Raw genomic sequence first — 144,179 nt, 5'->3', positions numbered from 1 at the left:
TTTATATATACCTATTTTCCTTTAGGTATATATCCAAGAATGGAATTAATGGGTCAAATGGGGGTTCTGTTTTAAATTCTCTGAGAAATCTCCAAACTGCTTTCCACAGGGGACGAATTAATTTGCATTCTCACCAACAATGTATAAATGTACTCTTTGTTTCTGCTACCTTGCCAGCAGTGGTTTTTTGACTTTTTAATAATAACCATTCTGACTGGTGTGAAATGGTATCTCATTGTGGTTTTGATTTGCATTTTTCTAATGATGATTGATGATGAACATTTTTTCATATGCTTCTTTGTCACTTGTATGTCTTCTTTTTCAGAAGTATCTATTCATGTCTTTGCCTGTTGTTAATGGGGTTGTTTTTTGCTTGTTGATTTATTTAAGTTCCTTATAGATTCTGGATATTAGATCTTTGTTGAATGCATAGTTTGCAAATATTTTCTTATTCTGTCTGTTGTCTGTTTACTCTGTTGATAGTTTCTTTTGCTGTGCAGAAGCTTTTCAGTTTAATTAGGTCCCACTTGTCAGTTCTTGGTTTTTGTTGCAATTGCTTCTGGGGACTTCATAAAAAATTCTTTGCCATCGCCAATGTCATCAAGGGCATTTCCTGGATTTTCTTCTAGGATTTTTATAGTTTGAGGTCTTACATTCAAATCTTTACCCCATCTTGAGTTAATTTTTGTATATGGGTAAAGATAGGACTCCAGTTACATTCTTCCGCATGTGGCTCACCAGTTATCCCAGCACCACTGATTAAATAAGGAGTCCTTTTCCCATTGCTTGCTTTTGTCAGCTTTGTCAAAGATCAGATGGCTGCAGCTGTGCAGCTTTATTTCTGGGTTCTCTATTGTGTTCCATTGGTCTAAGTGTCTGTACCAGTACAATGCTATTTTGGTTACTGTAGCCTAGCATAGTTTGAAGTAGGGTAGTGTGATGCCTCCAGCTTTGTTCTTTTTGCTTAGGATTGCTTTGGCTATTTGCACTTTCTTGGTTCTATATGAAGTTTGGAATTTTCTTTTTCTAATACTGTGAAGAATGACATTAGTAGTTTAACAAGAAAAACATTAAATCTGTAGATTGCTTTGGGCAGAATGACCATTTTAATAATATTGATTTTTCAAATCTATGAGCATATAATGTTTTTTCATTTCTGTCATCTCTGATTTCTTTCAGCAGTGTTTTGTAGTTCTCCTTGTAGACACCTTTCACCTCCTTGGTTATCTGCATTCCTAGGTATTTCATTTTCTTTGTGGCTATTGTAAATGAGATCACGTTCTTGATTGGACTCTCAGCCTAGACATTACTTGTGAATAGAAATGCTACTGATTTTTGTACATTGCTTTTGTATCCTGAAACCTAGCTAAAATTGTTAATCAGTTCTAGTAGCCTTTTGGCGGAGTCTTTAGGGTTTTCTAGATATAGAATCATATCAACAGTGAAGACAGATAGTTTAATTTCTTCTTTTACTATTTGGATGCCTTCTTTCTCTTGCCTGATTGCAGTAGCTAGGATTTCCAATATTATGTTGAATAAGAGTCGTGAGAGTGGGCATCCTTGACATGTTCCAGTTTTCAAGGGAAATACAGCTTTGGCTCATTCAGTATAATGTGGGCTGTGGGGATTTCATAAATGGCTCTTACTATTTTGAGGTATATTCCTTTGATGCCTAGTCTGTTGAGGGTTCTGTTATAAAATGATATTGAATTTTATCAAAAGCATTTTTTGCATCCATTGAGATGATCGCATTGTTCTTTTAATTCTGATTATGTGGTGAATCACACTTATTGATTTGTGTATTTTGAATCAGACTTGCCTCACAGGAATAAAGCCTACTTGATCATGGTGTATTAACTTTATGATGTGCTGTTGGATTTGGTTTGCTAATATTATATTGAGGACTTTTTGCATGTATGTTCATCAGGGATATTGGCATGAAGTTTTGTTTTACTGTGTGTGTCTCTACCAGATTTTAGGATTAGGCTGGTGCTGGTTTCATAAAATAAGTTGAGGAGCCCCTTTTGCTTGATTTTTTGGGAATAGTTTTAGTAGTATTGATAACAGCTCTTCTCTGTACATCTGGTAGAATTCAGCTATGAATTCATCTGGTCCAGGGGTGGTTTTGGTTAGTAGGTATTTTATTACTGATTCAATTTCAGAGCTCAATTTCGGTCTATTCAGGGCTTCAATCTCTTCCTGATTCCATCTTGGTAGGTCGCATATTTCCATCTAGGTTTTCTTACTTGTGTGCATAAAGTTATTCATAGTATTCTCTGAGAATCTTTTGTATTTCTGCAGGATTGGTTGTAATGTCATCTTTATCATTTCTGATTGTACTTATTTGGATCTTCTCTTTCTTTTTGTTAATCTAGCTATTGTTCTATCCAATCTTGTTTTTTCAAGAAATCAACTCTTGGTTTCATTGATCTTTCGTGCAGCTTTTTGCATCTCAATTCCATTCAGTTCTTCTCTAATTTCGGTTATTTCCTTTCCTCTGCTAGCTTTGGAGTTGGTTTGTTCCTTTTTCTCTGGTTCCTTTAGGTGCAATGTTAGATTGTTAATTTGAGATCTTTATAACTTCTTGACGAAGTGTTTAGCATCATAAGCTTTTCTCTTAACACTGCTTTAGCTCATCACAGAGATTTTGGTAAGTTGTTTCCCTATTTTCATTAATTTCAAGAACTTTTTGATTTTTGTCTTAATTTTGAGGTTAACCCAGGAGTTATTAATTAGCAAGTTATTTAATTTCCATGTATTTATGTAGTTTTGAGAGATTTTCTTTTCTTTCTTTCTTTTTTTTTTTTTGAGACAGTGTCTCACTCTGTCACCCAGGCTAGAGTGCAGTGGCGCCATCTCGGCTCACTGCAAGCTCCACCTCTTGGGTTCATGCCATTCTCCTGCCTCAGCCTCCCGAGTAGCTGGGACTACAGGCACCTGCCACCACGCTTGGCTAATTTTTTGTATTTTTAGTAGAGACAGGGTTTCACCATGTTAGCCAGGATGGTCTTGATCTCCTGACCTCGTGATCTGCCCGCCTTGGCCTCCCAAAGTGCTGGGATTACAGGCGTGAGCCACTGCGCCTGGCTGAGAGGTTTTCTTGGTATTGATTTGTATTATTGTACTGGGGTGTTGAAGTTCCCCCACTATTATTGTGTGGTTATCTAAGTCTTTTTGTAGGCCAAGAAGAACTTGTTTTATGAACCTGTATGCTCCAATGTTGGATGTGTTTAAATTTAGGATAATTAAGTCTTCTTGTTGGAATGTACCCTTTGTCATTATGTAAAGCACTTCTTTGTCCTTAATTTTTATTCGTTTACAATCTGTTTTATCTGACATAAGAATAGTGACTCCTGGCCAGGTGCAGTGGCTCACATCTGCAATCCCAGCACTTTGGGAGGCCGAGGCGGGTAGATCACGAGGTCAAGAGATCAAGACCATCCTGGCCAACATAGTGAAACCCCATCTCTACTAAAAATAAAAAGAATTAGCCAGGCATGGTGGTGAGCGCCTGTAGTCCCAGCTACTAGGGAGGCTGAGGCAGAAGAATCACTTGAACCCGGGAGGCAGAGGTTGCAGTGAGCCGAGATTGTGCCACTGTACTCCAGCCTAGTGACAGAGTGAGATTTGATCTCAAAAAAAAAAAAAAAAAAAAAAAAAAATTGTGACTCCTGCTCTTTGCTCTTTTATTTCCATTAGCATGGTAGATCCTTCTCCATTACTTTACTTTGAGCCTGTGGGTGTCATTACATGTGAGATGGATCTCTTGAAGATAGTAGATGGTTGGGTCTTGTCTTTATCCAGCTTGTTACCCTATGCCTTTTATGTGAGACTATTAGCCCATTTACATTCAAGGTTAGTATTGATATGTGAGCTTTTGATCCTGTCATTGTGTTGTTAGCTGGTTGTTATGCAGACTTGATTGGATAATTGCTTTATAGTGCCTGTAGGCTATGTGCTTAACTGTCTTTTTGTGGTAGCAAGTGCCATTCTTTTGATATCATGTTTAGTATACCATTGAGGACCTATTATAAGGCTGGTCTAGTTGAAATTATCCCCTGAGCATTAGCTTGTCTGAGAAAGATTTTATTTCTCCTTCACTTATGAATCTTAGTTTAGTAGGATATAAAATTCTTGGTTAGAATTTCTTTTAAGGACACTGAAAATAGGCCCCATCTCTTCTGGCTTGTACAGTTTCTGGTGAGAGGTCTTCTGCCAGTCTGATAGGTTTCCCTCTGTACATGAATTGACCCTTATCTCAAGCTGCCTATAAGATTTTTTCTTTTGTATTGCCCTTGGTGAGTCTGATGTCTATGTGCCTTGGGGATGGTTTCCTTGTATAGTATATAGTTAGGGTTCTCTGTTTCTTGGAATTGCATGTCAACCTCTCTAGCAAGATTAGATAAATTTTCATCAACTCTACCCTCAAATATATTTTCCAAGTTGCTTATTCTCTCTCCTTTTCTCTCAGGAATGCCAATGAGTCATAGATTTTGTCTATTTACATAATCCCATACTTCTTGGAGGTTTGTTCATTGTTCATTTTTTTAAATTCTTTTTTTTTCGGTCTGAGTTGATCCGAAGAACCAGTCTTTAAACTCAAGATTCTTTCCCCAGATTGATTTATTATGCTGTTAATACTTCCAATTGTATTATAAAATTCTTGTAGTGAATTTTTCAGCTCTAGAAGTTCAGTTTGGTTTTATCTTAAAATAGCTATTTTGTATTTCAGCTCTTGGATTATTTTACTGGATGCTTTGGATTTCTTGGATTGGGTTTCAACTTCCTTCTGATCTCAATGTGCTTCCTTTCTACCCAGATTCTGAATTCTATGTTTGTCATTTTAGACATTTCAATCTCATTAAGAACCATTGCTAGAGAGCAAGTGGACTTTTTGGAGGTAAAGGTGACACTCTGGCTTTCTGAATTGTCAAAGTTATTGTGCTGATTCTTTCTCGTCTGGGAGAGCTGATGTTCCTTTAATTGTGGTGTAAGTTGAGTATAGTCAGTTGGCTTATTTTTTGGATACTTTTAGAAGGCCAGGGCTCCGTAAGGAATTTTTATATGTAAGTGAATTCTTGTACTTGGTTTCAACAGTGTACATATTAGCCCAATAATTTTTGATGGTATAGTTTGAGCTCTGATCCAGTAGACAGTGCTTACAAGTAATGGTTTGTAGCTAGGCTATTACCCAGTTGCACAGCCTTTTTGGACTTCCTTTCATTCAAAGGCATACTCTCCAGGGTATGGATGGGAGAGAGATGGCCCCCTCACCAGGTCTGCTTCTTGGCCTTGGGGAAGTCCCCTCCAATCACTTGTGCCACACTTGCATTTTTTTTTTTTTTTTTTTTGTGAGGTGTTCTGGGCCATGGGGCTCCCTTGTGCAGGGGCTGCAATTGAAAGATAGGCCACACCCTTTCTGGGCCAGCCTTGTGGAGGGAGACATGCCCCACTCCTGCCCTGGCCCAGAAACCCACAAGTCTTGCCCATCTCAGTGCTCTGAGAGTGAGGGCTCCACCACGACTTAATTGCTGGTCACAGATCTCAGTTTGGTACTCCCAAGCTGCATGCCACAGCTCTGGGGGTACCAGGATGTTCTGTGGCTTGGGGTTGGGCTCCAACTGCATTGGGGAATCTGATGTGCTTTCAGGTCACCAGAAAAATACTCAGGTGGGGCAATGGATTCAGATTGGGCTGCAGAGGCTGTGTTTGGTACCCAGCCCTGTGAGGTGGCTAGACATGGGCCTTGGGAGAGGCTGGTGGGCAGGAGGGCTTATGGAATAGACATGTCCCAGTCCCATGAGGCAGCCAGCCCCAGTTTCTCCTGGCTTGGTGGTCAGCTAGAGCCACAGCCTCCCAGAAGAGGATTGGGAGCTCTGGGGGATGGGTACCTATGACCATGCTCCATCAGAGCTTCCCAGCACTCAAAAGCTCCTGGGATCTCTGCTGTCCAAAATCCTGTCTCTGCCTTCTCCCAGGGGTGATCCACCTGCCAGCTCACATGTCCATGGGGATACGGGCTCCCCTGTAGCTAGGATCCCAGATGTCTGCAGTGAGAGTGAGCCACCCGTCAGTTCCCTCACTCACCACTTTCCCAGGAGCCATTCAAGGCTGGGAGTTAGCCCTCGCATTCAGGTGCCCCATGCAGGGTTCCCAGCTTCCTCTTTCTTCAGCTATAGCTTCAGCATCATCTCTCCATCCACTCTTGGCATTTTCTCTCTTAAGAGCTGCCCAAATTATGTTGGTTTACTCAATAATTTGGTCTCTCTTGGTGGGAGTGACGCCTGCTGGCTGCATCTCATTGGCCATCTTTTCCACAGTCTCCATTAAATATCTTTTGTTGGTGAAAAGAATAAATGAAATAACACATGTAAAGTTAACTAGCTCTGATCTGACACACAATTTCCAACTCCAAAAAAAATTGCCTCTCTCTTCTTTATGCTTATTTATGATCAGATACTCTGTTGAGAGACACATCTGAGCATCTAGAACACTTTTATTATCTTTACTGATTTAAATGCCTATCTCTACCTAACTGCTGATTGAAGTCAATATGTATGAAGTATTTACTTTTATGTGGCCAGCACCTAGAATTATTCTTCACACATAAAAGGTGTTCAAGAAATGTTGGCTGACTGAATGGGGAAACAAACATGGAAACAATTTCAATGCAGTGTGACAAAGACCAAACTCTCTACAAAAGACTAACACACTACAAAAGACTAGAAGAAGAAATGTCAAGTAAGCTTGGAAATTTTGTAAACACACACACACACACACACACACACACACAGAATTTAAAATTTGAGCTTTATAAATGGAGGTCTTCAGAGAAGAGGAAAGAAGCAGCACATACCAAGGAAAGGAGACATTTCACATTTATGAAAAGTGATTGATCCAGGACCTGGACTAAGAGGAGAGAAAAAGAAAATAAGAAATGATGTGGCTAGAGTTGGTATGCAGGAGCCACATTATAAAGGTCCTTGTGTGCCAGCTGCCAGAATAAAGGGTTTTTCATTTTATCTCCATTGGTAGAGGCTCCAACTTAAGTGACTGAAATAATAAAGAATTTTGAGCGATGAATTATAACGCATGTAGATTTGTGTTCCAGAATGCTCACTTTAGTAGCAAAGTCAAGAAAGGGTGTCCAGTGTCTAGGAGACTAATCTGGAGCTAACTGTATGAGTCCAAGGCAATTTATGTAAATACCTAAGGTATGTATTTGTGGTGATGCTAGAAGAGAAAATAGTTTTAGCTGATATTTAGAAACCAATCGACAGGGATTGCTTCTGACAAGGGGAAGTAATACAGGTAGGGAAATCTAGGACAATTCCCAAGTTTTTGGCTTTGGGTGGCCGGTAGGCAGCGATATCATCACCAAAGTAGAGAGGAGAAGGAATAGCTAGGTAGAGAGGAGGGGGCGCTAAAGACATGATTACTTTAAAGTACTGATGGAACATTCAGATAGAAACATTCAACCAGCTTTTGGAAATAAGCCTAGGTGGTGTGCTCCTTCCTTTTCTGTTCCACGGAGTGTGTCTCTTCTCTTCTAGGGAAGAGAAAACTGGAGGCAGGGGCCAACATTACCATTTCTCCAGCTGAACTGTTGTCAGTGGGCAGATGCTCCTCATCACTAAGCAGCTACAATAAAGTCAGTGCTTCTACCAATGGATCACTATAAGGAATAGCCTTCCTCCACCTGTTCTAGATACCACCTAACCTGACTTTCCACAAATGAATACAGATGCCAGTGAAAGGGTAAGAAGATCTTAATTGAGAAAGAATTATTCAAAGCTATCCCAACCTTTCTCTAAAAGCTGCACATCTGTTACCTATTATTTGGGATACCGAATTTTTCTGCCTCTTACCTAGGGTTTACATAGATCCTCACTATGGATCGCCTCTCATTAGGTCATTAACTTTCCTTGGAGGAAACATTATTGATTGTTTTTCAACATTCATGTTCTATTCTCCCTTCCTAACAGCTTTCAGGTTTTAATTTGGATATCCATATTCATGCCCATGTAACCTACATATTTTATGTAAAGCTGATTCAGATTCTCCAACCTCAGGGGTAGACCTTGGTTGACCTAAGACAGCAAACATGATCTATTCCCCTGACCAAAGTCACTGGTATATTGTTGGGCATGTGACTTAAACAGTTTAGTCAGTATGAATCTCAGGGCTCTTGGTTGGCATATTTAGACAAAAGTTCTTTCTCACTGGACTAACCAGAGAAACACATAAGCTTGATTACTACTAGCAGCCATTCTACATCCACGAGGCTAATTAACCTAACACCACAGAAAGGAGAACAGAAAGTCTTGCAATCATCCAAACCTGAAATCTGTCCTATTTCTGGATTTTTCTGAGAATTAAACCAAAAATTTTCTTACTAATTTTTCAGCAAGTTTAAGCTATAGTTTCTATTATTTATACCCCCAAAGCATACTACCTAATTCAGGATGTGGTATTAAAAGATGAAATGGGCTGAGTGAGAGACGCAGGGTACAGGGCAATATCTTCTATTGAGTAGTAGGCTATCCTGATTATGAGGTTGAAAAAATAAATGTTGTTTAAACTGTTAACTGCTGTGATGGGAAAGAAACAGCCACACTTCATAAACACTGCATTCTCCAAAAGGGCACACCATCCTATCTTAAGACCTCCTCTAACAGTACCTGGGTGATGTTGGTGATTGGGCCAGTTCTCTGAACTGGCACTCCTCAATAAGAATTTTGGAAAATATCGGTAGCTTTAACTACTTGTGCGCTATACTCTTAGGACATGGGGACACTTAGCAACTTGTATCTTCAGCTTTGGATTTTAGCTATTTCAGGACAACATAGAAATCTCATTTGTCATCTAGGTACATAATCTTTATCTCTATGTTTATACCTTTATCTATACTTATAGCCATAGCCATACCTATGCCTATATGAATATCCATATACATGCTTATATCTATATTTATGCACATATATATCCATATTTATGCACATGTCTATGTATAAATATATACATCCAGCTGCATACTTAATACAGTTATGCATCACTTAACAGCAAGTATACACTCTGATAAATGCATCATTAGGTGATTTTGTCATTGTGCAAACATAGAGTGTACTTACACAAACCTAAATAGCAAGGAGGCTGAGAAAGCAAGTATATTACAATTTACAATTTTATATTGGGAAGTGTGCTCTGACCTCTTACCAAGATACATAGGGCAGAAATTCCCTAGGCACAGCAAAAGATTCAGAGAGTTGGCTACCAATAGGGTCCATTAGAGAGTTGTTACATGAGCTTCTGCCACACCTAGGCTTATTACACACCTAGGCTAGATGGTACAGCCTATTGCTCCTGTGCTACAAACCTATACAGCAGGTCACTGTACTAAATACTATAGGTAATTGTAGCACTATGGTGTCTGTATATATAAACATCTCTAAATATAGAAAAGGTAATGTGTTGTGCTATGACATTACAATGGCTACAACATCTGTAGGTGATAGGAATTTTTCAGCTCCAATATGATGTTATGGTACCACCGTCAGATGTGCAGTTCATCATGATCAAAACATTGTTATGAGACACATGACTATACTGCATTGTTGTAACATTAGAATTATTACAACAGTTAAACAAGTAAATATATGTAGATGCCCAATTGATATTTGTCAAAAAATTAAAGTTTCCTGCAAAATTTTAAATTCTCAATAAAGCCTAGCCATTATTATTTGTATCTATTGTATCTATCGTAGTATAGATAGTTACAGCAGAAAATCCTAACTTAAGCTTGCTTATCAATAGAAAACATATTATCTCATGTAATTTCAAATTCAAAAGCAGAGTAGACTCTGGGTACAGTACAATCAAAGGCTCAATGATATTATCTAATTGCTTTATCATTCTTCATTCTGCTGTCCTCCTATTGGCTTCATTCGGAAGTGATTCCCTTGCAATTGCAAGATGACTGCCAAAGCCAGTCAGGACTCTGTGCTTTTTTTGTTCATATGCAGTCGAAGAGAAGAGGAGAATATTTTCCCCCACGCGCAAGAAATAAGTACTTCCCTTCTCTTAGCCTTTTTCTTGGCCCTTTTCTTCACATGCTTATGTAACAAGCAGCCAAAAGTTGCTGTGTCCAATTTAAGGAAGATATCAAGGATATTGACTAGCTCATAGAAATTCTAGAAAGCTTGAGGACAGTGCAGCCAGAAACAAAGCTTCAAACTAAACCACAAAACTAGTCTTGTGAGGATGCTGTTACCACTGAACATTAGACCCTATACTTCAGACACCAAGCAGGTTCATCTGATTAGCAATGCCTAGGGCATGTATCTATACATTAGTTTCAAAGGAGGCTGAGAAAGCAAGTATGTTAACAATTTACAATTTTATAGTTGGAAGTGGGCTCTGACCTCTTACCAAAATACAGAGGGCAAGGATTCCCTAGACACAAAAAAGAATTCAGAGAGTTGGCTGCCAGTAAGGTCCATTAGACAGTTGTTACAGAAGCTTCTGCCAACTCAGCCACCCACGTAGTATGGTGCTCCCTGAGGAGAAGAGGATTGTGAACAAAACTGAAAGAACTGGCTCACTAAACTCTGTAATACTTTCAGATTCATGTAAAAATTAAAGAAGCTTCTCCATTTCAGTTGACTTGTACTGAGTCTCCAGCTTAGTGGAGGTAGGTAGTATTATCGACAGCTCTCTAGCTTGCATCCATAGTGTCAGAGTTTAACTCAAGAGACACTGCATGACTAATCTCTTTTAGGGCAAAGGCTAGTGCAGAGCTGTCAAGGCAAGCAGTGACTCAGCCAGCGGCAAAGGCAATGACAGCACCTCATCCAGCAACAGTGACAGGGAACAACAACCAGAACAGATTCCCTAAAGCATTGAATATGCCTTTTAGGGATGCCAAGAATATTCAGGAAAAGAAAAATCTACAAGTGCCTGAATTCCTTAACAAGGAAGTCAGGGTTTGAAATGAGGAGGAATTGGGTATTAAATTTAGAAATCTAATGTCTCAGGGACATATGGATCACATATGTGATTAGAGAAACATCTAGCACTTACTTCCTGGAATTGGAGCTCTTACAAGAAGGAAAAGGGAGCACTTTTGATAACAAGTTTCCCTTTTTCTTGTGAGGCAGTTTTCCTGGAAGCTCAGCCACCAGATTTTTGCAAGGTTGTTTTCTTGTAGACACTAAAATTTCAGCAGTCATGACACATTCTCAGAAAAACTTGATTTGATACCCCAATCTATAATTGCTTTACTTCCCCCACCTAAGCAACTCTTACATTACTCTATTTTATTTTCTGCAAAGAATATGAATCTAAATTCTTAAAACTTAGTTATTATGTTTATGACTGCTCCTGCATAAGCCTTCACCAGAGTCCACCAGAATATGGACCTCATGAGAACAGTGAACTTGCATATCTTGTTACTAGTAAATTCCTGCAGTCTTAGAACAATAACTGGCACATATGGTAGACACTCGAGAAATATTTGTTGAGTAAGTATTAAGATCTGGCTCCTCACAGAACTAAGGCCATTATTATAACCATGCAAAAATTCCAGTTTTATGCCTGCAAGTCTTTAATTCAATTCAAACAATATTGTCTCATTATTAAGCAACTTCTATATAATAACATTTACACATTTCTGCCTGGGACACTCTTCTACCCAACTATATTCCTCGTCTCCTCTCCAGAAACATGCTTCACCTGATCAACACCTTCCAATCTGTCCAGTTGATCCAGTCTTTCAACATGGAAAATGAAAGAAGTGAGACATCAGAACTAATACCAGAGAGTAAGTCAGAAAAACAACAGAAGACTAGAGGACAGAATAGGCACAGGATAACATCAGTTTACCAAGATGAAATATTTTTAGGGGCCAAAGCTAGGGTGCATAAATTATGCTAGAATTAGCTAATGGTCAAAGTGAAAGAAAAAAAACTGAAATCATTTGGGCTAGATACTATGTGTATTAAATGGTGTGCAGAAACCAGGACTTCCTGGAACTAAGTTCAGAGACTTAGTTTTCAACCAGTGTCTTGCCAAGTGTGGCTTTTCAAAGGTCCAGGCTCCACTTCCAAGAGTGAAGGAGAATGTAAGGCGGAGTGGGAATCTGAGCATGGGTTTTGGAGACAGAACTGGTTTTGAGTCCTAATGATGCCAAACAAGATAACTTCTCAGAATAACTTTCCCAAAGGACAAGCTAATCAACCTCTCAGCAACTCAAATCTGTGAAATACAATTATATTAGTAGTACCATCTCACTGGATTATTGTGGGGTTTAAATAAATCAATGTAATGTGTTAATTTATTATGGAACTCATTTCACAACTTATACAAATATTGAATCATCATGTTGTACACCTTAAATTCATACAATTTTATTTGTACATTGAATCTAAATAAAACTGGAAAAAACAAATAAGTAAATAAAAGTCCATAGGAAAAAACAGAAATATGGGTCAAAAATTAATGGACAAGTTCAACAGCACAGTTCTCTGCTCTTAACTGCTATTTGTTCATTTAACAAATATCTATATACATTATTACTAATATTGTTTGCATCTTTTAAAGTAGCTGAGCTGCCTAGTTGACTCAGGAGGTAATGATAATAGCTATTGGGTTTTTTTGGCAGTCACTTTGCTAAGCATTTAACAAGCAGGATTATTTTTAGTTTTCAAAATAACCTCATAAGAACTATTATTGCCCCATATTTCACATGAAAAACATCAAAAGTAACCCAAACAAAAGACTCGTGGGTAAGCCAGATGTTTAAGTCCTCCCTGAAGAGGTATCAAGCTCCTCTAGAAGATAAGCGGGAATCCTGGTGTTGATGGGTTAGAGACTTGCTGCCTTTTCAAGGATGTTTTCTCCTTGGAAACATTTTTTTTCTTTTTTGGAAGAGTCTCTTATAAACTGGGGTGTTAAAATCCCTAGCACTGGGAACTCAGAGAATATATATCATTCTCTACACATATGCCACGAGTTATCTCAAACTCACTTAAGACAAAGACTTAAATACACAGTAATGTCTGATTCATTGGTCTATTTAATTTCAGAAGTTTAACTTTTTTAAAATTTTGTTTTGGCTCTTCCTAGTGCCTTTTATGGATCTTAGCAATGCTAACTAGGCTGTAATATTTATTTTGTTATTGACTTCAGATTTCCATTGATAGACATAAACTCAAGAGTTAGATCTGAAGTGGACCTTAGAAATTATCTATATAGCCCACTGATTTACAAATTACTCAAATAATTAAAGGTGTTCTTTCTCTTTAACCAGAGCTGTTTCGCTTTTGTTTTATGGAGTGAGCTTCCATTTACTGTTTCTACGAAACATAATTTCACTGAGAATGTGTGTGTATAGGTTTATTTATATTAAACCACCACACTGATCTAATAAGAAAACTTTACTCATTTTCATTTATTTAATCATTCAGTTTAGCACCACTAAGTGCCCATGTTTCTTTCAGCCAGTGGAGACGAAAACAAAAAAGACACTCTCTCAGCCTTAAAGCCTTCCTGTTCTGGTCAGGAAGGCAGACATACAGAGAAAACTGCATTGATGGGAGTAAGGCCATAGCAGAGGCTTGCCGAATAAATATTTAGGCAAGAGAATAGGGTCTGGAGGCAGGGAACCTAAGGCCAATTCATGCTGACTTCCTAAAACTGAATCAAAAGGAAAACCCCACCTCTCCACGCCCAAGTAACAAAAGGGTCAGAGGCTACTCCCTTTGCAACATGCCCACTTTCACTGTGCACAGATGAAACATGGAATATACCTCTGATTGGTCCTCTCCCACAACCAATCAGACTGGTCATAGGCCAAATCTTCATTTACATAGGGTATAACCAAGTAATCAATGGGAAGCCTCTAGAGGGTCTTTAAACCCCAGAAAATTCTGTAATTAGGGCTCTTGAGTGACTTGCTCGAGCCTGCTTCCACTCTGTGGTGTGTACTTTCATTTCAATAAATCTGTGCTTTTGTTGCTTCATTCTTTCATTGCTTTGTTTGTGCATTTTGTCCAATTCTTTGTTCAAAGTGTCAAGAATCTGGATGACTCGTAGTCAAGACCTTCCACCAGTAACACTATGAGGACATGGTGGAGGGAGATTGGAAAAAGCTTTCAGAGAGGATAGGACCTAGGGCTGAGCCTCATTAATAGGATGAGAGAAGTGCAAGAATTACACACAAAAGCAACAACAAAAGCTAGCAACAGAAAAAAATAGAGAGCTCAGAATGGGAAATAATTGATGTAGCTGTACTTTGAGGTTAATTGCATATGGTAAGCCCTCAATAAATAGCTGGTTAATTTATTTACCAACTAAATTCGTATTCTGGAGGAAATAAGCCTGTGAAAGTCAGTTCATGAAGGGGCTTACAGGTTTACCCAAATAATTTGGATTTATTCTCTAATCTAGGACCTGAAAATGCAAATGTCTACAGGGATCTTGTAAAAATGTGAATAAGCTGTCCAGGTGTAAAAAAATAGTAATTATGAAGACTACACCTTATTACTGTCAACACATGGATGTCTAATACATACTCCTGGCCCTTAGGCTACATACATAAATAAGTACAAACAATATCAATATAACATGATGATTTGTCTCCATTCACGTACCAAAAGCAATAAGATCATAAAGGAGGGCTTACTTAATTCATCTGAAGGAAGCAGGAAGATATTACTGATATTTTATTTGAGGTGAACTTGAGTAATAAGCAGAAGCTTATCTCTCTATTTCTAGCTACACTCCAACATACTCCCTGCATTCCAATCAGGTTGGTCTCCTAAGTGTCCCGCAACACCCCACGTTCCTATGTCCTCTCTCAAGTCTTTCACTTTGCCTGGTTTGCTCTGCCTTCTTTACTTACTCAATTTTTACCAACCCTTAAAGACCCAGTGCAGACTTTCCTCACCCATAAAATCCTTGAAGACTTCCCAGGTACCAAATGCTAATTGAGAACATACCAGAGGTTGGACATACTGGAAAGCTGAAAGACACATATGACACAGCAGAGCGTAGAAGTGCTCAGGAAAGAGCGTTTTCTTGTGTGTGATGAGAAATTTATGGGTTTGGGAGTCAAGGAGTAATTGGCTCTGTGACCTCAGCAAGATCATCTAGCCTGTGTTTGCCTCAGTTTTCTTAGCTAGAAAAATGGACGCTTATCCTCATGGTCATTATGCTTCCTTTCAATTCTAAGATTATGACTCTGATTTTGAAGAACAATGTGATCTCTTACGTTTCCAGTAGCATTTTCACACATTTTCAGAACTTTTCTGTATAATATGATCAGTATAAAATCACTCATCAATGGTAGCACTATTGAAGAGTATAATTTCTGTGCCATTATAAATATAACTCTTACCCTGGGTTTAAAAAGTTGCATAGGTCACAGGTGCATTGAGAAAAAAATCAGCTGTCATGTTACCCTGTTACTGTTTTGGTTATCTCACATTAAGAACAGATTGTGGTTCTTTCTCTGGACCTGCAATTTCATGGCAGTAAGAAGATAGAGGGCAAGTGGACTACAGATCCTGAATATTAAGATGAAAGAAAGACTGCCTATGAAAAACAACACGCATGAATTAAAGAATCTATGGAATTAAACTAAAATAATTAATGAAGTTGTTATTTTGTGTTATTTTAGTAATTATGGAAGCATTATTTATGTTATAAACAGACAATAAGTTATGAAATACCATACTTTGTTTTAAGATCTTAGATGATAAATTGTTGACAGCTATTTGCAAAAACTAGGAGGGTATTTTCTTAGCATCTACTATTTATTGTCAGTTTGCCTCATTCCAACTGGCTGCATTAGTTGTACTTTTGGTTTTAAGCAAAAGAACCAACTCCAGCTAGATTTAAGCAAAGCTAACCTATTGAAAGAACATTAGATTATCTCATGGAGTCCAAGGAAAAGTCCAGAAGCGGGAGGAACCAGATCAACTTCAGGGACCTTAGCAGTAGAACTTCATGGACCTTCTCGCCACAGATTTTCCTTTAGTTTGACTTTAGTTCCTGTGACTTCCCACCTGTATCTCTCCTCCTGTCCCCAAATTTTAATTTCTAGGAAAAAGCATATGTTGAACACAACTTGGGTCAAATGTCCTGCTCAAGCACAACCAACTATGACAAAAACATATGTCAAAAGAGTGATATATTACAAACATGGCCACCAGAGACCCTGCCTTGTAGAAGAGACCAATGTTTGCAAAAGGGAGAAATGTTGGTATCTAGCAAGCCACCTCAAGAGAAGTCTGCCCATTGCACAGGCTTTTTTCTGCTGTGATTTTTACCTCCTTCCTCCCTTCCCCAGTTATCCATATTTATATATCACTGTATAAAATTATACCTTGTCCTTCTAGAAGTAGATATGAAATTAAAATAATGAAAGGAGCAGAATAAACAATCTTCTGTTATTCTTTAAGTGAAAATATAAACAATTCCGTTTGATTATACCATGTAGAGGCATCCAGAGCTAGACTAAAATATTACAAAAATAGGGACTAATCACCAGATATAGTCTATGAAAATCTAATAACTTTAATAATAATACATTTATCTAATAACTTTGATGAATCACAGAATAATCTTTCTTGATTACCAAAGGTGTTTACTTCATTTCTTGAAAGTAAAATCTAAAACATTTATCAATACCAGATATTCTGAAAGATAAAGAAAACATGTAGTATGTATGTTATACTCCCTTCAATAGTTTGTGAAGGAAGTTCTTGGACAATTTCAAAGACCTAGATCTTTATCCTCCTCCTAATTGTTATCTGTACACCCTTACTTCTTGAAAGTATAATTCTCCTTGGCTTCCTAGATATGGGACTATCAGGTTTTCCTCATCACAGGTCTCTTTTGCTGCCACATTCTCGGCTCACTGCAACCTCCGCCTCCCGGGTTCAAGCAATTCTCCTGCTTCAACATCCCGAGTAGCTGGGACTACAGGCGCGTGCCACCATGCCTGGATAATTTTTTTTTTTTTTTTTGTATTTTCAGTAGAGACGGAGTTTCACCACGTTACCCGAGATGGTCTCTGTCTCCTGACGCCGTGATCCGCCAGCCTCGGCCTCCCAAAGTGCTGGGATTACAGGTTTAAGAACTCAAGGATATAATTGCCACCACAAGGCCAAGACTGCCAAGTCTATCCTGAAAACTACCTATGTTTTAGTCTACTTGTTACTGGTTGAGGGTAGTTGTCCAGGTTCTTGATGTTTTGAACAAAGAATTGGACAAAACGCACAAACAAGGCAGTGAAAGCAGAGAATTTTAATGAAAGTACACTCCACAGGGTGGGAGTGTGCACGAGCAAGTGGCTCAAGTGCATCTGTTACAGAATTTGCTTGGGTTAAATGCCTTCTAGAGATTTCCCATTGGCCCACAACCAGTCTGATTTTTTGTGGGAGGGGACCAATCAGAATAAAGAATAGACCCACAACCAGTCTGATTGCTTGTGGGAGGGAATCAATCAGAGGCACTTTCATTTTTCTTTTTTTTTTCCTTTATCCATTCATCTATTTTTTTATTTTATTTTATTATACTTTAAGTTCTAGGGTACATGGGCACACGTGCAGGTTTGTTACATAGGTATACATGTGCAGTGTTGGTTTGCTGCACCCATCAACTCGTCACTTACATTACGTATTTCTCCTAATGCTATCCCTCCCCCAACCCCTCACCCCCCCAACAGGCCCTGGTGTGTGATATTCCCTGCCCTGTGTCCAAGTGTTCTCACTGTTCAATTCCCACCTATGAGTGAGAAAATGCAGTGTTTGGTTTTCTGTCATTGTGATAGTTTGCTGACAATGATGATTTCCAGCTGCATCCATGTCCCTGCAAAGGACATAAACTCATCCTTTTTTATGGCTGCCTAGTATTCCATGGTGTATATGTGCCACATTTCCAGTCTACCACTGATGGACATTTGGGTTGGTTCCAAGTCTTTGCTATTGTGAATATTGTCGCAATAAACATACATGTGCATGTGTTTTTATAGTAGCATGATTTATAATCCTTTGGGTATATACCCAGTAATGGGATCACTGGGTCAAATGATATTTCTAGTTCTAGATCCTTGAGGAATTGCCACACTGACTTTCACAATGGTTGAACTAATTTACACTCCCACCAACAGTGTAAAAGCATTCCTATTTCTCCACATCCTCTCCAGCATCTGTTTCCTGACTTTTTAATGATCACCATTCTAACTGGAGTGAGATGGTATCTCATTGTGGTTTTGATTTGCATTGCATTTCTCTGATGACCAGTGATGATGAACATTTTTTCATGTGTCTGTTGGCTGCATAATGTCTTCTTTTGAGAAGTGTCTGTTCATATCCTTTGCCCACTTTTTGATGGGGTTGTTTTTTTCTTGTAAATTTGCTTAAGTTATTTGTAGATTCTGGATATTAGCCCTTTGACAGATGGGTAGATTGCAAAGATTTCCTCGCATTCTGTAGGTTGCCTGTTCACTCTAGTGATAGTTTCTTTTGCTGTGCAGAAGCTCTTTAGTTTAATTAGATCCCATTTGTCTATTTTGGCTTTTGTTGCCATTGCTTTTGGTGTTTTAGTCATGAAGTCTTTGGCCATGCCTACATCCTGAATGGTATTGCCTAGGTTTTCTTCTAGGATTTTTATGGTTTTAGGTCTTACATTTAAGTCTTTAATCCATTTTGAGTTAATTTTTGTATAAGGTGTAAGGAAGGGATCCAGTTTCAGCTTTCTACATATGGCTAGCCAGTTTTCCCAGCACCATTTATTAAATAGGGAATCCTTTCCCCATTCTGGTTTTTGTCAGGTTTGTCAAAGATCGGATGGTTGTAGATGTGTGGTCTTATTTCTGAGGCCTCTGTTCTGTTCCATTAGTCTATATCCCTGTTTTGGTACCAGTACCATGCTGTTTTGGTTACTGTAGCCTTGTAGTATAATTTGAAGTCAGGTAGTGTGATGCCTCTAGTTTTGTTCTTTTCACTTAGGATTGTCTTGGCTATGCAGGCTCTTTTTTGGTTCCATATGAACTTTAGAGTAGTTTTTTCCAATTCTGTGAAGAAAGACATTGGTAGCTTGATGGAAATGGCATTGAATCTATAAATTACCTTGGGCAATATGGCCATTTTCATGACACTGATTCTTCCTATCCATAAGCATGGAATGCTCTTCCATTTGTTTGTGTCCTCTTTCATTTTGTTGAGCAGTGGTTTGTAGTTCTCCTTGAAGAGGTCCTTCACATCCCTTGTAAGTTGGATTCCTAGGTATTTTATTCTCTTTGTAGCAATTGTGAATGGGAGTTCACTCATGATTTGGTTCTCTGTTTGTCTATCATTGGTATATAGGAATGCTTATGATTTTTGTACATTGATTTTGCATCCTGAAACTTTGCTGAAGTTGCTTATCAGCTTAAGAAGATTTCAGGCTGAGACTATGGGGTTTTTCTAAATATACAATCATGTCATCTGCAAACAGGGACAATTTGACTTCCTCTTTTCCCAATTGAATACCTTTTCTTTCTTTCTCTTACCTGATTGCCCTGGCCAGAATTTCCAACACTATGTTGAATAGGAGTGGTGAGAGAGAGCATCCTTGTGTTGTGCCAGTTTTCAAAGGGGAATGCTTCAGTTTTTGCCCATTCAGTATGATATTGGCTGTGGGTTTGTCATAAATAGCTCTTATTATTTTGAGATACATCCCATCAATACCTAGTTTATTAAGAGTGTTTAGCATGAAGGGCTGTTGAATTTTGTCAAATGCCTTTTCTGCATCTATTGAGATAATCATGTGGCTTTAGTCATTGCTTCTGTTTATATGATGGATTATGTTTATTGATTTGCATATGTTGAACCAGCCCTTCATCCCAGGGATGAAGCTGACTTGATTGTGGTGGATAAGCTTTTTGACGTGCTGCTGGATTCTGTTTGCCAATATTTTATTGAGGATTTTTGCATCAATGTTCATCAGGGATATTGGTCTCATTTTTCAACTGCCACAGAGAAGGAGAGGTCGTAAAGAGAGTAGCCTCTGATATCCAGTCAGCATGAATAAACCTTAGGTTCCCTGCTTCCAGACCCTATTTTCCTGCCTCATTTTCCCCCTGAGAGATGTGATTCCCATAAATCTTTATGGGAAGCAGAGGGATTGATGGTCTTTCTTCTGTAACTGCTTCATGCTAACTTGGGGTGCAATCCCTACCTATTGCTGATCATGGAAATTTTTCCCTGCTCTATCCAGTGGAGGCAGGGTAGTTTATTGATCGCTGGGGGTGCTATCTTCATTTGGAACTGGCTGGCAATGTTGTTGCATGATCATATGAAGCTCAATGGTCTCTAGGTGAGAGGAAATGAATTTGGTTAAAAGATCTAATGGGAACTTCAGGGGGTGGATACCTATGCTATCAGGAATGTTTGTTATAGGGAGAAATTAAAACATTCTGCTTAATTGCTACCAAGGGAGTGATTCCAAACATTTGAAAAAAGAAAAACTGCAAAAATATATAAAAATATGGCTATTATTATCCAGCCAAATATATAAAAATATGGCTATTATTATCCAGCCTACAATAACTATGCAACAAAAACACCAAGGAAAGTTGGTAGGCATTTACTTATCTTTTGGCTGTCTTCTAAACAGGTACTTCAGGTCTTCCACAGGTTCACAGGTGTAGTGGCTGAAGGAAATTTCAGGTTCCAGATCCGAGGCTTCAGGTATCACAGACTTGATCCTTGAAAGATGTATCCAATTATTTAAATCCTAATACTTTGACCATGGAAAGCATGGCCAGCACCACTGAAAATGATCCCTTCCATTTGGGCTGTAGTTGTTGAGCAGGCGATCCCTCCTTCCACGTTTTAACAAGTATCTTATCTCTTGGCCTGATTTTGGGATGCTGGTTAGCTCCTGGTATGGGGAGCCTTTGAGTTCCAAACTTTTGTGAAAGCCTGCTGAAATTGTCCATTAACTAGGTATTTCACTAAACCAGCTGTTTCTGGATCAGTAATTAGATCATTAGTTAAGAATGGCCTTCCATATAACATTTCATATGGGTTTATGTTAATTTTTGCTCTAGAGGTATTGCAGATCCTTAAGAGGGCAATAGTCAGTAAGCTGACCCAAATTTCTGATGTTTCCTAACATAGCTTACCTAATGCTTGTTCTAGAGTTTGGTTAACCCTTTCTACTTTCCTGAAGAATTGAGTCCTCCATGCTGAATGCAAATAGTATTTGATTCTGAAGGTCTTAGCGACCCCTTTAGTTATTTGGGAGATAAAGGATGGGCCATTATCTCTTTGGAGACTCTGAGGTTACCCAAACTAAGGGACTATTTATTTGTAAGAGAAACTTTATAACCTCAGTAGCCTTCTCTGTTCTGGTAGGATAAGTTTCGACCCAACCAGTAAAGGTATCTGTTAGGACTAACAAAAACTTGTATCCTCTACAAGTGGGCATTTGGGTGAAGTCTAATTGACAGTCTTCCCCTGGGTAAGTTCCTCTCCTCGGACTGATTCTATTAGAGGAAGCATTTTGTTTCCTGGACTGTTAGGTGCACACAGTGAGCAGGATTGACAGACTTGCTTAACCACTGAATCTAAGTTAGGCCCAATGAAGAGCCTGTTAACCATGGCCAGGGTGGCATCTCCATAGGGCTGTTTGAGGGAGATTTAGTTTGATTCCATATACCACCAGGATACTTATTTTTGTCCCCCTTGTTCCTTTATTAACTGTTCTTCCTATAGCGTGTATTCAGGATCCATTCGGGAATCATAGTAAGGAAGCAGTGCTAGGATCTGTTGGGATTGCACCCTGAGGGATGCGGCTTTAGCTTCTCTATCAGCCCTTCCGTTCCCTTGTGCTATAGGAAGTAAGTCCCTTTGATGCCCCCTACAATGGATTATAGCTACAGCCTTTGGCAGGTGTATTGCTTCCAATAGCTGAAGAATTTCAGGCCCGTGCTTTATTGGGGAGTATTTGCTATTTAGTAGTCCCTTTTCTTTCCAGATTGTAGCATGAGCATGAAACATAAGGAACGCATATTTAGAATCTGGATAGATGTTAAGCTTTTTCCTTTGTCTCAACATTAGTGCTCAGGTAAGAACAATGATTTCAGTATTTTGTGCTGATGTGCCAGGGGGCAGTGGCTGGGCTTCAATAATGGTGTTGTGATTTACCATTGCATATCCAACTCAGCACTCCCATTTGACACAAAACTACTGCCATCTGTGAACCAGTTATCCTCAGAATCTGGGAGAGGCTAATCTTTTAAATTAGGCCAGCTAATATATGTGTGTACAATGACCTGCTCACAGGAATCATCAGTTATTGGGCCTGTGGGTAGCAATGAAGCTGGATTCAAGGTGTTACAGGTTTTAAGGGTTACATCTGGATTGTCTAGCAGCATGGCCTGGCATATGTTTAACCTTTCCTCCATCATCCACATGTGTCCTTTTATCTCTAAGACTGGCTTTACCTGATGGGGGGGTTAGAACTTCCAGTGGTTGGCCCAGGGTGATTTTAGTGGCTTCCTCCACAAACATAGCAGTGGCTATTGCCTGCAGGAAACTTGGTCATCTCGAGGCTACTCCATCCAACTTCCTTGAAAAGCAGGCAGTTGGTCTGGGTTCTGATCCTAATTTCTAGGCTAGCACTCCCACAGCTATGCCCTTCTCAGCTACATACAAGAAGGGCTTAGTTATGTCTGGGACGCCAAGAGCAGGAGCCTGGTAAGGGCCTATTTTAGCTTGGTGAAGTCTTCTCATTTCTGGGGTCGATTCCGTTAGCTCATTTTCAGGCCTCCTTGTTGCTTCATATACGAGCTTTGCTACAAGCCCCAAATTTGGTACCAATATTCTGCAAAACCCAGCCATTCCCCAGAAAGAACAAAGCTGCTGCTTGGTGGCTGTGGGGCAACCACATATGGCTTGCACTCATTCTGGGGATATTTGCCGGGTTCCCGGTGTTAAGACATACCCTAAATATTGGATCCATTGGAGGGTAATCTGAGCCTTCTTTTTGGACACTTCACATCCTCTGTCAGCCAGGAAATTCAACGTTTTTATAGTATTTTGGTCAGAAGCCTCCTGGGTTGGGCTACACACAAGAAGTTCAACCACATACTGGAATATACTTCCGTTCTCCAATTGCAGATCCCTCAGATCCCTCTCTACAGATCAGGCTAAGAAATCAGGGCTATCCTCGAAGCCGTGAGGGAGCACTGTCCAAATGTATTGTTTTTTTTTTTTTTTCTGGTATTAGGATTTTCCCATTCAAAAGCAAAAAAGGTATTGGGATTCTGGGGCCAGAGGAATAGAGATGAAAGCATCTTTTAGGTCTAGGAGAAACATTTTGCATCTCCTGGCACCTAAGCCAGGAGGGTATATGGATCCACCACCAATGGGTGGACGGGGATAACAGTGTGATAAATTATTCTGAAATCCTGTACTAGCAGGTATTCCCTCAAGGGGTTTAGAATGGTTAAGATGGGGGTGTTTCAGGGAGAATTGCAGGTTTTTAAGAGCTCATGGGTAAGCAATATCTCAACTATGGATGCTAGGCCTTTTCTTGCTTCCAGCTTAAATGGGTATTGTTTTCAATTGAGGAAATAGCTCGGTTCTTTAAACTGGTATTTTGACTGGCACTGCTGTTTTAGCTTTCCCTGGTGATATGGTTTGGCTGTGTCTCCACCCAAATCTCATCTTGAATTCCCACATGTTATAGGAGACACCCAGTGGGAGGTAATTGAATCATAGGGGAAGGTCTTTCCCGTGCTGTTCTCTTGATCATGAACAAGTCTCACGAGATCTGAGAGTTTTATAAGAGGGAGTTTGCCTGCACAACCTCTCTCTTTGCCTACTACCATCCACGTAGGATGTGACTTGCTCCTCCCTTGCCTTCCACCATGATTGGAGGCCTCCCCAGCTATATGGAACTGCAAGTCCATTAAATTTCTTTCTTTTGTAAATCATCCAGTCTCGAGTTTGTCCTTATCAGCAGTGTGAAAATGGACTAATACACCTGGCTTCCCAGCATAACATGCTAGCAGGTTAACCTGTTTATTAATGTGGTGTGGGACATTGTCTGTATTTTTGACTATTAGCAATTTTACTGGGTAATGCTTAAATTTGTAGTAGTGCCTCTATTTTAATGATAATATCTCTTCACAACAGGTGGACAAGGCAGCTTGGAACTACTAAAGATTTATGTTGGAACATTTGTTTCTCAAACTGACAAAGGAGAAGTAAAGAATCTCGTTTGTGGCTTTCCTTCCATTCCCAGAACACTCTTAGACTGGGAGGAAAGTTTTCCTGCATAAGCAGTAAGGACAGAGTAATTTGCCCCTGTATTGGAAAAAAAAAAAACTGAATTTGGGTACCCATGACATCTAGTTACCCAGGGCTCTGCAACAGTAATTATGATGTTCCTGGACAGGGGCAGTGAGGAAGACTCTAGGCCCCTTCAGTCTTCATCTAATTCCTCCTTTCACACTGCTAGACTTTTGCCTAACTGAGCCCCTTGGTGGGAGTGGGGGCAGTCAATCCTCTAGTGCCAGAGACCCCTCTTAGTATATTAGACGTCTCTGACCTTAGATAGGTGCCAGCACCACTTTGGAATGATTCCGACCACCACTGATGACCCACTGTGAGCTTTCCCTCTTGTCCCTGGATGAAGGTCTCTACTTCTAGAATTAACTTTCAGACAAACCTTTGGATTTTTTTTCCTATCACACTTAAAACAATTCTTTAACTTTCTAAATTTGGACAAGATTAAATTGTACATAGATTCCCTTTCATGAATCCCCTCCATGAGTTACACAGACCACAATATGCCCAAACTCTGTGACTTATCCTTAGCCAGTCAAGTAGGGGAAGGGAAGAATTTAACATAAGGAAAGAAGGCTTAAGCCACCTGAAACATGTGTGAATTTTCCCTGGACAGGCTGCCACTGCCAATTGCATCACTCATAGGCATCAGGGACTATAACTGGAAAAGACAGAAAAGAGTCCTTCCCCCTTCTGGGCAAGACAGCTATCCCCATTCACTCCTGGGCCTTCAGTTAACACCAGAGAGTGGCCCCAGTTGCCTTCAGTTACCAAGGAGCTACTAGGAAATGGCCACTGAAAGACTGAAAAAGAAAAGAACTCAGGTTCCTCACCTGAACCAGGTGGTGGCAGTCAGGTGCTTCCACATGGACCTTTTAGTTTCACCAGAGAGTGGCCCTGGCCAGAAAACTGCAGTTGCCTCCATGCTTAGGCACTTTCCATCAAGGATCCCAACTTGGAAAGGAAAAGGGAGAGAGAGAAAGAGGAAAAAGAAAAAAACAAATCCCAAACTTTGGGCTTACCTTCTGGCTGGCTCACCAAAATATGTTACCAATTGAGGGTAGTTGTCCAGGTTCTTGGTGTTTTGAACGAAGAATTGGACAGAACACACAAACAAGGCATGGAAAGCAGAGATTTATTTTAAATGAAAGTATACTCCACAGAAGGAAACCAGACTCAGTCAAGGGGTTCAAGAGCATCAGCTACAGAATTTTCTGGGGCTTAAATACCCTCTAGAGGGTTCCCATTGGCCCATGCCCAGTCTGATTGGTTGTGGAAGGAGACCAATCAGAGTGAAAAGTAGGCCCTCAACCAGTCTGATTGGTTGAGGGAGGGGCTCTATCAGAGGTACTTTCATTTTTCAACTGCCACCCAAAGAAAGGAGGGTTGCAACTGCCACGCAGCAACTGCCACGCAGCAACTGCCACGCAGAAAAAAGAGGGGTTGAAAATGGGGTCGCCTCTGATATCAGTCAGCATGAATCAGCCTTAGGTCCCCTGCTTCCAGACCCTATTCTCCTACCTAACATTGTTTCTACAGAATTCTATTTTTATTTCATTCACACTGAAAGGGCAGAATCTCTTAAACCAAAACCATCATCATGTCACAAACCAGACTATTTTCCAACCTTCATTTCAAAATGACCACTATCACCTTTTCTCACTCTTAGTCGGGCAGTAGAATAGGGTCCGGAGGCAGGGAACCTAAGGCCCATTCATGCTGACTTCCTAGAACTAAATCAAAAGGAAAACTCCAACTTTCCAAGCCCAAGTAACAAAAGGACCAGAGGCTATTCCCTTTGCAACCCCCTGCCCAACCTTCTAGGCCCTTGGTATCTGGGCCTAGTCTTCATTTGCATAGGAGTACAACTTTGTAACTTAACTTTAGCCTCTGATTGGTTGCAGGCTACTCCTTAATTTACAGAGGGTGTAAACCAAGTAACCAATGGGAAATCTCTAGCGGATATTTAAACTCCAGAAAATCCTGTAACCAGGGCTCTTGAGCCACTGGCTGGAGGCCATTCCCACTCTGTGGAGTGTACAGTCATTTCAATCTCTGCTTTCCTTGCTTCATTCTTTCCTTGCTTTCTTTGTGCGTTTTGTCCAACTCTTTGTTAAAAAAACCAAGAACCTGGACGACTTGTAGTCAAGACCCTCCATGGGTAACACTGGGACTATACCAAAGCCTTAGAAATCATGGAATGATTTTTCAACCACATTATCTGATTTTAATGATGAACAGACCTGTAGACCGGTCTGAATCTTGGGATTTGCCTATCAAAAAACTCGGCTTTCCCTACTTCACAGGTCTTCAGAAGCGCATGTCTAACAAGGCTAATATTCCATCATTGGGATCAAATTACTCACCGGATAGTAAAAAGACACTACAGAATTTCAGGGGTTCTCTGCCAATGAGAACTTCTGAATTATGTAGAACGGATCAGCTACTAAGCAGTGTTCTATCTTCCTACTCTTCTAATCGATTGTCATCCCTTAAAGCGCTGCTAATTCTAGAAAACAATCTATAACCTGTTAAAATCAGCGCAAGCTGGTGATGACTACAAGTCCCATGATGCAAAGTATGAGCGCGGACCAATGTTGGTCGCAGTTCCTTCTGGGAAATGTAGTCTTCTTCTGTTTGGCAAACTAGGTATTGTAGCCTCCATTTCTCAGAATATCAGTTGGAAAACTAAAGATAGTGCAGAGAATGTCGATTTCCTGCCACAAGATTACATTTATCTTCGCTACCTGAGCGCCCAGCCGATCAACTCCAGTCGCTCCTCCGGTGGGCGGGCGCCCATGGCGTGACATCACTTCCGGCAGAGATGTACCCCCCAGTTCGGCCCCTCCTTCCACACGGCAGGGATCTTGGGCCCGGGCAGAGACTGGCTGAGGCGGGGAGCAGCTGCTTTTGGGGCGGGGGTGTCACGTGAGGCTTCTCGCTGCTGAGGGAGGAGGCGAAAAGCTGCGGTTAAGGAGAGTCCGGTTTAACCGTCACCGGGAAGCGCGTTCGTTCGGGATCGCGGAGTGGGCTGAGGTAAAGACTGGGTCATTACCTCAGGACAGGCGGTCGCTGTCTCGGGTTCTCGTACGGGTGACACCTGCAACCTTGATGTCTGGCGGGCGGCGAGGGGCTCCGCGGGAGAGTGGAGAGGCGCCGCAGGAAGCCCAGCCACCTTCAGGCCACCGCCGACCCCACTGTGCGTCTGGGAGGCGCTGGGCGCGCACCGGTCAGCGGAGGCGGGAGAGTCTGGGATCCCAGGGAGCTGCGGGTCTCGCCGCCTGCAGTGCGGAAGACCCGTGACCGGCGCAGACCCCGGGCTTACCTTCCGAGGGTCGAACTGTGCCTGGTATTTGCCTCTTTCCTCCCGCCCACGGGGTTGCTCAGAGTCGGGCCACCTCACCTGAGGTTTTCCAGAGTGAAATGAACTGAGCGTCCTGGGAGCAACTCCGCATCAGGGTAGAGGCGAAGACGCTCCTAATGAGCACAACACGTTTTTTTTTGTTTGTTTGCTTGTTTTGTTTTTTTAACGCTTGGGTAGCGCTCACATCTTCGGACGTCAGTGGTTGTGTTGATATGTATTGATATGCGACCTCCCCCCAGCCAGGCGGCCTCAGGTAGTAGAGTGGCAAAGGCCAGGTAGATCCCTCGGACCTTGAGAAGGTTGAGATTTCAGACTTACTTGTTTTTGGGGAGGCCGTCAGGCGGAACCGAGGAGCGGTGAATCAGCAGCTAAAGTTTCATGAATCTTTGATAATGGGGAAATGTTGCCGAGAGCCACTTGAGTTAAAAATCTTTTTTTTTTTTTTTTTTTTTTGAGACGGAGTTTCCCTCTTGTAGCCCAGGCTGGAGTGCAATGGCACGATCTCGGCAAACTGCAACCTCCGCCTCCCGGGTTCAAGCGATTCTCCTGCCTCAGCCTCCCAAGTAGCTGGGATTATAGGCCTGCGCCACCATGCCCGGCTAATTTTTGTATTTTTAGTAGAGACGGGGTTTCACCATGTTGGCCAGGCTAGCCTCGAACTCCTGACCTCAGGCGATCCACCCGCTTCGTCCTCCCAAAGTGCTGGGATTACAGGCGTGAGCCACAGCGCCCAGCCCAGAGTTAAAAATCTTATTTCAGCATCTTTCCAAGTCCAGGTGACTCATTTCTTACCTTTCCCACCAGTAGAGTTTCGTATGAAAAGTTGGGCAGTTATTGTTGTGTGTAGTCTTGTCATTTTGTTGGTCTGTAGTTGTTACAGTTTCTTATGAGTTTATTATTTAACAAAGTAATAGTAAACCATTTCTTCTTTGTGTTATGATACTATTCTGACACAAGATATACTGGTCCGTTTGATAACAGATTCTTGAGTGTAAGTTATAAAGATTTAAATACCCTCAGTTTATCGTAGAGCAGAATTAGTGATGACCTGTAAGCTGTGAAGAACGGTTACAATTTTCACTATTTAATTTTGTTGCATATAAGTTCAATGTTCACTGGGTTTTATTTGAGTAACTTGACCAAGTGTGTATTTTTAATCCTGGGTTCTATAGAATTATACTATGTAGCATCAAAGCATCTGGTTCATTGTTACTACTCTGTGTAAATCTTTATAGTTTCACTAATTAAATTGAAAGGTAATGTGAATAGATTTCCTCCCTTTCTGATTAAATCCAGAGGTAATGTAAATAGTTTTCTTCCCTTTCTTTTTTCTCTCTTGTACTGAATGTAGTACTGTCAAGATGATAAGCATGGAATAAAGCTTCAGAAGGGTCTTTACCAATCTTTCTCCTACCAACTTTTACATACATGAAATCAGGTTAAAATGAACTTTACAGAAATACTTCACAAGGGAATAAAGTAGGGGGAAAAGGGATAACATGTAACATGGAGTCAAGGAAAAAGAGTGTGAAGTAGTTTTGCTCTCTCTATCTTGCAAATAGGAGTCCTTAAAGACAACTGGGATTAAAAGAAGGGGTTTGAGGTATGTTTTCATTCCAAATAAAATAATAGTGTCATAAAATTGAAAAGAATACTTTTCTTTTGAATCCTGCTGCACATTAAAGACTAACCTTTTAATATGTCCTTTTCATTTTTAGATAGTGAATTCCTAAGAAGAAAATAATGGATTGCATATTAGTTGTTCTCTAAGTGGACTCAACAGTGTGCAAGCTTGTTGGAAAAGCCAAAAGAAGATGGCAACTCCTTATGTCCCAGTTCCTATGCCCATAGGAAACTCTGCTTCCAGTTTTACAACAAACAGAAATCAAAGAAGTTCTTCTTTTGGCAGTGTCTCAACAAGCTCAAACTCTTCTAAGGGCCAGTTAGAAGACTCAAATATGGGTAATTTTAAACAGACAAGTGTTCCTGATCAAATGGATAATACTTCATCTGTCTGTAGCAGTCCCCTCATTAGGACTAAATTTACAGGTGCAGCTTCTTCCATTGAGTATTCTACTAGACCAAGAGACACTGAAGAACAAAATCCGGAAACAGTGAATTGGGAAGATAGACCATCTACACCTACTATACTGGGTTATGAAGTGATGGAAGAAAGAGCTAAATTTACTGTAAGTATTGACTTCTGCTGTATACCACTACAAAGTGAAAGATTGGCTAATCTCTGTGTTTAAACCAGTGTTAAATTAATGTAAACTTGTACTTATAATTTCTTGAATATGAAATTCTAATGGTTTTTACACCACTGAATTCTATCATGTTGTAGTAAACTTTTGCTTTACCTTAATAAATTTTCACAAACCAGACACACCTATGTAACTATTAATAGCACATAAATCAAGGAAAAGAACGTTACTAGAGTCTTAAATGCTCTAGGTTCTCTGCCAGTCAGGACCCATTCACCCAATACTTTTGTATAGCCTAGATTAATTTTGCCTATTTTTGTACTTTATCTAAATGGAATTATATACTCTTTTTGCATCTGGTCTCTTTTCTTTAGCCTTGCCAAATTACATGCCCAGCTTTAAAAGATATTGGTGAATAGTGTTTCAGAATGGTTGTACTGATTTATACTCCTAAAAGCAGCATATAAGAGTTCCAGTTGATCCATAGCTTCCTAACATGTGATATTTTAACATTTTTATCATTTCAGCTGTTCTCATGGGTACAGAGTAATATCACATTGGTTGTGGTTTTAATTTGAATTTTCTTAATGACTAATTGAATTTAAAATTTTTTTTGGCTGTTTGGATATTCTCTTGTGAAATATCTGTGCATGATTTTTGTTCATTTTTCTTTTGGGAAGTCTCCCTTTTGATTTGTAGTTTTCTGTGCACTTTGGATATAATTTTTTTTTCAGATACATGTATTATGACTATCCTCTCACTCTGTGGTTTGCCTTTTCAATTCCTTAATAATACATTTGATAAACAAAAGTTCTTAATTTTAATTTGGCTTGATTTATTACTTTTTTTAATGGCTAGCACTTTTTGAAATCTTTGCCTACTCCAAGGCTACAAAGATACTGTCCTATGTTTTCTTCTAAAATCTTTATTGTTGGACCTTTCACATTTAGATTCGTAAACCACCAGAATTGATTTTTGTCCATGGTGGGAGGTGAGGGTCAAGTCTTTTTTTTTTTTTTTCCAGATGGGACCAATTAATCAGGCTTTTATTTGAAAGACCACTCTCTCTCCTCTTCATTTTCAGTGTTGTCTGTGTCATAAATCATGTGACCATAAATGCATGGGTCTGCTTCTGTGTTCTATTTTTTCATCCTTTACTAATTTCACACTATCTTAATTAGTAAAGTCTTATAATAGGTCTTGATATGTAACAGTGTATGTACTTTAGCTTTTTTCTTCAGGATGGCCTTGGCTATTCTTCACCCTTTGCATTGAGATTTTGTTAGATCTATAGATTAATCTGGGGAGAACTGACATCTTTACTGAGTTTTCAAATCTATGAACCTAATCCATTTAATTAAGTCATTTTTTTCTAGTAATGTTTTGTTGTTTTTGGTGCAGGGTTCTTATATCTGTTGGTTAGATTTATTTCAGGATATGGATGTTGTTTGATGTTCTTGTGAGAGACATCTATTTTTGTTTTCTATTTACTGCTATTTTATATAATTTGTCCTTTTATGTTTACATATCCAGCAACCTTGCTCAACTCACTTATTAACTCAAAAGGTTTACTTTTTTGGTAAGACTTTGTTCTTTTAGTAAAGTTTAATGTTTACTTCAATGTTTCATGCTGTAAATTTATGACAGGATGGGAGGACCTCCAAGGAAAAATTGTTGAGATAATTTATGAAGAGGCAGTCTTTAAAATTATCATAAGACTGTGATATAGGAAATCTTCAGGGAACTCTGTCTCTCTCTCTCTTTTTAGAAAATTTTTAGAAAATATAAACTGATGGCCAATTTCCTGAATTAAGAAATAGGCATTTATTGAGTTGATACTATGGTCTGAATGTGCGTTCCTTCAAAATTCATATGTTGAAACCTAACCTTCAAGGTGATGGTATTAAGAGATGGAGCTTTTGGAAGCCAGTAGGTCATGGGAGCAGAGCCCCCATAAATAGGATTAGGACCCTTAAAAAGAGGCCCTAGAGAGCTTTTTGTCCTTTACACATCTGAGGACATAGCTATAAGGCACCATCTATAAACCAGAAAGTAGGCCCTCTCCAGATACCAAATCTGTTACTGTCTTGATCTTGGACTTCTCAGACTTTAGAACTTTGAGAAATAAATTTCTTTGTTTACAAGCTACCAAATTTATGGTATTTTGTTATAACAGACCTAACAGACTAAGACAGATGATATGTGTGAAGATGCAAGTATTTGGCCAAATACAAGGTGGTGTTATGTAAAGCATTTCAAGAGACTGGAGAGGAGGAAGTAAATGACAGATATGAAATTAGTCATATTCATTTATTTATTAACTCAACATTTTTTAAATTATCTATTATGCCTCAGGCACTGTTCTGGGTAATAGTGGTACAGCAATTTGAATGAAAGCATGATAAGTAAGTAAATAATAAGACGCCTGATATGTCACATGGTGATAAGCACTATAGAGAGAAATAAAACAGAGAAGGAAGACAGGGAGTTTCCCCAAATCTGGGGTTGGGATTTAAATAGCACTGTCAGTCATGGCCTCACAAAAAGATGTTAGTGCTAACAGGGAATGAGCCATGAGAATGTGTTTTCAACACAGATGGGACAACTACAAAGATCCTTGTGGCTGACAGCAGAGTAAGCTGTGGGAGGTGTAGGGAATGAGATGACAGGCAGGGAAGTGTGGCACACAGATCACATAGGGAAGGAGGCACTGTGAAGACTTTGGATTTTACTCTGCATGAGATGAGAATCTTTTAAAAGGTTTTTAAAAGAAGAGTCATGTGATCTGACAATGTTTTAAAAAGTTCATTCTGGCTACTGAATTGAGACTGGTTTGGTCGAGATGGGGGACAGTCAAAGCAGGAAGCAGTTAGTAGGTTCTTTTAGTAATCCAAGGGAAACATGATGGTAGTGTGGACTGGGGTGGTGGAGGAGGTCCTGAGAAGTGATCAGGTTCTGGATTTGTTTTAAAAGTAGAACCGGCAATATTTCCTAATGATTTGGAAGTGGAGTGTGGGAGAAAGAGAGGTCAAAGGTGACTTCAAAAGTTCTGGCCTAAACAATGGGAAGAATATGGCTGCCATTTAATTAAATGACAGGTTTTGAGGGATGATCAAAATTTGTTTTTAGACATGCTAGATTTGATATGTCTGTTCAACATTGAAATGGAGATGTTACATGTGTTAATGTGTACACATACATATGTAATGTGTGTGTATACATATAAGCTGAGTTTAAGGGAGAGGTATAAGCTGGAGATACAAACTTGAGAATCTTAGGTTTGTAAAATAATTTTTTCTAGATATATTCTTTTGAATTGCTCTCATAACTGAAAAAAGTATTAGGACTCACTGTTGATCTGATAATATATAAAGTGTCTAGTCTTTAAAAAGGGATGTTTAAAGACAAAAATTGACTAGGATGGGTAGTGAGTAGAATTGGGAAGGAAGCATGCCATGGACCTCTTTGATTGGTAATGTTTCGTTTCTTGCTCACTGATATGGTTTGGCTGTGTCCCCACCTAAATCTCATTTAATTCCCATGTGTTGTGGGAGGGACCTGGTGGGAGGTAATTAGGAAGTATAGCTAACTTGCTTTTGATTTTACAAGCTGATAGGCAAAAGGGACTTGCCTTGTCTCAGATGAGGGGCAAGGGGCAATCATTGGGGCAGGTCTTTCCCATACTGTTCTCGTGATAGTGAATAAGTCTCACAAGATCTGATGGTTTTAAAAGCGGGAGTCTTCCTGCACAAGCTGTCCTCTCTTGTCTGCCAGCATGTGAGACTTGCCTTTCACCTTCCATCATGATTGTGAGGCCTCCCAGCCATGTGGAACTGTAAGTCAAATAAACCTCTTTCTACAGTCCAGGCTGAGGTAGTCTTAGTTGGAGATGAGGAACTTGTTGGGAAATGGAGAAAAGGTAATTATTGTTAGGTTTAGCAAAGAGATTGGCGGCATTTTGCCCCTGCCCTAGAGATTTCTGGAACTTTGAACTTGAGAGGGATGATTTAGGGTATCTGGTGGAAGAAATTTCTAAGCAGCAAAGCATTCAAGAGGTGACTTGGGTGCTACTAAAGGCATTCAGTTTTATAAGGGAAGCACAGCATAAAAGTTTGGAAAATTTGCAGCCTGACAGTGCAATAGAAAGTAAAATCCCATTTTCTGAGGAGAAATTCAAGCTGGCTGTAGAAATTTGCATAAGTAATAAGGAACCCAATGTTAATCCCCAAGACAATGGGGAAGATGTCTCCAGGGCATATGAGAGGTCTTCATGGCAGCCCCTCCCATCACAAGCCCAAAGGCGTAGGAGGAAAAGGTGGTTTTGTGGACTGGGCCCAGGGTCCCTGTGCTATGTGCAGCCTAGAGGCTTGGTGCCCTGCATCCCAGCCGCTCCAGCCATGGCTGATAGGGGCCAACATAGAGCTCAGGCTGTGACTTCAGAGGGTGTAATCCCCAAGCCTTGGCAGCTGCCACATAGTGTTGAGCCTGTGAGTGCACAGAAGTCAAGAATTGAGGTTTGGGAACCTCTGCCTAGATTTCAGATGATGTATGGAAATGCCTGGATGCTCAGGCAGAAGTTTGCTGTAGGGGCAGGGCCCTCATGGAAAACGGCTGCTAGGGCTGTGTGGAAGGGAAATGTGGGGTCAGAGCCCCATACAGAGTCCCTACTGGGGCACTGTCTAGTGGAGCTGTGAGAGGAGGGCCATCATCCTCCAGGTCCTAGAAAGGTAGATCCACCAACAGCTTGCACCATGCACCTGGAAAAGCCACGGCTCATAAAAGCAGCCAGGAAGGAGGAGGGCTATATCCTGCAAAGCCCCAGGGGCGGAGCTGCCCAAGGCTATGGGAGCCCACCTCTTGGATGAGCAGGACTCAAACATGAACTAGACATGGAGTCAAAGGAAAGTATTTTGGAGCTTTAAGATTTGACTACCCTGCTGGATTTCAGACTTGCATTGGGCCTGTAGCCCCTTTGTTTTAGCCAATTTCTCCCATTTGGGATGCTTGTATTTACCCAATGCCTGTACCCTCATTGTATCTTGTAAGTAACTAGCTTGCTTTTGATTTTATAGGCTCATAGGCGGAAGGGACTTCTTGTCTCGTATAAGAATTTGGACTGTGGACTTTTGAGTTAATGCTGAAATGAGTTAAGTCTTTGGGGGACTGTCTGGAAGGCACTATTAGTTTTGAAATGTGAGGACATGAGATTTGGGAGGGGCCAGGGGTGGAATGATATGGTTTGAATGTGTCCCCACCCAAATCTCATCTTGAATTCCCACATGTTGTGGGAGGGACCCAGTGGGAGGTAATTGAACAATGGGGGCAGGTCTTTCCCATGCTGTTCTTGTGATAGTGGGTAAGTCTCATGATATCTGATGGTTTTAAAAATGGGAATCTCCTTGCACAAGCTCTCTTCTTTTGTCTGCTGCCATGTGAGATGTGCCTTCACTTTCCACCATGATTATAAGGCCTCCCTAGCCACATGGAACTGTAAGTCCAGTAAACCTCTTTCTTTTGTAAATTGCCCAGTCTCAGGTATGTCTCTCAGCAGCATGAAATGGACTAATACACTCATAGTACTTTAGGTGTGTTCATTTTGTGAAATTTGTCAAGTTGTACGCTTATGAATTGCACACTTTTTGTATATATTTTATAATTCAAAAACAACTACATTAAAAACAGTACAAGGAAATACATATGAAACTTCAAATAAAGAGTAGAAACAACAACAGTTATTGGAATATAGAGAAGGGAATGATCAGTACTGTTCATAAAGTTTTCATTGAAAGCACTACTTAAACAAGTAGAAAGCACTTTCTAGAAGAGATAGAACACAAAAGTCGTATTTTATCTTGCTAGAGAAACAGGGGTATTCAGTGGCCACAGTGGAGAGTAGCTTATTTAGAAGGGGGAGTTCATTTTCTAAGACAAGAAAATAAAGTCAGTATGTATTATTTGTAGATATTCCTAATTATTATATGAAGTACACTTTTATCCTGTATCAGTCATTCATACTCAAAAGTTTTAAAGTCGACTTCTGTCTTCTTTTAATGAGTGACTCCTAAAAAGAATTTCTTTTCTATTCCCATTGCAACTTTTTTAGATCAGGACCTTCTGCTGACTTTAAAGAGTATCCGAGTAACCTTGTTTCCCACCCTTAGATGTTACAAAGATAAATTGCTTTTTTTTTTTTTTTTAACTTCAAAGCTAAAGGATTTATCCTTAACTCCTCCTTATTCTCTCCCTTAAAAGCTGAAAGAGAAGTTTGTATGGGAGAAAAATCAAAGGGTAAGGATAATCTATAGTCCCTAACTAATGAATGGTCTTTAGGGCAGCACTGTCCAATAGAAGTATAATGTGAGCAGTAATTGTGAATCACATCTGTAATTTTAAATTTCTTAGGAGCCACATTAAAAAAAAAAACAAAAGAAATAGGTGAAATTATTTTATTAATATATCTTATTCAACCTAATATGTCCAAAATATTATCATTTTAACATGTAGTTAGTATTAGACCATTTTAATAAAAGCTGTTTACATCTTTTTTCACATTAAATCTTTGAAATTCAGTGTATATGTTGCACACTACACACATCTCAATTTTGACTAGTCACACATTGAGTGCTCAATTGCCATGTGTGACCAAAAGTGCAGCTCTAGAGCTGCAGTTGAAAATTATTGCACAGCAAATGTCCAGAAAAGAAGTTACTTTTTTAAAGAGAGTTTCTTATTCAGCAAATATTTATTGAGTATCTCGTATGTGCCTATATGTAGCTTAGTGCAAAATACCGTATCAAAACTACTAGATGCTTCTCTGAGATTCTATCATAAATAACACTTTCTCAATACATTCTAAAAGCATACTTATAAAAAATAGAATCCACTTTTTCCTTAGGCGCTTTTAAAAATTGACACACATTGACTTGCTTCAACCAAGTTTTTCTATTCAGTAGCCTACATAATTGTACATAATTACAAAAATGTAGATTTTATTCAGTTGGGGTTTTTTGGTATTTCAAGCTTATATTTTGCCCTATTTTACAATAATTTCAACTTTCATTTTAGATTCAAAGGATACATGTGCAGGTTTGTTACATAGGTATATTGCAGGATACTAATGAACCCATCACCCAAGTAGTGAGCATAGTACCCAACAGTTTTTCAACTCCTTCCCCCCTTCATCCTTCTCCACTAGGAGTCCCCAGTGTCTATTGTTGCTATCTTTATGTCCATGAGTTCCCAATGTTTACCTCCCACTTATAAGTGAGAACATTAGGTATTTGGTTTTCTGTTCCTGCATTAATTCACTTAGGATAATGGCCTGTACCTCTATACATGTTGCTGCAAAGGACATGATTTGATTCTTTTTTATGGCTACATAGTATTCCATGGTGTATCTGTACCACATTTTCCTTATCAAATCTATCCTTGATGGACAGCTAGGATGATTCCATGTCTTTGCCATTGTGAGTAGTTTGTGCAATGAACATGTAAGTGCATATGTCTTTTTGGTAGAACAATTTATTTTCTTTTGGATATATACCCAGGAATGGGATTGCTGTGTCAAATGGGAGTTCTGTTTTAAGTTCTTTGAGAAATCTCCAAACTGCTTTCCACAGTTGCTGAATTAAGTTACAGTTCTACCAGCAATATATAAGTGTTCTCTTTTCTCCATAACATCACCAGCATCTGTCATGATAATGACTGATAGCCATTCTGACTTCTGTGAGATGGTATCTCATTGTGGTTTTGATTTACATTTTTCTGATGAATAGTGTTGTTGAGCATTTTTTTTATGTTTCTTAGCTGCTTGTATGTCTTCTTTTAAGAAGTATCTGTTCATGTATTTTGCCTACTTTTAATGGGGTTATTTGTTGAATTGTTTAAGTTCCTTTTTTTTTTTTTTTGACGGAGTCTCACTCTGTCACTCGCTAGAGTGCAGTGGTGTGATCTTGGCTCACTGCAACCTCTGCCTCCCAGGTTCAAGCAATTCTCCCATCTCAGCCTCCCGAGTAGCTGGGATTACAGGCACCCACCACCACATCTGGCTAATTTTTGTATTTTTAGTAGAGGCGGGGTTTCACCATACCATGTTGACCAGGTTGGTCTCAAACCCCTGACCTCAAGTGATCTGCCCACCTCAGCCTCCCAAAGAGCTGAGATACAGGCATGAGCCACTGCACCCAGCCTTGAATTGTTTACGTTCCTTATGGATTCTGGATATTAGACCTTTGCCAGATGCATAGTTTACAAATATTTTCTCCCATTCTGTAGGTTGTCTCTTTATTCCATTGATAGTTTCTTTTACTGTGCAGAAACTTTATTTTAATTAGGTCTCACATCAAGTTTTGTTTTTGTTGCAGTTGCTTTTGAGAACTTAGTCATAAATTCTTTCCCAAGGCCGATGTCCAGAATGGTGTTTCGTAGGTTTTCTTCTGGGACTCTTATAGTTTGTGGCCTTACCTTTAAATCTTTAATCCATCTTGAGTTAATTTTTGTATATAGTGAAAGATAGAGCTCCAGCTTCATTTTTCTGCATATAGCTAGCCAGTTATCCAAGCCCTGCTTATTGAACAGGGGATCGTTTCCCTATGCTTATTTTTGTCAACTTTGTCAGAGATCAGATGGCTGTAGGTGTGCAGTTTTATTTCTGGGTTCTCTATTCTCTTCCATTGGTGCATATGTCTGTATTTGTACCAGTACCATGCTGTTTTGGTTATTGTAGCCTTATAATATAATTTGAAGTCAGGTAGTGTGATGCCTCTGGCTTTGTTCATTTCACTTAGGATTGCTTTGGCTATTTCAGCTCTTTTTTGGTGCCATGTGGATTTTAGAGTAGTTTTTTTCTAATTCTTTGGAGAATGATGTTGGTAGTTTGATAGGAATACCATTGAATCTATAGACTGCTTTGGGCAGTGTGGCCATTTTAATGATATTGATTCTTCCAATCCATGAGCATGGAATGTTCTTCTGTTTCTTTGTGTTATCTGTGATTTCTTTTTTTTTTTTTTTTTTTTTTTTTTTTTACCCCCTAGACGGAGTCTTGCTCTGTCGTCACCCAGGCTGGAGTGCAGTGGTGCAATGTCAGCTCACTGCAAGCTCCGCCTCCTGGGTTCATGCCATTCTCCTGCCTCAGCTTCCCAAGTAACTGGGACTACAGGCGCCCGCCACAGTGCCCGGCTAATTTTTTTTGTATTTTAGTAGAGATGGGGTTGCACTGTGTTAGCCAGGATGGTCTCGATCTCCTGACCCCCATGATCCGCCCACCTCGGCCTCCCAAAATGCTGGGATTACAGGTGTCAGCCACCACACCCGGCCCTGTGATTTCTTTCAGCAATGTTTTGTAGTTCTCCCTGTAGAGATCTTTCCTCTCCATGATTAGATGTATGCCTAGGTGGTTTTTTTGCGTGTGTAACTACTGTAAATGGGATTGCATTCTTGATTTGGCTCTCAGCTTGAATGTTATTGGTGTATGGAAATACTATTCATTTTTAAACATTGATTTTATATCCTGAAATTTTACTGAAGTCCTTTATCAGTTCCCAGAGCCTTTTGGCAGAGTTTTTAGGATTTTCTAGGCATAGAATCACATAGTTTGACTTCTTCTTTCCCTATTTGGATGCTTTTTATTTATATCTTGCCTGATTGCTTTGGCTAGGACTTCCATATTTTATTCTTGGCAATAAAAACATTGAACTTATTTGAAAACTTTGCTTGATAGTTATTAAGTTTAAAAATTGTGTAGAACAAAAGTGGCTATTTTTCATAGCTTCTTCAAGTATAATTTTTTAATCAATTTTAGAATATATTGACATAAATCATGTTTTGGAAGCTGATGAGTTTATTGTTAGTGTGCACAGAAAAAGCGTTTTGTCTCAAATCTGTTATATTTCCTAAGGAAAAAATCTGGCTTTTGGTGCCTGCATTGATTATTTGTACTTTTGATAATTTAAATGATTTTTGATATTTTTTACATAATAATTGTTATAGTCTGGGTTATCAAGTAAAATTTTTAAAAATATTTGGCTTGAGTTTTTAAATATCTTTACCTTTATATTTTTCTCTCTGTCTGTTTTTCTTCCTGTGCATAGGTATATAAAATACTAGTAAAGAAAACCCCAGAAGAAAGCTGGGTAGTTTTCAGAAGATACACTGATTTCTCTAGGCTTAATGACAAAGTAAGTACTATAATAAATCCAAACTAACATTTCAGTTTTGAATTGTTTTCTGTTTCCCTTACTTCTGTTATATTTTTTCTTTGTTAATTGAGTCAAATTCATTCTAGTTCATAAGAAAATTAATTTTTTAAATAAATTTTTAAAATAAAAATTTTTATTAAAAATTTTAAAAATAAAAATTTTTAGCATAAAAATATGAAACTTTAAAATTGCCAACAGAAATATAAATAATTATCTTGTGAGTCTGAAAAAGATGTGTATAAGATCTTTTGAATTATTATAAAATTATATATGTCTATAAGATAATGAACAAAAACATATTTAACATATTGTATTAGTTTCCTATTACTGCATAATAAATTACCACAAACTTTGTTGCTTAAAATAACACCTGTTTATTATTTAGTGGTGTGGGTGGGTTCAGCTGGGTTCCTTGCTTAGCATCAAGCAAAGTCAAAATCAAGCTGTTAGCTGGGCTGGGCACTTATCTGGAGGCTCTGGAGGAGAATTACCTTCCAAGCTTATTCAGGTTGTTGGCAGAATTTAGTTTCTTGAAGTTGTAGGGCCAAATTTTCTGTTTCCTGGCTGATTGTCAGCCAGAAATCATTCATACTTCATAGAGACTGCTCTCCAGTCCTTGTACATAGCCCCTCCATCTTCAAAGCCAGCAACAGTGAGCCAAGTTCTTCCTGTACTTTGAAGCTCTTTGACTTTCTCCTCTGCCACCAGCTAGAGAAAACAGTCTAAAGGGATCAGGTGGTAAGGTAAGGCTCACCCAGATAATCTTAGCTTAAGGTCAATTGATTAGTAACCTTAATTACAGCTGCAAAATCCTTTTTCTATGTAACATAATAAAATCACAGAAGTAACACCAGAGGCAAAGATCATGGACCATCTAGAATTCTGTCTACTGTGCATACAAAACAGAAGAATAATAAACCTCAGTGTATTAAGAACCCTTAAAACTAAATTAGGAAAGTGAACCCCAAAGTAAAAAATGCAACAAACAGTATGAGCAGGATAATTCACAGAAGAAACGTAAATGATCAATAAACCTGGAAAACACTTAATATCACAGATACTCCAAGAAAAGGAAACTAAGACACTCTTTTTCACCTGTCAAGCTGACAGATATTTAAATGATAATACCCAGCGTTGGAAGTATGAATCTTCCTAGGGGATACCCAAAAGTTTTGTATAATTTAACATAATAATCACATTTCTAGGATTTATCATATATAAGTAGTCATAAACATGGGAAATATTTAGCTTTAAGGGCACTTACCACAGTGTTTTGTATATTGTTTTGTTTATCTGTGTTTTACTTTGCTTTTAGTAGTTAAAAGTTGGAAGCAACCTAAATTTCTAAAAGTGAAGAATTAAGTAAATTATTATTAGAATATAATAGCAAAAGAAGAGCTGCCTTGTCCCCAGAGCTAGAGGAAATTTAGATGGGGCAGGAGGCAGAGGGTGTGATATTTTGGAAGCCAAGAGAAAAATCATTTATCTAAAAGAAGCAAGCAGTTCATTATGCTTCTGAGAGGCCAAGTAAGATGATCTTAGAACATGCAGAAATTACTCTCCAATTTTGACAGGTGTTTAATAAGAAAGCTGTACTGGTCCTGTTCTCTCCCATTTGTGACTTTTCCTTTCCTCCTTCTTTGGACTCCTTGAAGCTTTAAAGTTAGTATATTTTTATAGTGTTTGGTGATGGGAAACCCATGTAACTTTGTAGTTATTTAGCTGCCAAATTTTTCTGCCACTGTAAAAACCTCAGTTTAAATGAAAAGGTAAAATATGGGATGCTAAATTATTTTATCCATTTTAAGATTTGGTTAAGATGCTTTCTTGTAATATGCCAAAATAAAGTGTTATTTCTAATGTATACCTACAATTATATATGAATTTTATTTACTGTTCCTGAGCTTCGTATATTATACTGATGAATTTAAAATCTATAATTCTGTACTTCTGTTAATTTTTTTAAATGACTAAACAAGCCGAAAGATAAAAGCAATTCATGAAGTTACGTGATAGTTAAGTGGAATACTTAGTTTTTAATGAAATTATTACAATTTTGATCATGCAGACTAATTTCAAACAGTTTCATTGTAGACCTATTTAATCCTTTATGAAAAAAAATCCATTATTTTTCTTTTCAGACTACACTGTTATTTAGTGTTTACTTCCTATTATCTCTTTAGATTTCATCTTTATTGCTGAAGTATTTTCTTAGGCAAGCTGAAATTTAGATAAATCTTTTTAAAAAAGATGATAGGAGTTTAATTTAAATTTAGTAAATATCTCCTTGATCCTCCAAGATGGGCATTTAAAATTAATAAGTGTTTATGTTGGTGTTATAGGTACCAGAAAGAGCTCTACCCATCAGTTGCTTTTACTGGCAATATTTTTAAAAAGTATGTCAAACACTAAGAGACACACAGTTTAAATTGTAGTTATCATTGATATAATTGTAAAAAATAAAAGCTTAGGATTTTTCATTTTATAAAATCAATCATGAAGTATTTATGAAATGAGTAGATAGAGTTCAGCATTGTGCTAGGAATTTGGAGTTACTCTTACGTAGAAACTATATAGATGTGATTCTAACTTTAAGGAATTTACATTTCCCAGTTATATAGTTGTGAAGTACAAATAGCTAATTGGCGATACAAAAATTATTGAACGTGCTAAAATAACACTGCTTAGAAAGAGAACATTTATATAGAACATTAATATTTTCTTTTTGTTTTATTTTTATTTCCTGGGTTATGGTCTGACTTCAACTTCTCTGGGAGTGATAAGAGCCTCTGCTGAGGAAGTCAGAGGACAAAGTCATGAGCAAATTCTGGAATGCACAGGGCTTATCAGAGTTGGGGCAACCAGGCGGGGTTTTAGGGTGGACTGGGAGATGCATTGATTGTAGAAATATGGCCATGAGAAGTGAGTTTTTTTCTAAATTCTATTTAAAATTGAAGCTCAATATTTCTACTTCCAGGTTACAGCAGTAGGACAAAGCTGAACATTTCTGTGAGGTAAAATTACTGTTCTCAGTTGCTTCCAGGCAGCAGAGCATAGGGAGAGAGAGAGCAGGACCTTACCAACTCATTGTCAAGACATTCCAGGTTCATATAAAAAATCTGTGGCAGATGCAACCAGGCATTCAGTCCTCACATTAAAAAGAAGTTCAGTGATATTCTTCCACATGTCTGTCTCTTGAGTCACGCTGCTGTCTCCTAAACTGATCTGCCCTCCATATGAGCTTCATAAGTGGCATCCTGAGATTGCCTTTCACTGTCTTTCTGGCAATTTTTTTTCATTTCTCTCCTTTGTTGGATCTTATTTTCTCTATCCCTTATCTTCCTCTTCTTGAATTACCCAATTGTGGGACAACTCCTTCTTTTCTGTGGACAATTTTTTAAGGGAAAAAAAAAATCTAACCATTTAAATTGTAAATGGTTTTTATAATTTAAATTATAAAGCTTTAAATTAATAAAAAGCCTATTTTCATTTCCCTCATGTCTTTTGTTATTTAATTTTCTGTCCAGATACATTAAATATCAAAGCTCCAAGGCCATAAATATCTAATTACATCTTGAAATCAAATTAAGGTTTTAGTTATCTAAGTTACTCTCTAGTTTTTGCCTTATTTATTTTATCTTCACGTTTATAGAAATATAGACAGAATGTTATAATTTACCATTTTTCCACTATTTTATGCAGTGCATTTTTCCTTTGTAGTTGTGATATTCATTTTATATTTATAGAAATGCAAACATACACGGATTCATTTCAGTCATTCATTTATTGAACATATATTGTTGACTGCTTGTTATGTAGCAGGCACTATGCTAGACATTAAAGATGCAACTATGACTAAGGCGTGCATAATAATTGTAGTGTAGTAAAATGGTTCTCAATCTTAATTACACTTTGGATTCCGCTGGAAAGCTTTTTAAAATTACAATGCCCAGGCCTCATTTCAACTAATTAAATCCTAATCTATCAGAGATGGGAAACAATCATTAATATCTTTTAAAACTCCTGGGTGATTCTAATGTGCAGCCAGAGTTTAGAATCACTGGTCTACTAAGACAGCCTAAATTAAATGTGCTGTTTACATTGTGAATGATGTCATTAAAGAAATAAATTCATGATTTGACAATGTGTGTCAGTTTGTCTTTTCTAAAAGTGGCCACAGCAGTATCTTTAGTCCCATATGCTCTTCCTGAATCTTGCCACTGCCCATCAAGAGATAGAATACATTTCCCCTCCCCTTGAACCTGGATGGTCTTGCGACTACTCAACCCAATAGAGGTCAGTGGAAATAATGCTGTGTGAGTTTTAAGCCTAGATTACAAGAAGTGCACAGTTTCATTCTGGCTTGCTTTCTTGGAATGCTCCCTTTTGAAGCCAGCCTCCATGCTGCAAGAAAAGTCCAAGACACCTGGAGAGGCCAGTGTTAGGCTTATGGCTGACAACCTTGGCAAAGTCCTCAGCCAGCAGCCAGCATCATCCACTATAGATGTAAGTGAGTGAACTTCAGACAGTTCCAGCACCCAGCCTTCAAGTCTTTCAGCTGAGGCCTGAATTCATTGCATAATAGAGATATATCATCCTTACTGTACCTCATATGAATTATTGACCTAAAAAATCTGTGAGCTTAATATTAATAAATGGTTATCTTGTATCACTGAGATTTTAGGTAATTTGTTACACAGTTGTGGTAACTTGAACAGAATGTAGAAGGGAAGACTTCACTTAGTTTACAGGGTTGGGAAAGTCTTCCCTGAGAAAGTAAAATTTAAGCCAAATGTATAAAATAGGTCATAACCAAAATATAAAAGTTAAAACTAAACTTTTAGGAAAGACACATAGAAGAAAATCTTTACAGCCTTGGAGTAAGCAAACTTTTTTTATGATCTGAAAAAAAGCATAAACCATAAAAGAAACAATGGATGAATTAAATAACATTAAAATTAAAAAAAATCTGCTCTGTTAAGACTGTTAAATTGAAAAGTCAGGCCAAGTTGGGAGAAAATATTTGTAATGCATGTATCTGACAAAGGACTTGTATCTGAAATATATAAAGAACTCATAACTTAGGCAACCTAATTTTTTTAAAGGGAAGGTGCTAAAAAATTTAATACATAATTCACCATTGAAGATACTCAAATGCAAATAAGCAGATGAGAAGATATTCAACTTCATTTGTCAGCAAAGAAATGCAAATTATAGCCAGAATGAAATGGTTCTACACCCCCACTAAAATGGTTAACATTCAAAAGATGGACAATGCCAAGTTCTGGCAAGGATGTGGAAAGACTGGAACTCTTCTGTATACACAGCTGGTAGAAAACAAGAAATAAAACAAGGCATAAAAAGCTTAACTGAATTTAATTCTTTTATTTTAAACTTATTTCATGAATAATTTCATGTAGTCAACAGGATAGATTTTGTAGAATTGATAGTGCTTGAGTTAAACATTGTATTTGCTCTTTTCTTCTTTTTCAGTTAAAAGAGATGTTTCCAGGTTTTCGACTAGCACTTCCTCCAAAACGCTGGTTTAAAGATAATTACAATGCTGACTTTTTAGAAGACAGACAATTAGGATTACAAGCGTTTCTTCAAAATTTAGTAGCTCACAAGGACATTGCTAACTGGTATGTAACGAATTGAAATAAGAGATTATAAAAGCATTCCAATAACTGGCGTAAATTAAAGAATAAATCTATGATCATAGTTATTTAAGCACAAAAATACAGGGTTGGAGTATAATTACTTGTCTTCTTTAACAAAGTACTACAAGAGATTTGCTTGCTTTCTTTCAATAAGGACTTTATTTGACATTTCATTTTTATCAAAGCTTATTTTAAATAGTCAGTAAAGTGAAAAATCCAGTGTACCATGTACTAAACCACCCAAAGGTAAACTTTTAGTATTTTGTATTTTAGCAATGACTTAAACAAAACCACTTACATATTAGTAAAATTTTGGTTAATATGATACTATGTAATTGTAAGGGTAATATTCTTTATATTTCTCCAAAGTAGTGCAAAAATATTAAAATTGTGAAATTGGCTTAATTTACATAGAAGGTAGAGTGAAAATACCAAACAGCATTAAAAAAGGAAAAGAACAGATCTATGTGGGTTTTTTGCTTCAGAATATATTTACAAGAAAATTGCTTAGTGGTTCAATATCAGCTGAGTATCTAATTTTGGAACTTATGTTATCAGATAAATTAAAACTACTTTGAAAAAAAAAGTAGAAAGCATTTACAGTGTAGCAATAGCTTATAGATAACTTGGGCCTGTAACTGTCTTGGGCAGTTTTTCACATGAGGATGGAAAACAAATTAAGAAAACCATTCTATCTCATTTTTTCTACCTCTTTTTCTCAACCTTTGCATGTATCAATTTTTTTCCTGCATGACACACACGTGATATATATATATAGATATATATACACACACATATGTATATATATATATACACATATACATATATATATATATATATACATCTTGCTTTTCAGTGTGTGCCACATAAGCCTGATGGCTTCTCAAGGTCTCTGCCCATCCTCCCTTATTTTTCTCTTAATGAAGGAACTACAAGCCAAACCCATTCTTTCTACTCCAGATTGATATATGCAGTTGTCTCCTCGACATCTTCAGATATCTCAAAATTACGTCAAACCTAAAACATATTTGAAAGTTTAGTATGCAGACTTTTTTTCTCCAATTTGCAGCAGCATCATCTACCCAGAACCTGTGAGTCATCTTTAACACATCCTTCACTACCCTTAACATTTCCCTTGCAAGTACCACTCAAGTCTGTCTACTTCTCTCCATCCCTGCCATCACTACCCTAGTCCAAGCACGTATCTCTCACCTTAATTACTGTAGATGCTTTCTCACTGGTCTTCCTCCTCCCCTCTTACTACTATAGCCCAGTAGAGCCACAGTGGTCTTTGTGATGCAGTTTGACTTATTCTTTCTGGTCCCTGCCTGCCTGCCTTCTTTCCAACCTTGGGTTTTGTTATTCCTGCCCACCTCCCCTTCTCTGTACATTTGCCATATTGGTCTTCTTTTAATTCTCCAAAATCAGCTTGCTCCTTGTTTCTCAGAGCCTTCAAATATGCTATTTCCTGAAAAGGCAGCCTTTTACACTACTACGCCATCCAACCCTGACCTCGTACCTTACCCATCCTTCAGTTTTCAACACAAACTGCACTTCGTTAGGTAACTGGCCTCCTGACTGACCACTCACCACCACTACCACCACCACCAAACACTAGGTCAGTTCTCTATCCCAGAGTCTGTACCATCCCTTCTCAACTGGCTCTGATGCTTTAAGACACCGTTCATCACCCATAGGTAATGAATTAACTTATTTCCTATATTCTAAGATGATACTAGCTATGTGCCAGTCTCAATAGAATTGAGACAATCACTTTTATCAGTAGGGGTCAGTTCTCTCTTGGAATCTCAGTTGAGAAAGGCTAATTGGTACTTCACTTTCATAGCATTTCAGCTTATAATTATTTCTGTCAATATTTGTCTTTCTCCCACCAGATTGATTGTAGATGTTTAACAACAGGTCATGTGGCTATTTTATTCACCATCCAATCTAATGTTTAGCACAGCGCTAACATAGTTGGTTCTCAATAAGTACTTCTTGAGTGAATGATATAACTATTGATATTCACTGATATACTGTGTATTAGAAAAAAAAAATTGAAGCCAATGTGACAGAGTTAGCGATTATGTGGTCTACGTGGTGAAAACATTAGTGCTCCCCACTTTATATGTATATATTACATCTCAAAAGAAAAAAGAGAAAAGATTAGTGTTAATTCAGACACACAAAGCAGGAATAAAAACCAGTAAACACCAAAATTATAGAGAAAGCCTTGGAAGAAAATATGTTTAATAGCATACCATAAAAGAGGACTTGTACTACCACCAAGAAGTCGACATATCCTCTCCCCTTTTCTCTTGTCCCTTGTTCGGTAAACCTTTATGTCTCTGTATTTAAAATATTGTGGTGAATTAAAATCAAATGTATTCTATAAATGAATTCTCTATTTTTAAAATACTGATAATAGATCTTAGTTGCTAAAGTAGAGATTACTAGGGCCATTTGAGATCCTGTCATTTCTAAAGCTGCATAGCTCAGAACAGTGGTAATGGTCTTGCTCAATTCATAAATAGGCATTTTAGGCAAAGAAAGGTTTCTTAGCCAAATAAGTTGGGGAAAGGTTTCATTTGATATCCCTAGAGGATTAAAGGTTCTAAGAAATCTTGCATGAAAGAATCTAGTATGCCTTGCATTTGTTTGCCTACCTGCCTTTGTCATATATTATCAGGCATTTAGGGAATGCAGGAAGATAACCTCAATTCAATTAAAAGCAGGGTACTTGTGCCTTGGTACCCACTATCTTTTTTATAGGTGATGGGTAGCATTTTTTGTTTCACAATGTAAGAGACTTCTTAATAACATATTGCTTAAAATGTGAGTCAGAGAAGAGGAGGAAGGGTTATTCATACAGAGCAAATCTTATGCATTTGCCCTGTGTTAAAGGGTATAAAAGAGGGGATATATACTCACTGGTTTTAAAATTCATTTAGAGAAATTAGGCTCCTGTTTGAACAAAATAATGACATTTGTGAATTGCTACTTGGTATGATACATTTTATAAAAGTAACAAGAACTCAAAGAAGCGGGGAGATCAGTGCTGTTTGCAATGGTCAAGCAGTACTGAGAATGGGATTTGGGGAGCCTGGAATGCTTAAGATTATGGGTAGGAAGATGGATATGAGTCAGAAACAAATAATTAGAAAGTATATAGAAAGTCTGAGGTTGCCAAATATTTATGAATTGATGGTTGATCCATTAAAAACTAGCACAGTACTTTCCTACATTTTTTGAGATTATATCTTGTCATCCCTCAGTACTGTTCCTTCTATGAAATACATACCTAATTCTAAATGTATCACAGACTAAATTATTGCACTGATTCTGCCATCAGTACTACTGTTGTACTGCACAGCCAAGATTTTAACTATCTCTGCAATCTAAATTCAAATAGTAGTTGGAGCATAAGGTAGTTCATCAGACAAAAGCTTGATTGTATCCACCAAGGTAGGAGAAGAGTGAAAGAAGATTGTCTCATTTTTTACAATTAAAAAGGAAGGGGGGGAAATCCCTCCTAAGGGAGAAAAGGAAAAAAGACAAAATCTCAACATTTCTTTATGAAAACATAAAACTGCTTGTAAGAATCACTACATAAAAACATCAATTAGTTGCATATTACCTGCTGGGATGCCTGTTAGCATTCTGGTACAGTTGGAATGGCAACATAGAAAAAGCTTAGTATCTTTAGCTGGCCAAATAATTATTTGATATTGTTTATACATTCATATTAATTGTTTATTAATTGTTCTTTCACTTTTTGTATCCTTAGCACCTTACAACAAGGTTAATTCTTAACCTTCCTCTTGGCTAAGCCCTTACCATTACACAATGGGCAGCCCTTAATGCTACATATTCTCCAACTCTTAACAAAGCAGAAATGGAAGAAAATACGAATTGAATGGATGTTAAGGACTATTGATTTGAATATTTTAAAAGAATGTTGTTTTCAGATTTATTTAGAAAGTTCAAAGTAAGGATGCAGATAAAAACATTAATATTTACATAATAAACAGATTTATTAGAGATTTTATCTGTTCAATAAATATTTATTTAGAGCTTACTATTTAAAAGATGCTTTGACTATATAAAAATGAGTTAGATACTCATCCTATTTAAAAAAACTGAATAGAAAGAAGACATACAGAAATCATAATGGATAGTTAGATCTCTTTTAAAGGTGGAAAAGAGAACTTTTGACTAGGAAAATTAGAAAAGGTTTCGCAGAGGGTGATAGTTGAACTGCACTTTAAAGAATTAGTGATCATTGGCCCAGCAAGGAAAGATGAAGAAGGACTTTGCAAATGATAGGAAATATCATAATCAAAATGCAGAAGCAAGAAGGTACAGGTCTTGTACCAGGAACAACATGCAAGTCAGTTTATCAAGGTGAATATAGTCTTACATTGCACAGTCTTAGTTAAAATATAGCTATTTGTTTTACAGTGTCTTGAACTACTTTTAAATTATTATGTCATTAATCAGCACAGCAAATATTTTACCATTCTCCATTTTTAGAAGTACTTCACATGTATCTTACATGCCATTTTTTTCTTTTTAATTTTTCGAAATTCAAAAGTTAAAGTTATGTATTTGTCTTCACACTATCATTTATCTGTAAGGGGTTCAGTATGAAAATTCAGTATTTTTAATTCTACATCTATTTTTTTAAAGTTCAGGATGGATCTGGATTAATAGCAGTTCATGGCTTTAAAGAAAAGAAAATAGTATCCAAACATTAATATGACAGAACTATTGAAATAAATGAGAATATTCTTTTAAAAAACTACTTGGGAGATATGATAGCCATCTTTACGTACTTGAAAGATTTGAAAGATTGTTTTTGGAAGGAAAGATTGATCATGTATATTTAAGAGTAGTGCTTCTCCAACTGTAATGTGCCTGTGAATCACCTGGGATTTGTTAATGCTGACCCTGATTCAGCAAGCGTGAGGGGAAGATTTTGCATTTCTAACAGGTTTCTAGGTGATGCTGATACTGGCTGGTCTAATAACCTCATTTTGAATAGCAAGGCTAACATATAAAATAGGAATAACAGCAAGAAGTTAGAGGAAGGTACTGTCAGCTCAGATTTTAAAAAGTTACTTGTCATTTCAAGCTGTCCAATATAAAAATGTTCTGCCTTTTGAAAAAGTAGATTTCTCTTCATCTTAACTATTTGAAGAGAATAGATAACTATCAGTGGTATCAAAGAGGGAATTATTAAATGGGATATGTTTGATTAGATGACAAGTTAGGTCTCTTCTAGTTAAAAAAAATTCAATAATTCTCTACTTGAACAAGCATACTTAAAGATAACTTTTGTACATTTGCAACCTGAACTATCTTTTCACAGGAAATGTGATCATTAATGTCTCTAAGTTGTTTTTATTTTTTTAATTTAAAAAAAGAAAATTTAAGATATTCAGAGAAGTTAATCTTAGTATTTATATAAAATGAAAGAAGAATTCAGTTATTTATACAGTAGTTCATATAATGCTATCTCATGAGAATCAACACATTACTAAGGTTGGTTGGATGGTTTTTGCTACAAAATGTTATTTTGGTAGAAATTAAATTACAGATAGTTATAAAATTTGCAATAAAGTCAAATATGTTGTTCTTAAGAGCATAGTTTGAAAATACGGTAAAACTCTTTAAACGAAATTCAAGAGAATCAAAGAAACAGGTGAATTTATAGTACAGATTTGCTCTGATAATTAAAACAATGCTGAGGGATACCATAGGTGATTTCCTTCTCTGCCTTTAGTAAATTAAGTCAACACCTGATCCCAATTTTAAAATAGGTTTCCCAAACACAGTAAAAATGTATTCCAGATAATAAAAGGAATAATGGCACACATAGACAGTCAATAAATATTCACTGGATCTAAATAAAGTTATGTAGTCAGTGATTCTCAAGCAAGGGTGAGGGTTTCCTTTCCTAGGGGGAAAAATGTATCAGAATTTCTAAGAAAGGAATTGTTTTCTCAATTACTACCATCTTCCAGAGATTCTTGTGTGTCCTTTCCTTAGAAAGAAAATAGAGTTTGAGGGTATTGACTGCTTTCTTTACTGACTGAGTCTTGTTGAAGCAGAGGAAATGTAATGAGCCACTGAAAAGGTTTTATGTAAATTAACATTGTAAAGCCAGTTTCAAATTTTATTCTGCTACTGATTAAAGAAAGTAAAGCATAGAGTATAACCTTGGAACTATATGGATAAAAACTTAAAGAATCCATTGGATTTCATGTAAGTAGAACTCTAGTGAGCCATAGATCATAAAGATTTTTAGGGAAGGTGAATGAAACAGAATAACCACTCCAAAATGATTCCTCCAGCTGGATACACTGTCAACATTCACTGTCCATCTTGGCTAAATTTCTACTGTAAACCAAAGATATAAAAAGGGATATATGTGTACTCCTTTACCCCTTTTTCTTTCCTAGCAGTAGCAGTCCAGTAGAGTAATTTGTAAACATAAAAGCAACATTAAAGTATGAGGAAATTTGAATATAAAACTGTAAGAAAATAATGTCTCACATTTGTCATATACTGAAAGTATTAAACAGGACCCTTCCATATGTTTCTTAGCAGTTTGCTTTCAGTCTTAAGTGCTGTTTCCTCAGGGTTTCATACAAACTTGACCTTTCAATCCCAGATCAATTGATTTCCTAGGAGTCATTTGTATGTAATAGCAGGTGCCCCAGTATAAATAATGGGTGGATAGAAGCATAATATCTACATCAGAAGACCTTGTTCTACTCTGTGCTATCAGCCAACTGCAGTGTTCTACTAGAGGCCATGACTAGAGAGGGATGCAGATAAATCAGATGTTTTCAGAGAGAAGTGTCCAGCAAGGAGAATCCAAATGAACCAAAGCATAAGACAAAAGAATTTAAAGGTAGAAAAGGACACATATTCACACTCAGGGAACAGATTGAAAGTACAGCTCTACCACCTGCACTTTCTGACAATAGGCAAGTAATTTCACCTCTCTGAAATTCGGTATCATTTGTGAATGAAGATCCAATACTTATCCTAATCTTACATGATTGTCGTGAAAATTAAATACAATAGAATATGTGAGCATATTAAATACAATAAGATATGTAAAATTCCATTTAACTCTTCATGGACACCTCCTGACATCATCAACCTGTCTGGCCTAATCTGAAACCAAAAGCCCCATTCCCTTTTTAGCGTAAGTTGACATCCCCTTTTTGTAGTGTATCAAGAAATCCTGGCTGGGTGCGGTCGCGGAGGTTCGTGCCTGTAATCCCAGCACTTTGGAAGGCTGAGGCGGGCGGATCACCTGAGGTCAGGAGTGGGAGACCAGCCTGGCCAACATGGAGAAACACTATCTCTACTAAAAATACAAAAATTAGCTGGGTGTGGTGGTGGGAGTCTCTAATCCCTGCTACTCGGGAGGCTGACGCAGGAGAATCGCTGGAACCCAGGAGGCGGAGGTTGCAGTGAGCCGAGATCACATCACTGCACTCCAGACTTCAGCCTGGGCTGTTAACAAGAGCGAGACTCGTCTTAAAAAAAAAAAAAAAAGAAAATCCTTTGTAAAAGGAAATTTGTAAAGATTTTATTTTGCAAATCTAAAATAAGGATCCACATTTATATTTTGATGTGTACATAGAGTTGTCTCTCAGTTCAACAGTCCAAACTTGCTTTTTAGAAAGGCAGGGAGGCATTTTTATTATAAGGAAGTTTGGTTATCTACCTCCTTAACCTGTTTCTCTGATAATAGCAAAGTATAAGCATAACAATATCATTTTTTAATAACTATTTTAAAATTTGTGGTCATTTAGAGATAGGATGGTTAGAATTTTTTCTCTCGAACTATCTAGGGAAAATATTTAAGTAAATTAATATAATAAACATGATTGCAAGGTCAGTCTTTAACTTGTTTGAGAGTAAATGCTTTTCGGTCACTTTAGAAGCATCTACTGAAACAAAAACAAAGGTATAAATTAGAAATTGCATTTATTCATAAAAGGATAATGACTGTTAGACTAGTTCAGACTAATATTTCTTTGAAAATCATAAAGAGGCTATTCACTATGTTGGTCTCTTGAACCATTATTGTGAAGTATGTTTTATGCCCCATAGTTTGTATGTAACAATAAATTTGTGATATTTATGTTCTAAGATCTTAGAAAACACCTTAAGATCTTTGCATCTTCTATAGTTTTATATTTATATTTAGTTACTTGTATGAAAACACATAACCAACTTGTTTAAAACACTGTACAGCTTCAAAGTAACTTTTGCTTTTTGCTATCTTTTGCAAACTTATTTGTACTTCAGATCATTTTTTTTTCCTTTGAAAAGCCTTGCAGTGAGAGAATTTCTTTGTTTGGATGATCCACCGGGTCCATTTGATAGCCTAGAAGAAAGCAGGGTAAGTGCTGTATTATATAGCACATGAAAAGAGGAACAAATAATACAGTACAATAACTACATTGTTTCTTGGATGGAATAGCAAACAGCAAAATATTATAATTTCAGGCTATGGTAGTTTTGCACAGAAAGGTTTCATGTTTGAGTCAAAGGTTGCTTTCAGTGAAATACATAGACTTAGCTCAGTGAAAAAGTAAAAATTCATATATGTCTTATAGTCAATAAAGCTCTAAAATTAAATCCTGCATTATTTTTACTGTTTCAAAAAAAATGATTTGGGGGACCTTTTTATATTTAATAATACTATGTGTAAACTGAGTTTTCTTCCATTTGAGTGTCAAAATAAGGAATGTACAGCTAAAATCAAATTTAAAACTTCAGGGGTAGGAGTGATTATCTTGTTATCGGTTTAGCTTGTGCCTGATGCTTCTCAAATTACATTAATTGATGTGTTAAAGTGTCCTGTTTCTTGAAGCAATAGCCTAGATTCACAAAACAGATTTGGTAATAGTAGATTAGCTAGGATTTTATGCAAGGTTTTTCCCCAAATGTTTAATGGCATTTAAATGGAACAGATTTAATTGGTAGGTTTGTAATGTTTTCATTCAAGCTGAGTCAGTTCTTTGTGTTAGATTGAATGCCCTGGCCTTTTTACAACAGCTTTATTGGAGTAATATTTTCATCCATAATATTCACCAATTTGTTGTTTGCTATTCTACTGAAAATGTACAATTTAATACTTTTTTGGAAATTTATAGAGCAGTTACCATCATCACTGTAACCCAATTTTAGAATATTTTCATCACCTCAAAAAGAATTCCTATAAGCCATTTTGCAGTCAGTCTGCACTTCCAGCCCAAGGCAACCACTAATCTGCTTTCATTCTCTACACATTTGCCCTTTCTGGATATTTCATATAAATAAAATCATACAGTGTGTGTTTGTGTGTGTGTATTAGTTTACCATATACATAACTTTTATATATACAGTCTGCCTAATATATAATATACAGTATTATAATCTTTTACACCTGATTTATTTCACTTAGCATGCTTTTGAGGGTATTCCATGTTATCCTCTATAATTATTTCATTACTAAATGGTTTTTCATTGTTTGCATATACCACATTTTGTTTATCCAGTCACCCATTGAGGGATACTTGGATTGTTTCCAGTTTTGTGATATTATGAGTAATGCTATGAACAATTTCATATAATGTTTTGTGTGAACATATGGTTTTATTTCTCATGGACTGAGAAATTCTACTTCCCTAAGAGTAGAAGTGTTTGATCATGTAACAAGTTTAACTTTTTAAAGAAACCAATAAAGTTTTTGAAATTTGCTGTATTCTATTCTCACTTGTACTGTACGAGAGTTTTAGTTTCTCTATGTCCTCACAAACATTTGATATTATCTCTCTTTTGGATTATAGCCATTCTCTTGGATAGGTAGTGATATTTCATTATAGCTTTAATTTTCATGTTTCTAATGTTTTTTGATATTGATATCATGTCACATGCTTTTTAGCCATTCATGTTTTCTTCAATAAAATGTCTGTTCACATCTTGCCCATTTTTTTAAAAACCTGGGCTGTTTATCTTATTCAGTTATAAAATCTTTACTTTAGATATTAATCCTTTATCAGAGATACAATTTGTAGATATTTTCTTGCAGTCTGTAGGTGTCTTTTCATCCTCTTAATGGCATTCTTTGAAGTGCAAAAGTTTTTAATTTTAATGAATTTATTTTATCACTTTTTTTAATGGCTTATGCTTTTACTATTGTATTATAAAAACTCTTTGCCTAACCCAACATTACAAATATTTTCTCATATATATATTTTTAATTTTATATTTTAGCTCTTACAGTTAGGTTTATGGTCTATTTTGGGTTAATTTTTTTTAAGGTATTAGGTAAGGGTCTTAAGTTCCTATACCTATCTTAATTTTTTTTTAGTTCGTTTTGTTTAATTATGTTGACACTTCTGTCAGAAATCAAATGACCATGAAAAGAAGGGTTTGTTTCTGGACTCTTAATTCTAGTCTGTTGATCTATTTTCCTGTCCTTGTGCCAGTATGATACTGTCTTGTTTACTGCAGCTCTATTATCATTACTGTTTGCATAGCATATCTTTTCCCATCCTTTTACTTTCAATCTGTTTGTATCTTTCAACCCAAGATCCATCCCTTCTACATAGCGTGTAATTGGGTCTTGATCTGTTATTCTTTCCGACATCTGTCTTTTACATCTGCCATTTTGCAATTTGTTTTCTGTTTCTCTCATCTGTCTCCATCCCATTCCTCCTTTTATCTTGTGTAAAATAATTTTTAGTATGCCATTTTGATTCTTCTGTGGAATTTTTTACTTTTTCTTATTTTTCAGTGACTGCTAAAGGTATTATATTTCAGTGAAATATAAACTTGGCTCCAATATCTCTCCGTTTCCTCCCTCTTTCTTTGTGTTGCTATTGTTATCTATTTTACATATATCTTATAAACCTAACAATACAGTGCAATAATTATTTCTTTATACAGTCTTTTGTGCTCTAAAGAACTTAAGAAATGGGAAAATATATTTCATAGATTATTTTATTTAATCCACATGTTTACTATTTCTGGCCCTCTTCATTTCTTCCTGGAGGTTGATGTGATCATCTGGTATCACTTCCTTTCAGTCTCATAATCTTCGTTTAGTTTTTCTTGTAAGACGGGTCTGCTAGCAACAAATTCTCACAGTCATTTTTGAAAGATAGTTTTACTGACAGATTTTTTTCTTCCAGCACTCTGAATGTGTCATTCCACTGCCTTCTGGCCCCTATTATTTCTGATAAAAAAAAAAAAATCAACCTTTATATTGTTTCCATGTGCATAATGAGCCATTTTGCCCTTGCTGCTTTCAAGATATTCTGTTTGTTTGACTTTCAGCAGTTTGATTATGATGTATTGGGATGTAGATCTCTTTCTGTTTCTCATGCTTTGGCTTCATTGAGCTTTTTTGACTTGACAGATTAATGTTTTATATCAAACTTTGGAATTTGTTAGCCATTATTTCTTCAAATACTTTTTCACTCCCTTTTTCTCTCCCTTCTCCTTCTTGGACTGTCATTACTTGTATATTTGTATACCCTATGTTGTGCAAAATGTCTCTGAAGTGCTGTTCATTTTTCTCCAATTGCTTTTTTCTCTGATCTTCAGATTGAAAATTTCTATTGATCTTCAGATTCACAGATTTATATTTTGGTCATATTAAATCTCCTGTTGAGCCCCTCTTGTTAATTTTTCAGTTACTGTGCTTTTCAACTCCAAAATTCTCAATTGCTTATTTTTTAACTGTTCTTTCTCTTTATGGAGATTTTTCTGTTTGTTGACTCATTATCATTATCCTTATCATTAATTCAATTTTTTCTAGTTTATTTCATGTACGTAATGGTTGCATTAAAAATCACTGCCTGATATGCCTAACATTTGGGGCCGTTTAGAGATAGCTTCAATTGACTGCCTTTTTTCCTGAGTATGCTTAGATTGACCTTGTTTCTTTGAGTGTTTTATACATTTTTTTGAATACAAGATATTTTAGGTGATACACTGTAGCAACTCTTGATTCTTAATCTCTGTCTCCTATAGTGGTTATTATTATTTTGTCTGTCTGTTTAGTAACTTGCCTGGACTAAATCTGTGAAGTTTGTCTCCTCAGCAATGTGTGGTCACTGGTGTCTTTTCTCAGTGTTTTTTTCCTCATTTTATTTTTAAGCCTGGCTTTCTTGTATTTCTGCATAGCTTAATGTTCAGTCAACAGTTGGTCATAAATTTTGCTTATATACCTCAAACTAGTAAGATTTTTACACTCTGGTAATGGATCTGTATATAGTCTAAGGAGTGTATTTAAAGTTAAGGTCATTTTCAAGTATGCTGTAGATTTTAGTTTCTGCTGAATCCTTTCCCATCTCCTATTCTATACACACATATGGGCTCTGTTGTCCTGTGTGGCTTGGGTCCCAGGATATGTGGAAAGCTTATCAAGGCCCCATAGGTGTATCGTTTCCCAGAACTCCCTGTTAAATCCTGGGTAGATCATTGCTTCTGGGTTTCATTCAGCCTTTCGGCTACCATTTTGTCTCTTTGATTTAGAATCTGTTTAGAAAATTAAGTTCTATTTTAAGTGAACATTGGGCTAAAGAAGCTAAGTGTTTATCACTCCTTTTCCAGCTCAAGGATTCCAGGATTTTTATTCCTTTAAAGTATAGTATTCTTTCTTCTTGCAAGACAGCCTTTAGTTCATTTTTTAATTTTTAAATTAGCCCTTTTACAAAAAAAAATAATAATTTGAATATCTTTTTAGTGTTCTTAGTTCAAAATATATGCTAGTTAGTATTGTCAAGTATCATAACTTGGCAGGGGAAGAGTGGAAGCTGATTTGAGTTAGGATTTCTCATCCACGCTATCGGCATTTAGGGCTGGATAACTTTTTGGTGGCCGAGGCTAGAGCACAGCCTGACGTGTGCATTGAAAATATTTAGCAGCATCCTAGGCCTCTACATATTAGACACCAATAGCATACCCACTCATGACAAGTAAAAATGTCTCCAGACATTACCAAGTGTCTTCTGAGTTTAAAATCGCTCCTGATGTAGAACCACTGATTTAAATAAATCACCAAGGCAATATTAAGTTTATACACTCAACAGAGTAATATGGAATGTATCTCCTAGACTCTTTCTCTAAAATAAATGCATTTTCCTACAGGTGTATTTGAAAATATATGTTTATTTGAACAGTGAATGAAGAAATTCTGTGTTTGCTCCTCTCCTTCAAAGTAAAATCTACAGTAACCTAATGAGATATATATCTCTTTTGTCTGCAGACTTACTTAAGCAGCCTCTCATTTTAAGAAAAATCCCAAAATGACTTATTAACCCACATTTCTTGGAGTGTAAAATTAAACTTATTCAAACGATACTCAGTTCGGCAAATCTTTAACCTACTTTTCTCTGTTCCCTATTTAAGGTAGTCATTTCTACCCCTCATATACTTGTACTAAAAGAGGGAATTAAGGTTAGGGATATAAAGTAGTCTACCTTTTTTTGGGAAAATTCAAATCTATTACTTGTATGGAGATAATATAATTGGAAGAAATGAGGTCTTACTGTATTAACATTAATGAATAGCTTATAATTAGAAATAAATTATAATTTTTAATATTTTATATGAATTATAAGTACAAACAATTAAAGCAGAATTCTTAAGCCATCTATTCTCTACCTAAATTGTAATATGTAATGAAGCTGTTTTCTTAGAATCACTTGCTAGCAGATTTTCCTGTCCTGATGGAACTGTTTGATCTCTATCCCAGAAGGAAATTTATATCAATATAGCCTTCCAATGACTATTCTAAGGACAGTCTCCATTCCTATATACATCTTTCCTAAGGTACCTCCCTCACTGGGGTGGATGTTAATCTTGGAAGAAACCCAAGGTTTTAAAGGTACTTTCCTAGGAATACAATTGTTTCATTGTTAGATATTCTCCTCTTCAACTTCACTGCATATGCTAAAATTACACCCCAAATTTGTTATATCAGTTTGTACTTTTACCAACAATATGTTTTCCTTTTGCTCTATGTCACCACTAATACAAGTATTGTCAATCTTTTAATTTTTGTCAGTCTGATAGGTATAAAATAATATCTTACTGTTATTTTAGCCTAATTTTCTTGATTACCAGCCAGGTCTGGCATCTTCCATAGTAGCTGCACATTCTTTGTCACATTTTCTATGGCTCTTGTTCTTCCCTACACACCAGCACATAAAAATATTTCTCCTAAATTTCCTTCTAATAAGTGTAAACTTTTGCTTTTCACTCAGGTCTTTTTTTTTTTAAGAGAATTAAATTGTTTATTGATTACACCTAATAATGGATGATACACAAGCTTCATTCCCATCTATAATTTTATCTGGTACCATTACTCAATTTAAATATATTGCATAGGATGTGCCAACAATCATTTTTATAACCAATAATTCCATGATTTTGCTTGGGTAATCCCTTTTAATGGTGAACTTCAGGTCACAACAGTAACTATCAGTTCAACTACACCAAGGTTTCTGAAGACAATGACTTCCCCACCCAAGCAGGTTGTATATAAATTCCAAATAGTACCTGGCATCACTCTGAAGGAATTCTAACTTCACACTGTTGGGGAAATTTACCAAGATGGCTTCAGAGTAGACTAACTTTACACAGCACATTAAAAAAAAGACATTTATTCAGCATCACAATCAGACTATTACATTTAGCAATCAACAGCCTGGGTGCAAAAAAAAAAAAAAAAAAAAACTACATTAAAACCCTTTGTTGGAATGCTTTACATTTGCCACAGAACAGAAACTAAAATAACCTGTTATACAATTAGTCAGAAATACAGTCCTCGAGTTTTTTGCCTATGCACATGAGTATTTGTCTAAAACATGTCTTCTTTGTAGCAGCTAGGCCCTGCCACCACTGTGCTTGGCTGAGTTCACAAATCTGTTGTTACCTGTAGCTTCCCTGTTACTTCTCTGGCTCTCCTCTCCTGCTGAGCTTTGTTTCCTAATTAAAATCTTCTGCCACTGCCATAGCTACGGCTGCTCCTGGAACCGCCATAGCCACCTTGGTTTCGTGGTTTGGCAAAGTATTGGCCTCCACCACCATAGGGGCCAGAGCTTCTGCCTCCAAAGTTTCCCATCTTCATGGGTCCAAAATTTGAAGACTGATTGTTGTAACTGCCAAAATCATTGTAGCTTCCACCACCTCCAAAGTTGCTTCCATCATTACCAAATCCCTTATAGCCATCCCCACTGCCACCATATCCCCCACCACCACAGCTGTCAGCAAAGCCACCATGACCCTTGAAGTTTCCTCCACAACCAAAGTTGTCATTCCCACCGAAAACACCTCCACAACCACCACCAAAGTTTCCAGAACCACTTTGACCTCTTTGCCTGGATGAAGCACTAGCCATCTCTTGCTTTGACAGGTCTTCCTAACTTCACAGTTGTGGCCATTCACGGTATAGTGTTTCTGAATGACCGTCTTATCCATGGAGTCATGGTCGTGAAAGGTTACAAAAGCAAAGCCCCTTTTCTTGCCACTGCCTTGGTCAGTCATGATTTCAATCACTTCCATTTTTCCACACTGTTCAAAATAATCTCTTAGGTGATGTTCTTCAGTGTCTTCTTTAATGCCACCAATAAATATCTTTTTCACAGTTAAGTAGGCAACTGGTCTTTGAGAATCTTCCCTTGAGACAGCTCTCTTTGGTTCCACAACTCTTCCATCCACCTTCTGTGGCCTTGCATTCACGGCTGCATCCACCTCCCCCACAGTGGCATATGTGACAAACCCAAAGCCCCTGGAGCACCTGGTGTTTGGATTTCTCATTACCGCACAGTTCGTGAGGGTTCCCCATTGCTCAAAATGGCTCCTCAGGCTCTCATCAATTGTTTCAAAACTCAACCTTCCAGTGAAAAGCTTCCTCAGCTGTTTGGGCTCTTTAGGAGACTCTGACTTAGACATGACAGCAGGGAGAAGAGAGACTTTAACAATGCTTCTTCGGCGGCATCCACGGGCAGAAAGGAGCAAGCTGACCTCAGATCTTTTAATTGATTTAACTTTTTCTGTATGGATGACCAGTGATCCCAACCTCATTTATTTAAAAGTTCATCCCTACTGCACTAATTAGTAATTCTTCTATTCTAAATAGTTGAGTGTGAACGGGTCTGTTTATGGTCATTCAGTTCTTTTTTTTTTTTTTTTTTTTTTTTTTTTTTGAGACAGAGTCTCACACTGTCACCCAGGCTGGAGTGCAGTGGCGCCATCTTGGCTCACTGCAACATCTGCCTCCGGGATTCCAGCAATTCTCCTGCCTCAGCCTCCTGAGTAGCTGGGATTACAGGCACACACCACCACACCCAGCTAATTTTTGTATTTTTAGTAGAGACGGAGTTTCTTCATGTTGGCCAGACTGGTCTTGAACTCCTGACCTCAGGTGATCTGCCCACCTCAGCCTCCCAAAGTGCTGGGATTACAGGCATGAGCCACCATGCCTGGCCACTCAGTTCATTTTTAGTAGTCTCATCCCTCTGCTGGTACTATATTGTGTTAATTACTATAATTAAATAATCTTATTAACTGGCAGAACAAGGGTGCCCTTATTCTTCCAAGTTGGCTATTCACTTTTCCATATGAATTTTAGAACAACTTTGTGAGTTCCATGAAAAAATCCTATTGCCATTTTGTTTGGAATTTTAATACATTTATTTATTAATTTTGAAGAGTATCTTTATAGTATTGAATCTTCCTATTAATAGATCTTTGCATATGGAGGGTTTTTTTTTAAGTTCTTCAATAAAAGTTTACATTTTTTTCATCTAGGGAAAGCCATAGGATTTCTCATCATTTTTGTTGATGAAATAATTGGTATTTTTACATTCTAAGTTACTAGTTTTATTATTGATTTTTATATATCTATTTTGTATGTCACATTCTCTTGTTAGTTTATAGATCTGTTTGGATTTTCCATATAGGTAATCATATCCCCTGCAATATTAACAATGTGTTTTTTCCTAATACTTAATATCTTTCATTTCATTTTTCTGTATTATTTTGCTAGATAGATTCTTTGGAGGTTAATTGAAGCCATTATGGTGGGCATCCTTTTCCTTTCATCCTAACTTTAATGAAAATGATCCTGTATTTTGCTGTTGGATATGGAGTTTTCTATAGGCTGGTGGTAGTTGTGAGTTATGTTGATTTGTTTATTGTTTTCGTTGTTGTTTTTAGATTAAAGAAGTTCTATTTCTAGTTTGCTAAGAGGTTGTAGGGATGTGTGTGTGTGTGAATGCTTTCACTTGCATCTGTATAGATGATCATATGGGTTTTTTTTAATCTATTGGTGTGGTAAATTACATTCATAGATTTTCAGTTGATAAAACATTGATTATGAGATTAACGCAAATTCAGCGTATTTTTTTAATTACTGGATTTGAATTGTAATGATTTTATTTAGAATTTTGGCATATGTAATATTTGTTTCTGTTACTGCCCTTTGTTGGGTCTGGCATCAAAATTATACCAGTTTTATAAAATAAGGAATAGTCCCTCTTTTTCTGTTATCCAGAACCATTTAAATAAATGCATATTGGTTGTTCCCTAAATGTTTGTTAGAATTCACCTGTAAAACAATCTGGATTTGATATTTTCTTTAGTTTGTCTTACAGTAGATTTTTAACAACTGATTCTGTTTCTTTGATGTCTGTAGTTTATTCAGATTATTTGGGGAGGTTTCAGTTTTGAGAATCTGTATTTTTCTAGAACTTGACCATTTTGTATAGATTTTAAAATACATTTTTTTTTTCTTTTTTTTGAGATAAGAGTCTTGCTCTGTGGCCCAGGCTGGAGTGCAGTGGCGCTATCTTGGCTTGCTGCAAGCTCCGCCTCCCAGGTTCACGCCATTCTCCTGCCTCCCGAGTAGCTGGGACTACAGGCCCTCGCCACCACGCCCGGCTAATTTTTTTGTATTTTTTAGTAGAGACGGGGTTTCACTGTGCTAGCCAGGATGGTCTTGGTCTCCTGACCTCGTGATCCGCCCGTCTCAGCCTCCCAAAGTGCTGGGATTATAGGCGTGAGCCACCGCGAAACTGTTGTTCTTAGTAGTATCACATGACTTTTGAAAATCTCTTAACATATCTTTAGTTATATATCCACTTTGAATCTCACTGTTTTTTCCACTAGTCTTTTCTCCTTGGATTTGGTGTATTTTAATAGTCTTCTCAAAGAACCACTTTTTGCCTTTTTGATTCTCTTGATTAAATTCTTTTCCTGTCTCTTAATTCCTTTCTTATACTTGGTTTTAGTATGTTCTTTGACTTCTTTAATTGGATGCTTTCTCAGTTGTTTCTAGTATTATACAGTTCTTTTATATAACAGTCAAATTGCATCTCACAAGTCTTAATATTTTCATTCTCGTTCATATTTTATATTGTTCCTATTATCTTGTTTGCTCCATAAATTTAGAATTCTCTTTAATTTTTCAAGCACTTTTTTCTAATATTATTGACTGTTTTTTAGTCTATTTGCATTTTTTTCAGAGATTATGTTCTGTCTGACACCAATTCTTGGTTATTGTTAACAGTGTTCTGCAGTCTTTGGGATCTGCACATATGTGATAAATTTTCTAAATTTTCCATGTGTGCTTGAAAAGAATATGTATTTCTTAATTGTTAGACTCACAGTTCAATATATGTTCATCATATCAAACTTACTAATTTGTATTGTTAAAATTTTTTTAATCTTAACTCATTTTTTTGTTTAATCCGTTAATTGCCAAGAGTTGTGTCAAATTTACCCCTTATGGTGTGGATTTGTTCAGTTTCTTCTTGTAATTATGCATTTAAAATATTCCTGGTGAATTATTACTTTTATTATTAGGTAGAGACTCTTTGTGCCTAATAATGTTTATCACCTTGAACTGCATTCTGTCAGATATTAAGAAAACTACAACTTTTGGTAGGGGAGAAAAGGCTAACATTTGTCTGTTGCCTTTAAGTATGTTTCTACTTTTGTATTTTAAATATGGCTGTTTTAAACATCATAGTTCTTTTTAATACAATCTGAAAAATCTGTTAAGTTTTGAGTTTATTTTATATATGGTAATGACCAATATATTTGTATTTATTTCTATTATTTTATTTTGTGCTTTTGATTCTGCTTTATAAAATGCTTTTTTACTCCTTTCTTTCCTTTCATGTTATTTAATGAGTTTTTCTCTTTGTTCTCTGCTCTTGGTTTTTAACTTCTGTAGTCATTGTCTTTTATTTAATGGTCATATGTTCTCATATATTGGAAACCGATTGTTTACAGCCCTCCTCAAAGTTGGCCATCATTATTATTTCACACAGTCAATGTTTCTTTTGATTTACCTAAGTCTTTGTCACTTTCATTCCTCACCATTCCTACTTTCATCTTACTCTTTCTTTTGGGATTCAGTTAACTACTTCTTAAAGTACATAATTTAATAGTTCTTTCAGTGAATGTGTATTGGTAATGCTTAGATCTTTGATGTTCAAATGTCTTTTAATTTTGTTTCATTCTTGAAGTATGATTTAACTGAGTGTAGAATTCTACCTTGATAGTTATTTTTCTCAGTGCTTTAAAGTGTTTTCCACTGCCTTTGACATAGACTGTTTTATGACATCTACTCCCAGTCCCCTACTGTCTTACAATTTTATAGTAAACTGATTTGTCTTCCTGGTGTTTTAGAGATCTATTTGATTTTGGTATTTGCAACTTCAGTATCTTGTATTTATATATATATATTTGTTTTTATTTGTCTTCCTTATGATACATTATTTTTCCCAAAATCCATATGAGGCTTTTTAGATTAGATTCTTCAGGTGAGACTTTACCTCGCCCACCTAGAAACCAGATTGAGACAAACAATCTTTCTTGATGTTTTTCTGTGTTGTTGAGTGACTTTTATTAATAGGCTCTTTAGGGTCTTTGCCTTATTCCTGAATCTATCACTTTTTGTCACTTACTTCCCAAAATGTACCTGACTCCTCATTTCTTGTACCATCCTGGTACTGCAACCCAAGTGTCAAGATTACCAAAATGCTGTTACAGTAGTATGTCTACTGAGCTAATACAAATGGCATCAACCACAGTTGATATTTTTTAAGTGTAATCATGTATGACTAGGCAAAAGTAGATTAAAGAGAGTAAAAACTAAAGCAGTAGTTGCCAATTATTTTTTATCCCAGTTCTACACTAGAGGGATATCACATACTCACTTCAGGCACACTAGCTTACTACTGTAAGTCTTAAGAAAAAGAACTTGTAGTTATGTCCCCCTGGTGGATGGGAACTAAAGTTAAGATACCAGTGACCTAAAAAGATGAGGGTAGAGAACAAATCATTTGGAGTTTCATACTATTATTTTGATTATCTATGTTCTTTGACTCTTCAATAATGCTCTTGAGAAAGATACTGCATTTGTAATTAATTGTATTCTTTTTCTGCATGTGTTTAGTTTTGTTTGTTGTTTTTTTTAAGGCATTCTGTGAAACTTTAGAAGAGACAAACTACCGCTTACAGAAAGAACTACTTGAAAAACAAAAGGAGATGGAATCACTAAAGAAACTGCTCAGTGAGAAGCAACTTCATATAGACACTTTAGAGAACAGAATCAGGTGTGTTGTGATACTTGCATTTCTACTCTGACTAATTCAACCCTTAATACTCTGGGCTAACTGCCCTTTATATTTTAATATGATTTAGGAATTTTCTGATTCTGAAAGTTGTAGGCTTTTGGCGTACTTCATTGGGAAAATTATGCTTTATTTAGCATAATTTTGCAAAATAAATTTTGAACATTGAAGGATGGGAAACATCAGGAAAATAAGCCACTAACTGTTCAACAAGGTAAACATTATTCATTTTAATCATTGTTAAATCATTATTAAATAAATAATCATTATTAAATGGAATACCATTATTTTATTTAAGTGACATCTTAGTTTCTAGGCATTTATGCCAGCTTTTCACATATGAAAGCTCTGGTTTGCCATCTCATCAGCATATCTTGAATTGATACTAAAGTCATTTTAAATTAATCATAGCTACTGATTTTCTCTGTTGACTTCCGAAGTGAGCTGTTTATTAGCTATGTAACTACATTAAGGCTTAACAGCTAAAGACTGCTATAGCTACCTGTATTCACAACATTAAACATATGCCTGTTTTGTTCATAGAAAATAACTTGTTGCTATAACATACTTTTAGAACGTTGTCTTTAGAACCTGAAGAATCACTGGATGTGTCAGAAACAGAAGGTGAACAGATCCTAAAGGTGGAGTCCTCTGCACTTGAGGTTGATCAAGATGTCCTGGATGAAGAATCTAGGTATGTAATATTTCATTTATGATAGCTTAATTCTTGAATAATTGGAGGAAAGTGATTCTAATACTCTATAGAGTATTTTTTTATGAACTCAGTGTTACTGTATCACGAATCTGCTAAGCAAACAGAGAATGAATTGGAAATATTTTAGGCTTTTCCTAAAATATTTAAAAATAAAAACACTTTAAAAATAAAAAGTGTCTTTGACATCAGGCTGTAAGTTTTCTCATTACTTACCTTAGAGCTGTGTCTGCATTAACTGGCCTCTGACTCAGGTAATTAATTAATTTTTTAAATATTGACAGATTACCTTAATCTCCCTCAATATCACCCTTTTTCCATTGAAAAAGTAGGCTACTATAATATAATAGCAAACCACCCTTCTTACCTAATAGGAATGATGAAAAGGTAATGAATTTAAAAGCACATAGAATTTTTATTGCATACAAATCCAAGGTAATTGTTAATAGTTTAGTGGTAATGGTCGACTATAATTCTGAGAAAAATTTTATGTTGATAAAGGTAATTACCAAGTAGATTTTTATTGGTAAATGGTAGTTTGGAGAGCTGAGTTTAAAAACCTATCTCCAAAGGTCTTACTTGGCAATGACAACTTAAATATATCAAATTTCTGATTGAATGTTTAAATACTCTTACATTAAATACTTTTACACTAAGTATGTAAATACTCTTTCTATAAGGTAGAAGATTTTTAAAGGTAATAGTGAAAATGAAATAATAGCATGCATCCAGTCCCATCATTGATATGTTCCTTTTTTTTTTTTTTTGCAGAGCTGATAATAAACCATGCTTAAGTTTTAGTGAACCTGAAAATGCTGTATCAGAGATAGAAGTAGCAGAAGTGGCATATGATGCTGAAGAAGACTAATGTATCACAAGCAGTTCCCTCCATTTAGACTATTCAACAAATTTAGAAGTGTGGCAAATACTATTTTAAAAGAAGAACCAAGAACTGTAAAACATATAGAAAAGAGCAAGAATGCACATGTATAAAGTTTACATAAAGAAGTTTTTTTAAGTTATTGAGATAGGTAATATATTCACTGCTGCTTTTAATTGTATTTTATCCAATTACATTTAATAGACTAAAAAAAATCTTGTTGGAATTCTGTTATCAAGGCCCACATTCTTAAATACTGTGCATAAATTATTATGGTGTTTTGCCTATATATTGCTCCAAACTACTGTGTATATATGTATGTGTGTTAAATCACCAATTATATTAATCAAATGGAAATTAATTGCATGTTACTATCTGGGTGATATATTCTTCTTTATATCTCTGACATGACATATTTTCATTAATAGTTTAAATCAGTGACCATCATAATAAAGATAAAATTTAGTTGAGTTTTTAATGTTTACATGTTTACATCTCTAAATAAAATTTGCTTATTTGAAATGTTAATGCTCTTTAGAAAAAAAAATGACTTTCTAGTACCAAAGGAAAACTACTTGAAAGAGCTGTAATCATATAGCTAAAGTGATAAGATAGCCTTGATTTTAAAAGCTGATTCATTAATATCAAAATACTTTAATAAGTGTCACAGTTATTAATATGTTACATTTGTTTAGTTTCCACGTAATCTTTATCTCTACCTAGATTTAGTGAGTTTGCCTCTTTCAGAATACTACCTCCTTTTGTTAAGGCATATTCTTTCGAAAATATAGATTCTAAATAAATAGGGGCTTATACAAAAAAGAAAATAAAAAGCCATATATATTGCAAAGTTCCTAACTGGCTTGACTCCTGACATTGCATTTTTATTTCTATTTGTGTGAAGATGTTGTTATACTGTATTATGGCTGATTTTCTTTTTAATATATTTAGCCAAATGATGCACTTTATGATAATTAAACTCTTTTGTGCCAAGTTTAATTGGTGGATTTCTTTAGTAAGTAGAGTTAGGAGAAAGAATTATGTAGTGCCTTTACTATTTCACTTTCTACAAAAGTCTCCTAGGGTCTTTGAGTCAGCTTTATGAAAAAATGTTTGTTTATTTCAGCTTTGTGTACAGTCATTAAAAGTGCCTTGTTTCATTTTTATAGGATGAAGTTATTTATTTTCTATTTTCACTGTTTTGCATATTGCTGTTAATAAGCATTGTAATCATGCTGGCATTTTGCAATCCCAGTCGGTATGCTTTCTAAAAACTGAGGGAAACTTACTGGGGAAATAGAATAACAATCTCCATTTTTTTCTTTACTATCTAAAAGTTTATCGGTATCTTGATGTATATATTAAGGTGTGGCTGTTTAAAATTCTAATGACATATATCAACACATTCAATGGCTGTTGTTAACCTTTGAAGTAAAAAGATCACTTTTTACCAAATAACCAAAAATTTTTAGTCTTTGTCAAAGTGCACAGGTATGTCCTCAGAACATTTTTCACAATGTGTATCAGAAATATGTTTGCTATCCTTAGAGACAGAAATGAATATAACAAATTGATCTGCTTATTTATTAAAATTATTATTCTAGACTTACAAAAGGCTTAAAAAGAACAATCATTTAATCAGTACCATTCTGTATCTTATATAACAGATCTCTGCCAAATTCTAGATATTATAGTGTTGCCTGTCTGTTCTAAAGTGAACCACCCACGTTTTCAATCTGGCTTTTTGGAAGATTGTATTTAAAGTTCTTCAAGGATGAAGAAAAAAATCTGTTAATTAGGTAAACCACTATTATTTATATTTATAATTTACTTTTTTTTTACTTTTATAATGCATTTTACTCCCAGTATTATGTTCATTTAATAAATTATTTTTTCACTACAACAGTAGCTGTGTTGTTCATATGTTGAATACCATTTTCCCCCTCCATTTTCTATATTCTCCCTATCTTTTACAATTATTGTAAATTGAATTATATTTAAGTGCTGAATTTCACAGATGTAGAATGAGTCTGATTTTCTTTTTAGGTTTACACTTTATATTGCTGATCATTTTTTGAAAGTCTTTGTGAATAGGTGCAATGCACTTTAACATAACCTATACTAGTAATTCTAAAAATTGAATGTAACTGAAATAACATTTTTGTGGATAATCTTTTAACCTTTTAGAAATAAGTTTACATATAGTTAGTACAACCATAAAACAGCATTTTAAAATGTATCTACTACATCGAGATTAGCCATTTACAGCACATTTATTTAGAAAACCATGCTTAGATAAATTATCTATGTAGTCTAGTTCAGTCTGTGATATTAAAAGGGAACAGTGGTTTTAGATATAAAAATAATTTGGTTTTGAAATGGATTTTATTACTTATAGGAACACATGAGTTTGGGGATTATGATAAAACAAGTCTGTTTTCCCAACTAGCAGAAGAATCTAAATTTTATCCTCTAGGAAATCTTCAGAGAGCTACATATTTGATCCACATTTTGGCTCTTCATAGAATTACTGTTACTGCATTATGCTTTGTTTCCATGCTGTTGGCTCCTAATAGCAAACACAGTCATCAAAACATATATTTTCAATACATGTGTTTTTAAGGCTAATGACTAGTATTAAATATATCACATAGTGTACCTTTTATGAAGACCCATAGGAGAAACTTCTCTTGGGTCTTGATCTCAGCAAAACATGCTTCTCCTAAACAGTTGAGTTTCAGGGGAGGGTTGTGTGGTTTTTGTTTTGTTTCTTTGTTTGTTTTGGGACGAAGTCGCTCTGTCACCCAGGCTGGAGTGCAGTGGCGCAATTTCGGCTCACTGCAGCCTCCGCCTCCCGGGTTCAAGCAATTCTGTCTCAGCCTCCCGAGTCGCTGGGACTACAGGTGCACATCACCACACCGGGCTAATTTTTGTATTTTTAATAGAGACAGGCTTTCACCATATTGGTCAGGCTAGTCTTAAAGTCCTGACCTCAGGTGATCCACCTGCCTCAGCCTCCCAAAGTGCTGGGATTACAGGTGTGAGCCACTGTGACCAGCCTAATTTGTTTTTCTCTCTTTTTTCTATTTAGTGGTTTTCCCTAATTTTATTTTTATTATACTTTAACATCTGGGATACACGCGCAGAACATCCAGGTTTGTTACATAGGTATACACGTGCCATGGTGGTTTGCTGCACCCATCAACCCGTCATCTACATTAGGTATTTCTCCTAATGCTATCCCTCCGCTAGCCTCCCACCCCCGGCAGGCCCCAGTGTGTCATGTTCCACTCCCTGTGTCCATGTGTTCTCATTGTTTAACTCCCACTTATGAGTGAGAACATGCAGTGTTTGGTTTTCTGTTCCTCTGTTAGTTTGCTGAGAATGATGGTTTCCGGCTTCATCCATGTCCCTGCAAAGAACATGAACTCATCCTTTTTTTATGGCTGCATAGTATTCCATGGTGTATATGTGCCACATTTTCTTTATCCAGTCTATCCTTGATGGGCATTTGGGATTTGTTTTCATCTTAAAGAGTCTAATGCTCTCTTTGTTGCTCCTCTTTGTCTTTTGGGCAGCTCTAGGCCAAATTGTAGTTCACTTGTATGGTTATGCTTTTCTGTTGTAATCATGACTTTATTTTTTATCTTCTTCAATTTTTTTTCCTATTTAAGTCATTCTATTGGAACATACGTATTTTGGGAGCCAGGTGCGGTGGCTCATGCCTGTAATCCCAACACTTTGAGAGGCCGAGCTGGGTGGATTGCTTGAGCTCAGGAGACCAGCTTGGGTAGCATGCATGGAGAAGCCCCGTCCCTACAAAAAACTAGCCAGATGTGGTGGCCTGTGCGTGTAGTCCCAGCTCCTGAGGTGGAAGAATCGCCTGAGCACCGGCGGTGAGGCTGCAGTGAGCTGTGACTGCACCATTGCCCTCCAGCCCGGGCATCAGAGCGAGATACTATTTAAAAACAAAAAACAAACAAAAAAAAGCCTTGAAAGAAGATCACTGAATGTGGAATGCACTTAGAAATGCTAGCTAATGATAAGCTATAGGTGGATTTTTGACTAGAGCACAGTATGAAGTCATGATCATGGTTTTCAGCCTCAAATTAGAGCAGACCTCACTTGTCACTTTCTAATGTATATAATTTACAGAATATTAGATCAGTGTCATCTCCACACAAAATAATAAGCAAAGCAACCAATGTATACTCAATAATGTTTTATTATAATAGATATGCTGAGAGTAAGTATAGACCTTAAATAATGTTTGCAGCCTAGCTAACTGTAATCAAAGACATTAGCAGCAGTCAAATAGTGGCTAAGGTGTGAAATGTAAAGCCCCACATTGCGGTTATTAAACCTATAACTCTGGAGGACTCTAGAATTAGCTGATCTGCTAGTCCACGCTTCTATAATAGTTCCTTTGGAGAGCAGACTGTTCACTGGCTAACACTACAGATACTTATATTCCTCTTCTGTTTTGCCACCTCTTAGATAGGAATGATAAAAACTAAATACTTGTTTTTACAGCTGCACTTGCAGCTAGCTTTGAGCCTGTCACAGTTACAACCAATGAGATAAATAGAAGTCTGCTGGTAGCTTCTGGGAAGTCTTTTCCTATAAGGCAAGAATGCTGCTAATACGGCCATTCCCCCTTCCTCTCATTTTGATCTCAGATGATGTTCAGAGCTCCTATGGCAACCATCTGCAAACATGACTGTGACAAGCCTGAGGGAAGGGTAAGAGAATCACAAAGACTCTGGCCACTTGCCAAGCAGCTGTAAGTTGTAGGTTTTGTGTTAATTGTATCAAGATAAAGACTATCTTAAAATTGTATTTTTGATTAAAACTTCAGAAAAAAAAGGTTTTCAAGAAAAGTCTATCTTGTCTATGAAAAATGTCTATGACAAATGTCTATGACATTTTGTTAGCAAAGACAACAGGAGAAAAAAAATGGTTTTCTTGAAAGCTAAAGGGGAGAGAATATCTGACATTCAAAGTCCCTTACCTCTGAGGTTCCTTTTGGTAAACAAAATATGTATGAAACAGAAAGCAGTCTATTGTATATTCTGCGTGTGTGTGTGTGTGTATTAGTCTGCTCAGACGGCTATAACAAAATGCCACATTCTGGGTGGATTATACAACAGAAATCTATTTCCTCATAGTTCTAAAGACTGGGACATCCAAGATCAAGGTGATGGCAAGGTAGGTTTCATTCTAAACTATCTTCTCCTAGTTTGTAGGCCGCCACCATCTCACTGTGCATTCAAATAATCTATTCTTTGTGTGCATGAGCTTTGAACAAACATTTTTGTGTCTCTTATAATTAGATGGTTCCTATCAGATCAGGGACCCACCCTTATTACTTCATTTAACCTTAATTATTTATCTCCTTAGTGGCCCTATCTCCAATACAGCCACACTGGGGGTTAGTGCTTTAACATAAAATTGGGAAGGAGACATAAACAGTCCGTAACAGTATGGTATGCATATAGCATCATTAAATGTTTACAAAGATGTTTCTCGGTTCAGAAGATTAGTTTATTCTTTTATTTGTTCATTTGACAAACATGTTTTTGCACAACTTAATAAAAATTATTATGAAACACACAATCCCTTCAAGGAGTTCAGAGTGATATGGCTCTTTACACAGGATAATCTGTGTGAAACAAGAAACATCTATCTGGGAAAATATTTTACATTTTGTTAGCGAAGGAGAAAAGTTGTTTCTCTTTTGAAAGCCAAAGGAGAGAGAAACATCTGTTAGACTAATCAAAGGTGCCTTAACTTCTGAAAGTCATTCCAGCAAACCACATATATGACTGTGCATCACTGTGGTTAATGTGGCACAGATATTCATGGTAAATTCATAGAGGTAAGCTTGGTAAACTATAGAGATGTGAGGGCCAAAACGGAGGACAAAGATTGTCAAAAAAACAGAATTCTAGCACATTTTAGTTGCTTTCTTAAAAGATAGAAGACCATACCCAGCAGAAAGTTTGGCTCCAGTCTACTCAAGTAGTATTGTTCATATACTATTAATAAACATTTAAATTTTTTAAAATACAGCTGATATGCACAAATTTAGAAACAAAACTAATTCTTGGTAATCATCCATCTCTCGTGGGGAGGAAGAGAAATACCCAGGTGTCCTAAAAAGGAAGCTACTAGTCACAAGCATTCAGGGTGCCATGAATGTGAGCAGCACATTTTATAGAGAAAAGGGAGAACTGTGGCAGGCCTATTATATATGTATTCCAGGGTTGGAGAGTGTGGGGATTATTTCCCTTATACCTTAAATCTATCCACTTCTTTTCATCTCCACTGTCAAAACTATCTCAAATGAAGAATTACAATAGTCTTTTTCTTTCTTTCTTTCTTTCTTTTTTTTTTTTTTTTTTGAGACAGAGTCTTGCTCTGTCACCAGGCTGGAGTGCTATAGCGTGATCTCAGCTCACAGCAACCTCCAACTCCCTGGTTCAGGCTATTCACCTGTCTCAGCCTCTCAACTAGCTGGGACTACATGCACGCGCCACCATGCCCAGCTAATTTTTGTATTTTTACAAGACACAGGGTTTCACCATGTTGGCCAGGATGGTCTCCATCTCCTGACCTCGTGATCCGCCTGCCTCAGCCTCCCAAAGTGCTGGGATTACAGGCGTAAGCCACTGCGCCCGGCCACAATAATCTTAACTGATCTCTCTACTTCCACTTCAGCCCCAACTATAATCCATCCTCTTACAGGAGCCACAGTGTTCTTTTAGAAAAATCTAAATCACATCAATTTTTTCTACCTAAAAACTTTCAAAGATTGCCCCTTGCACTTATTATAAAATTTACACTTCTTTTTTTTTTTTTGGCATTCAAACATGGTTTCACCTCTACAAACTGTTTTCTAATGCCAGCCCACATGGCTACCTTTTCATTTTTTGAGTCTCAAGCTCTCTTGACTCCTAACTTTTTGTCTGGGAATGCTATTTGTCTGGCTCTTCCTCTTCAAGTCTTAAATTTTTCCTCTTTGGGCAACTTAAAAGAGCCCTCAAAACAGTTACCAAATTTAATCTTAAAATTATTATTTACTGGCCAGATGCAGTGGCTCACGCCTGTAATCCCAGCACTTTGGGAGGCTGAGATAGGTGGATCACCTGAGGTCAGGAGTTTGAGACCAGCCTGGTCAACATGGTGAAACCCCGTCTCTACTAAAAATACAAAAATTAGCTGGGCATGTCGTGGGTGCCTGTAATCCCAGCTACGCGGGAGGCTGAGGCAAGAGAATCGCTTGAACCTGGGAGGCGGAGGTTGCAGTGAGCCAAGACCGTGCCATTGCATGCCAGGCTGAGCATCAAGAGTGAAACTCCGTCTCAAAAAATAAAATAAAATTATTATTTACTTTCTTATTATCTGTTTTCTCTTTTCTCCTCCTCAATTTTCCCCCCAAAGGCAGGGCTTTGTCGATTTTTCTCTAATTCCTGTCCCCCCCCCCCCCCACTTAGAAGAGGATCTGGAACACAGTGTTCAAAAATATTTATTGAATAATTAGGATTCTAAAAGCCTGAATTCAGGCAGTAGTAGATAAAAGAGGTCAATGATCTGGATAAAGAAAATATGGCACATATACACCATGGCATACTCTGCAGCCATAAAAAAGGATAAGTTCATGTCCTTTGCAGGGACATGGATGAAGCTGGAAACCATAATTCTCAGCAAACTAACTCAGGAACAGAAAACCAAACACCACACATGTTCTCACTCATAAGTAGGAGTTGAACAATGAGAACACATGGACACATGGAGGGGAATATCACACACCAGGGCCTATCACACACTGGGGCCTGTCAGGGGGTGGGGGGCTAGGTGAGGGAGAGCATTAGGAGAAATACCTAATGTAGATGATGGGTTGATGGGTGCAGCAAACCACCATGGCACGTGTATACCTATGTAACAAACCTGCACGTTCTGCACATGTATTCCAGAACTTAAAGTATACTAATAATTTAAAAAATAGAAGTCAATGGCAAAAAATATTTGGACAGAAACTGTAAGTCTTGGGGACTGACACTCTCAGGAGATTGTTGTGCTACTAACTGATGGAGACACTTACAGAGGGAGGAGTAGATTTAGAGCGGCAGAGGGTAGATGCAGTTTGGGACATGCTGCTTTTGAAATATGGCAGGCAATCTGGAGCTCTCCATCAGGCAGTTGGATACAATAGTCCAAAATTCAGGCGAGAGGCATGTCTTACAGAATTTGAGTCAGATTAATTAGGAGATATTTCCCCTCTTGTTCTTCACATCCCTTGGCCATAGTGTAATGGCCTAAAACATATTAGGGACTCATATGTTAGCAGCACTTAAATGAAGACCAGAAACACATGGCTCCATGTGTAGTATGGTGACAAGCGCCATGGAAATATACCTGATGGACCCAGGTGTTTCATCCAGATAATTTCTTTTCATTCCATAATTAATTTGTTATCATAGAAGATGGTATTTTTTTTCCCTCAAGGGAGATACAATAAAAGCACAATATCACAAAATTTTGTCTTTGTTCTTTGCTTATTTTAATAATATTTAATAGTTTTAAAAGTTCATCTATGACAAACCCACAGCTAGTATCATACCAAATGGGGAAAACCTGAAAGCTTTTCCTCTAAGACCAGAAGCAAGGATGCCCACTTTCACCATTCCTATTCAACATAATACTGGAAGTCCTGGCCAGGGCACTTAGGCAAGAGAAAGAAAAGGCATCCAAACTAAAAAAGAAGAAGTCAAATTGTCCCTGTGTGCAGATGACATGATCTTATATAGAGAAAACCTCCTAAAGATTCCACCAAAAAACTGTTGGAACTAATAACTGAATTCAGTAAAGTTGCAGGATATAGAATCAACATCCAAAAATCAGCAGTGTTTCTACGTATTAACAACAAGATATCAAAAAAAAAATCAAGAAAACAATCCCACTCACAGTAGCTACAAAAAAAATACTTAGGAATACATTTAACCAAGGAGGTTAAAAAACTGTACACTGAAAGCTACAAAACATTGACTTTAAAAATTGAAGAAGATACAAATAAATTTTAAAATGTTCTATGTTCATGAGTTGGAAGAATTAATATTGTTAAAATGGCTAGACTTCCCAAAATGATCTACAGATTCATGCAATCCCTCTCAAAATACCACTGACATTTTTCACAGAAATAGAAAAAACAATCCTGAAATTTGTATAGAACCACAAAAGACCCCAAATAGCAAAAGCAATCTTGAGCAAAAAGAACAAAGCTAGAGGCATCACACTACCTGACTTCAAAATATACTACACGGCTATATTAACCAAAACACCATGGTACTGGCATAAAAACAGACACATACACCATGGAACAGAATAGAGAGCTCAGAATTAAATTTACAGATCTACAGCCAACTGATTTTCAGCAAAGGTGTAAGAATGCACAATTGGGAAAGGACAGTCCCTTTAATAAATGATGCTGGGAAAATTGGATAGTCACATGCAAGAGAATGAGATTAGGCTCCTACATCTCACCATAGACAAAAATCAATTCAAAATTCATTAATTAAAGACTTACACGTGGGCCGGGCGAGGTGGCTCATGCCTGTAATCCCAGCACTTTGGGAGGCCAAGGCGGGCGGATCATGAGGTCAGGAGATCGAGACCATCCTGGCTAACACGGTGAAACCCCGTCTCTACTAAAAATACAAAAAAATTAGCCAGGCGTGGTGGCAGACGCCTGTAGTCCCGGCTACTTGGGAGGCTGAAGCAGGAGAATGGCGTGAACCCAGGAGGCAGAGCTTACACTGAGCTGAGATTGCACCACTGGACTCCAGCCTGGGCGACAGAGCGAGACTCCGTCTCAAAAAAAAAAAAAAAAAAAAGAATTACATGTAAACCAAAACTATGAAACTACTAGAGGAAAACATAAGGCAAATGCTTTGCAACATTAGACTGGGCAAGGATTTTAAAAATAAGACCTCAGAAGCACAGACAACAAAAGCAAAAATATAGACTAATGGGGACACAGGATCACCTCAACCTGAAAAGCTTTTGACAGCAAAGGAAACAACACAGTGAAAAAGCAACCTATAGAATGAGAGAAACTGTTTGCAAACTATACATTTGACAAGAGATTAATATCCAGTATATGTATATATATATATATATATAATTTCCACAACTCAACAACAATAAAACAAATAACTAAAAATGGGCAAAAAACTTTAGTAAACATTTCTCAAGAGAAGATATACAAATGGTCAATAGCTACATTAAAAATGCTCAACATCAGTAATCATCAGGGAAGTGCAAATCAAAATCACAACAAGGTACCATCTTACTCCAGTTAAAATGGCTTTTACCAAAAAGACAAAAGAAAACACGTGTTTGTGAGGATGTGGAGAAAGGGGAACACTTATACACTGTTGTTGGGATTGTAAATTAGTACAGCCACTGTAGAAAACAGTATGAAGATTCCTCAGTAAATTAAAAATAAAACTATTATATGATCCAGCAATCCCACTACTGGTAATACAGCCAAAGGAAATAAAATCAGTATGTTGAAGAGATATCTGCACTCTCATGTTTATTGCAGCACTATTTGCAATAGCCAAGATATGGAATCAACCTAAGCGTTCAACAACAGATGAATGGATAAAGAAAATGTTATATGCACACATACACACACAATGGAATGCTCTCCAGCCATAAAAAAGAAAGGATTCCTGCCATTTGTGGCAACATGGATGAACCTGAAAGACAGCATATTAAATGAAATAAGCCAGCCACAGAAAGACAAATGCCATATAATATTATTTCACTTATATGTGGAATCTGAAAAAAAAAGGAGTTGATATCCTAGAAGCAGAGACTGGGGAGGAGAGGAAGCTAGGGAAGACAGAAAACTGTTGGTCAACAGGAAGAAAGTTACAATTAGATAGAAGGAATATGTTGTGGTGTTTTATTGCAAAGTGGGATGACAATAGTTAAGAGTAAGTCATTGTATATTATAAAATAGCTAAAAGAAAGGCTTTTGAATGTTCTCACCACAAAGAAATGATAAATGTATCAGATAATAATGAATATGCTAAATACCCTGTTTTGATTATTATATAACATATAGGTACCAAAACATCAAATTTTACTCCATGAATATGTATAACTGCAATGTATCAATAAAGAAATAAAGCAAACTTTAAGAGGAAATTTAAAGAATGAAAAAAAACTGATCTCACTAGCAATCAAAGAAATATAATTGCAACTACAAGAAGATACTACATTGGCAAGAATGTGTTGTGAAAACAGTGTTCTCCCTAGAGTATATGGAAATGAACTCTGTGCATTCCTGATGGGAGTGCAAATTTCTTTAAGAATATTTGTGGAGCTGATTTAGGAATATGCAGCAAAACCATTAAAAACATTCATAGCCTTAACACAGCAATTACATTTCTATGAACTTAAAATAATGACATATATGTGATGTGTAAAGATTTAATTCAAAGGATGTGCATTACATTTATCACAAATACTTCAACTAAAAGTTTTAAGTATTTAGAGGATTTGTTACATACTGTATGGCATATAAAATTGCGAACTCTTTTGTACCCGATAAAATGAAGACTTACATATAGCCAACAAACAGATGAAAAAAAGCTCAATATCACTGATCATTAGAGAAATGCAAATCAAAACCACAATGAGATACCATCTCAACCAGTCAGAATGGCTATAATTAAAAAGTCAAAAAACAACAGATGCTGGCAAAATTGCAGAGCAAAGGGAATGCTTATACACTGTTGTTGGGAGCGTAAATTAGTTCAGCCACTGTGGAAAGTAGTGTGGAAATTCCTCAAAGAAAAAACAGAAATACCATTCAATTCAGCAATCCCATTACTGGGTTGTATACCTAAAGGAATACAAATCATTCTGCCATAAAGACATATGCACGTGTATGTTCACTGTAGCACTATTTACAGTAGCAAAGACAAAGAACCTAAATGTCCATCAGTGGCAGATTGGATAAAGAAAATGTGGTCCACATACACTATGGAATACTATGCAGCCATAAAAAAGAACAAGATCATATCCTTTGCAGGAACACAAATGGAGCTGGAGGCCATTATCCTTAGCAAGCTAATACAGGAACACAAAACCAAATAATGCATGTTCTCAGTTTTAACTGGGAATTAAACAATGAAAATACATGGACCCAAAGAGAAAAACAACAGACACTGGATCCTACTTGTGGGTGGAAGGTGGGAGGAGGGAGGATTAGAAAAAATAACTGTGGGTACTAGGCTTAGTACCTGAATTACAAAATAATCTGTACAACAAACCCCCATGACACAAGTTTACTTATGCATGAAACCTGCACATGTACCCCTGAACCTAAAATAAGAGTTTAAAAAATAAAAAAGGAAGATTAAAGATATTCATGATACACTACTTCTATGATTTTAATGTGTCCCCCACAAAGCATGCACTGGACATTTAATCCCCACTGCAATGGTGTTGGGAGGTGGGGCCTAATGGGAAGTGTTTAGGTCAAGAGGGCTCCACCCTCACTAATGGATTAATGCTGATAATAAAGGGGCTTGAAGCTGAATTTAATTCCTTGCTCTCTCTTGCCATGTGATGCCTTTTGCTATGTTGTGATGCAGCAAGAAGGTTCTCACCAGATGCCAGTGCCACACCCTTGGACTTCCCAGCCTCTAGTACCCAGTACTATAAGCCAAATAAATTTCTGTCCATTATAAGTTACCCAGCCTGTGGTATTCTGTTGTAGCAACGGAAAACAGACTAAGACAACCACTAAATGAAAGAAGCAAGTTACAAAACTATAATTTCAGTTTTACAAGTAAAAAGATATACATTTATGCATTTGTATACAGAAAGAATAAATATAATACCTGTGGTTATCTCCACTTGATGAAATTATGAAGTTTTATTTTCTTCTTTTCATGAATCTGTATTTTATCAATTTTCTACAATAAGCATGTATTACTTTGTAATTTTTAAATATTACTTTTAAACTAATAAAAACTAATATGTATATTGCCCCACCATCTGCTATCTGACTTATGGCAAATTCCTCAACATGTCTGTTTCCTATAAAAGGAAGATAATGCCATCCAAGCTATGGTATTGCTGTGGCCTAAATAAAGTGTGCATATGCTAAACCCAGCCTGTCTCATAGTAGGCACTCATGAATGGGTAGTATCTGACATTCAGCCTGTGCTGACTACCATTATCTTTGGCCATTCAGAAGAAGAGTCCATCTGTATGCCTAAACTATACAGCATAAATATTTCATTAAACTGATATTGGTGAACAGACCTAATGTCATTCATTAACTAACCATTTTATTTCAGTTGTTCACCCTACTCTTAAATTTTGAAGGCTTAAATAGGGTCCACCCAGGTTACAAATGACTTTTGTTCTAATTTCATTTCCAAGTTACACGTTAGTAAATAGTGCTTTCTCAAACTAAACTTAAAATACCTTTTTAATCTATGAAATACTGGAAGTCTGTGTAATGTTTTCAATAGGACACAATGGCTTTGAACTAGTAATTAAACAAGAATAATGAAATAACAGTTACAGATATTTATCTAGATGCATGGGGCTTGGAAAAAGCAGTTTAATTAGAAATAAAAGGTAAGTGGAAACTTTTGTGAAGAATCTAATGGGAGATTTCAGAGTAAGGTACGTCAAACACGAAGAGTTTTTACAGTTGTGCAGAGTTGTCCACCTTAACTTAATAGGTCAACAAACAAGGCAAAAGATTTAGGCCTTGAGGATACAAGTAAGCAAGGAGATAGCTTCCCGAATCCTTCCTGGTTCCTCATGGAAGCTGACTGCAGGTTTGGTCGTTCCCACAGTGCACAGGAGCAATGCAACCACTGCGTCCTTCCCTGCCTTTTGTGTAATGAGGCTGGGGTGAAGCGTATCAACCCTAAAGGGTTGACCTAGTACCTTGTAAGGGCTTCTTTTATATCATGGCCTGCTGCACAGGGGCTTATAAAAACATTACACAGGGTTTTAATTTTTTGTTTTGCATAAGTCTGTCAATCACTAGCTTTAATTTTATGCTTGTTAATCAAAATAAAGGCTGTGCTTTTACTTAAAATGGAATAAAAATATTCCTGTGATGGCTGAAGAGGAGTTAGAAGACAGAGGAAGAAGTGAGGGTTTGCCTCCAATTGAATTAATAAAAGTATGCATGGTAAAAGAAGACAAAAGTTACAATATCATATGGACTCAAGCAGCTGAGAGGGAAAGAAAGATGACCAGGAGAATATGGCAGATAAAACTGAACCAGACAAAAGCAAGAAGGCACAAAAGCACTCAGTCTGGAAGGTTTATAATCTGGTATGTGCCAGCCCTCTAATCTTCAACTTGGTGCATCAGGGATTTATTTAGTAGAGTCTTAGAGAAATTGCTTTTGTAGTATATGAACAACTTTATGTTCTAAATAAGACCTTTTTTGTATGTACTAAAAAACCTAAAATAAAAGACAGTTGCCTTTCCTTTTTCAGCTAGATGATAATTACTCATTAAAGGTTGATGTTGCTTACATGGATATATTTATACTACCTTGCTCAACATCTTTTTAAAAAATCTGTTGAGGCTGGGCTTGGTGGCTTATGCCTGTAATCCCCCAGCACTTTGGGAGGCCAAGGTGGGCAGATCACTTGAGGTCAGGAGTTCGAGACCAGCCTGGCCAATATGGTGAAATTCTGTCTCTACTAAAAATACAAAATTATACATATATTAGTCAGGCGTGGTGGCGCAGGCCTGTAGTCCCAGCTACTTGAGAGGCTGAGGCAGGAGAATCACTTGAACCCGGGAGGCAGAGGTTGCAGTGAGCTGAGATTGTGCCACCGCACTCCAGCCTGGGTGACAGAGCAAGATTCCGTCTCAGGAAAAAAAAAAAAAAAAATCTATTGAGTTTACTTTTTTAAGCATTTTATGTCTGTAAAATGTTTTATAATTTTCCCCAGTTCTTACAGGCTACAACTTTCCAAGCTCACCTGCCTCTTAATCTAATTCTATTTCGGAGTATACTTTAAAATTCCACAGACTTAAAGTCTGGACTCTGCTTTCTAACAAGTGGGGCAAATTCCTTTGCATTTCTGAGCCTCAGTCCTCATTTAAAGGGAGACAACAATAGTGCCCCCCAATCTGGTTTACTGAAAGAAGAACAGGTAAAGAGAATGTAAACTGTTCAACAGAGCACTTGGCATCTGCTGTGGCTCAGGAAACCGCACTGTCGCCGCAGGTCAGTGTGGATGTTGTGCAGGTGCTAAGTGGGGCAGTGCGTGTTTTCCCTGCCCACATAAAAATGTTTGCCAGTCAGAGATTTATGCCTCATTCAGTGCCCGCTAAGCTGCTATGAAAAGATAACAATTCAGTCACATTCTGGAAACAAGAAAAAGCTACCTGCAATGCTGAATTATCCATAGTCCTATAGTAGCTTGTAGACCTACTTGGTGATGATGGGCTCTGTGTTTGAATAGATAGCTTCACAGAAACACATTTTCATTGCACCCAAGTTGACAATACATTGGAACTCAACTTTTCAATCTCATCTCCTGTCATGCTTTTTCTGATTCATTGGCCATACTAGTCTTTTCAGCTCAATCAGTGTTCTAAACATTTTCCCACCTCAAAACCCTCGAACACAACATTTTCTGGACATTTTCTTTCTATAGAAGAAGAAAGACAAACCTTAGCTAGGGAAATCTCAGCTTTCTGGTTCTGAAGGCTTTCCAGTAAATCTTGTTTTATTAAGCAATGCTTAATAATTGTTTTATAAACACTGAAAGTTAAAATGCAATTTCCTATGTAAATGCATCAAGCAAATAAGAATGGTATTTAAGGACATAAAGAAATAGGGAAATTAAGGAAGTTGATCTATTTAAGGTCGGGTCACAAATTCCCTTAAGCTTTTTCTTGGAAATATTTTTCTTTTGGCTCAGTCTCACCTTTCAAACATATCAGAAAAATAATATTGATTTTGTGTGTTGTCAAGGCATAAAAAGCTGATATGAAAGGCACTTCCTAAATTTATTTTCAAGATACAAAATGGTCACTGTGACTAAACATACAGTGCGCCTTTCTGCATTAGTTGGATCCTCACCCAATTACATTAGGAGTTTTAAACTTTAAAATGTTTAAAAGTAAATATTATTGGAGTAAACTTGATTCCACTTTTCTTGGTCACTAGCTTCTGTTGAAGTGGAAGGGTACACTCTAAGAAAGTTAATTGAATTTAAAGATACTGAAATAAGAATTCCCTTCAATTTAACCAATATTGGTTGAATTCAATTCAACCTGTACATGTTGAGATTACTGTTTATGTGCATGGAGTTTCTAGAAAAATGATGGCAACAAAAACACAATGTCTGCTGACCTTGGGTTCTGTCTACAGAAAGACCTCAGAAACATTTTAGGCATTGCTTTCAATTACTCAACACTTTGTAATCTGTATACATCCAGGCATTCAATCAGCAAACATTACTGACCATCTACTGCATGGTAGGGCATGGGCTTGACATTTGCTAGATGAACAAGGCCCTTTGTTAACCCACTACTTCTCCAGTCTCCTCTGCCAACCAATCCCCACCCAGAGCCCCAGCTCGGGACATGCTATATCCCAGCTCTGCATGCTCTATTCACTCCATAATAACCAGGAAGTTAGCCCTGTAGCACCTGTAACCTCCTCCTGTGGTGGACCACTTACCACCTTGGGCTGAACTCATTTATCTTGAGTCCATTACCACTGCAGGCTGACTCTGAGCAACCCTTCACTGCTTATCACATCACAGTGCTGGAGTGTACACCACAGAGGCTCAACAGATATTTGTTACATACAAGCAGATTGTGACCAGCCTTGGAAATAACATTTCAAAATAGGTTATATGGAAGTCTGAGATCCCAGTCAATTAATACTTTATAATCTGCTCTCAAGTAACATGGATCCAGGGATTCTCATAACTAGAAGTACTTTAGAAAGTAGATGTCAACACTGACCCTCAGGGCAAAAATTCCTTTCATAGCAAGCTTGCCATTCCCACAGAAGCAACTGTGATTTGGAAAGTACTCCTGAAGTGGCTCTAGGGTGACAGTTTGCAGACAGCATCTACCTCGCCAGATTCAAACCCTAGAATGCTCATGCCTGAGGAGCCTGCCAAGTCGTCTGCTCCAAACCTCTCATTTTACAGATGAAATCACAAACCAGCAAGGTGACATGAACACAGTGAGTGGAAAACAAAGCTCTTTGGCTCCCAGCCTAATGATACTTTATTTCATACAAATGTCTCCTGTATTTGGTTATACCTGTGAACATTTCATGGATGATGGATCAGGGCAGTTATCAGTGAATTATACTTCCACCATAGCCAGTGGAAGGAGAGTTCTCAGCCTTGTCCCTATTCCACGTTCCAGTTCTACCTCTTGGGCCTAGGATGGTGAAGGAGATTGCTGAGTCATATTTTAATACCATCAACCAAGGGTCAACAACTTCCACCCAGCCTGAGGTAGCTGCAGGCATCCTACCCACCTCCCTACAGTGAAACTGCTGCCCATTCCAATGCCATTCATGCACGCACTGGCCCAAAAGCTTTTGAATGAAGAGTCATCCTGATCTCACTAAACAAATGCTACCTCATTAGGTGCTATGACTACACCACAGACCCTGAGACAGGATGGAATAAGACCAGGAGTTAGAGGGTGAGTCAGCAGAATAAAATGGCTACTTAGAGAGGAAACTCCATCAGACATAGGAAGAAGGTGGGGCAAGACAATATCCAGCACCCTCCCTTGACATCACAGCCACTCTTAAAAAGGTCTGTCTCTTCACAACTCCTCACTTCTGTCCCCAGACTCCACGTTCACTTTCAGGTAAGTTTCCTGAAGAAGGATTGAGGTCCCTGCTCTTCAGGTTTAGCAGCAGAGAGTGAGCCAGTGCTCTTCACCCTCTCTATGCGAGGTCTTGGGTGAGGGTTAACGAGCCAATCCTGTGGTTGCCCCATGGGCACATCATAGCCTCAGCTGACGAACAAAGACCCAACAGGCACGAATGCAGGGAGGCACATGATGGGTGGATCGTGACTTATCTCAGTGAATGAATCTTCATCTAAGAGTTGTTTTCCTCCTGCAGACAAACCAGAACATGAACCTTCCACCCTCTTATCAATCTGCAGAGATTCCTTCCAAATTCAGACAGGACATTCAACATTTAGAACAGAAACATAGTAATCAAAGGTTATGATCGTTTAATGTGGATATAACACATTCTTGGGAAGGTTTATTCCTCCTTGTCACAGGGGCTACTAGACAGATGTTGACTAAGCACGGTGAGTAGATGGTTGGGTGAGAACTTGTAGAATATTAGTTTTAAACTCTCTTTCAATGTAAATTTCTTCAGTGCAGGTTTCTCTTGTAATATCACTTCATTACACTTATTTGTTTATATAATTCCCTCTTCTCAACTGTATTAAAGGTTGAGACCTTACCTTTTTACCATTGCATGACCACCACCTAATTAATATACCTGAGAGACAGTAGGTGTTTAATAAATAAATCTTGTATAATTACATTTAGCTAGATTTTCAGAAGGTACTATACAGATTGGTCAGATGCTTTCATGTTAACAAGAAATAAGTCTTACATCTTAACTTATATTTATATAAAATCAAAATATAAACAGAATCTTACTCTCATAAACTGACTACAACTCATGAAAATAAACTACAATTGTCTACTTAAGCTTCACTGCTTGGAACAGAAAACTAAGTACCTCATGTTCTCAATTCTAAATGGGAGCTAAACATTGAGTACACATAGACCAAAAAAAAGGAGGAGGGGGGATCAACAGACACCAGGGCCTACTTGAAGGTGGAGAGTGGGAGAAGGGTGAGGATGAAAAAACTACCAGTCTGTACTATGCTTATTACCTGGGTGATGAAATACTCTGTACACCAAACCCTTGAGACACACAACTCACCTGTATAATAAGCCTGCACCTGTACCCTCTGAACATAAAATAAAAGTCAGAAAGAAAGAAGGAAGGAAGGAAGGAAGGAGAGAAAGCAAGCAGGAAGGAAGGAAGGAAGGAGAGAAAGCAAGCAGGAAGGAAGGAAGGGAGGGAGGGAGGAAGGAAGGAAGGAAGGAGAGAGAGAGGGAAAGAAAGAAAAGAAAGAAAGAAAGAAAGAAGAAAGAAAGAGAAAGAAAGAAGAAAGAGAGAGAGAAAGAAAGGAAATTAAAGACCAGTGTGTGTTGTTCTCTGCATGGGCTTTGTCTTTAAATACATTTAAATTGTGAGAATAATTGTTTCTGTCTTCATAGTCAATTGCTCCACATTTGACTAAGCATTAAATCACAAATAAATTCAGTTTTTCCTGGCTATCCTATTCTTACTTCAAATTTTTGTGATTTGTACTCAAGTCATATCATGTATTTTACTTATAGGATCCTGTAATTTTCCTTTCTATTTGTTCACACTTCATCGTTGGCCTAAGAGATTTGACCCTATCGGTTTTCTTTCTATGACTCAATTTTAATGCCTATATGTTTTAAGAAGTAAGTTCTAAAATTAAAAAAAAAACCTTTCCTGCTTATGGTAGACAGAATAATGCCCCCTCCCCGCCCCCAAGATGTTCACATCCTTATCCCCAGAACCTGTAACTATGTGGCCTTACATGCCAAAAGGAACTTGGACAATTTGATAAAGTTAAGGACTTTGAGATTGAGAGATTATTCTGGATTAACTGGGTGGGCCTCATTAAACAGTATAGGTCTTTAAAAGCAGAGAACATTTCCTGGCTATGGTCGTGGAGCGATATGACCATGGAAGAAGGGTCAGAGAGCTGCTGGCTTTGAAGATGGGAGGAAGCAGCCATGAGCCAAGGAATGCGGATGTCCTCCACAAGCTGGAAAAGGCCAGGAAACAGATCCTGCCCTAGGAAACAGATCCTCCCCTAGGGAATGCATGCTACCGTACCTTGATTTTAGCCAAGGGAACCCGGATCTGCAGAGATATAAGATAATATATTGGTGTCGTTTTAAGCCACTATGTCTGTGGTAATTGGTTATGGCAACAATAGAAAAACCATACACAGCCCAAACCCTAGCAACTCGCAAGCTAGAGCGAAGCTCTCTGAACTTGCATTTCCTCATTTATAAAAGTAGAGATAATAAACGCTACCTAAGAGACTCCTGTGAAGATGAAATGCAATGAAGAATGCAGAAAGCTTAATTCAGTGCCTGCAACCTCCGAAGTGAGGGGAGCCGTTCTCTGAATTAACTGGGATGTGAGCCCCACAGCCACTTACAGTCCCTTACGCGGCCTCCCCTCTGTCCTCCTGGAATGAAAAGCGTTCCTTCTTAGGTTGCGGGTTAGAGAAGTCACCTCTATTCGCATGCGCAGGGCTGGGCAAGATCCTTGGGTTTTATAAGCAATAGTAGACTTCCCAGGAGACCAAAGTATCTCCCAGGTCCTATAGTCCCAAGGCATCAGCACTGAGGAGGAGAGGGCCACCCCCAGGTGTCACCGCAACCCTATTATTGTCCCCGGCAGCTTTGCCTTCCTGGTCTGAGATGATGCACCCTAGAGGGAGACGACGCAGTAACAGGATTCCAAAGACCACATACTCTCAGACGCAGTCAAACCATATGGCCTGCCTTGTTGCCTCGTTTAGAAACAATCATTTTCCATTCTAAAGTTTCGATGAATAAAATCCAAACTGTTACCAATTTTGCACAACGGAGATGCCTGCCGCAGATTTTAGCTGGTGCTCGGTCCTCGCATTGACGATGAGCTTAGAGTGCCGCCTAGTGGGAACAACGAGCGGCAGCAGTGACAACATTTTGTAGAGGAAAAAACTACCAAGGGAGGCATCGGGAACGTTGTAAATAGAAAGTCCCAAGGTCCTGGTGATGGGCTGCTGTTTTATGGGCCTGCCTGACCTAAATGAGCTATATCCCAAGGTGACTACCTCATCTAAAAAGGCGTCCTAGCTCCATCAGGATATTCATCTTATCTAGCTCTCAAACATCCTAAATAGAAGTGTATTTCATTTACTGTAGAATATTTTGGTAAATTTTCCCCTTTATTTTCATAAGGCAGAAACATGAAGTTGACCTTTTCCTTAGAAATGTTCATATTCGAAATACTAAAGGTTATTATTGAGAATGTTGAATTTTAATAAACTTTCAATTTATTCATTTCTATTGTTTTATCTGTTTTTCACTAGGAATCCAGCTACACACCATTGAGATATGTTTGTTTCAAACAGATTTTAATAATTCTGTACCAGAACTATTCCTAATATTACCCTTTTATATTTTCTCACATCTGTTTATTTTTTCTGAAAACTTTCCTTATTCATTAACTCATTTTTTTTTACTTCAGCTAGTTTTCTGAAAGGGTTATAGTTAATAACTTTTTGTCACCTTATTTTGGAAAAATAAAATCTATCTTATTTACTCTATACTTTCCTTTAGAGGAAGAGTATATTGAAAGAAGTGGCTTTGCTCAAAGAATTTTAAATATAGAAAGCTGCTACTTGACTAGCTGAAAACTGGACATTTTTCTATAATGTCAAAACACATCACAGAAACTGAGAAACTTCCTGGATTTTCTACTACTTATCCAAGTTCTCTTCCTCAGTTGCAATTTCCACTAACTGGATGTTAGCCAGCCCCCTTCCACTCTATCCTCTTCTCTACACGGAAGTAATTTGCTGATTCCAAACCCAGGCTCTTCTACAGATTATCCCCTGAGTGCCAGCCCTACAGTAATAAACTGGCATTAAACTTCTCCACTTCGATGTTGAAAACCAAACGGATCCTCTTCCTCCCACCTACATCTGCTCCTCCTCCTAAAATCCTCTATCTCGTAGAAAATGGTACTACCATCTGCTGAGCCTCCCAAACCAGAACTGGGGGATAACTATAATTCCTCCCTCCCCGTTGACCTCCCCCAAATCCCATTTTCACTCTCAGTTCACCCTTTCGTCATCTTTTGCCATGATGATTTCTACAGTTTCTCAGTGGTTCTCCCTGTTGGCCCTTTCCAGTAAATTCTGTATTTTTGTGATAGATTGAGCTTTGTACAATGCAAATTGATCACCACCTAAAAATCCTTCGTTGACTCCCCAGAGCTTTCATCCTAAATCGAAACTCCTACATGAGGATATCAAGACCTTTATCATCTGGCTTCTAGAACCTCCCAGCTTCATCTCTTCCCACTCGCCATTTTTCACCCAATCTTCCAGCCATTCTAGACATCAACATTCCTTTCCACACCTCCCTGCCTTAGCTACTGCTCACCACTTCCTCAGGCTAGTTCCTTCAGTCCTCAGCTTAGGCAACGGGTCATCCAGGAGGTCAGCTTAAGGCATGCGGGCAACATTAGAACAAGGATCACATTGCATTCCATTGTCTTTATGTGTCTGCCTCTTCCCCTACTAGACTTCTTGAGGGCAGAAACTGTTGATGTTCATTTCTGAAAACCTAATGCCCTACAGACAGATTGTTATATTTGTTGGAGAAGTTGAGAAAATATGATAATGGAGAACACTTCTTACCCTCTGCTAAGCACTACAAAGGTGTTACATGTATGGCTATATTTAATCTTCATACTGACCCTATGAAGATATTTTTAATGTTTGTTTTATAAATGAAGAAAATGAGGGCCAACAAAGTCAACAAAGGGTCAACAAAGTTAAATTATCTGAGGTCACCATGGCGGAAGCTGTAATGTACCTTCTAAATCCTCCTTCAAGAAAAGACAGGACAGACACAGTAGCTCACACCTATAATCCCAGTAGTTTGGGAGGCCGAGGCGGATGGATCACCTGAAGTCAGGAGTTTGAGACCAGCCTGGCCAACATGGTGAAACCCCATCTCTACTAAAAATACCAAAATTAGCTGGGTGTGTGGGGGGCACCTGTAATCCTAGCTACTCGGGAGGCTGAGGCAGGAAAATTGCTTGATCCTGGGAGGCGGAGGTTGCAGTGACATGGGATCACACCACAGCATTCCAGCCTAGGTGACAAGAGCAAGACCTTGTCTCAAAAAAAAAAAAAAAGAAAGAAAAAAAGAGAAAAAGGCCTTACTGCCTATTCTGTGTGGACTGTTGTCCATGGTACTCTTTACCCAAGGCTATGTCCTTTGGGGCACATTCAGTGACTGACCCCTATGAGAGATTACCTCAACTGAGTTGTCAATTCAGAGTATCTCATGAGGTCAGCTCAGAGGCCTCCTTTGAGACACAACTTTTCCTCTATCCAATCTCATCCTTCTCTTTCTTTAAAAGACATCAATGCTAAAAGCACTCTTTTTTATAGCTTTTATTTTAAGTTCAGGGTACATGTGCAGGTTTGTTACATGGGTAAACATGTGTCATAGGGGTTTGTCGTACAGATTATATCATCACCCAGGTATTAAGCCTAGTACCCATTAGTTATTTTTCCTAATCCTCTCCCTCCTCCAAACCTCCACCCTTCAATAGGCTCCATTGTGTGTTGTTCCCCTCTCTGTGCCCATGTGTTCTCATCATTTAGCTCACATTTATAAATGAGAACGTGCAGTATTTAGTTTTCTGTTCCTGTGTTAGTTTGCTAAGGATAATGGCCTCCAGCTTCATCCATGTCCCTGCAAAGGATATAATGTCAGTCTTTTTTATGGCTGCATAGTTTTCCATTGTATATATATCACATTTTCTTTATCATGTCTATCATTGATGGGCATTTAGGTTGATTCTATGTCTTTGCTATTGTGAATAGTGTTGCAATGAACACACACGTGCATGTATATTTATAACAGAATGATTTTTATTCCTTTGGGTATATACCCAGTAATGGGATTTCTAGGTCAAATGGTATTTCTGTCTTTAGGTCTTTGAGGAATTGCCACACTGTCTTCCACAGAGGTTGACCTAATTTACACTCCCACCAACAGTGAATAAGCATTCTTTTTTCTCCACAACCTCACCAGCATCTGCTATTTTTTGACTTTTTAATAGTCATTCTGTCTAGTGTGAGATGGTATCTCATTGTGGTTTTGATTTGCATTTCTCTAATGATCAGTGATGTTGAGCTGCTTTTTCATATGATTGTTGGCCACATGTATGTCTTCTTTTGAAAAGTGTCTGTTCATGTCCTTTACCCACTTTTTTATGGAGTTTTTTTTTCCTTGTAAATTTAAGTTCCGTATAGATGCTGGATATTAGACCTTTGTCAGATGCGTAGTTTGTGAAAATTTTCTCCCATCCTGTAGGTTGGTCTGTTTACTCTGTTGATAGTTTCTTTTACTGTGCAGAAGCTCTTTAGTTTAATTAGATCCAATTTGTCAATTTTTGCTGTTGTTGCAATTGCAAAAACACTCCTTAACAAGCCTCATGCACTCTTCTCTCCATCTCAGACTCTGCTCCCCAGGGAATCCTGTGGCACTCACACAGCTAGTAAAACATAGGTACTGAGCACAGGCACTCAATAAATATTTTGTCACTGTTTCATCTGTTTTTTTGTTTAGTTGGTTGGTGCCATTTGTTTAGGGTACTTGCCCTCAAGAACCTCACAATCTAGTCTATTGGCCATGAAGGGGCAGGAAAATTATATTCTAAGGTGCATGGTTTTAAGATCAAGTCAATAAATGTAAGTTTAATTACTTCAAACAGGACACAAACGTTCTCTAAGTTTAAGCTTTGTTTTATTTAACAACGCTTTTAGAAACCCAAAATTTTAGCAATGATATTTTTTCTTCTTAAACACAAGCCTGATCCACATCTTATTTGTTATTTTTCTAAATACCTTTAAAGCAATTAAAAAGAAAAACATTTTAAGAGAAGAGAAGAAAAGAAAAGACTCTCATGAGTGCCTAATGACCGTAGATCTTCCCAGAACTTGTCCATGCCACAAGTTTAGCCTCCCTGGATATTAAAATCTGTGCTGGTGACTTCAAGCATTATAGCCACCTGAAGCCTTTGGCTATGGCAGAGTGCTCTAGATCCTGCCAACAGACCTCTTCAGGAAACAGACCAGAGTAAAGACAGTTCAAATACCTTTAAACCTTCATTTTAAAACATGATCTTGGAAAGAAACCAAAAGCAAATGCAACAAAAGCAAAAATTGACAAATGGGACCTAAATAAACTTAAGAGCTTCTGCACAGCAAAAGAAACTATCAACAGAGTAAACAGACAGCCTGTAGAATAGGAGAAAATATTTGCAAACTACGCACCTGACAAAGGTCTAATATCCGACATCTATAAGGAACTTAAAGAAATTTACAAGATAAGAACAAACAACCCCACTAAAAACTGATCAGAGGACATGAACAGACACTTTTCAAAAGAAGACATACATGTAGCCAACAAGCATATGAAAAAAAGCTCAATATCAATGATAATTAGAGAAATGCAAATCAAAAGCACGGTAAGATACTATCTCACACCAGTCAGAATGGCTATTATTAAAAAGTCAAAAAAAAAATACCATGCTAGTGTGGTTGTGGAGAAAAGGGAACACTTATACACTGTTGGTGGAAGCGTAAATTAATTCAACCATTGTGGAAAGCAGTAAAGAACTAAAAGAACTTAAAGAACTAAAAGCAGAACTACCATTTGACCCAGCAATCCCATTACTACATATATACTCAGAGGAATATAAATCATTCTACCATACAGACACATGCAAGCAAATGTTCACTGCAGCACTATTCACAATAGCAAAGACATGGAATCAACCTAAATGCCTATCAATGACAGATTGGATAAAGAAAATATGGTACATATACACCATGGTATATGAAGCCATAAAAAAGAATGAGATCATGTCTTTTGTGTAAACATGGATGGAGCTGGAGGCTATTATCCTTAGCAAACTAATGTAAGAACAGAAAATCAAATACTGCATCCTCTCACTTATAAGTGAGAACTAAATGATAAGAACTTATGAGCACACAGAGGGGAACAACAGACACTTAAGGATAGATGGGAGGAGGAGGGAAAGGATCAGAAAAGATAACTATCAGATACTGAGTGTAATACCTGGGTGATGAAATAATCTGTACAACAAACCCTCCGTGATACGAGTTTACCTGTGTAACAAACGTCACATGTACCCCGGAAGGCAAATAAAAATTATATATACGTACATACAGACATACGTACATACATACATATTTCTGATCTTGAACTCTCAACTTTGATTAAGAACTAAGCTACAGAAGGGCTAACTTTTGAAATAGGTGCTGCAGGGAGTATTCTTTACCAGTGTTTGAACTGCTATTGTCATAATTTTTTGGTTGAGGTTTGCTTTCGGTCTTTGCAAAATTGAGGAATGTACTTTTAAAAACTCTGTCAGAAAAATTTGTTAGTTAATTAAAACGTCAAGAGCCCGTCAGTCTGGCTCAGTTTCCTAGAAGCTTATTGCGCAGCGTTAAACCTATATAATTTTTCATTGTCCAAATTAAAATAAATTTCTTGGAGAAATGTTAGTAGAGAGACTAGAATTTAAGCTGACACTATGAGGTACTCACTCTTTTCATATTCCATCTCTCTCATGCTGACACTTCTGGCTTTCTGTTGCCCTCTGCAACCAAAGAAAGGCAATAAAAGGTCTTTCCATCAGTTCTATGGAACTACTACTCTGGAAATATTACTTCCTTAAGAATTTTATGTTTGTGTCATTTTGTGAGGAAAGCACTTGTACCAACAAAAATGTAGGGAAGTGGTTAAGAATGTAGATATTGGATTCAAGGAGACTTGAATTAAAACTCTTAATCTTAATGTAGCAGTTGCATGGCATCAGGAAGTTGTTTAATGTCTTTGAGCCACTTTCAGCTGTTCTTTTAATGACTACTTATGTTAATCAATTAATAACTACTATATTAACACCTACTTCATAGTCATTTTTAAATAAACTGAATAAAATATTGAATGAGACCGTTTGCACTCAGTTGGCATATAAATAGCACATGACAGATGATGATAGTTGCTACTTAAAGTTCCTCTGTTGCACTGAGAATAGACAAGTGCAGGGAGAAAACATTTATTAAGCATTAACTTGATATCGGATACAGCACTATCTTTACATACATATTCCCATTTAATTCTCATAACAATCCAATGAGATTGATAATAATATTCCTACTATGTCGTGGAAAGATTGAAGCCTCAGAGAGATTAAGGAACCTTCCCAGAGTCACACAACTAGATTGTGATCTGTCTAAGGGCAGAATCTGTGTCTTTTTTTTTTTTTTTATTGTACTTTAAGTTCTACGGTACATGTGCACATTGTGCAGGTTAGTTACATATGTATACATGTGCCATGCTGGTGCGCTGCACCCACTAACTCGTCATCTAGCATTAGGTATATCTCCCAATGCTATCCCTCCCCAGTCCCCCCACCCCACAACAGTCCCCAGAGTATGATATTCCCCTTCCTGTGTCCATGTGATCTCATTGTTCAATTCCCACCTATGAGTGAGAATATGCGGTGTTTGGTTTTTTGTTCTTGCAATAGTTTACTGAGAATGATGATTTCCAATTTCATCCATGTCCCTACAAAGGACATGAACTCATCATTTTTATGGCTGCATAGTATTCCATGGTGTATATGTGCCACATTTTCTTAATCCAGTCTATCATCGTTGGACATTTGGGTTGGTTCCAAGTCTTTGCTATTGTGAATAATGCCGCAATAAACATACGTGTGCATGTGTCTTTATCCAGCATGATTTATAGTCCTTTGGGTATATACCCAGTAATGGGATGGCTGGGTCAAATGGTATTTCTAGTTCTAGATCCCTGAGGAATCGCCACACTGACTTCCACAATGGTTGAACTAGTTTACAGTCCCACCAACAGTGTAAAAGTGTTCCTATTTCTCCACATCCTCTCCAGCACCTGTTGTTTCCTGACTATTTAATGATTGCCATTCTAACTGGTGTGAGATGGTATCTCATTGTGGTTTTGATTTGCATTTCTCTGATGACCAGTGATGGTGAGCATTTTTTCATGTGTTTTTTGGCTGCATAAATGTCTTCTTTTGAGAAGTGTCTGTTCATGTCCTTCCCCCACTTTTTGATGGGGTTGTTTTTTTCTTGTAAATTTGTTTGAGTTCATTGTAGATTCTGGATATTAGCCCTTTGTCAGATGAGTAGGTTGCGAAAATTTTCTCCCATTTTGTAGGTTGCCTGTTCACTCTGATGGTAGTTTCTTTTGCTGTGCAGAAGCTCTTTAGTTTAATTAGATCCCATTTGTCAATTTTGGCTTTGTTGCCATTGCTTTTGGTGTTTTAGACATGAAGTCCTTGCCCATGCCTATGTCCTGAATGGTAATGCCTAGGTTTTCTTCTAGGGTTTTTATGGTTTTAGGTCTAACGTTTAAGTCTTTAATCCATCTTCAATTGATTTTTGTATAAGGTGTAAGGAAGGGATCCAGTTTCAGCTTTCTACATATGGCTAGCCAGTTTTCCCAGCACCATTTATTAAATAGGGAATCCTTTCCCCATTGCTTGTTTTTCTCCAGTTTGTCAAAGATCAGATAGTTGTAGATATGCAGCTTTATTTCTGAGGGCTCTGTTCTGTTCCATTGATCTATATCTCTGTTTTGGTACCCGTACCATGCTGTTTTGGTTACTGTAGCCTTGTAGTATAGTTTGAAGTCAGGTAGTGTGATGCCTCCAGCTTTGTTCTTTTGGCTTAGGATTGACTTGGTGATGCGGGCTCTTTTTTGGTTCCATATGAACTTTAAAGTAGTTTTTTCCAATTCTGTGAAGAAAGTCATTGGTAGCTTGATGGGGATGGCATTGAATCTGTAAATTACCTTGGGCAGTGTGGCCATTTTCACGATATTGATTCTTCCTACCCATGAGCATGGAATGTTCTTCCATTTGTTTGTATCCTCTTTTATTTCCTTGAGCAGTGGTTTGTAGTTCTCCTTGAAAAGGTCCTTCACATCCCTTGTAAGTTGGATTCCTAGGTATTTTATTCTCTTTGAAGCAATTGTGAATGGGAGTTCACTCATGATTTGGCTCTCTGTTTGTCTGTTGTTGGTGTATAAGAATGCTTGTGATTTTTGTACATTGATTTTGTATCCTGAGACTTTGCTGAAGTTGCTTATCAGCTGAAGGAGATTTTGGGCTGAGACAATGGGGTTTTCTAGATATACAATCATGTCATCTGCAAACAGGGACAATTTGACTTCCTCTTTTCTTAATTGAATGCCTTTTATTTCCTTCTCCTGCCTAATTGCCCTGGCCAGAACTTCCAACACTATGTTGAATAGGAGTGGTGAGAGAGGGCATCCCTGTCTTGTGCCAGTTTTCAAAGGGAATGCTTCCAGTTTTTGCCCATTCAGTATATTGGCTGTGGGTTTGTCATAGATAGCTCTTATTATTTTGAAATACATCCCATCAATACCTAATTTATTGAGAGTTTTTAGCATGAAGGGTTGTTGAATTTTGTCAAAGGCTTTTTCTGCATCTATTGAGATAATCATGTGGTTTTTGTCTTTGGCTCTGTTTATATGCTGGATTACATTTATTGATTTGCGTATATTGAACCAGCCTTGCATCCCAGGGATGAAGCCCACTTGATCATGGTGAATAAGCTTTTTGATGTGCTGCTGGATTCGTTTTGCCAGTATTTTACTGAGGATTTTTGCATCAATGTTCATCAAGGATATTGGTCTAAAATTATCTTTTTTTGTTGTGTCTCTGCCTGGCTTTGGTATCAGAATGATGCTGGCCTCATAAAAAGAGTTAGGGAGGATTCCGTCTTTTTCTATTGATTGGAATAGTTTCAGAAGGAATGGTACCAGTTCCTCCTTTTACCTCTGGTAGAATTCGGCTGTGAATCCATCTGGTCCTGGACTCTTTTTGGTTGGTAAGCTATTGATTATTGCCACAATTTCAGCTCCTGTTATTGGTCTATTCAGAGATTCAACTTCTTCCTGGTTTAGTCTTTGGAGAGTGTAGGTGTCGAGGAATTTGTCCATTTCTTCTAGATTTTCTAGTTTATTTGCGTAGAGGTATTTGTAGTATTCTCTGATGGTAGTTTGTACTTCTGTGGGATCGGTGGTGATATCCCCTTTATCATTTTTTATTGCATCTATTTGATTCTTCTCTCTTTTTTTCTTTATTAGTCTTACTAGCGGTCTATCAATTTTGTTGATCCTTTCAAAAAACCAGCTCCTGGATTCATTAATTTTTTGAAGGGTTTTTTGTGTCTCTATTTCCTTCAGTTCTGCTCTGATTTTAGTTATTTCTTGCCTTCTAGCTTTTGAATGTGTTTGCTCTTGCTTCTCTAGTTCTTTTAATTGTGATGTTAGGGTGTCAATTTTGGATCTTTCCTGCTTTCTCTTGTGGGCATTTAGTGCTACAAATTTCCCTCTACACACTGCTTTGAATGCGTCCCAGAGATTCTGGTATGTTGTGTCTTTGTTCTCGTTGGTTTCAAAGAACATCTTTATTTCTGCCTTCATTTCGTTACGTACCCAGTAGTCATTCAGGAGCAGGTTGTTCTGTTTCCATGTAGTTGAGCGGTTTTGAGTGAGATTCTTAATCCTGAGTTCTGGTTTGATTGCACTGTGGTCTGAGAGATAGTTTGCTATAATTTCTGTTCTTTTACATTTGCTGAGGAGAGCTTTACTTCCAAGTATGTGGTCAATTTTGGAATAGGTGTGGTGTGGTGCTGAAAAAAATGTATATTCTGGTGATTTGGGGTGGAGAGTTCTGTAGATGTCTATTAGGTCTGCTTGGTACAGAGCTGAGTTCAATTCCTGGGTATCCTTGTTGACTTTCTGTCTCCTTGATCTGTCTAATGTTGACAGTGGGGTGTTAAAGTCTCCCATTATTAATGTGTGGGAGTCTAAGTCTCTTTGTAGGTCACTCAGGACTTGCTTTATGAATCTTGGTGCTCCTGTATTGGGTGCATATATATCTAGGATAGTTAGCTCTTCTTGTTGAATTGATCCCTTTACCATTATGTAATGGCCTTCTTTGTCTCTTTTGATCTTTGTTGGTTTAAAGTCTGTTTCATTAGAGACTAGAACTGCAACCCCTGCCTTTTTTTGTTTTCCATTTGCTTGGTAGATCTTCCTCCATCCTTTTATTTTGAGCCTATGTGTGTCTCTGCACGTGAGATGGGTTTCCTGAGTACAGCACACTGATGGGTCTTGACTCTTTATCCAGTTTGCCATTCTGTGTCTTTTAATTGGAACATTTAGTCCATTTACATTTAAAGTTAATATTGTTATGTGTGAATTTGATCCTGTCATTATGATGCTAGCTGGTTATTTTGCTCGTTAGTTGATGCAGTTTCTTCCTAGTCTTGATGGTCTTTACATTTTGGCCTGATTTTGCAGCAGCTGGTACCGGTTGTTCCTTTCCATGTTTAGCGTTTCCTTCAGGAGCTCTTTTAGGGGAGGCCTGGTGGTGACAAAATCTCTCAGCATTTGCTTGTCTGTAAAGTATTTTATTTCTCCTTCACTTATGAAGCTTAGTTTGGCTGGATATGAAATTCTGAGTTGAAAATTCTTTTCTTTAAGAATGTTGAATATTGGCCCCCACTCTCTTCTGGCTTGTAGGGTTTCTGCCGAGAGATCCGCTGTTAGTCTGATGGGCTTCCCTTTGTGGGTAACCCGACCTTTCTCTCTGGCTGCCCTTAACATTTTTTCTTTCGTTTCAACTTTGGTGAATCTGACAATTATGTGTCTTGGAGTTGCTCTTCTTGAGGAGTATCTTGGTGGCATTCTCTGTATTTCCTGAATTTGAATGTTGGCCTGCCTTGCTAGATTGGGGAAGTTCTCCTGGATAATATCCTGCAGAGTGTTTTCCAACTTGGTTCCATTCTCCCCATCACTTTCAGGTACACCAATCAGACGTAGATTTGGTCTTTTCACATAGTCCCATATTTCTTGGAGGCTTTGCTCATTTCTTTTTATTCTTTTTTCTCTAAACTTCCCTTCTCACTTCATTTCATTCACTTCATCTTCCATCACTGATACCCTTTCTTCCAGTTGATCGCATCGGCTCCTGAGGCTTCTGCATTCTTCACGTAGTTCTCCAGCCTTGGTTTTCAGCTCCATCAGCTCCTTTAAGCACTTCTCTGTATTGGTTATTCTAGTTATACATTCTTCTAAATTTTTTTCAAAGTTTTCAACTTCTTTGCCTTTGGTTTGAATGTCCTCCCGTAGCTCAGAGTAATTTGATTGTCTGAAGCCTTCTTCTCTCAGCTCGTCAAAGTCATTCTCCATCCAGCTTTGTTCCGTTGCTGGTGAGGAATTGCGTTCCTTTGGAGGAGGAGAGGCGCTCTGCTTTTTAGAGTTTCCAGTTTTTCTGTTCTGTTTTTTCCCCATCTTTGTAGTTTTATCTACTTTTGGTCTTTGATGATGGTGACGTACAGATGGGTTTTTGGTGTGGATGTCCTTTCTGTTTGTTAGTTTTCCTTGTAACAGACAGGACCCTCAGCTGCAGGTCTGTTGGAATACCCTGCCATGTGAGGTGTCAGTGTGCCCCTGCTGGGGGGTGCCTCCCAGTTAGGCTGCTCGGGGGTCAGGGGTCAGGGACCCACTTGAGGAGGCAGTCTGCCTGTTCTCAGATCTCCAGCTGCGTGCTGGGAGAACCACTGCTCTCTTCAAAGCTGTCAGACAGGGACATTTAAGTCTGCAGAGGTTACTGCTGTCTTTTTGTTTGTCTGTGCCCTGCCCCCAGAGGTGGAGCCTACAGAAGCAGGCAGGCCTCCTTGAGCTGTGGTGGGCTCCACCCAGTTGGAGCTTCCCGGCTGCTTTGTTTACCTAAGCAAGCCTGGGCAATGGCGGGCGCTCCACCCCCAGCCTCGCTGCCGCCTTGCAGTTTGATCTCAGACTGCTGTGCTAGCAATCAGCGAGACTCTGTGGGTGTAGGACCCTCCGAGCCAGGTGCAGGATATAATCTCGTGGTGCACAGTTTTTTAAGCACGTCGGAAAAGCACAGTATTCGGGTGGGAGTGACCCGATTTTCCAGGTCACCCCTTTCTTTGACTCGGAAAGGGAACTCCCTGACCCCTTGCGCTTCCCAAGTGAGGCAATGCCTCGCCCTGCTTTGGCTCGCACACGGTGCGCGCACCCACTGACCTGCGCCCACTGTCTGGCACTCCCTAGTGAGATGAACCCAGTACCTCAGATGGAAATGCAGAAATCACCGTCTTCTGCGTTGCTCACGCTGGGAGCTGTAGACCGGAGCTGTTGCTATTCGGCCATCTTGGCTCCTCCCAGAATCTGTGTCTTATTTAAATTGACAACACCTGTCATCAAGTAGTATTTGGTGATGGATACATTAACAGCTGAATGCATAAATCAAATATAAGCTTTATATCCCATGTAGTGCAGACTTTGCATGTCACATTCAAGGCAACAAGAGTCTTTCTGAAATGTTAAGGAATCATTTAGATTATCATTGGAAACTGGTAAAAGGTGTAGAGAGTGTTACTCACCACTTTATACAAAATATTTTAGTTCCAAGTATTTAAGAAAATCTTTGTCCAATTATTAGCTGATCACTAATGGAACAGAGACTTCTGGGGAATATACAACAAAGAATACAGATATCATAAAATTAGTTCAGAAAATTTGCTGAACGAACAACTTCAAAAGAAGCAACAAAAACAAGCATTAAGGGATAGGTTATAAAATTCAAACACATAACATTCAAAATACCCTGTTTTCAACAAAAAGTATGAGCCACACCAAGAAATAAGAAAGCATATGGTCCACACATATGAAAAAAAACAATCAATAGAAACTGCTCCTGACGAAGACCAGATGTTGGACATATTAGACAAAGATTTTAAGTAATTGATTTCAAATATATTCAGAGCTAAAACAATTTCTAAAGAACTAAAGGAAAGCATGAGAAAAACTTCTTACCTAGCAGAAAATACCAATGAAGAGAAAGAAATTCTTTAAAAAGCACTAAATAGAAATTCCAAAGTTGAAAAATATAATAAGTGAAATGAAAAATTTGCAGAGGGATTCAATGGAAAATTTGAGCTAGCAGAGAAAGAATCAGTGAATTTGAAGACAGGACAATTAAGATTTTCTAGTGTAAGGAGCAGAAAGAAAAAAATGAAGAAAAAGTGGACAGAGCCTAAGAGCCCCATGTAACACCATCAAGCTTACCAATGTATACATAATAAGAACCCCAAAAAGAGAGGAGAAAGGAACAGAAAGAAGAAATAATGATCACACTCCTTCCAAATGAAAGACATGAAAATAAATATCTAACATGCTCAGCAAACTGTGAAAAAATGAACTCAAAGAGACTAAGACACATTGTAATCAAACAGTCAAAAGCCAATGACAAAGAGAATCTTGAAAGCAGCAAGAGAAAAAAGACTCATCATGTATAAGAGATACTTAAAGATGAACAGATTACTCATCACAAACTCATCAACCAAAACAGCAAAACTGTTCTTCAGAAAAATGAAGGAGAAATTAAGACATTCCCAGATAAACAAAATCTGAGGGAGTTTATTGCTAGTAGACTTTCCCTACAGGAAATGTTAAAGGGAGTTCTTCACCCTGAAATAAATGGACCCTAGACAGTAATTTGAATGCATACGAAGTAATAAAGAACACTGGCAAAGGTAACTACATAAGTAACTATAAAAGAGAGTATTAATGCATTTTTTATTACTCCTCCTTTTAAAATTTTATTAAAAAACAAACGCATAATGCAGTAATTATAAATCTTAGTTGATGGGCACATAATGTATAAATATGTAACTTATACAGCATAAAAGAGGGAAAGAATGGAGTTCTATAGGAATAAAGTCTTTGTATACTATTGAAATTATTTGTATTAGTCTAAACTAGTTTGTTATAAATTAAGGTGTTAATTGAAATCTTCAAGGGAACCACTAACAAAATAATCCAAAAATATGTAGTAAAAAAAAATTAAATAGTACTTTTTCCTGTGGAATATATTTTCTTTGCCAGGGCCATATTTTCTTGGATTTCTTTGTGTGTCTCATATTTTTTTTGCTGAAAGCAATATTAGGAATAGTATATATTTGAATATTATAACCCATTCCATAGTGTTTGTTGTTGCTTCTTGTTGTAGTTGTTTATTTAGTTACTTTTCTAAACTAATTTTGTAAGTCTTCACTCTTCATTGTGTATACCCCTTGAAGTCTCTGTTCCATTAGTGGTCAGCTAAATTAAATAAAAATTAAAATGTAATTTCAGAATATATTTAACACAAAATAAGGAACAAATGGAGGAATTAATAAACAAAACAGACATACCACTCTAGTCCATTTATGATGCTATAACAAAATAACACAGACTGGATAATTTATAAACAATAGAAATTTATTTCTCACAATTCTGAAGGCTGGGAAGTCCCAGATCATGGCACCAGCAGATTCAGTGTCTGGGGAGGGCATCTTCTCACAGTGTCCTCACATGGCAGAAGAACAAAAGAGGAAACTGGGACAAATGCTGTGTCCTCACATGGCAGAAGAGTTGAAGAAGCCAGGCAGCTCTTTGAAGCCTCTTCTATATGGATATTAATCTCATTCACAAAGGCAGAGGCCTCACGACTTAATCACTTTCCAAAATACCATGCGTCTTAATCGTACCACAATGGAGATTAAGTTTCAACATGAATTTTGGAGGAACTCAAACATTCAAACCACAGTAAGCATACGGAAAACAAAAAGAAAATAGCAGATACAGTAATTTCATTAAATATCAGTTGATTAAACTCTCTAATTAAAGGTAGAAATTGTCCAGGCAAGGTGCTCACACCTGCAATCCCAGCACTTTGGAAGGCTGAGGCAGGTGGATCACCTGAGGTCAGGAGTTCGAGATCAGCCTGGCCAACATGGTGAAACCCCATCTCTACTAAAAATACAAAATTAGCTGGGTGTGGTGGCAGGCGCCTGTAATCCCAGCTACTCGGGAGGCTGAGGCAGGAGAATCACTTGAACCCAGGAGTTAGAGGTTGCAGTGAGCCGAGGTTGAGCCATTGCACTCCAGCCTGGGCAAAAAGAGTGAAACTCCATCTCACAAAAAAAAAAAAAAAAAAAAGAAAAGAAAAGAAAAGGAAAGAAAAAGAAAAAGAAATTGACGAATAGATTAAAAAGCATGATACATTATAAGACGTGTACAAGATACTTTAGATTAAAACACAGATATATGTTAAGAGTAAAAATATGAAAGAAGTTTCCATGAACTGTAACCAATAGAGAACTAGAGAAGCTATACTAATATCAGACAAAATAGATTTTAAGACAAAGATACTGCTATTGAAGAGATGGCAGGAAAACTAGAAGAAATCTCTGAGTTCTAATTTACTGGAGCTTGAGATAGAGGTCATGGCTATAAATATACATGATGACAGGGACCATGTTTTATTAAACTTTAATCCTCATACTTAGCTTGGATCTTAGGGTATAATAGATATTTAATAAATATTGATTGAGTGAATGAAATTATATATGCACTATAAATCATTCCCATAGAAGTGATAGTTGAAGCTATAATTTAAAATAAGATCTACGGAGACTATAGAAAGGAGAGACCACAAATAACTAAATCATGGAAAATGTGGGAAAGATTTGCATTTATGAGGCAAATGAAAGAAAAGCAAGTGTTGAAGTAAGAAAATACAAGAAAACAATTGAAGATAAAGAGCAGTAGACTATCAAAAGAGCACAGGGCACACACATATTGTATCAATATATACAGAGTATATAAAATTTGCATCTAAGCATAGATTACATATACACATATTTATGCATGTGTGTATATGTGTGTATTTATATAATCAAAATAATCAATCACATACATGTCACTGTTTCAGCACACCACAGAGAAGCCTAAACTGGAGTGTTTTCTGACTTTTGAAAGGAAACAATTCTTCTGCTATCATAATTAAATATGGTTCATAATCAGAAGTATTGCCTACTTGCCCAGAGTTTGTACATCTCTCTTCTAAATAACAACTCCATTGCTTTGCCCTGTCTGTATTCCTCTTATGTATACTGAGCGTTTTTCTTCTGAAAAAATGGTTCAAGTATCCTGTATATAGTGCAATAAAACTTCTGGTAAACAAATAAACAAATGATGCAAAGTGAATTTGAAGTTAGAAGAGGATTTTAGCTACTTTAACAAACACTTTCTCCAATGGAAAGATTAATGTCCATCTTAAATTCAGAAGATGGGGGAAAGGAAGTGGAGAGATGAAATAGAAATTGACTAACATTTTATCAACTTATTCCCTAAGGATGTAATGTAGTGGTACTAAGATATCTTTATTAGTCTTAGCTTCTTTGGGTTTTTCCTTTTTTTCTTCTTTCTTTTTGCTATGCTTGCTAACTTTAATACATTGTCCATCTTGTTTTAGTAGGACACATACAATTGCAGTGTATAAACTATCTGCTACCCCAGTTTCTGCTAAAGAAGTCTTTGCTCAGATTCTGTGTTTGCCAAGAATGAAGAAACACTGCAATACAGATTTAATTATTCTCCATTACTGCACGGACAGTTATTGTTGTAGGTGGTATTTTTAGGTTTTAGGTGGCCAACATGCACTCCCCTTTCTTCAAGTGGGATCATCTTCACTATACTTTATCCACCCTCCTTCCTGCTTCTCAGTTTATAACGATTCAGATGGCTGACTTCAGAGGCAGTTACATAAACCAAGCTTGGCCAATCAAATGTTCTGCATCTGGAATTTGACTCTTGAGTAGAATAGCTTACTCACAATGGTGATAGCTTACTTTCCCTAGAGTTGAATGCTCAGAAGGAGTAACTCCAGAGATACCCTGACCTCCAGAGCTCCCTGGTTTGTGACCCTCCTCAGATTTGCATTTTAAACATTGCTTTCATTTCTGGAATATCCAAATCCCTTCCAATAAATACAAATTTTTCTCTTAAGTTATCTCGAATGCACTTCTACAACCAAAAAGAAAAACAAAAACCTTATTTATTAGAAAACGCTTTATTTAAAAAGACAGAATACCAACAGACTAGTTACCCAGCACTGCCCAAACTGAGGTCTACCACTGAGGTGTCCCTGTAAGAAGTAGGACCAGTTGTTAGCAAACATACCAGAATTTATAACTTCCAAACAAGTCTACCCATTCTAAGGATGCTTTAACAGAAATGCTGTTAGATGGCTGATTAATATCTTTATTCTTTTTAACAACTTTCAGTCCAAAGTTGATCTACTTTTACAACTGTTCTCTCGTGTTTCAATTCTTCCTTATTGTTGACAGAGGAGCAGCATTATGATTTATGTCAAAGTATTTTTATTTATTTCAACGTAAAATATCATGTTTTATAAACATTTCTTTTTAATACTTTAGCATCTTAGTATTTCAAGTTATACATTATCTGTATACTTGCTGGTAGCCAGGATTTGGTCTTGCCCAGGAATACTCAATAGAAAAATAATGTAAGCCACTTACATAATTTTAAATTTCCCATGAGCCACATTAAAGTTTTAAAAACTAGGTGAAATAGATTTTAACAATATATTTTATTTAACCCAATGCATCTAAAATAGTATTTTAACATGTAATCAATATACAATTATTAATGAGATATTTTTATATTCTTTCTAATATACTAAGTCTTTGAAATCCAATGCATGTTTCACACTTAGAGTGCATTTTAAATAAGATGCAAATTTCCATTTGAAGTGCTTGGTTTGTATAAAGACTTCATAAATTTTACAGTTGAAAAAGTAGATTCAGCCGGGTGCAGTGGCTCACGCCTGTAATCTCAGCACTTTGGGAGGCCGAGGCAAGCAGTTCATGAAATCAAGAGATTGAGACCATCCTGGCCAACACGGTGAAACCACATCTCTACTAAAAATACAAAAATTAGCTGGGTGTGGTGGACGCGCCTGTAGTCCCAGCTACTCAGGAGGCTGAGGCAGGAGATTCTCCTGAACCCAGAAGCAGAGGTTGCAGTGAGCCAAGATCACACCACTGCACTCCAGCCTGGTGACAGAGCAAGACTCCATCTCAAAAAAAAGTAGATTCAATGGTACATGCCTATAGTCTCAGCTACTTGGGAGGCTGAGGCTGGAAGATTGCTTGAGCTCAGGAGTTTGAGTCCAGCCTGGGCAATATAGTAAGACCTCATATCAAATAAATAAATAAATACATAAAAAGGAAGAAAATAAAAAGTCAATTCACATACCCAAGGAGTTCTGAACATACTTAAAGTTTTTTAATAAATGAATCGTGTCAGTTTTTACATTTAAGCTAATGAAAATTAAATGGAATTATAAATTCAGTTTCTCAATTGTACTAGCATGTATTGAATGCTCATTTCATGTGGCTAATGGATACTCTTTGGATCTCACAGGTCTAGCTAAACCGGCTAGGTATGTGTATTTTAATTAGAGTAAGGAGAGACATTCAGACATCTCCCAGACTTCACTCATGAGATTTCGACATTTTAACATTCTACAATAACTTTTGTTATTGAAGGATACAGGGATTTCTGCTTGAGGTATGTTGAGTTTCATTGGACTGTGGTTTATAATTTTTAACAAATTTGGAAATTTTTTGGCCATTATTTCTTCAAAGGTTTTTTTCTATTCTGTTTCCTCTGCCAAATCGCCCCTCATCCACCCAGTCCACCGTCACCATTTCAGAACTCCAATTACCTGCATGTTAAGCTGATTGATATGGTCCCAGAGCTCACTCTTGCTCTGTTCTTTTTTTCCTTTTTTTTTTTTTTTAGTATTTTTCTTTATTCGTGTTTTATTTAGAATTGTTTCTGTTGCTATGTCTTCAAGTTCACTCATCTTTTCTTCTGCAGTGTCCTATCTGCTGTTAATGTCATCCATGATATTCCGCATTTTTCACTTCAGATCATGTATTTCTCATCTCCAGAACTTCAATTTGGGTCTTTTAAAATATTTTCCACTTTTCTCTTCAACACAATCATGCTTTTCCTCTCCTTTCTTGGACATATTTCACAGTCTGTTCCTACTGTTTGTCTCCTGGTTATGGATTGTATTTCCCTGCTTCTTGGCATGCTTGAACATTTTTGACTCAATGCTGGACTTGGTGAATTTTATGCTATTGGATGCCAAGGTTTTATTCATTGTGTTACTGTTAATTGATAGTTTTTATATTTCTTTAAGTATTTAGGGGCTTTTTTCTGGGATGCAATTTAGTCAATTGGAATCATTTGATACTTTTGAGGTTTGCTTTTAGGCTTTGTGGGATGTGCCCTTTAGTCTAGGTGTAATATGGCCCCACTACTGATAAATACCCTTCTGAGAACTGAACCTAATGCCCCCTGTATTAGGAGGTCTTTCCACTCTGGCTAGTGGGCATATAAGCTATTCCTGGACCTGTGTGTGCTCTGGAGATTGATCCGCCTGTCTTTCCAGCAGTTCTTCTTGGTGTCAGTAGTTTCCTCACACATGTATGCAGATCGGTTCTCAGAGGAAGATTTGAAAGTACTCTCCTGCTGAGTTCCAGAGTTCTCGCCTCTCCTTCTCTCTCTTCCCCCATCCCCCCACCACCACTTTGCTCTCTTTGTCTCTCTCTCTCCTTTTGTCTCCCTCTCTCTTTCTCTGTCTTCTGGGATTGCCATAACAAAACACCATCAACTGGGTAGCTTATTTCTCATGGTTCTGGAGTCTGGGAAGTCCAAGGTCAAGACATCAGCAAATTTGGTGTCTTGTGAGGGCTTACTCTTTGGTTCATCAATGGCACCTTCTTTATTGTGTCCTATTGTGTCCTCACATGGAGGAAGGTTATGAATGAGCTCCCTTGGGCCTATTTTATAAAAGCTCTAATCTCATTGATCATTAATGATATCAACTCCCAAAAGGCCCCACACCTAATACTATCACTTTAGGGGTAAGGATTTCAATGCATGAATTTAGGGGGTGGGGACACAAACATTCAGACCACAGATAGCTCACGCCCTCCTGCTTACAGCTCTCTTTCTCTGTCTCTCAATCTCTCTCTCTCTCTCTCTCAATCTCTGCAGAAACTTCCTTTCTAGCACTCTTCCCCACAAATTTTCTTAACTCAGCAAGACCACCAGGCTCTACTTGGGTTCCCTTTCCCTGTGTAGGCAGGGGCTGGGGCCATGGAAGTGCTCACATTACTGGTTTCCCTTCCCGGGAAACATTGTCCAGTGCTGCCTGTTGTCCAATGTCTGAAAAAATTTTGTTTCCTGTATTTTGTCCAGTTTTCCAGTTGTTTAAGAGTATAAGGTAAATCTAGGTCCTGTTATTCTATCATGGCCCAAAAGATATAAACTGTTAATTGCCATTCATTTAATAAATACTGACTGATTGCCTGCTCATGAGAAACTGCAGAATGCTGCGAATCAACTATTGAACTAAAAGAAATGCAGTCCCTGCCCTCGTGGCTAGCACAGCTCAGCAGGAAAGAGCAACAATAATTAAAGATTTGTTCAAGTAAATACATAATATAAACCATGATAAGAAATGACAGAAGGTAGAGCACTGCAACAGCATATAAGGGAAAAACTGACTTTGGGCAATCAAGCAAAGTTTCCGAAAACAAGGACATTTTTAACTAAGATTTAAGGAATAAATAAGATTGGTACCTGCACTGTGCAGGGTAGGAAGACTGCCAAGGAGAACAGAATGTGCAAAAGGCCCGTGGCAGGAAGGAATCATAAGAAATCATCCAGTCCAATCCTTAAGTTTGCCAGTGAAGAAACAAAGGCTCAGAGAGTCTAAGGCTCATGTTAGTGTCAGAGCAGGGACTAAAACCCAGGACTCCTACCATCGGGTCTAGTGCTCTTTCCATTCCACCATGTTGGTAAGCAAATGTAGAGAATACTAAAATATCTTATTAAATGATATTTGTCATTTGATGGTCCATGATCTATTATGGGTAATACGTAATTTTGTAATTTATTTTCATTTAAAAATAACGGCCAACATTTTATTCAAGATGTACTTTTAATTGCCAATATTTTTATGTATTTACAAGAAATATTCTGTAAAGGGTAAATAAATGTACAAGAGAGCACAAAACAGAACAGAAAGAATACTCATGCATTTATACACTGAAGCTGTAACAGCATCATAATGGCCTGGGAGTGTTCACGCAGTTCCCTAAGTGGCTAAATTACACCCAGGAGATTCTCATTCAGCAATGTAAGCTGTTAGTGCTTTCACACGTTTTGGGAAATGCATCCATTGCCCCATTCCAAGCTTAATTGGTATAATAAATGTCAATTAAAGCTCCTTTAAGAGTTCAAACCGCAAAACTCAAGTGAAACTACTTATGTAGAGACTCATATAAGACTCCTCTACTAAAAGGCGCTCCCAAAAGAGACACAGTATATTTACATTTACCATGGGTACAGGGATACACATCATTCGCATAGGAAATAACATTATTTCTTCCCCGCACCCCCCGCTATACTAAATGTTTTTTTTTTTTAGTTTTTGAGACGGAGTCTCCCTCTGTTGCCCAGTCTGGAGTGCAGTGGCATGATCTTGGCTCACTGCAACCTCCATCTCCTGGGCTCAAGAGATTCTCCTGCCTCAGCCTCCCAAGTAGCTGGGATTACAGGTGCCTGCCACCATGTCCGGCTAATTTTTGTATTTTTAGTACAGACAGGGTTTCTTCATGTTGGTCAGGCTGGACTCAAACTCCTGGTCTCAACTGCCTCAGCCTCCCAAAGTGCTGGGATTATAGGCATGAGATACCGTGCCTGGCCTCCATCACTGATTCTATGTATACACATGACTCCTTTTTTACTTTTACTTAGGAGGCTTAAAACACAATTATTCATTCAATATAGTTATAAAGCAGAGTCTTTGTTAACTTCTGAACTTGGCAAAAACATTTTTTATATTTTATCTACAGCTCATTAATTTAGGTATCAAAAATGTATTTTAGTTTAGGTAGCCCAAGCTGCCAATTGTTTGATATCATCATCCTCTTCTTCTGCCCTCCGGGAAGATGCTGGAACATAAAATAGATAAAAATTAGTAATTGGTGACATTCACACTTTCAGCATAGAAAACAGGTATGAATTACATATAAAAATGTGTTCAGTATGAAATCAAAAACATGTGCTAAAAAGAATGGGCCTGGCTATCATTTTAGGCAACTATCTGACCACATGTAGTTGAGCTGGGTAACAGACCTGCTCGGGATCGACGTGCAGTGGACGACATGCCTGGTTTTCTATTTGGCTGTGCTGGGAGAGAAGAGGAAGGCACATTTGGAAGGCGGATATTTGTCATCTTCTTATTTAATTCCTCCTGTTCCAATTCTTCAAGTTCTGCCATCAACTCATCCTGAACACAGGAGAAAGGAAGAATTATGGAGTTAACGTTTCAAGACATGGGTTTCCTCAAACACAATAACAAGAACATCTGCTACCCAATTGATATGTGAGAACCCAGTGAAATGGAATATTTATTTTAAAACTAAGTCTTTTTTGCAACACTGAGCAATGATTAAAAAATGAATATTCTGGGTTGTGCAAATTTGTTGTAGTTAATCTTCTAATACTTCAGTAAACAGCCATTCAAGTAATTTGTGCTAGCTGAATATATAACCTCCCCACAGTTTCTGGGAAACTTACACCTTGCCTGTCATCTTTCCAATGTGTTCTTTTCTACTGTTTAGAATCCACAAAATGTTAATTGGTGGAAATAAATGTTTTTCTTTGGGCTAATGCTATTGAAAATAAAACAACAGGTATAGCAAAACCATAACGTACAGAAAGTAAAAAGAATTAAAGATACTATGGTTCTTTTATCAAATCACCAAAGCCAATATAAATTATGCTGTGCATTTGGGTTAAGAAAAGTTCAATTCAAGATAGGTATACTGTATTTCCTTCTTTTAGCAATAGTCCGAGAGAGCCTGGTTTAATCTTATACTATTCTCTGTCCCAAAAACTTTTGAGAGACAAGGCTAGTTTGAGACCTTAAAGATGTAAGTCACCTTATGCCAATTCTGAGATGACTCAGATAGTTCAGATCTCACTGGCTCCATAAGTCCTCAAGTAGAGTCCAACCCCTCTCAGAGAGAATTTGGGAGTCACTCACAACTGAACTTGTCATTGATGGAATTATGAGGTTGTCACTATTAGAAATGACTTGGGACACCTTATATTCAACCAAGTAGATTTTTCTTTCATGGATGAATAACGAATGAGAGAATTCATTCATTCATTATTCAACAAATTTATTGAGCACTCACTCCTGGACAGATTTTGAACTCAGTGCTGGGATGCAAAGTTGAATCAACACTCCCTATATTCAAGGAGCTTACACTCAAATGTGGGGGGAAGGCACATAAACAAATAATTATCCAATATTAAAGTGAGAGTAATAACACCGTGGGGAAAGAGAGAAGATATTTAAGCCAACCACAACATTTGATTAAGTCAGTGGGTATCAGAATTGCAGCAAGCTAAAGATTGTCTGACCTCTATTAAATTCGCCTCATAAAAAGAAAAGAAAATATGAAGGTGTATAGCATTGGGCCGTATGAAATAGCACAGTCAATATAGTTGTGTACTTGATGGATCTCCACAGGCTGTATGACTAAAATGGAACAGAATGAATACCCTGGTGTCCTATTTCTGCTCACAAAACAATTAGAGACAAATACCATAAATATAGTAATGGCAGAACAAGCTATCCTATGCCGAATGTATGCCCAGAATTGCCAATAGTGTGTCATCGTTATCGACAGCAGCAGAAACATATTAATGTTTTCTTTAGCAATATGGTAACAACAGATTAATCATCTCCTCCATCATTTTCATCCTTTAGGTACCAAACACTAATATGACCACTGAGAAAAGAATTTTAGAACTTAAGATGTTTTGGAGATAATCCAGGGATCCAATAATCTTCATTATCACAGATAAGAAAACTAACAGTCAGAAAAGTAAAAGAGATTTACACAAAGTTTTTAACAAATGATAAAGCCCAGATGTCCACATAAGCCCAGATTCCTTTCCACCATATCATAATGTACTCATTAGATGGTTACTAGTCTACATCAGGAGTTGAAAAACTTTCTCTGTGAAGGCCCAAATAGTAATATTGCAGGATTTGCAGGCTGCGTGTTTTCTTCTGCCCCAGGCTCCTTTGTTGTCATTGTTTTCTACAACATTAAAATTGTGAAACCCATCCTGAGCTTTTGGGATATACAAACAGGTCACGGGAAGAATTTGGCCTGCAAGCCATATTTTTGCTGACCCCTTGTCTACACCATTTTAAAAAGGTATTGATACCCCGTTCTCATTTTTGGGGATTCCATGGAACCAGGTCTTACTTGCTAAATGTGTTATTTTTAATATCACATAGATGCAGGAAGTTGGATTCTTTGCCATGCTAATCCAAGCTTTGGAAATGTTTCTAAATGTGTACTAGTCCTACTTATGTGTGCTTTGAGCAGAACAATTGAAATTCACAGTGCAGACATCACCATTATAATTATAGTCTGTCTGTATTATTGGACTGATTAATCTAAATGGAATGTGTGTGTTAATAATGCCACTCCACATTTATTTGGTTTCATAGCCTGAGTAATAAACAGAGGCAGCCTAACCTCTAATTTAACAGCTACAGAGCATGATACGTCTGTTTCATGCAGAATGACGAAGTCTACTTTGTTTTGCCCAGATGTGCAAGCACTCAGTTCCTCGTAATGGGGCTGTTTAGGCTTCAACCATTAAAAGTCACTAACTTTACACAATCACATGCTGTTCTTTCCTTAATAGCTGAAAACTTAATCAGGCCGCTGTTTGCCAAACTGTATTCATCTTTCCTTTAAATCAGAGGTACTAACACTTTATTTTTCTCTTAAGAGAAGTACCTTTCTTACAAATATCACTTGTTCTTTCAGTAGTAAGGGAACCTGCCTACTATATATGACGGGAAGCTACTCTTTATAGCAGCCACAATCCTGCATTCTTCATATTGGGTTACGTACCTCATCAAAGTCATCACCAAAGCCAACCCGTTGAGAAAATGCTTCTGAGATTTCTTGGGCGATATCCTGTTGCTCTGTGATCTCTTGCATCAAATCATCTATTTTGTTCAGATCCCTGGGAAATCATATTTTGTTGAACGTTTTAGAATTTTAACTTATAATTATGAATTTAGATATAATCCTATATAAAAAGTCAGTTCATTTAATATAAATTCTTAGTTATTTGAGTAGGATAAATATTCCTGATGATATTTATAAACTTTAAAGATAACTTATATTTTAAAAACTTAATAATCCATATATTATAAACATGAAGTAAATACCTATTACATTTGGAACTCACTAAAAATAAAAGTATTTTATAACTATCAGTATTTATAAACCCATTTTGAAATTTTGTTTGATAGGGCATATGACAAATTTAAATACATGCTGCTGTGTATCAACTCTGCAGGAAACACTGCCACAGACCACCAGGACCACTGTAACTAGATGAGCTTTGGCAGCTCTTAGGAGCCCCTATCTGACAGCAGCCCTTTGTTGAAGCTAAACGCTGGGTCTAGAGATCTATTTTCTATAACACTTAGCAGCTCTGAGATCCTGGCTCCCCAAGGGTTTTCGCATAGCGGTGATGCCCTGAGAGGTTACTAAAGAGAGCAGGATTAAACCTATACAGCCCTCAGAAGAATTAGCAACTGCAGCAAATAAATCTAGGTAGCCACTTGCTCAGGATGGACAGCCGCTTTGAAGACATTTTCCAACACCTGAGCTTCACTGGCTCCTAAACACCCGTCTAAGCATGTCGGTGTCTACATGCCAGGTTCTGGTATGTTTCTATAGTAGCTTGTCTCTGAATAATTCCTCCAACTCTGAAACTAGGCCAAACTGATTGGATATAAGAGAAATGACAATGTCCCTCATTATTAAGTAGCCTAAATACCAAAAGTTTGATTCCCAGTGGAAGTAATTTTTTTGTGAGTTTCTCTGACTCTATAAGAGCTATTTTGACATATTTTCATGCAATAATCAAAAAGAATACTTTTACCTCCCTCTGACCATCCCTTATCTTTAAACCTTATTATTCTATTTATACTGAATATAAAACAAATATATTTTTAAAAGGAATAAGAAAAAATGTATGGCTCAACTTTGGGCCTGGGAACAAATTTTTCTCAAATGTAATACAATGGTATGATGCTGCCAAGCTGCCTGGAGGGAAAGGCTGATTTTGTGACACATTTTAGCATCCAAAAGCAATAGAGAATTTTGACTCTGATAATGAATCTAATGTCTCCCTGAAGCTGTCAAAATGGAGGCTGATTGTTAATGAATTATTCAGAAAAGAAAATGTTAGCAAGGTTGTCTTCACTGCCCCCAGCCACCACCTTTTTCACCTTTTCCCACTCTACAGAAATTTGTCTGCATCTCTTAGGCACTCATTGCTCTTGTGCATCCTTGCCCCAGGTTCCACTATCACGTCCAGTATCAGGAAAGGATCCGGTCCCAGACATATTTCCCAGTGTAAATGTAAAGCAAATTGTGAATATTAATTATTGAGTGCTTACTTTGTGCCAGGAACTATACTAAGTGCATTATATCTAGTATCTCATCGAATCTCACAATAACCACGAGGTAAGTAAGTACTATTATAATCTCTAATTTACATATAAGGAAACTGAATAAAGTATAATAAATTGCCTAAGGGCTAGTCAGCAGTTGACCTGGGATTATAGCCCAGAAAATTTGACCCCCAAATCCATGCTCACGACTATTCTTCTGTGTCAGTGGTTCTCAGACATTGGTTAGCATCGGAATCACATGGACCCAAACACTTTGCAAGTTCAAGTAGCCTGGGCATCTGTGTTCTCTTTATTTATTCTCCAGGTGATTCTGATTCCCTCCAAAGTTTGACAGCCACTATCCTATAAATCCAACACCCTCACACAGGTTGAAATCGAAGCCTTTTTTAAACTGTAGAATTAAAATATTTACAGGTACAGTTTCCAGCAATCATAAAGTAATGGGGAAACATTACAGGCAAAAATGAATGCCCTTTCTTTTTTCATGGTCTTTTTTGTTGTTGTTGCTATAACCTTTAATCTTTCTCTGAGACAGTATTTTATTCAACATGTCAAAGAGCCTCAAATGAGTAAACCCATTCCTGCCAAAACCATCATATGGTTCCAAAGGTTCTTCCCAACACTGAGGGAATTTATGATTCAGAGGGAGACCAGAGTCACTCACATGTTTTCATGAACAGATTTCATCGCTTTTGCTGCAAAGCCCATGTTCCTCAACACCTCAGTGTTGGTGTGTGAGTTCTCCAGGGCTTCTCTCTGGAACTCAATGGTAGAAAGTGTGCCATCAATCTGAGTGAGCTGTTTCTCGAACCTCTTCTTTCTCTTTAGTGCCTGTAATGCCGCTAAATAAGAGAGAAGCCACATTTATTAGGAAAGAGAAAGAGACACTAAATCAAGAGATGTTTGCTCAGCACCACTATGGACTTAGACCTTCTGATAACTAAGGACAACGAGTATACCAAAATAAACCTGAGAAATAAACAACTCATATTGTCCTCTCAATTACCTATACCAACTAGTACTGTCTCCAGCATTTTATTATTCTTTTCTTCCAAAGATCTGGCAAGTATAAGCGGATGGAAAGTCAGTTTTCCTATTCCAAAACATATGCCAAAGAGATGTTTTGTCAATGTCAGATTTTAGAAAAGGATAGATAAAAATATGAGTAAAAATCATACAATAGAAAAGTAAACCTTTAGAGAACGTAAAGACCTTAATGGCCTTTGATTCTAGCCCCATTTTCTTAAAGGCAAGTTCATTGAGACCAGAGAAGTGAAGTGACTTGCTTAAAGGCAGACAGTTAGTGGTAGCTGCAATAAGAACTCAGAATACTGAGCTGTATGTCTTGGTCTGAAATGATTTTGAGATGGCTATTGAGGTTACATCTAACTGTGAGCATCCATGAATTCAGCACTGCTAGAGTTGTATTCAAGGATTAGATGGCACAATGGTGAGAGAAAAGAGCAGGGCCTTCAGAGAAATGATAACCAAATAATCTTCCCATTAACATTTTAACAAGATAACCTAACTTGCCTCACTCTAAAACCACCAAACAAGTAGAGCCCTCTTGACTGTGGCACCTTGGAAGGCAACCAAAAAAAGCCCTAAAATATCTGTTTTGATAATGCATTTAGGGAGAGAGCAGGAAAAGAGCAGCAGCAGAATGTTAATACGAAAATAAGTGATAATTAAATGGAATTGGCAAAAGAACTCAAATGGTTTTAAGGTTTCAAAGTAAAGCAGGTAAGTTATTACAACAGAGATTTTGGAGAGAAGTCTCTCTTCTGTTTTCGTCCATTTCTTCTTGTAATTGCAACAAATTTGATTGATTCATTCCAGTGCTTTTTCTATGGTGCACAAAGACTCAGCCATTATACTTTCTTGGTGGATTTTATTGTAATCAAGTATTACTCTCTATCCCATTCATTCTTTTTTGCCTTGAATTCCATTTTGTTTTATATTAAGTTAATATGCCAGTTTTTATTACAATTTGTCTCTAAAAATTTTTACATAGACCACTATTTCAAAATTGTTTTATTCTATTTTTATATACATATTAAAGACACCTATATTTCGCTACATGAGTGTTTAGTTTTTATGATTGTTTTTGACCCATTTAGATAGTCTCTGTTACTTAATGTAAGATTTTCACTCAGTCTCATTTATTGTAGTAACTGCTATGCTATCAATACTATTTCTTTATTGTCATCTTTTTTGTGTTTTCTGTTTGTTATGCTTTTTGTTCTCTTTCCGCTTTCTTGTCTTTATGTAGAGCGATTAAATTGTCTTTGTTCATTTTTTCCCTTTAATTGTTGGGCAATTGTATATACTGAATTTATTCTCTTAATGGATACCCTTAAGACACATATAATTAAACAAGTTTTCTTCTATGTTGAAAATTAATCAGTATCTGTAATTTATTGTTCCCAAATAAGATTCCCTTCCCACTCCAAACCCTGAAAGGTTTGATTGAAATCATCTGCAATTTTATTAGTTCCTGATGATTCATAGAGTTTTTTTATTATACTTTCCAATTTTAAGGAAATCTTTCCTAACAATTGCCCTAAGCTTCATAGACACAATTTTAACAATCATAAGCTTCATAGACACAATTCTAGCAATCATTTATAAATTTCTTACTATTGCTTCTTGTATTCTATATTGTCCTCTTTCTTGGATTGCTTCTTTATTTTACTGGAGTAAAACTTTACAGTATTATATTTTCCAGAAAAGGTGCATTGATATAAATTATTTGAATGCCTATAAGTCTGAATATGTCTTTATTTTGCCTCAAACTTGAGTGGCAGTTTGGATTTTTACAGAACGCTAGGTTCAAAATATTTCAAAAGATTATCTTTTAATAGCTAACTTTTTAAAAAGTTTGATAATAAAATTATCCTCATCCCTTTGCAAATAATCTCTTTTCTTGTTTCCTCTCCAAAAATGTTAAAGACTTTCTTTTACACTTTGGAGTTAGGAAATTTAACTGGTATGCATCTAGGTATGTATCTTTTGTTTTTTGCTTTTTCCAACTGAACATTCGGTGAGTATTTTCAGTCTGAAGGCTCAAATCTTCCCTCAGCTTGAAAAAATTGTATCCTATTATTTCTTTTATCACTCTTTTCTCCTCTGTATTTCTGTCTACTATCTTCTGAAATTTGTATTTATTTTTATTTAATTATATATACAATTACACATACACCCTGAAAACATTCTGTTTTCTCTCTTTTGAAATGCCTATAATATAAGATGAACATTGTATTCTTTGGCTTTATCCTATATATTTTTTTGTTTTGACACAGGGTATCACTCTGTCACTCGGGCTGGATGCAGTGGTACAATCACAGCTCACTGCAGCCTTGAACTCCTGGCTCAAGCAATCCTCCTGCCTTAGCTTTCAGAGTAACTGCAACTACAGGCACATGTCACTGTACCGAGTTTTTTTTTTTTTTTTAATTTTTTTGTAGAGACAGAGTCTTGCTATACTACCCAAGCTGGTCTCAAATTCCTGGCCTCAAGCAATCCTACTCCCCTTGGCCTCCCAAAGTACTGAGATTGCCGGTGTGAGCCACCACACCCAGCCCTCCTTGTCTTTTTGATCTATGTTCTGGGAGAATTCCTTGACTTTATTTGCAGATCACTAATTTAGTCTTCAGCTATATTCATTCTACTTTTTTACCCTTTTTAAAAGATTATGTTTCTAACTTCTAAAAACTTGTTCTTTAGTTGCTCATTTTTTAATGGCAGCCTATTCTTGTTTTATAGATGTAATAGCCTCTTTAATCTCCCTGCAAATCTCTGCAGCAAGCTTGAATTTCTCCCCAGAAAATGAGGTTTTCTTTTCTATTGCATCATCAGGCTGCAAATTTCCCAAACTTTTATGCTCTGCTTCCTCTTGAACACTTTGCCACTTAGAAATTCCCTTCACCAGATACTCTAAATCATCTCTCTCAAGTTCAAAATTCCACACATCTCTAGGGCAGGGGCAAAATGCCTCCAGTCTCTTTGCATAGCAATAGTGACCTTTACTCCAATATCCAACAAGTTCCTCATCTCCATCTGAGACCAACTCAACTTATGTAAAGCCACATAGCCTTACATGTGAATGAGGGAGCCCAGATTTGAAGGTAGACAACCCTAGAGCATGATGTTCTATTGTTGTCTTCTAGGTACTGTTGTTCTTGTCATGCAGGTGAGGGAACATCACTTAAAATGAGTACAGGTCATGCATCATGATTATTACACACAGGTATTAAGTGGTTTAGGTAGAATTAAAACGTAGGTCTAGAGCTTCAGAGCTCCACCCTTTATACCAAATTGCTTTTCCGTATCTGCTGGTGCATTTATCACACTATAGTAGAATTATGTCTAAAATGTATCCTACCTCACCTCTCCTATGCCTAATTATAAGCCCTTGGAGAAAAGAGACAGCATCTTATTTACCTGTTTCCCCAGCACGTTGTCCAGTTCCTGGCACCTGGCCAACAAAATACATAACAAAAACTAACATTTATGGAGCATTTGCCATATGTTAAATTGGTGATAAGTGCTTTATGTGCATTATGTGATTTATGACATTTAATTCTCACAAGAATCCCAAGAGTAGATATTGGTCATTTTACAGAAATAAAATGAATAGATATTAAGTGAATAAATTTGATAATTTTGCACATAGAACAAGGACAGCATGATATAATGGAAAGAGTGTGGCCTTTCAACACCAGAGTGCAAATCCCTCTTCCATGACTTCACAGATGTGTGTTCTTGGGCAAGTCACATCCCTTCTTTGAGCTTTAGTTTGCTGTTCTGGAAATAGTGATTATATCAGGCTGCGTGATTATAAGAATTAGTGATAATTTATGGAAAACACCTTATATAGTCCCTGTGAATGGTAGGGATGTAGCAACTAAATAAATAGTAGCAATTTATACAACATTCATAATTACTAAGCTTGCATTTTTTTTTTTTTTTTTACACAGAGTCTCGCTCTGTCACCAGGCTGGAGTGCAGTGGCGCGATCTTGGCTCACTGCAACCTCCAACTCCCTGGTTCAAGCAATTCTCCTGCCTCAGCCTCCCAAGTAGCTGGGACTACAGGCATGCGCCACTATGACAAGCTAATTTTTTGTATTTTTATTAGAGATAGGGTTTCACCATGCTGGCCAGGATGGTCCAATCTCCTGACCTCGTGATCCGCCTGCCTCGGCCTCCCAAAGTGCTGGGATTACAGGTGTGAGCCACCACACCCTGCCCTAAGCTTGCATATCTTATTTCTGAGACTACCGCATAACAAATTACCCATTTGTTTTTACCATACCTTGTTGCAGGAAGTCAGGGACCCCAAATGGAGGGACCAGCTGAAGCCATGACAGAAGAACATGGATTGTGAAGATTTTATGGATATTTATTAGTTCCCCAAATTAATACTTTTGTAATTTCTTATGCCTGTCTTTACTGCAATCTCTAAACGTAAATTGCAAAGATTTCATGGACACTTATCACTTCCCCAATCAATACCTTTGTGATTTCCTATGCCTGTCTTTATTTTAATCTCTTAATCCTGTCAGCCAAGGAGGATGTATGTCGCCTCAGGACTATGTGATATTTGCGTTAACTGCACAAATTGTACAGCATGTGTGTTTGTGCAATATGAAATCTGAGCCCCTTGGAAAAAGAACAGGATAACAGCAATTGTTCAGGGAATAAGAGAGATAACCTTAAACTCTGACTGCCGGTGAGCCGGGCAGAACAGAGCCATATTTCTCTTCTTTCAAAAGCAAATGGGAGAAATATCGCTGAATTCTTTTTCTCAGCATGGAATATCCCTGAGAAAGAGAATGCGCACCTATGGGTAGGTCTCGGGACTGGCCGCCCCGGGGCGTACCTGTCTCTTATGGTCAAGATTGCAGAGGTGAGATAGACTCCAGTCTCCCATACCACTCCCAGGCTTATTAGGAAGAGGAAATTCCTGCCTAATAAATTTTGGTCAGACCGGTTGATCTCAAAACCCTGTCTCCTGATAAGATGTTATCAATGACAATGGTGCCCGAAATTTCATTAGCAATTTTAATTTTGCCTTGGTCCTGTGGTCCTGTGATCTCAACCTGCCTCCACTGGCCTTGTGATATTCTATTACCCTGTTAAGTACTTGATGTCTGTCACCCACACCTATCCTACCAACGTGTGATGTCTCCCCTGGACGTCCAGTTTTAAAATTTCTCTCTTTTGTACTCTGTCCCTTTATTTCTCAAGCCAGCTGACGCTTAGGAAAATAGAAAAGAACCTACGTGATTTTTGGGGCAGGTCCCCCGAAAATACCTCATCATAACAGAAACATAATATTACAAAACATTTCTACATTTCAATAGGTACAACAAACAGTACTATTCAGCAGAGTATCCTATGAAGCTAAACTCTAAATATACATCCCCACCCAACATACCCAGAAGTGGAATCTTCAGAGTGCATGTCCTCCCTATCTCATCAGGCTGGTTCAGTGCCTGTACATATTTGGAACCGAACGGGTACCCATTGACCCTAAGGCATCACTCTTCTTTTTTTTGAGCAACTTTTTTAAGTTCTCCATTTAAAAATATGTCATATTTCTTAGTAAAAATTAATTTTAGATAACTTTCTGAAAATCTAGAAAAGCAATTTGGTATAAAGGGTGGAGCTCTGAAGCTCTAGACCTATGTTTTAATTCTACCTAAACCACTTAATACCTGTGTGTAATAATCGTGATGCATGACCTGTACTCATTTTAAGTGATGTTCCCTCACCTGCATGACAAGAACAACAGTACCTAGAAGACAACAATAGAACATCATGCTCTAGGGTTGTTTACCTTCAAATCTGGGCTCCCTCATTCACATGTAAGGCTATGTGGCTTTACATAAGTTGCTTACTGAAAAATGGAGATATAACTCATTTAGTTGTTGAGAAGTAAATGAAATAGCATTCATAAAATGTTTCGTTCAGTGGCACATAGTGAGTGATTACTAAATATTAGGGAACTTTATCATCATCATTTCCTTTGTAGGTTGTCAGAACCACATGGTGGGACTCTCATGGTATGACACTGAACCTTACAATTGTTAGTCATTAGTAATAATAAGTTCCGGTTTGGACATAATTTTAAACACCTATGTTAGCATATGGTTTCTGCTTTTCAAAATATTTGGGAAATTTTTTAAAATTCACCAACATTTGGGATCTCAACTTACACTGTAATTCCCATACCACACACTACATGTTGGCCCAACCAGAGTCCCAAACTCAGAGGGAGCCAGGCAGATAATGAAATTAAGTGAAGCAGCTAGAAGGTCAGGGAAAAGTCCTTCTTTGTTTTTTCTCCTGAGAGAAAGAAAGAAAAAGAGAGAACTGTTTCTCTTCTATAAAAATAAAAACTAGTGCAATGGTGGCAATACAGAGCAACAGACACTGGCCTCAGTATAAGGGAGTCAAGAGGAAGAACTGGAGACCCCAGTGATCTGGGAGCATAAACCTAATCTAATGGAAGCAGCACTGTTGGGATTCAGTGCCAGGCTGCCTTGCAGACCTGTAGTCCCAGCCTACCACGTGTTCAAAAGAAGCAAGACATCTGGATTCCCATGCAAAATTCCCCAATTTTTACATGCTATTTTACATTTTTCTAAAAACCTGTGTGAATGAAACCAGTAACTTCTGCATGGCTGGATCAGGTCCTAGGATACCTGACATTTACTATGATTTCTGCCTGGCACGTTAAGCTTCTCCCAAACATTAAGACAGGAGGCTTTTGTTTCAAATAACCAAGAAGTGTATGTGAGTCTCTCAGTGAGCTGTTCCTTATATGAAACGATGATGCCACTGATACATCATGAGCTGGACAGGCCTTAACCTTGTTCCCTAATAAACAACTTGGGAAAGAAGCAGCTGTATTTTTTCAAAGGCATGCAACAAATGCTGCAAATCAAGCATTGTTCCTGATTTGGCCAAAAAGGACATTTTCAGAGCCGTGAAATTTAACCTGTGTAGAAGGTGCAGTTCAATCTTCCAAACTCCTGTATGTGCTTTTAAGCAGCTGATGAGACCTGGACAACATTCTTTCTAAGACAAAGGAATCTACTGTATTCCTTTGTGGTAGAGAAACAGCCAGGGGTTTTGTCTCCTTGCATAACAGTGATGTTCCTTCAGCACTGGAGTTGCAGAACAATGTCCTTTATGTACTATTGCTAACAGGATACGTGAAGAGTCCTTACTGCAGCCCATTGGGGATTGGAACTAAAATGCAAAAATTATCCATTTGAACCAAAATTTAACTATTCCTATGCAACTCCACTATGCTGCCAAGGGAGGAAGGCTTTCAGTCATTTATGCCAAATAATTTAAACTAGCAGAAAAGAGTTTCAATTTCATTGCTCATGTAATGTATAGGACATTTTGGTTTTAAAAGTCAACCTGTTCTTCATTCCTTTGGGGTGGATAAATGTGCACATTGTTAATCCATTAGTCAGCACACAGGAAGAACCTTTTAGGAACCATCATATCCAGTGAACACAGACAAACCTGTTTTTGAAAGGTGAAACTGCATTATAATAGCTTTTTTCTGTCCCAGGAATGATCTCTAGAGAAGGGCTAAAAGATGAGGCTTTAAAGAGTAAGCCCAGATATGAGAATGCTTAAGAGACATGTCACACATAATTGCTTATGTCATTTTTTGCTTTTAACTGGGAAGGCTCGTGATCATGTTTTATTTGAGGAACTTTAGTGTAAGCCCTATTCTTACTCATATACAAATCACCTCATTAATTAAACAATACCTTCAATTTATGGCACATTGTTTTGGTTTTCAAAAAGCACAATCTGAATAAGCATCATCATAGACATTTCCCAAATGGAAAAAAAACAAAATATATCTGCTCAATGTCACAGGTTAGATTGAAAACAACTGGGGAAATAGAAAATTTTAACACGCATTTGGCCAGAGGCATCCCATTATGAATTTCACTGAACGTCTTTACTTTTAAAAAATACCTTTATTCATTCATTTCAGTCACTTAACAAGTATGTATTAAAGATCTATGACATGCCTGGCACTGTGTTAGGCACTGGAGGGACAAAGAAATAAGGCTCCAGTCTCAGAGAGAGACAAAATATGAAATGGGCCATCACCTATTCATCATTCAGTAAGCATTTATTAAGCACCTACTATGCTATAGGCACAGTTCCTAGGGATACTAACGTGTGTAAGTTACATTCTTTACCTCAAGTAGTAGAGAAGATGTAGAGGAGAATAAGAAGAGATATGTACAAGGTGCAGTGGGTACCCAGAGTAATTTGCAGGCTCTCTCTGGAGGGTGAGGGAAGGCTTCACAGACATCACTGTAGCAGTAACCTTGTTCAACAGGCCTTACTCGGTGAGCAGTTCTATTTACATTACCATTTCTTTTCATATATGGAAAGAAATATGGCTACATTTCTTCTATGTAGATAAAGTCCCCAGTGACTGTCTATATGTATACTCAACACATTGATACATAAAGAACATGAATATGATGAAAAAGGTATTACACAATGGGTTCCTTCCACCCTCAACCCTTTCTCCTACTACAAATCTCATACCACTGAAAAGTTTCTGTCTGAGATATATTAGAAATTGGGAACTATAAGCCTCAAATATAGAGCACATCTTCGTTTTAAAGATTTGCACTCCTGCTTGCCACAGCAACTGAATCTGATATGTAACCTCCATATTTTTGGAGGTCTTATCAATATTAAATGTCACATGGAGGGTAAATAGCAATCTAGAAGAAGACCAACACACAACAGTGATATATAGGATTATATAATGCTAAAGCAGATGCCTGAGAAAGCAGTAAAAAGGAATGAGATTGCAGAAAGTAAATAAGAGATATTCTAAGGGCATTTGGAAGTGCAATATTGCTATAAGCAAGCTAGTAACTTTGGACTGAATTTTGTGTTTAAACAAGGTGATTGATTAATACTATAAAGTATAAAAGAGGAGAAAAATAGGCTGGCTGATCAGTGCCCTCTCTTCTCCAGAGAGACAGCAAATGGGCAAAGGAAATTAAGGTTATTTTCCAACAGAAATGATGCTCCTTATTCTAAAGAGCTTGAGGTTGTTTTTGAAGATGAGGCAATTCTTGCTACCAGGATATCACGCAAGAGAATATTTAAAAAGGTAAATCTGAGAAGGGAAGTTCATGATCTAAAAGTGACTTGAGTTGTCAAAAAAGGAAGAAATGCTTGCATAAAAGACTTATTTTAAATACTCATTAAAATTCTCATCTCTTGTAATTAATTGCTTCAGAAGTCAATTGCTGGGCAAGAGAAATTAACATATTTGACCAACATACCAATACACTAATTAAAATCTATTTTATATTCTTTGTAAAAATCTAATTAATTGTTTGATACCAGTCAGAATATATAACTAATTGAATAAATGAGTCTTTTATTTGCTGCTAGTGTTATTAATAACCCCACAAATTGTTAAATTTTGGGGGCCTGTTATCATCTAGAATATTTTTTAAGTATAAGTATGAAACCATATTTATATATTTAACAGAAAAACTCAGAAATAGCTGATTATGCTTAACTTTACAAAGTAGATGTGTGTACCTACAGATGTAATTTATTATATATAATATATTATGTATATATTTAATATGATTCAATTATCTACTTGTAAAAAAGTATTCCTTAGTCATCTGATGTAGCAATATATCATAGCACTGTGCCTGTGGCTTGCAGATGCTCTACCACGTGAAGTTCAAGAACCAGCAAACTGTATTCCTTTAGCCCCTCTCAGTTCTCACTGTCCGTGGTTCTATGACTATTCCTTTGAGCCCCTAACATCAAAAAATCTTAAAAAATATATAGCTCCTCAAGTTAACTGTTAGTATTTGAAATTCTTTAAGAATAGATTTACCTTGAAATTGATGATGAACTATACTATTCTTTAATGTTTTCAAATACAAGTAACACCAACAAATCAATATAGTTTTCATAAATAAACATTTTCAAACTGCTCACAAAATGATAAAGCATAGGCTCTTACATATGGGGTCTTTGAAATACTTGCAAATTAGTTGACCATAATCATAATTTTTTTCTACAGTTAACACAGTAGAAGTTTTGAGTTACAATAATATCTTTGTTCAAACTCCAAGGTTATATTTACTTTCACTTTATATATATTAAATATATGGAAAGAAATGATAATGTAAATAGCACTGCTAAGTGAGCAAGGCCTGTTAAACAACGTTACTGCTGCAGCAAATAAGACGCACCCAGTATGACTACGTAGCATATAACACCATGTGATAGAGCCAAAAAGATTCACTAAGACTTCATATTTAAATAAAGAATAAAATGTCCAAAGTACTTGTTAAATGTTTAGTTGCATAATTTTACTCCTCTAAATCTCCATCTAGGTTAAACATACACATGTAAACTTTATTTCATTTAAGCTAGATAGCTGACATTGAATTTTAATTTTTAAATCAAGAATTTAACTTTTAATGCAAGGCTTCCCAACTGTTAACAGAGAATGACCTATTTTCCTTGCCTGTGATTTTAAAATTACCATTCTCGTTTGCTTGCTTTTTTGGGGCTTGTTTTGTTTTGCAAGTAGTGATTACAGTGTTGGTATTTTAAGTCACTAGATTCTTAGATTGGGGAAGAGATGTTGGAGGTTGTGCAGAGTGATAGTAGTGGGGGCTTCTAGCTACCTGGAAATTCCTACAAATGAGAAATACCTGAAAAAAAGGCTTAGCAGTGGTTAAAAAAGCCATTGGTCTAGGTATAATAGCTCTTACTGCTTTAAACCATGATCTTAGAAGCTTTGGACAGGGTCCTAAATCTTTCCAACAAGCAATTCCCTATCAGCACCAATTGCTTGAAGTAAAGAATCAAAATGTCTAGCACAGAAAAAGTCAATTATTCAAAGAGTGGCATACTGTATGTTTCATATTTAATTCAGACTTTTGCTTGTTTTAATTTTATTTTTTCTTCTTCTGCAAACTTTTAAACTAACTGTGTATTTGTTAAAACTTCTCTCAAATGATAAGCAGAAAAGGTAGGAGAAACTAAAATTACCAGTATGCATGAAAAGTATGAAACTAGTTAAGTTTACTAAAGCAGATGAGACTGTGACATTTAAAAATAAATCAACAATATCATCTGTATATCTTAAGTTCTGTGATAATTTTATTCCTTAAAAGTACAAATAGATTCACATGTACTTAGGCATAGTACAAAAAACCAATGTCAAAATAGATCATTCTTACCCATTCCAAAGCTGACCCCCAAAGCCAAACCTTATAATTTTTTTAACTAAGTATTAGATCCCTTGTCTTATTTATCACTGGTTAGAGTATCTGGTACTTTTCTCTTATCTTAAAAAATCACCTGAAATAAGTGGTCCTAAGTACTGAGAAATAAACTAGTAGTACTAAGCACATCTGTAGGTAAGCTCACAGTACTCTCTTGCCATAATTCCTTGTAACTGTGTAAATCCTATGACTTTGGCATAATCATGGTGTTAGTAATACCTTTTCTAACTTATTCTACCTTATTTTGATTGACTCAATAAACTGTAAAATAGTATAAATGAAGGGAATTATATTATTTGCTTAATGTAAATATTTCCCCAAATGTGGTGCCTTTCATCCTTGTGGAATTTAAATGAATAATGATAAATGTTTAAATATTTACAATACTGCTCCAAATTCATGAAAAAAACCTAGATGTAATATTATATAACATAAGAAACAGTAGCAATTGCTCTTCTAGAAGTTGCTACAATCCATCAGCAAACTGTGTCACACACACTAAAAGCAAAATTCTAGAACAAAAATACTCCAGTTTCTGAGGAGTTAGAAGATGATGATTACTCTAAGCCAATATGAGTTCATAGCTATGAAAAATACCAAAATAATTTCATAGGCTTCTTTTCTTTTGGTTGCTGGATACTGACTCAAGGAAAAACTGTAGATCATCCACTAGCCTCCAAGCATTACACACTTCAAAATCACCCCATCTTTGAGTACCAAGATCCTGAACCTTATTCCAGATCCCTTGAAACAGAATCTCCTGGTGTGGCATTTTTAAAAAGCTCTCCAGAGAATCTGATGAAGGTAACACGCTATCAGTTCAGAAGCCAGCATTTGTGAACCCCAGGTGTGTAAATAGAGTTCAGTTTTAGGAATATTATTCAGAAGGAATATTGAGGGCATTGCTGAATAAAAGGAAAAAGCTGGAGAAATAAGATGATAAGGAGTAGAAATGTGGGTCAGGTGTATTTATAGCTAGATGAACATCTGAATTCATTGAGTGTTGATCTGTCAAACTGGGATTATGCCTTAGCTCCGGGGGTTCCCAAACCCCGGTTCATGTCCTGTTAGGAACTGGGCTGCAAAGCAGGAGAAGAGCGGCAGGCCATTAAGCCTTATCGCCTGAGCGCCATCTCCTGTCATATCAGCAGCAGCATTACATTCTCATAGGAGCGAAAAACCTATTGTGAACTGAGCATGCGAGGATCTAGGTTGTGCACTTCTTATGATAATCCAGTACCTGATGATCTGAGGTGGAACAGTTTAATTTCAAAACCATTCCCCCTACCCCCCAAACAGCCATGGAAAAATTGTCTTCCATGAAACTGGTCCCTGGTGCCAAAAGGGTTGGGGACTGCCGCCTCAGTGGATGAAACACGGTTGCTATCATGCAAAGGCCATCCTGAAATGAAGTCTCTAGTGGCATGCCAAGGTTCTGTCCTTGGTTCTGTCTTATTCAATATTTTAACAACAACTTCTACAACAACAATAGAGGCTGCAGATCAAATTTGTGGCTAATTTAACTCAAAGAAATAGCTTGCATATAAGACAATAAAATTGGAATTAAAATCTTAATTCTAAAGCAACTGAAAATAAGAGGACATTTAATAGAAATAAATGTCAAATACTAAATGCAGCTGAACATATTGATTTTCACGGGAGTGTGGGGAATAATTTGGCTGGGAGTTTTAGCTCTTTCCACATCCAATGGGAAAAAGGCAAGTGAAATGGGTATCTGAAAAATCATATTCAAATTGAGACAGTATTAACAGAACAAAATAAATAACAAGCCCAGGCCACTCTGTGCTGGCCAGTAACTAAGGGTGCAAGTGCAGTGTTAGTCTATATTGGATCCTTGCAATGGCTCAGAAAAGAGAGGGAGATAGTGGGGAAGCTCAAAGTTTAAAACAACAACTTAAGTGAAGAGGGTTCCCAGGGCTAGGTGCCCATGTCTCAGGTTTCTCTACTGTGGGGTGAAAGCCCAAGTGGAGCTTCTGGTAAGGGAGGGAAATTAGGGATGAAGGTTGAGGGGAGGATCATGTTTCCATTGATCTATCTTTTCCAGGAGAGGGGTAGTTGACTGGAGAGTAAGATCTGGCCTAGGTATTGGTTGTTAATGCCCCAGGGATGAGACTTTTTTTCCCCCACCCCCCCCACCCCATCCCCCAGGCCTTAGAATACCGAGTATGGTACAAAATAATCAGAAAATCAAAGGCACACAAAGAAATGTATTTTAATGACTGATTCTAACTTGAATACTGGATAAGTCTGACACAGGGTGAAAACTGTCTTTACTAAAAATTAAAAAAAAAAATAGCTGGGCTTGGTGGCGCACACCTGTAGTCCCAGCTACTCAGGAGGCTGAGGCAGGAGAATCACTTGAACCCGGGAGGCAGAGGTTGCAGTGAGCCGAGATCAGGCCACTGTACTCCAGCCTGGTGATAGAGCAAGACTCCATCTCAAAAAAAAAAAAAAAAAAAAAAAAAAAAGGAAAAGAAAAAAAGAGTAAGCAGAGGGAAAGGTGGATAGATATTTCATCCAATTGTCTGAGTGATGATAGAGGAAGGGAGAAAAAATACGAATGGGTGAGGAAGAAAATAGAATAAATAGAGAGTAATCCCTTCCAGTTTAACAGCTTATTGAATAATACTTCATAAATTCTCAAAGTGGGGGGCAGTCATTGAGTTACTTGTTCAAAGTCCAAATTTCTGGACCCTATAATTAACCTACAAAATTAGAATCTTTAGTGAATACTTATGAGTGAAATAAACAGAAGGAATTGTGATGCAGGTGATCTGAGTATCACATTTTGAGAGACTGTCTTAAGAATGGAGGTTACTAGGTAAGTTATATCTCCCAGGGGAACTTCCATCAAGCTCTTGCAGTCTATGGCTGTGTCGTTTTACCTGAGCCATGGTTTTGCTATCACTAGTTTGACATTCAACTAGCTGAATCTCTTTACACAGATGTCCTTCTGATCTGCAGTGTCTGAGGACTGCAGAATTGAGCTCTATGACAACTATGATAAAAAGCAAAATTAAGAGACCGAGGAGGTTCTTCCCACTGAACTAAGAGTGGGATTGTGCACACTCCTTCTCTCCAAAGAAGATCAAGTCCACGTCATGATTCTGAAAGCAAATTCGTCCTTACCAATACAGCCCAGGCTTCAAAGTGAGAGAGCTTATTCAATAGAGGACTTCTGTCCTGGAGACTCACTTCTCCAAACAGACACCTGATGAAGAGGTAGAACAGCTTCTGAACCCAGTTTTCACTGGAATCGTGTGTAATGATATTGAGTAGGGGTTTTGGCCAAATTTGCTTTCTCTCCATCTCAACCCTTAATCCTTATCAGCCTACAAATCACCCCAGACTAGATCCACTCATTTTCACATATTTACACATTTGGAGTTACTGCTAAGCCTGGGATATGGCAAGCAATAGAGCTAGGACTAGGATGAGGGGGAAAAAGAGGCAAACTGCAAGGAGGCACTCACTCTCAGGGTCACACAACTGTGTCCTAGGCATCTCACCTGCCTCATCCTTGACCTGCCCCTAGTGAGAAAACCTCAGCACAGTAAGGAGTCACTGAGGAGGGTAAAAAAGGTAGGCAAGGAACAGGAGACTTGAAGAATTGATTGCTGTCATAAAATATGTGAAAGGCCTTCAGAGGACAGATGAAGTAGATTTATTTGGTGGTATTCCAGAAGACCAAATCTGGCCAAAAACTGGGCCAAGTACAGCTTTTTAAAATGTAATTAGTTTATACCAAGAGCTAATGTTTATAAAGCACTGCACTGAATGCTTTACCCAATAATGTCATTCATCCCCACAACTCCGAGGATTTATGTCATTGTTGCCATTATGCAGATAAGGAAACAGGATTAGACAAGTCAAATTATTGGTCTAGGGTCATTGAGCTACTAAGTGGCCAGGCAGGGATGGAAATCAAATGTGGGACTTTATTTGGCTGTCTGCTTTGAAGCCCAGGCTCTTAACTACAACACCAAGATACTTTCTATTAAATGTGCAAAAAAATGGATTGGGATATTATATTTAAGCAAAAAATAAATCAATAAATAAAGTTGGAATAGTGACCTGTAAGGTGTGTATTGCCAGATCAGTGTGGCAGGAGAGTTCTGCAGTGTGCTGAGATATTGATACCCTGTAGCTTCCAAGGCCGGAAGCACTGGGATAGGAACAGATCTTGTTTTTCCATCTCATTAACATTCCTATGGATTTAGGCTTCCCATCCTTAACCCTGGCCCACAGGTCAGAATCAGGTGGGGGCACTTTAAAAAAAACAGATGCCTGATCCCCACTCCAGTCAATTATATCAGAATAAATGGGGGTGGGCCCCATGCATCCAGGTGACTATTTAAGACGCAGTGCTCAGAAGAAGTAGAACAAAAAATTAAATAATATATAAAAAGTTTGCTTTTCCACAAAGTAGATTACCACCTATAAAGCAAGAGTTATAGCATAGTAATCTAAATAAACTGCATTCAAGAATCTCTGGCCTCCTAAAGTTTTTAACCAAATTATAACTCAAGCTCCAACTGTTACTCTTTTGATCAATAGAGCCTTGGATAGCAACTGTTGCAAAATCAATTTGTTCATGTTTACTCAAGTTCTTTTTGCTGGATGATGATGGTAACTGCCAGATAAATTTGAAGGGAGGAGAAGTAGCTACCCCTGTACTACAAGTAGTAATGAGTTGTAATGAAAGCAAGTTTCAGACTAAATTCTGCATATACATTATTAAACAAACATACACTAGCAAGCACAAAAAATAATTTGCCAACCTGTCCCGTGAGCTCAATGAAGTCCCAACTCTAGGTACTTTGAGGTGCTCCAATTCACCCTGCATGAAAGGCTCACTGAGGAAGACAGCAACATTCCCTGGCAGGTGCTGTGCCCTATTAGAGGTGCGCACCATCAGAAACCCACCTAAACTAAGGACTGGACACTGCACTGATTTGAGATCTAGTTTCAGGCACCATTCTAGTGTTAAGTTAATTACACACCTAGTAGATTCATCCTGTTCATACATGGGGTGGGTGCGGAGGGTATTGGAAGTGTCTCTAAACTGTTTTAGCAATCCACATATTTAGAATATGTAGAATTTCACCAATGAGGCCAGGCCCAGTGGCTCTTGTCAGCACTTTGGGAGGACGAGGCAAGAGAATTGCTTAAGCCCAGGAGTTTGAGACCAGCCTGGGCAACATAGGGAGACCTCACCTATACAAAAAAAAAAAAGGAAAATTAAATAGCTGGGTGTGGTAGTGCGTGCCTGTGGTGCTAGCTACTCAGGAAGCTGAGGTGGAAGGATCACTTGGGTCTCGGAGGTCAAGGCTGCAGTGAGCCCTGATCACACCACTGCAATCCAGCCTAAGTGACAAAGCGAGACCCTGTCTCAAAAAAATTCACCAGTGAGATCCCGTTTCTAACATTTATTTATTTACTTATTTATTTATTGAGACATAGTCTGACTCTGTCGCCCAGGCTGGAGTGCAATGGCGCGATCTCTGCTCACTGCAACCTCCACCTCCCAGGTTCAAGCAATTATTTTGCCTCAGCCTCCCAAGTAGCTGGGATTACAGAAACGCTCCACCACATCCGGCTAATTTTGTACTTTTAGTAGAGATGGGGTTTCACCATGTTGGCCAGCCTGGTCTCAAACTCCTGACCTCAAGTAATCTGCCCACTTCAGCCCCCCAGATTGCTGAGATTACAGGAATGAGCCACCATGTCCTGCCCCATTTCTAACATTTATTATGCTAATTAAAAGTTTTTCATTTTACCAGTAAAATTCATTTTGACATTTAGAATGCTGTCAAAGCTTCTGTTGTTGTAGAGAAATTGATCTTTGAAGAATCTGAAGTGGCTAGGAGTGTGGCCTTTTCTGATATAATGCTACCTGGCCATTCAGAGAATATATTAGCTGACCAACCATCTCTAATAATAAAACTTCAATTGCACATAAATTATGTCACCCTGATTATCATATAAATTACAGCCATTCTAGCAATGGCATTGTGCCACACAGGGGCCATTTAGTAGTAAGTATATCAGGTTTTATTTTACTATTTTATATCACTTGGTGGCTAATAGAAGACAGTTAACTATGTATATGAAGTTATGAAGTATATGAAGTTATCTGGTTTATTTAGAAGGTTCTGATATTGAGCGTGTTACCAACGCAGGAGCCTAAGATTGAATTCTTTCCATAGCTTAGATTACAGATGACCTCATTCTAACCAGCCTCTTCTTACTCCCAGAGTCACTCTAGAAGCTCTGGGAGTTTCTAGACACTAACACCAGTGAAGCTTCTGAAGACAGAGTTAATGACTTTTCTATTAAAAATTAGGGCTAGGCACAGTGGCTCACACCTGTAATCCCAGCACTTTGGGAGACTCAGGCAGGAGGTTCACTTGAGGCCCAGAGTTTGAGACCAGCTTGGCCAACATGGTGAAACCCCGTATCTACTAAAAATACAAAAATTAGCTGGGTGTGGTGGTGCACGCCTGTAATCCCAGCTACTCGGGAAGCTGAGGCAGGAGAATCACTTGAACCCAGGAGTTGGAAGCTGCAGTGACCTGAGATCCTGCCACTGTACTCCAGCCTGGGCGATAGAGTAAGATCCTGTCTCAAAAAAAAAAAAAAAAAACGTATTTGCCATTCATACTTGCATCTATAACTTTCTTGATTTAAGGAAGTTAGATTGGTAGTCTTAATTAGCACTGTCTTTAAATTTTTTGTCTTTATTCATAAAGTCAAATTGAGATCGAATTTTTGTGCATTGCCAATTGAAGAGTACCTCTGAAAAAAATCAGTAAAACCCACATTATTTTTCACTCTGTCTTTGAAAACAAATTTACATTTTTACCACTTCCTAGAAGGAAATGGTCAATTTTTCAGATTTTTAAAACCAACATCAGCCAGGTGCGGTGGCTCACACTTGTAATCCTAGCCCTTTGGGAGGCCAAGGCAGGTGGATCACCTGAGGTCAGGAGTTCGAGACCAGTCTTACCAACATGGAGAAACCCCGTCTCTATTAAAAATATAAAATTAGCTGGGTGTGGTGGCACATGCCTGTAATCCCAGCGACTCGGGAGGCTGAGGCAGGAGAATCGCTTGAACCTGGGCGGCAGAGGTTGCGGTGAGCCAAGATGGCGCCATTGCACTCCAGCCTGGGCAACAAGAGTGAAACTCTGTCTCAAAACAACAACAACCACCACCAATATTTGCTGAGCAACCATGGTAGACAAAGCTGTACACAGATCCAAATAGATGGCAAAGGGAAGAAAACCCTTGACAGACACTAAGCAAACGTCAGAGTGTGTATCAAACTGAAGAGGAAGGGCCAAGGAGCAAAATGACCAACAACATTTTTAGCAAGCCATAATGACATGGTCTTTCTTTAGAAATTGCCATTGCATAACTTCCCAGAATATTTTCAGACACAAAGTAAAAGTAGAAATCAGTACTTACCTCTAAAACAGGCTATAATATGCACAAAAGTTATATGCAATAAAACAGCCTTCTTATTGTTGGTAGTAAGTGGGCATAAATGTAGCTGGCACACTTTTACAGAAAGAGGCAGAGTTCTCAAGTTCATCTCCTTGAGACATCATTCCTTTCCTGCATTAAACAATGGCAGCATCCTGTAGAGTGAGCCAAATCTTCCCAAGGCTTCATTATGACTAAAGAAGCCCAACTTGAGGATGCAAATGTTTGGGTTTGGTGGTAAGCAGAGTCCTATATTGCCACTTCCTTTTCTGGGTCTGCCATTAACCCGGTGTTACAAGAGCAAATCACTTCGACTTCTCACTGAGTTTTTATCTGTGCCACAGGTGCTGTTTAGAGGTATTCCAATAGAAGGAGCAGTATACTGAAGAAATCAGTTAACTCTGGCAAAGAACAGGTGTTCAAGGTGCAACAGGAACACCAAGAATCATTACTGACTCAACGTCTCTTGTGTGTGCCAAAAGTCAGTGATAGGAAATTTAATAATTAATTCCTGTACCTTTTTTTTTTTAAGACTTCAACTGCCTAACATCCAGCTAAAGCTTTCCACAGCTGAGGAGCAAGGTAAACCACAACGTACTAGAATATCCTTTTCTGAAGATTTACGTGCAAGTTAAAATGTGTAATTTAATATACAAACATACAGCAGAAAACTTCATGGTTAGTGTTGGAGTCAGCAAGGCTGGCCTAGAAAAAGCTGAACCAGGAGCAAAATTTACAGGGGTGCAAAAACACTCAGTAATCAAGACAAATAATATTTTAATGCAATATTTTTAAAATTCAAAATTAATATTAAAAAATCCACGATGAACAAATCATCACATTATAAAAAATAATTGTAAATAAAGATGTGCTGTACATAACAACATAAGAGCTAGAGGCAAATGAAAAAATCAATACCAATCCTGTCTTTATTTAAAATTTTGATATTTTCTTCATCATTTCTTTTTTGGCATTCGTTCTGAGTCCTTTAGGTATTGCATTAAAGTATTGTTCATCTTGATTACTGAGATTTTTGGCGGCCCCTTATATTTTGCCATCAGTGCCAGTGTCTAGCTCAACTCACCCTAGTCAGTGCCCTAAGAGTCAGTACCAGTTCCTAGAAAAGACTGCAGGAGCAAACGTGGCCACCTGGGGACCTCAGTGGTGTGGGCCGACTGTCCCCAAGGGAAAGGCTAGAGGCAGATGGGCTCCCGCCTGTGGGCCAGACCCCAGCCTACCTCGCTTATTCTGCGTGCCGTGCTTCTTGGCCAGGGCGATTTCTCTCTGGATTCGATTTTCCAGGTACTCTTGTTTCTTGCCCAGCATCTCCTCAGTCTCCCGAAGTCGGACCAGGGCCTCCTGGGGACTGGGAGCGGCTCGGCTCTTAGAAGAGCCGCCCCCTTTAAAGAACTTGCCCAACTTGCTCATTGCTGTGGAGTTCGGAGGGCGAGCGATCCCGGGGGCCTCTCGGGAGCTCCCCGGGGCCGCGCCGAGGGGACAGGTGAGCAAGGCAGTCCTCTCGGGGACCCAGACCGGAAAGGCGGCGCTCCTGGGAATCAACAAGTCGTCCTGGACAGGTGACACACACCCCAGGGCATTTCCTGGCTGCCAGTTCGGCCCCGCCCCGCTGCACAGCGGCTGGGCGGGGAGGCCACCGCTGGGACGTCGGCTGGCCGGCGCCACCCGGCCCTCTGGGAGTTGAGCGAGAGCAGAGAAAAGTTGAAAAGACCGACAAAAACTGTGGGAAGTTGGCTTTTATCCACACTAGGGACGGTCCCAGGAACGAGGAACTAGTTTGTGAATGGCTCAGAGAAAAGCAAACCGATGTCCAGGGGTCTTGTGCAGGACCTGAAAGTGTAAGTGCGCAAGACTGGATATGCAAAATGCTTTATTCCATGCGTGTCTTTTGTTTGTACGTGAGCATAGTGTTCCTGTATTCAGGCCTCTGTTCTTGTGAATAAGAATATTCAGATCTTTTCCTCTAAGTGTATGTCATGTAGGTATGAGTGTGTGGACACAAAGGCTTCCAGGATATTTGTCTGCCACTAGGATGCAGGTGTGTGGGCAAGCTCGGAGCAGCTGCTCCTACTGGGCTTGTTTCTGCATTTGGTAGTCCGGGCAGGTTGATGTGTGCCTGGATGCTAGTTGGCACAGAGTAGATTCTAGATCATCCTTACAGGACTTGAAGTGGGTGAAAGATGGTGGCCATCTCTTTTCCTAATGTCAGGACTTCTGGAGTGTGTTGGTGGTTGGATTCTACTCTATAACTAGGAATCCGAAGTTTTCTGAATGATCGTCAATGTATCAAAAACCTTAAATGGGGCTGCCCTTGTGTTTGGCTCTATGTCAAATGCTATTACATAGATACTTAAGTAACAAAAAGTAGAGAATATCCAGGAGAAGAGAAACATTCTTTTGTTCATGCTCACTATCTCAGCCCATCTATTAGATCTGCTGGCAAAGAATTTAGTAAGATGAAAGGACAGCCATATGTAATGCTTATAGATGATGCAATACTACTGCAAACCTGTGTCAAGCACACTACAAAGAAGTGGGATTATCTGTGTTTTACTCTTCAAGGATTGCCATGTGCTCTGCATAATATAGCCGTATTTGAGCAACGTTACCCAACATTACCAAAACCTATTTTTGATTGTTAGCCAGCCACTGTTTAAGAGAAAAAAAAAAACAAAAAACACCCATTACTCTGACAAATTCACCTTGATACCCAAGATCAATAACACAATTTTGTCTGCAAGCATACGAACACAAAGCAGCAAGTTAATCTATTTATCCAACATTGGCATAGATAGCATAAAATTTTGCCAAAGAAATTGAACACTTTCATAGGAGGCTTACAGTAAGCATCTTCTAACACACAAACATGTGAACTTATCATTTCACAGTAACTGCAGCCAGCCACCTCCTATCATTTCCTGGCTGGCCATGTAAAGCATGTATGGTCTATAACACACATTTTGCTCTAATTTCATGTATATTATAAGTTGTCATAAGTATTGTTTTTCTTTATTATCTAAATATTTCATGAATAAGTTTTGGAGTGTATTTTCTTGATTAGATTTTTAAGGCCCTTGAGAGTTGAGAAGTAGCACATATTCTGCTATTGTTCCCGTTGCTTGTCAGTTTAACCAGCCTTTATTGAGTGTAAGGTACAGGGAATGCAAGTATAGTCTGCCCTCTAAGAGCTTACCTTCCAGTGACAGTAATAACAGCTACCATCTTTTGAGCACTGACTATGTGTCAGGCTTATCAATAAATATATGCTTATCACTAATCCTTACATAAACCCTGCAAAATAGGTATTGCTATTTCTGTTAGACAGATGAAGAACCCAAGGCTCAGTTGATAACTTAACCAAATTTAACAAGCAGCAAAAGTGAAAGAGATCTTTCTGTTTGAAAACGCATGGTCTTTTCACTATTTACATGATGGTATTTCCCTCTGTGCAACTTGGACTAGAGGAAAAACTCATTAAGTATTTGTTTAATTAAATAGCATGGGGTGAAGAGGTAATTATTAGGCATTATCTTTAAGGGATCCTCCAAGCATTATTGAATTCATGGAGGAGTACATTTAAATAAGAACTTATCCAGAATACTAAGGCATTCTTTGGGGTTTGTTAATTACTTTTTTTGTTGTGAGAACATTGGACAGTAGAACAGAGAGACAAAGTTATAACTGAGGAATTGCCTAATCCACACATCCATGGTTTCATTCAACTGATGCTTATTAGGTGTCTCTATGATCCAGGCATTGTGCTAGTGTTGGGGATACAGGTAAGAGTAAGAAACATTGTCTGTCCCAACAGAGCTTACAGCTTAGGGGAGAACACAGAAATTAAGCAAATTATCTCACAAACAATAAACTTCATAAGTTGGGGTTCAATAAATTATATAGAGAAGTACAGGATCTATAAGAATAAATAATAGAGGAACTTGACCTTGTCTTAGGGTCAAAGAACAGTGGCCTGAAAAAGTGATATTTAAGCTAGAATTTGAATGAGGAATAGAAGCTACCTGGTTTTAGAGAAGGGAAATTTGTATTCCATTATAAGGAATTCCTTATTCATTTACCAATTTATTTATTCATTTATTCATCACTTTTAGATGTAGAGATTCAGCAGTGATAAAAAGACAAAAATACATTCATTTTTGGAGCCTACTTTCTAGCTAAGGGAAGATGGACAATTAAGATAGCAATGTACTATGTGTACTATATTTTAAAAAACAAGGCAAAGAATGTTGGAGAATTAAAATTTTAAACAATATGTGCAAAAATCTTGAGTTTGAAGTACTAGGGGTTGAGAAAAGGTCACTGTCGCTGGCACTTGGAGACAGAAGAGGAGAGTAGGAGAGTGTGGTGAGGTCGCCTACAAAGGTAGACAGAGTCCAGATTACATAAGGTCCACATGATGTGCTAAGGATCCTGTATTTTATTGAAAAAGCAAATGAAAATCAATCAGACATTAAAACAAAGAATCTAGTCATTAATTTGTAATTCCATAGGAAAAAATAATCAATTTAACCAATTTAATGTGTAGCTCTTTCAGAAACACATGCGGTGTGCAAAGCAAGATACATTTAAATTAAAAATCATTTCCTTCCATTAATACATAAGCTCAAAGAGGAAAAGATAATACTTGCAAGCAAGTAAACCAACCAAATATATATTAGTGTTTAATCCAGCAGTAGGATGTAGAAAATAAGTTTTTAAATCACTGATTTAGAAGCCAAAAATAACACATTAATCTTCATTCAATACTCATCCTACAAATGTGGTTTCACAAAGAGTTCTTAGCATCTAGTGTATTTTTCATTTTCTGATCTCAATTGATCTCAGCTAATAAGGGGCTGTTGTTCAAAAGAATGATCTTGTTCAGGATAATTTACCATGGTTAACAGGGCAAAGGAAATTGAAAATTTATAGATCTGTTAAAAAGACCTAGTTGTCAGGCTAATTGATACATTTTGGCCACCCCTTGAAATTATGTCCACTTTTACAATGCCAAATGAACTCTCTAAAGCAACAGAAGAAGGATTGTTCTTTAAACATACTGCAGAATTCATCATCAAATAGTTATTTATTAAGCAGCTCAACAAGCATGTACACATTCTTTTTATTAGCAATTCTGTTTCTTAGAACCAAATATCCATCGTATATAATACTCAGTCACACTTGAGTACAAAAGTAGCTATGATTTAAAAAATTATAATTTTGCAAAATTAAAAGTTTGATTACCCTAGTTCATAATGAAGATAGATGGTGCCTATGACTGGGTTTTGCCTGCATAGCTCTTTATTCATGTGTTTCATACCTTTGTTCATCCCTGATCAGAAAGAAGTTAAAGATCCTGAGGTTCAGCTGGGCATGGTGGCTCATGCCTGTAATCCCAGCACTTTGGGAGGCTGAGGCGGCCGGATCACCTGAGGTCAGGAATTCGAGACCAGCCTGGTCAACATGGTGAAGCCCCGTCTCTACTAAAAATACAAAAATTAGCCAGGCGTGGTGGCGGGCGCCTGTAATCCCAGCTACTCAGGAGGCTGAGGCAGGAGAATTGCTTGCACCTGGGAGTTGGAGGGTGCAGTGAACCAAGATCGTGACACTGCACTCCAGCCTGGGCGACAGAGCAAGACTCCAACTCAAAAAAAAAAAAAAAAAAAGATCCTATGGTTCATCAGACTTAAATGTAAACCATTTCATTTAATGGATATAAAGTGAAATATAGCCCCTTACCTCAATGTTACTCTTATTGCATTACCTACTTAAAGTTGATTTCTAAACTTTCCTTTACCTCTAGAGTTTCACTATACCGGAGTACAATCACATGAGATTTGTACCTAATCAAGAAATACACCTAATCTCTCCAATTCTGCTCCTCTACCTCTTAGTTAATAACTCCAGGCTTCCTTTTTCTCAGGCCAAAAACCTTGGAGTCAACCTTGACCCACATCCCATCCATCAGCAGATCCCGTAAGTTCTAACTATGATGGAAACCTGACTGCTAGCCACCACCAGTATAACTAACACCATGCTTCAAACCACTGTCATCTCTCACCCAGATTATCCCACTGGACTTCTGAGTATCCTACAAACACCTTGACCCTATTACAGTCTCCCTACATAGCAAATGGAGACTGAGACAAAAACCTCCAGTGACTTCCCACCTTACTCCAATTATAAGCGAAGGTCTTCACAAATGTCTTCAAGCCCCTACATGAAATAATACTGACTCCTAAGTTTACTTCATCTGTGTCTCCCTTTTCATACATCCCCATCCACTCTGCTCCAGCCACACTGGTGTCCTCACTTTGGCTGGAGTACACCAAGCATACTCTCATTGCACAGGCTGCTCCTCTGCCTAGAAACCGGCCACCAGACACCCATTTCATTCACTTCTTCACCTTCTTTAGATCTTTATCACATTTTTGTACCACCATATCAGAAACTGCAACCCTATTGTCTCACTTCTGTACCCCAAAAGAACTCTAATCCTCTTTCTCAGCTTTATTTTTCTCCATAGTACTTACCACAATCTATCTTACACTGTTTCGCTTTTTAAATTTTTATTTTCCATTGCTTCCCCACCACCCCTAGAATCCTGGCCCTGCGGGGAGGAATTTTTATTTGTTTTATTTTCACCAGTATTTTCCCAGTTCCTATAACAGAGCCTGGCACATTGTAGACACTCTATCAATATTTGTTGAATAAATGAATGAATAAAGAAATACAACATAAGTGATAGAATATCCAAATGATGGTACAGCATATGAAAATATTTGGAAACACATTTCCTAGATCCAAGAATCTGTGTTATTCCAATAATACAAAAAAGACACCTATAGTTCTAAGCATCAAATCTTAGAACCAGTATGCAAAGACTCTCACAAAATGTCTGGCCCACCTTAATTTGGGCAAAAACTCCACAAAAAACCAAAAAACTTTGGACAGATATTGCACCTAGCATTAGAGAAGGAGGCGATCACTTCCTCTTATAAGAAATATACTCTCTAGGCTGGGCGAGATGGCTCACACCTGTAATCCCAGCACTTTGGGAGGCCGAGGCAGGTGGATCACCTGAGGTCAGGAGTTTGAGAGCAGCCTGGCCAACATGGAGAAACCCCATCTCTACCAAAAATACAAAAAAAATTAGCTGGGCGTGGTGGCACGAACCTGTAGTCCCAGTTACTCGGGAGGCTGAGGCAGGAGAAGGGAGGCTGAGGCAAGAGAATCACCTGAACCCAGGAGGCAGAGGTTGCAGTGAACCAAGATCATGCCACTGCACTCCATCTTGGATGACACAGTAAGACTCTATTTCAAAAAAAAAAAAAAAAAAAAGAAGAAGAAGGAAATATAGTCTCTAGAAACTAGTTCATATTTTTAAATATTTGATTCTTTTCATTGCTGAGGATTTTAAGGAGTAATGTTAATAGTAGGTGTTGTTGCCACATCAGAATTTTTTTCCTATAGTTAGATTAATTATCTTGAATATCCCATTAGTGCCAAAATGCAATTTAAGCCATCATTTCAAAATAATTTTATGGATGCTTATCAGGACTACTAAATTTGTCTCTCTAAAGAATAATTACCTGAGAAAATGTTACAAAGTTACCTGCTAAGGCAAACTATTGCTTAAAAAAAATAATGCTTTTCAAAACTCACCCACCCAACTGCCGCCATGATAATAGTAGGGATTATAGTTTTGATGATAGGTTTTCCTTTGCTTGACACCCTTATTTATCTCTACTGCTTCAGCCGTAAACATTATAAACTCTCAGTTTTACATAATAGTTTTTAGTTCCTTCGCCATCCTGCTGCCTTCCTTTAAATATATGCCTCAATTTGCCTCTTTCACATTTGAAGTATGGTTCTCAGAACCAAGCAAAATATTCCCAGTGGTTTTGAGTGGCCAACCACAGTGAACAAACTACCATGTTCATGTTCTTTATTCTGAATTTTATATTTTTATTAATACCGATAGAAAGTATAACAACATTGGGGGCAGTTGTATATCAGTGTTGACTTGTTCATTCATTGATTCAGTGGACAGACATTTTTTGAGGTTTTACCATGTGCCAAGCATTGAGCAATGAGATGGAGATATAATGAATAAGACACAGTCTTTGTTCTCAAGTGACAAAGAGGAGACAGATATTAATCAATAATCATGCAAAAATAAACTCAGAAATTGTGATAAATGTTATGGAAATACTATGAGAAATATGAGAATGTATATTGTGGTAGTTAAAACAATGGCCCTCAAAGTTATATACATTATAATCCATGAACCTGTGACTCTGTCACCTTACATGGCAAAAAGGACTCTGTAGGTGTGATTAAGTTAAGGCTCATCAAATGAGATTATCTTGAAATGTCTAGGTGGGCCCAATGTGATCATGAGGGTCCTTAAGAGAGGAAGGCAGAAGGGTTAGAGACAGATGTGGCAAAAGGAGAAATGGTAAGGGTTTGGTGAGGAAGAGATTTGAGGATGCTACTTTCTGGTTTTGAAGACTGAGGAAGGAGTCATGAGCCAAGGAATTTGGGCAACCTTTAGAAGCTGGAAAAGACAAGGAATTTGATCCTGCCCAGAGCCCTCAGAAGGGATGCAGCCCCATCAATACGTTGATTTTAGGGCTTCTGACCTCCAGAATTTTAAGATAATATTTGTGGTTTTTGTTTTGTTTTGTTTTGTTTTGTTTTGTTTTTTG

General features: G+C 37.6%; 2 protein-coding genes and 1 pseudogene across 18 annotated transcripts; 1 reads left to right on the top strand and 2 right to left on the bottom strand.

Annotated features, from left to right (window-relative positions):
- Positions 1-27,168: 27,168 nt before the first annotated feature.
- SNX16 (sorting nexin 16) lies at positions 27,169-111,557 on the top strand. Of its 17 annotated transcripts, XR_010159119.1 has the most exons (13): positions 27,277-27,380; positions 29,427-29,670; positions 29,758-29,897; positions 40,004-40,090; positions 45,605-45,753; positions 54,130-54,199; positions 66,286-66,422; positions 67,015-67,134; positions 67,924-68,183; positions 69,700-69,831; positions 72,712-72,815; positions 107,420-107,566; positions 111,175-111,557. XR_010159119.1 is itself a non-coding variant. In NM_001246533.1 (10 exon segments), coding segments are annotated over 7 exon segments (1,035 nt in total). In that variant the 5' UTR covers positions 27,169-27,380; positions 29,427-29,522; the 3' UTR covers positions 68,021-68,183; positions 69,700-69,831; positions 72,712-72,898.
- LOC129135735 (heterogeneous nuclear ribonucleoprotein A1-like) lies at positions 60,704-61,749 on the bottom strand (annotated as a pseudogene).
- CHMP4C (charged multivesicular body protein 4C) lies at positions 109,997-137,311 on the bottom strand. Its single transcript, XM_528179.6, has 5 exons — positions 136,692-137,311; positions 116,272-116,449; positions 114,028-114,142; positions 111,215-111,368; positions 109,997-111,030 (listed from the first exon to the last, which is right to left on the bottom strand). The coding sequence occupies exons 1-5, from the start codon at positions 136,879-136,881 to the stop codon at positions 110,966-110,968; spliced, it is 702 nt and encodes a 233-aa protein (XP_528179.3). The 5' UTR covers positions 136,882-137,311; the 3' UTR covers positions 109,997-110,965.
- Positions 137,312-144,179: the final 6,868 nt, after the last annotated feature.

The sequence above is a fragment of the Pan troglodytes genome, chromosome 7, assembly GCF_028858775.2.
Source record: "Pan troglodytes isolate AG18354 chromosome 7, NHGRI_mPanTro3-v2.0_pri, whole genome shotgun sequence".
Taxonomy (NCBI): Eukaryota; Metazoa; Chordata; class Mammalia; order Primates; family Hominidae; genus Pan; species Pan troglodytes.
Note: the sequence above shows the minus strand (reverse complement) of the source record. Positions and strands in the feature narration are given on the sequence as shown.

What these genes read in the sequence shown, in the direction of transcription:
- SNX16 (XM_063816022.1), top strand. Translation starts at nt 29,523, where the DNA reads ATGGCAACTCCTTATGTCCCAGTTCCTATGCCCATAGGAAACTCTGCT. An exon ending in TCTCTAGGCTTAATGACAAA is followed by an intron (nt 40,091 to 45,604) that starts GTAAGTACTATA and finishes CTTCTTTTTCAG; the next exon opens with TTAAAAGAGATGTTTCCAGG. An exon ending in ATAGCCTAGAAGAAAGCAGG is followed by an intron (nt 54,200 to 66,285) that starts GTAAGTGCTGTA and finishes GTTTTTTTTAAG; the next exon opens with GCATTCTGTGAAACTTTAGA.
- CHMP4C (XM_528179.6), bottom strand. Translation starts at nt 136,881, where the DNA reads ATGAGCAAGTTGGGCAAGTTCTTTAAAGGGGGCGGCTCTTCTAAGAGC. An exon ending in CGGCACGCAGAATAAGCGAG is followed by an intron (nt 116,450 to 136,691) that starts GTAGGCTGGGGT and finishes TCTCTTATTTAG; the next exon opens with CGGCATTACAGGCACTAAAG. An exon ending in TTGGTGATGACTTTGATGAG is followed by an intron (nt 111,369 to 114,027) that starts GTACGTAACCCA and finishes TCCTGTGTTCAG; the next exon opens with GATGAGTTGATGGCAGAACT.